Here is a 141198-nt window from a genome sequence, read left to right on the forward strand (position 1 = left end):
GGTCAAAGCAGCCACTTTGATTCTAGGAAAAATAAATAACTGACTCAAGATTATTCTTCTATGATGTCATTTCTATGACTCTTTGTCTCTGTCTGTCTGTCTGTCTGTCTGTCTGTCTGTCTGTCTCTCTCTCTCTCTCTCTCTCTCTCTCTCTCTCTCTGTGTCTGTAGTTTGACCAGTTAGATATCTCTGTCTGTCTGTCTGTCTGTCTGTCTGTCTGTCTGTCTGTCTGTCTCTCTCTCTCTCTCTCTCTCTCTCTCTCTCTCTCTCTCTCTCTCTGTGTCTGTGGTTTGACCAGTTAGATATCTCTGTCTGTCTGTCTGTCTGTCTGTCTCTGTGTGTGTGTGTGTGTGTCTGAGACCAGGGAAGTAACGCCAGGGGCTCATGGTGAGGAGAATGCAATTCTAGAGAGGCAGCAGCAGGAGGGAGGTTTTGGAGTGACAGGGCCTTTCTGTGCTCTCCTTGTGTGGTAACTTTATTGCCTAACGTGCAATAAAGTAAGCTGTCTCCCATACGTCCATTTAAAACAGTGGCTAACTGGCACAGCTCCGGGTGACTCTTCTCCTTGTTTAGAAAACGGCAACCGGAAGAATTAGGAATTTGTGAAGAGAGGGGCAAGAGCATAACCGGAAGCCGCGGGAAGCGGCAGGAAGGGAAGGAGTGTGAGAGCACCCACTCTCCAGGTACAGCACCGGCTCTGAGCACTTGTTCATTCTTTTGATTTGACAGTCGCTTCCTAAAAGTGACCATTTTTATCCACAGGCTTCCTTCTTCTCATCCCAAGGACACGACTATCCCAATTAGTCATTTTCACTGCTTCTCCTATAAAATACTCATCACTAGTTAATTTTGAAAGTAACCTTGCTGTCCAGATTACAGCATACCTGATCTCTTCTCAGAACACTTAACTTCCAAAAGAAACAAAGGGCTGGCTTGAATATTGCCTCAGACGGATCCAGGGCGAGACACTGTCTGAGCAGGCTCTCTCTTCTCACAGCACCTCTGGGCTTTGGCGTGGTATACTGGTATGTAGCATGACACAAACCTGTCTGGAACTACCTTCAAACCATGAAATAGGGCCCGGGGAGCTGGCTCAGTTGGTAGAGTGCTTGTCATGCAAGAGCAAGGATCTGACTTCAGGGTCTCACCGCCCATCTTAAAAGCCAGCTGTTGGGAGCAGGAAAGACAGCTCAGCAGTCAAGAACCGAGGGTTCAATTCCCAGCAACCTACATGGTGGCTCTCAACTGTCTGTAACTCCAGTTTCGGGGGGATTCAATGTCTTCTGGCCTCCACTGGCTTCTGTACTCACGTGGTGCATGTGAACCCACGTAAGCACACACATACAAATACATGCACGCAAAAAAACTAAAAACTAAAAACAAACAAACAAAACAAGCAAACTTTTTTTTTAAAGTTTGATGTGTCAGTGCACACCTGAAATAGCACTGGGAAGTGGAAACCAAGTGGATCCCTTACGACTTAGTGGCCTGCCAGTCTAGCAAGTTCCAGCTACAGCAAGAGTCGCTGTTTCAAAAAGAAGGATGGAAGGTAATTGAGAATGACACTCAACATTGAACACTGGTCTACACACACGCACGCGTGCACACACACATGCACACACAGGCACGTACATACGCACTTATCCCCGCATACATAAACATGCATACCAAGAAATAAAGAAGGTTAAAAAAAAGTTAATATTAACCCAAAATAATATAATCATTTTGACAAAAAGTAAAAAGAATATTATGAACATGTGTTTTCCACTTAATGAACATTTCAAGTGATAACTCTAACCGTCGTTATCTTAGTTGGGTAAGACAGTTCAGGTTTGGGCAGCTTTCTTTTAAAGCCGAGGCTAAACAAGCTCTCACTTTGAACTTTGATTGCTATTGACTATCCGAACTGCCACCTTCACTCTACATAACCGTTGGTCAACACGGTATGTCTACAATGCCCTAGTCATTACATTACAAACTGGAAATATAAAAATGCTGTAATAACAAGGCACTGTTTGCCCTTAAGCTCCATCTGTAGGAGTGAGAGACACACAAAGGGACAATTATACAAAAATGGAAAGATCTGTGAGGCTTTAGAGGTGGCACTGCGGGGATCTCCGGGCTGGGTGCTGTTTTAGCTCTGTGATAGGGTGGAAGGGGCATTCTAGAGACAGAGTCACCAAAGGATGAAAGACAGCCGCGGAATGCAGTGCCAGAGTGTGTGTCTGGACAAAGGTGAAAAGAGAGGGATTCAGGAAAGACCTGGTATGTAACCCCAGGGTTGAAAGGTAATCTCCAAAGCTTCCTCCTATCCAAGGAAAAGTGCAAACGCCACTGAACGTAAGTTTCTGGTGAGGTAGCCTGGGCTCCGCAAGGCCTGAGCCATGTGCTTGGTTCTCACTCGTAAAGCCCTTTCTGTCTCCAAGCCTCCATCCACTTTGGCCTCAACGTGGAAGAACGCCATCATGGTCTCTGGGCTTTTAAATTGCTCGACAGGTGGAATTCACAACTCATCGTGTATAAAATGGGGGTCCCAACTACCCACGACCCAGAACTGCTAAGGGGGGTAGTAGCTTAAATGCATTTGTAGTAAATGCCTTGAAAATTACAAAGACACCCCCTCCTGGCTTTGAGACAGGACCTGCCCTGGTCAAGGCCAGAGGACTCTCCTGCTAGGGCAGAAGGATGGTTGTCTGGAGCGCCTCCCACCCTCGCGGGGTAACCCAAAGCACGACTGCTTGACCTTGTCGAAAGGAGGCGCCACCTAAGGGAGAGATCAAGGGTGTTCACCTACGATCTCCTGGGCAGGAAGCCTGAGTCCCCGCCAAGCCGGCCGCTGGACGACCCTACTAGCGCCCCCGGCCCGGGTCAGCCCCTCCTCGCGCGCCGACTAGAAGAGGGTGGAGCATCCCGGCTCCCGCAGCCAATGAACGCAGCGGCTCCCTGGTCCGATCCCCGGCGCGGCTCACCATTGGTCGCCGCCTGGGTCTCGGCCCACCGAACCTTGGCGACCCAAGCCAATCGCGAGGCTGCGGGCCCGACTTACAGGCTCCCGGGGCGGTGGCGGCAGGCGCGGAGCCGGCGGAGCGCGGAGCGGGCGACAGTGACGGGCGGCGCGAGCCCGCATCCTCCTGAGCGGCGCGCCGCGACGCCATGGAGCCCACCGTGTCGCTGGCCGTGTGCGCGCTGCTCTTCCTGCTCTGGGTGCGAGTGAAAGGGTTGGAGTTCGTGCTCATCCACCAGCGCTGGGTGTTCGTGTGCCTCTTCCTGCTGCCGCTCTCGCTCATCTTCGACATCTACTACTACGTGCGCGCCTGGGTGGTGTTCAAGCTGAGCAGCGCGCCGCGCCTGCACGAGCAGCGCGTGCGGGACATCCAGAAGCAGGTGAGCAGTTGCGGGGCGCGGCTCTGCGCCGGGCTAGCGGTCCGCTGGGCGACGGGGGCGTGTGCGGAGCCCGAGGAGCGGCCATGGGAAGGGGATCGCGAAGGACCCGGCGTGAGATGGGGGAAGGGACTGTCCAGGGATGAAACGGAATCAGCAAAAGCACTGGGGCAACAAATAACAACCCTTCCCCGAAGCTTATGAACTGTCCGCTAGGTGCAGGGCATGCGCAGTACCTGGAAAACGAGGGGCCCTAAACCCTCGGGAGTCAGGTAACTAAACTCATCAGGCACCCGCATTCCAGAGGAGGAATGGCCTCTGGGAGGTGGTGCAGGGAAATGGGGGTGGGGGGGATGATTCAAGTGGAGAGATTGGTTGAGCAAGGGTAGGGAAGCTGAAGAGCACGGGCAGTGAGAAGGTTAGAAAGTCAGTTTGGAGAAAAGCATTGTGCTAGGAAAGAGGTGAAAGTTGTGTTTTGCAGTCCGAGGTGCTTTGGATGCCTTTACAATAGAGGATTAAAAAGAGAAGGCGGAATCAGCCCCCAGCCTCTGGTAGAGTCTCGGACTCCGCAAATGTGCAGTCACTCTGCACCCAGATGTAGTTGCTCGTCTCCCAGTGAATAGATGGTGAGTTCACATAGGCCAGCAGGCACCTAGGCCAAGCCTCCTGCACAGTGAAGCCGTCTTCCCACGTCCAGGGCTGGCATGGGTTCCCTCTACCTCTCCTTCTAGTCTTCTCTAACTGGCATAAGGCTGCAGAGAGTGTCTCTTCCCGCTGCCGCCCTCAAGGCAGCCCACCCTCTTCTTCTATTTACTTCATGCTGTATGCTGTAGGCTGAGAACTGCAGGCTGAGCCTGAAGGTGCAGGCCGACTGACCTCCACACCAGAAGACCTTGCCCAGTGAGAGGAGATGCAGGAGGCACAGCGATCAGGAACAGTTTGCACTGCTACCCTGGGCTCCATAGCTCATAGTCAAAGCTCCACAGCTCTCCTGTCCCCCCACCCCACCTGCACCGTCTCTCGTCTGCAGGATCAGATCTGACATTTACCTCCTGGATGCCCTGGGAGCTCCCAAAGACACGGACTGTTATCTGACAGCTCGCTTTGGGGCCACAGTGTATGACCGAGCGCTTATTAACCTTAATGAAACTGGAAGGATGTGCTGGGAACAGGAAACCATGGGGCCCATGACCCCACACCTTCTGCCCCGCATGTGTGTGATTTACAGTCCACAGCCATGTGGTGCCTGGTCCCTGTTTTACTAAAATGGGGTTGAAGTTGTGAGTCGTGTGCCCAGGACCACACAACTGGTAATTAAGGCAGGGACTCACACTGGCTTGGCCTAAGAGCCTGGAAGCTCAACTCCCTCAACCCCATCGCTCCACTCCTTCCCACGAGCCTGGTTGTGTTGCCTTGTGCATAGCTTCTTACCTTAGCTATCTGAGTAAGTCACCCTTGCTGTCTCTTGAGAATTTGACAGAGAAGGGTATTTGTTGTTGTTGTTTGTTTGTTTGTTTTGTTTTGTTTTTCAGGCTTTGCCTCTCTGCTCCAATCCAATCAATGTTCAAGGCTTGACAGTCTCTATCTGTGTACCTCACACTCTGTTTGCAGAAAGTCTCCGACTTCAGGGTCAGGCAGAGCTGGGTAGTCTTGGAACTCACCTTTTGTCTTCCTACCGCCTTTCTGCCAGACTGAATAAGAGGGAAGCCCAAGCCCATGCCATCTGCCTGACAGCTCCGGGGCAGCTTCTAACGCCTTGGCGGGACTCTTGCAAAACTTTGTTGAAGCTGGTTTGAGCAAAAAGAAGCCATACCAGCTTATGTCCTGAAAACAATTCCCGCTGGCTGAGGTGTGACTGAATCCAGGGCCCCCTGTCCCATTTATCTTCATCTTGCCTCCTGTGTCTTCCTTAGTGCTTCCTTCCTCGAAGCTGACTCCATTCTTTTGAGGTGCTATTTTCCTGTGGCTCACTTTCTGCCTCAGTAAAGAGGAAATGCCCCTCCTGGAACCAGACCCAGTGGCTTGGCCTCTGGAATCACAGACCCATTCCTAAAGCTGCCCCCTGTGGCCAGCAGGGTCCAGTCGGCCTGGGTGCCAGGGACAGGGATTACTAGACGCAGATGAAGAGGAAAGGATGGTGCTTGGCTCCCCTAACCACAGACATGCATTGTGCTTGCCTGGTCCATCTGCGGGGACAAGACATCTCCTTTATTTCTCACCAGCACATTGCCCTCTCCATCGTTTCTGCTCTGGGGTGGCAGTTCTGCCCATTGGCTGGCCACTCCGTCCCTGCCCCTCTCTCCCTGTCAAAGTGGTGCATGTGTGGATGCTGACAACAGGCATCCACTTGGCACCGAGTACACTGCATAAGTAGCTCTTCTTCCATGGACTCAGCCCATCTGTCTTTCCAACCCTGTGATTGTTCAGTCCTGGCTATGAATCTGGGTCTTGCCAGTCATGGGTTATGTGACCGTACACAAGCTATTTGTGCCTGGAGCTCCTCATCTGCCAAAGGGAGGCCACCCCAACCTCCTGGGATTGAGAAATCTAAGAAGCCTAGGTGGGCCGTCAGAATGGAGATGCTAATCGCTTTTATAATCACTTCCCTGCAGTTAACCCACTTCACGTTTTCGGCGTACTCTAATTGCTTTCTAATTCTGTTTTCATTCTTCCTAGTGCAATAGACACACATTGACTATTCTGTTGGTCTTGTGAGCTAGGGAAACTCCGCAGGGTAAGGCCCTAGGAACATCACCATCTTCCCCGCCCGCCGTGATGCTCGGGCAAAGGCATCTTTCCCAGTTTCCTCCTCCTGAAAGAAGGACTGTGTGAGCCACTCTAGGGATGCCAGATGGAGCCAGCTGAGTCTTGTCCTGTGGTTGCAGGTCCGGGAATGGAAGGAACAGGGCAGTAAGACCTTCATGTGCACGGGGCGTCCAGGCTGGCTCACCGTCTCACTGAGGGTTGGAAAGTACAAGAAGACTCATAAGAACATCATGATCAACCTGATGGACATTCTGGAGGTGGACACCAAGAAGCAGGTGAGAGGGCTGAGGTTATAGCTCAGTGGTAGAGAGTTGGCCTAGCATGCACAAGGCTCTGGGTTCAATTCCCCCCACCCCCTACCCCCCCCCAAAAAAAAGAAGAAACAAAACCAAGTGAGTAGTACATGCCGTACCCTGGCTCTGGGAGCAGGTGTTGTCCCTGGTGTGAATAACTCACAGGGTAGTGAGTTCAGTCAAGGACATGCTAGAGTGGACAGGACCAAGGCCACCAAGAGAGGCTCTGTCTACCATTGTTGTTTTCCAAGCCCCACAGCCACTAGAAGAAGCTGGTGTGGGTATATGGGGGAGGAGGGGCCTACAAAGGTAGCCAGGAGAGGGGAACTTGCTTGGTACAGGCTTGTTTGTTGAATAGCCCCAAAGTACACATACTCTTTGACCCACTTACTACCTTTCCTTCTTAATACTTCTGGGCCTTTTAGCTTAAGGAAGGGGAATTAGAGTCACAAGTAATCAGAGATTTGGATTACACTTTTATTTCTAATAGAATAATGCACTATCCAGCAGAAGGAGAGTCACCGTGAGACCCTGGGCAAAGTGTGTGCATCGCGGTGCCTTTTGTAAGACTGATTTGTTGACATTGGCCTGGCGTACAGTACCCCTGTACATGTTCAAAGTATGCAGCTGGGTAATACATTTTGACAGGAGTTTTGACAGGATTGCACCAGTGAAACCATTATCAGAATATGGAACATGCTCAACAGCCTTAAAGGCTTACTCATAGGTCTTGGTAATTCTTTCCCAAACCCCTCCCTACCTGTTCAACCCACAGCCTCGGGTTAGCAGCGTACTCCTTCTCCTGTGACAGACTTTGGATACTACTGAGAGAAATCACTCAGTGCTTACTCTTTGGGTCTAGGATCTCTAATGAGTATTTTAAGATGCATCCATATTGATGCCCAATTCCCTGACCCGTACTGCTTTGCTGCTTGTTAATATCCTTTGCATGGGGAGGTCAGTCTGCTCAGCCATTTACCTGCTGGGGGACAGCCCCGCCATTTCCACTTTGAAGATGTTGCAAAGTGGTCAGGAACGTTTCTGAACAGGCTTTCTACAAACATGCAAGGTCTTTCTTTGGGGCTGGAGAGCCGACACAGACAGCTCTTTCAGAGGCCCTGAGTTCAGTTCCCATCACAACCCTTACAACGCCAGCACCAGGGAGCCTCTGAAGAGCCCTGAGCTCCAACACACACACACACACACACACACACACACACACACACACACACACACACACACACACACACACACAGTTTTAAAATTTAAAAGTAAAAGAGAGGCCAGAGAGGTGGCTTGCTGGTTAAGCATGTGTGCTGCTCTTGTAGAGCACTCAAGTTTGGTTCCTGGCACCCACATCAGGGAGTTTACAACCATCCGTAACTCCAGCTCTGAGGGATCCAAAGTTCCTGGCCTCCCAGGGCACCTGCCCACATGTGCCCACACATACATACACATTGTTTAAAATGAGACATCTTTAAAAAAAAAAAAAAAAAAGGTAAATCTTTACAAGTCTTTCCTTGGGCAAATGCCTAGGAGTAGAATGGCCAAGTCACGTGGCAGGTGGATGGTTACTTAGGTTTAAGAAAATGATCTGGTTGTTTTGCTAAGGAGTAGCTGCATTTTACGGCCCCATGGGCAGTGTGTGTGCCTGCTGCTGCACATGGCTCAGCCTGTCATAGTTGGTCTTGATTTTAGCCATTCTAATGCGTGTTACTGTAGCGTCTCTGTGGGGTGACTGAAGACCTCGGCTTCCGGTCCGTGAACATACTTAGGCCATTGGCATGTTGTCTTTGGTGAGGCCTGTTCAGATCTTTTGCTATTTTTTTAAAAAATCCAAATTCATTCCATATTTTCTCCTAGACTGTGGCTTATCTTTTGAAAACTAAAATTTTACTACCCATGTGGAGGTGGAGGAGGTCAGAGGACGGCTGTGAGAATAGGTTGTCTCTTTCCATCTCACAGGTTCCGGATCAAACGCCGGTTGTCAGGCTTGGGTGACAAGTGTCTTTATCTACTGATCTGTGTCACCCGGCCTAAAATACTATTTGATTTCCCTTTTGGTATGTGTTTTTGACCTTAAGTTAATTACAAGGATGTTTAGTATCGAAATATTTAGCAAGCTCTTTCTATCTTGGATTTCTGTCTAATTTAGTTGTTGCTAGAAAATTAAATGCTTTCAACTTTTTGAGGGAAAAAGCCAGGTTAAGTGTGTGTGTGTGTGTGTGTCTGTCTCTCTGTCTCTCTGTCTGTCTCTCTGTCTCTCTGTCTGTCTGTCTGTCTACAGTCACATGAGTAAACTGTTTTGGAGTAACACAGTCTACAAATGTCAATTAGATCTCATTCCTCATAGTCTTGCTCAAGTCTGTCTTCACAGCTCCAGCACATCCGTTTTACATCACATGTTTCCTGTTTCAAAGCTCTTACGAGGCATAAACAAACATGTTTAAGGATTTTTGTTGTTGTTGTTTTTGTTTTTTGGTGGTGGTGGTGGTGGTGGTGGTGGTTGTTGTTTGGTTTTTGGAGACAGGGTTTCTCTGTGTAGCCTTGGCTGTCTTGGACTCACTTTGTAGACCAGGCTGGCCATGAACTCACAGAGATCCGCCTGCCTCTGCCTCCCGAGTGCTGGGATTAAAGGCGTGCGCCACCACCCCTGGCTTTTAAGGGTTGTCTTTTTAATGTTCTTTTGATTAACTTTTTTTTTTTTCATTATGAATAGATGTATCGTTCCAGATGGCCTCGACCCTCTACCTACTGCCTCTTTTCAAATGCTGAGTTTATAGCTGTAACCCCCTACATCTGGCTGAAATTACCTTAAAAGTTCCTTAATTATAGTCTTTGCTTGAAATCTGCTTACTGTTGAGAACCACTAACATCTCATTTGACTAGCGGCGGCATGATGTGTATCTTTTTAATCCTTTTACTGTTAACCTAACAAAATGTGTTTCTCTTATAGGCGACACCAGTTGGGTCTTACTTTTTTTTTTTTTTTTAAATTCAACCTAACAACTTCTTTCTTTCAGTTTCACTAACTGTCATGGCCTGTGTCTACTTTGTGTATTTTCTCCTTGTGTTTTTTTTTTTTTTTTTTTTTTTTTTTTTTTTTCCTTCTCATAGCAGGTAACTCTGGCCCTTAGTGCTCTGTCTCAGCACGAGACAGCATGCCCATGAAAAATCATTTCTCCAGAAAGCCTTCCTGATCTTCATAGTTTAATGCTAATCTTTATTTTATGTGTGTGACTGCCTTGATTGCATGTGTATATGTATACCACTTGTGTGTGGTGCCAGAAGAGAGTGTCAGAGCTCCTGGAAATGGATGGTTATGAGCCTCCATGTGGGTGCTGGCAACTAAACTCAAGTCCACAGCGAGAGAAGCAAGTGCTCTTAACTGCTGAACAATTTCACCAGCTATTTGTGCCAAAGTTTTAAGGATCTATTTGTGTGGTACACGTGTATGTGCGTGTACGTGCACATATTTGCATGTATGTTGGTGTACATGTGTTGATGTGCATGTACATTTTTAGAGGCCAGAAGTTAAGTTGAATTTCTTCTTTAATTGCTCTACTCCATATATATTGAAGTAGGATTTCTCTCTTGAGTGCAGAGCTTGTCAATTTGGCAGGTCTAGCTAGTCAACTTGCTCTAAGGAGCCCCTATCTCGGCCTCTCGTGCATTGGGCAAGTTGTCACATTCACATGGGTGTTAGAAGTCTGTACTACTGTCCTTGGTACTTGTGGTATCCGCCGAGTGGACTCCCCAGTCTCTGATGCTAATTTCTTTTTCGCTGGTACGGGTGTACCTACATAAATGTTATGTATCACTTGCATGCTTGGTGCAGCGGGCCTTTTGAACTGGAGTTACAGGTGCTTGTGAGCTGTCATGTGGGGCATCCAGCCCTCTTAACTGCCGAGCCACCTCTCCAGCCCTCTCTGGCACTACATTTTTAGCATGTGTATGTGTGGATCTGTACGGTGTATATGCACGTTGCACTAGAGCATACACAAGAGCAGCACGGCATGGAAAAGCAAGGCAGATCTGTTTCATGATTGTCACTGGTCAGCGAAGAGCTAAGATGGATGGTTGATGTTTTCTTCCTCATCTTGCTATAACTGCCAAGGCAATATTTTCCCCTATAGTTTAAAAGAAATTAACTAAACACTCATTATATTTGATTCTTTTTGGGATTCGTTTGTTTTGCTTTTTCAAGATCTTGCTATGTAACCCCAACTGGCCTCAACTTGTGGCAGGTCTCCTGCCTCAGTTTCCCAAGTGTGGGGTTTTATAAGTATGTGCAACCACACCCAGCTGTTCTGCCATCCTCGGGAGGATATCCAACTTTCAATACTAGCTGACTCAGAGCCAGAGATCATAGTCACCATAATTAAAGGCAGTGTAGTATTCTAGAAAAGCCCATGAAGGCTGCGGAGGACTTTCCAGCCTGAGTGCTTGGGAAAGCTGAGGTGGCACTCTCTGTGTGCAGGCATTCCTGTTGGGTTTGCTGTTTGCACAGATCCGGCCTCTCTCTCTCCTGTCTACAGATTGTGCGAGTGGAACCCTTGGTGTCTATGGGTCAGGTGACAGCTTTGCTGAACTCCATTGGCTGGACCCTGCCTGTATTACCCGAGCTGGATGACCTCACAGTGGGTGAGTGGTCCATGTTCATGCGGGAGGGCTGGGTGGTCCCATAGCACAGTGGAGGAATACCGGCCGCATCCAGATAGCAGGTCTACTCCATGCTGGTTTCTTTTCCTTTGAGCCACAAATGGAGCAGGAATGGATCAGCCTCAGGTATTCTGATCCCCTCTGCTTCCTCATGACTGTCCCTTGCTCCAGTGTCACACAGAGGATAAGGTTGCTCCCTCGCCCTGTGGGGTCTGTGACCACCAAAGCTCTTGTCCGAGGCCAGCTCCTTCCCATAGGTCATACATAGCTTCCTGCCACCAAGCAACCCCTCTTTTCATTAGAGTTCCTCTTAGAGAAGACTCAGCCACAGATTTTTTTTTTTTTTTTTTAACTTCTGAGGCTGGTCAGAGGTGAAGGTGGTGACCATCAAGGAGGCTTTCTCACGCCTACTCCCCAAACTGATTGTTAGGACAATATACTATTTTAGCAGTCCCGTTTGCACCAGCCCCATCCTGCACCCCACAGCTTTTCCTGCTGACATGTGTGTCTCTGCAGGGGGCCTGATCATGGGCACAGGCATCGAGTCATCATCCCACAAGTATGGCCTGTTCCAACACATCTGCACTGCATACGAGCTGATCCTGGCAGACGGCAGCTTTGTGCGCTGCACGCCGGTAAGTTCAGAGACGTGGGCGTTAGGGAGCATGGAGTCGGGGAGGTAGTGCTCCTTGGGTCCTTCATTTTCAATACACCCACTGGGCTGTACAGCACCTTACACGCACTCAGGCACTGTGAAGAGTGTTTCGTGCATCCTATAGTGTTTACTTTACTAAACTATAAGGGGATTACTATGACCACCCCGAGTCAGATAGGAAACTCAAGCACCAAGAGGCTAGTAGCGTGCCCAAGGTCACCCAGATAGCCCAAGTAATCGGGTTCAAGGTGAGCACATCACAGCCTCACAGAAGAGAGCCCGAGGAAGGGTGACCAGTTCAGGCGTTCTGGTCTGGGATAAGAAAAAGTCAGCCAAGAAATACATCATGTTGGTTCAGCGTGTCTTCCTACACATCACCTGAGCCCTGTCTCCTTTTTATTTATCAGGAGAGAAAAGAGGACATAGGCTTCTCTGAGGCCAGACTCCTCCTTTGCCAGCTTGCATGAGCTGGAGGAGGAAAGTGTTGGGTTTGGGGTTCGGGGCCTGGAGCCAGCCAGGGCTGCAGTTTTGGGAGTTTGTGCCGCCTCTGTGCACGTGACAGTCGAGATGCACTAGTAAGCCAGGGAAGGGCTTGGTTGACAGGGCCCTGCCATGTCACAGTCTTCTGCCTGCCTCAGCACCTCCTTGTCCAGTCCCCTGCCCCACTGCTCTCCTCCCTGCCCCCCACCAAGGCAATGCATGGTAGGTACTAGAGCTGGTGTACCGCCGGCCTATGGGAAACCAGCCAAGACTGGATTTTTTTTTAATGCCTGTACTGGTACCCCTCCTTGCCCCTTAGTCCTCCCTTTGGGGTCTTTGGGTAGTTCTGGTCATGACTTTGCTGTGTGGCCTGTGGTTTAGGGTCTAGGCCTCAGAGGCAGGAAGGGGATACTGTTGAGCTGAGCTTCCCTGATATAGGGAACAGTAGGATGTTAAGTATGAAGTAGAAATTGCAGACAGAAAACTGAGTAGAGATTACAGCAAAGGGCAGGAATCCAGCCCAGGCCTAGGCCCCTTCATGACCATGCCTGGGGGTCAAGCTCTCAGCATGTGCCAATTCTGCCCCACAGTCTGAAAACTCAGACCTGTTCTATGCCGTGCCCTGGTCCTGTGGGACCCTGGGCTTCCTGGTGGCTGCCGAGATCCGCATCATCCCTGCCAAGAAGTACGTCAAGCTGCGGTTCGAGCCAGTGCGGGGCCTGGAGGCCATCTGTGAGAAATTCACCCATGAGTCCCAGCGGCTAGAGAACCACTTCGTGGAAGGCCTGCTGTACTCCCTAGATGAGGCTGTCATCATGACAGGGGTCATGACAGATGATGTAGAACCCAGCAAGGTAGGCCTGGGGAAGAAAGGTGGCCTGGGGGTGGGCCTGTTCTAGATGTTTCTTGTGGTAGTCCATCATGCAGGTAACAGGCTCCTTCAGAGATGTGCAAAGCCACAGAGTCCTGTCTCCTCCATTTCTGCCACCCTCCAGTCATGTTATCCCCTCATGGTAGACAAAACCAAATGTCTAATGACAGCCCACGTCATAGATAAGGAAACTGATGCTCCACGGGCTAATTTAAGTTTCTATAAGATGGCAGAGCCAAAACTGAGTAAATGCCTTGACACGTCCTTCAAACCAAGCCCTCAGCTTTTGGCATTCAGTCTTTATGTTTTATTAATGTGTTTTAATTATACGTAATAAGTGAGTAATATTTTAATCTTTATTTATTTTCAGACAGGGTTACATACTAGCTCAGACTGTCCTGGAACTCACAGTGTAGCCCAGGCTAACCCCCAACTTAGAGCCATCCTCTTGCTTCAGTTTCTTTGAGTGTGAGTTCTGGGATTGTAGCTGTGAGTCAACTATGGAATATTTTTGTTTTGTTTCTGGTGTTGGTTTTTTTGTTTTGCTTTGTTTTGGTTTTGGTTGGTTTGTTTGGTTGGTTTTTTGAGACAGGGTTTCTCTGTGTAGCCTTGACTGTCCTGGACTCACTTTGTAGACCAGGCTGGCCCCGAACTCACAGCGATCCTCTTGCTGGGAACCTCCCAAGTGCTGGGATTAAAGGCATGTGCCACCACCACCCAGCCTCCAAGTTTTTTTTGTTGTTTTTGTTTTTGTTTTCAAGACAGGGTTTCTCTGTTTATCAGCCCTGGCTGTCTTGGACTCTCTTTGTAGACCTGGAATCCACAGAGATCCACCTGCCTCTGCCTCTCAAATGCTGGGATTAAAGGCGTGTGCCACCACACCCGGCCCAATTAATTTTTAATAGCGGGTTTCCCGCCTCCATTCAGAAAGGGTGTGTGTTCATGGTAAGAGACATAGAAGCATAAACAAATAAAAGCCCCCACCTACACATGTGACCAAAAGCTGTCCCTCATTTATTTTCCCCTTATGCATACAGAGAGCCTTTTTCAAGTTTTTAAATTATGAATTAGATTGACAACATTGAATATGTAAGAAAGTTAAGGTACATTTACACACACACACACACAACACACACACACACACACACACACACACACTGTCAGCGTACCCACATCCACAATCTGCCCTGCATCTCTTACTGTGTGTGGTTGTGCGTGTCCTGATTTTATCCTACTACGCGCCACGTGGTTGTGTGTAAGCACTTGGCCTGCCCCCAACCCCTTACTTTGCACTGAAGACGTAAGGCTCTCTTCCTGTCCTTTCATAACAACATTTTTCTGAATGAAATGGAATCCTGAGCCAAGGTGGGAGCGCACTAAATTTGGGTGAGTGAGACCACACAGCCCTCAGGGGAGCAGTCGCGTTTACATCCGCATCCAGCAGCAGGTGGCTAAGCACCTTTTCCTCCACGTCTCTCGCCAGCTGTGGTGAGAGGATCACACTTTGATTTTGCCAATCTGATAAGGTTAAAAATAGTTCCTCCTTATGTTGTACCTCTCTTGTTACTTGCAAGGGTGAACATATCTCTATCCGAGTTTTCTAGTTTGGTTGCCCTTACCTGTGATCCCCTCTTCAAGTGTGTCTGTTCAGTGGTACACATTGCCCTGCGCCATGTTGCCTTAGCTGGAGTTTATTCTTCAGTGCATTGAGCAAATGCCCACAGTGGGAAATCTAAGTCACTTCCAATTTTGTTTTGTTCTTATTTACTTAGTGAACTGGTGAGAACTTGAAGAATAGCTTAAGGTAGGATTTAATACATCAAACTATAGGCCTCTCTTAAGGCTCTTGATCTATACCTACCTATATACCTGTGTCTCAAGATGACCCAGTAAGTGTGGATGCTTCCCACCAAGGCTGGCCACCTGAGTTTGGTCCCTGGGACCTACATGGCTGAGGGAAAGAACTAACTCCCACAAGTTGTCTGTCCTCTGTTTTACACACACACACACACACACACACACACACACACACACACACACTAAACAAATTTGGTTTTTGTTTATTTTTAATTGGAAAGGAGGGCTAGAGGTTTGGCCCTGTGGAAGGATGCTTACCTAATAAATATGAGGCCCTAGCTTCAGTAAAATATAATTGGAAAGGACTCAAGAATTGTGTGTAGCAGTCCTCTCTGCATGTCAGGAGATGAGGTGGAGGGAGAGGCAGAGACCCCTCCAGATGCCCAGCAAAGCAGGTGTACGTTCTGGCTTCTGGCTTCTGGCTCACGTGGGTCCCTAAGTCCCAGCTTCTAGGGTTGGTTGGTGTCCACAGCATCGATTCCTAGTAGGACAGGTGTGTGGAGGAGGGCATCTAGGAGCACCAGTGGGAACAGCGACTGAAGTGTCCCGGCTCTCCCTGGCCTCAGGCCAAGGCATTATGAGCTTCCCACCCCTAATCACCTGGCAGGGGCGTCTGGTCCAGAGGTGTTCCAGCTCCTCTGGGTCATATCCTGTTCACAGGAGAGCTGAGGGAAGGGGTCAAGAAGAGAAGCCACCACTTTACCAAAATGACTTTACTGTTTGAGATTAGATGCCATTGAAGAGATCACTAAGAAGATCTGTTCAGCTTTTGAAGTGTTTGGACTCCCGACCGACCAGATCCCTGCATTTCCTGAGGAGAGAGCAAAGGCCCCAAGACCTTTCCAGGAGCTCCTCCTAGCCAAGTGGCAGGAAAACCGCAGGCCAGAGAGTCTTGTCACTTGTCCTAGCAAGCAAGACCAAGACTCCAAGTGGGAGTGGAGTTGGGACAGGAGAATAACACATGTGATTAGATGGGCCGAGCATCCCTGTCTAGAAGCCAGCCAAGCACTGTGGTAGGCCCTCTGGTGGCACTATCCAAGGTGCCCTATGGGGATGTAACCCACTTCACAGTCAGGAGGTGGCTGTCTGCGGCTATGGTAAAGCCAGCGTGAGCTTCTGCAGCTGCCTGGCCTTCCCAGCTCCTGCATGTCCTGAGTGATGGCTAGCTAGTTCATTATCATCTCTGGGCTTCCCTGGCACCGTGCTTCCTGAAGACCTTGAACCCAGCACCCCAAGTTTCGACTTAATTACACAGTGGATTCCACTGACAGGCAAGTAGCCAGACCTCAGCTGCCTCAGATCAAATTGCTCCGTTCGCTGCTGGGTTTCCGTCCCCTTCTGTTACCCAGCAGAGGCCTCACTGTCCACAGGGAAGCCAGCGTGGGCAAACAGACTTTGGTGCAAAACTGTCTTGCTTATTGTGGCTCCCACTTTCCTCCCCGCAGAGTGCCTGCCGGCCAAGGGGGCTTTACAGGAGGGCGGTACTCAGGAGTCTGGCTGCAGAGAGAAAGGCTGGAAGGCTGAGAGCCGCGCGGGGAGGGCAGGCAGGGAACAGATGCTGTGGCCCACTGTAGGCCAGGCCCTTGCTAGGTGTGGCCTGTCTTATGTGTTTTGACCTAGGCAGCCATTCCGTTCAGCAGTGCCTCTATCTTGCCATGTAGAAAGTGAGACAGGCTAAAGATCAGCCTTGTCATGGCTTGCACATGAGAAGAACAGACTGGCACACAGGACAGTGTTATGGTATGGTCTTGGATCTGGCTTTTTTTTTTTTTTTCCAGAGAGAAAGAGAGAGAACTAATGCCCTGAAATTTATTTGTGTGGGGGTGTGGGGGGGGGCATGGGTATGAAAAAATATATATTTTTGTTACTTGACATATGAAGGAAACAGGGTTATGGGATGGCACAAAGCTAGAGTATGGTTGAGTGATATTTGCTCTCTTCCGAAGAGAACCTGCCCAGAATTCAGTTCAGAGGAGAGGGGGCTGAGGTCTGAGCAGCTAGGTCATCTTGGTACCAAACAGATCCAGGAACCTCCGAGGGCTGTAAGGCAACAGTGCAGGGTGTCACTTAGGCATTGAAGGACACGGAGCCCAGGGCCAGGACATTAGCCATCTATGAACTCCCCTGCCAGGAAAGGGAGAGTATAGGGAAAGTGATGAACCAGAGGACTGAGGACTGGTGCCCAGTCAGGGAACAGTAGCAAAGTGCCATCGCTGGCTGAGCTGCTGCAACGCGTTACAGTGAGAGTGATCTCCACCGGCTCGGTAAGGGCAGCCGGGAGCTCACCTGGGCAGAGCCCTGAGTTATCACTGACACCATGAACATCGACTCTGTCCTAATCAGGTCACCGGCTAAGATGGGCCACTAAACTTCCCAGACTGCCAGAGCCAGCTGCATGGCATGCCCCTGTGCACGGCACTAAGGGGCACTGAGTGTGTGCTCTCTGCTGGAGAGTGCCTGCTGTGCCCAACTGCCTGGCTTTGAAGACTCTCCGAGGCCAGCGTTGACATGTCAGAGCTTTGAAAAGGCCAAGAGTGTTAAGCAGCGGGCCGGATCAGTGTTACTCCCTGGTGGCTCCTCTGTGGCCTGATCACAATGCCCTCTTGTCATTTCAGCTGAATAGCATTGGCAGTTACTACAAGCCGTGGTTCTTCAAGCACGTGGAGAGCTACCTGAAGACAGACCGTGTGGGCCTTGAGTACATTCCCCTGAGGCACTACTACCATCGCCACACGCGCAGCATCTTCTGGGAGCTCCAGGTGAGGCTCGGCTCCCTCAAGGCCCTGCACCCTCTGGGACAGAGGGCCCTTCACACTGTGGCCACAGTTCTCTGTCCCTTTGGCGAAGGAAATGGTCTTAGTCCTCTTGGTCCGGCAGAGCAGTTGCTGTGTTTTGGCTTGGGGACAGCAACCTGCAATGAGAGGTTGGCTTTCATGTTGACACTGAGAGAGAGTGGGGCCTTACTCTGTGGAAGGCAGACTTTATGTTCTAGGAAGCATCACTGTTGCTGGGCAGAGGGATTGTAGCTCTGTGGAGCCAGAGCAAGAATGGGAAAGGCTGTGACAAAGTGGGAGAGAGAGTCAAGTTCAGCCTTTAGGTGAGCGTAAGTCTGTTGTGTGCAGGGGTGAGTGGGCAGGTGGGAAAACTTGCTAAGAGAAGGCGCATGGGTTGGCACCTAGACTTGAGGACAGGCCACACCGAACCTCCAGGAGAGTCGCTGGGCAGGGGGAAACCACCAACAGTGGGCCGAGATAGTCAACTAGTGTCTGCCACATAGGTCGAAGAGCTCACTACTTACATGGTACTGTGTAACTTCCACCTCCATAAGGTCCTAATGTTTTCTTTGTGCCATAAGGAAACCTCATACCCACTGAGCAAATAAACGAACAGTTTGCACATTCTTTGGGGGACACACGTGCGTGCACACAGGAGGCACAACTGCTGGGCTATGGGAATTCTGTGTCTTTACGGTTGGAGCTTCTGCCGAAATGTTTCCCACAGTGGTTGTATTGTTTACGTTTCACTTGGCAGTGACCCAGCTTTCCTTCTCTGGCCGATGCTTTGTGATTTGTAAGTTGTTGTTATTAGCCACCCTCAGATGTGCAGTGGTGTCACAGTGGTGATTGTGGTTCCTTATTGATCGCTGGAGGCTGAGCATTGTGACAAGTGCTTGTGGCCATTTGTGGGGTCTTTTTTGTTTGCTTGCTTATTTTTAGTCCATTCATTGGTTCATTTTTGGTGTGTATGTAAAACAAACATATGCCATGACGTCCTTGTGGAGTTCAGGGGACAACTTAAAAGAATCAGTTCTTTTCTTCCACCTCGTGGGTCCCAGGGATTAAACTCAGGCCATAGGTTTGGCAGCAAGCGCCTTTACCCACTGCGTCCTTTCACTAGCCCCCGTGTCCATTTTCCCCTGGCTGTTTGTGTTTCGTTGTTGAGTTGTATGTGTTCTTCTTCACATGCTCTGGACTCTAAACCATTAGCAGATACATGGTTTACAAATATTTCTCCCAGCCTGCACATTGCTTTTCATGGTTTTGCCAATGTCTGTTGATGTACATGTTTTTTCATGTAAAAGAAGCCCACAGGTTAGCCATTTTGCTGAGTGTCCTATTTAAGAGCTTACTAACAAGTGTAAGACCACGAAGATCCTTGCCCTCCGTCTCCCAACCTGTGCCTGTCTTCAGGAGCCTTGAGGCTCTCTCACATAGGTTGAACTGCACTTCCTGTGAAAGGCAGGAGTCCCCTGCAGTCTCTTACACCTCACTGTCCAGTTGTCCCTACAGGCAACATCTGTGTGAAACACAGCGAGGTGGCTGAGCAAGAGCAGAGTGAAGGCACACAGCAGCCAGAGGCTGCATCACAGGGCCCCTTGTAGGTCACATGAGAACTTAATGCTTTCTTCTAGGTGTGCTAGGAAGTCGGTGGGGCCTCTGAGCAGGAAGCTGATGTGTCCTGTTTTTTATTTTTAAAGAACGTTTGTGGTGGCTGGATGGAGAGCTGTATGTGTTGGGGGCTAAGCGATTATGGCTGAAGGGTTTCTGTTGTCTGAGTGAGAGGCAGCTGAGGAGAAGAGCAGCCTGCGGCCCAGGGTGGACAGTGACAGTTGAGCCGACCTACATACAGGGTTTCCAGACAGATTGGCATGAGTTCAAGATTGGAGACCCAAGAACTGGGTTGAAGGGGGCCCCCTAACTACCACAGGAAGCAGGGGGTGGGCATGGTGAAGGACACTATAAGTTCTGCCCCGAGCACACCTGTTGATGGTACTTTTGAAATGAAGGGGGAGCCCTGAGTCAGCTATGTGTGTGAGGACCAGAGGGGCTCAGCAGAAGTTAAGACCACATGTTTAACTATGGGCACTGGTAGCAGAAAAATGTTTTGGTTTGTGGGGGTTTTGTTGGGCTGTGGTTGTTTTATTTTTGAGATAAGGTCTCATGTAGCCCACACTAGTCTTCCTGAGGCTGAGACTAAACCTTGATCTCACTGCATCCACCCCGCCAACGCTGAGCTTATAGGCCTGCGCCACCACACCCGGCCTTTTCTTTCTCTTTGGAAAATGATATTTAAACCCATGATAGGTGCATAAAGATGCCCAGCATTGGGTGCCCCACAGTCCCAGAGAGGAGGACCAGCAGAAGAGAAGGTGCCCTTAGCCAGAGCCCAGTAGAGACCGTCAGCACCTTCGGGGAAGTGGTGAGGACTAAGTGAGATGAAGGGACAGAACCAGCTTTGAATAGCAGGTGACATCTGGAAGGCTGGCTTTTGAAAGAATGGGAGAGTGAAACCCAGTCTCAGTGGCTTCTTCTTCTTTTTTTTTGTTTTTGTTTTTTTATACTTAATTTATTCATATTACATCTCAATTGTTATCCCATCCCTTGTATTCTCCTATTCCTCCCTCCCTCCCATTTCCCCCTTACTCCCCTCCCCTATGACTGTGACTGAGGGGGACCTCTTCCCCCTGTATATGCTCATAGGGTATCAAGTCTCTTCTAAAGGGGCAAATAGACTCAGGACAGAAGCTGTAGGGTGGGCATGGGATTAAGAGAAAGACTCTTGTTTCTGTGATTGTTTTCAGGAGAGGTGACATCATAGTTATGTGTCCTGGGCCTGGTGGGGAGAATGCGCATAGAGTGGGACTGTGCCTTGGCTCCGCCCAGAAGGTGGCCTCTTGGTGGTAGCACTTGTCCTAGGTAGGGAACAGGTGCTTGAAGTTGGGGAGGTGGGAAGTTGAAGGAGTTCCCTTCTGGTTGCCTGTAATTTCTCAATGAAATCAGAAGCAGGAATTTCAGCCAGGTCATGGTGACAGCTTGTTGTAGGGGGTGGGGGGGGTGGGAGGGGGGGGGGGGTGGGCGTTATTTGCAAATTTTCCCTTATAGAATAGGAAGTTCATTGTCTGGGAACGACCCAGGCTTTCAACTCCCTGAGGCTAGTGACTATGAGCTCCTGGCTAGGCCATTGTCTGCCACCCACATTGTGACAGTGGGTGCCAGATGGGTGGGGGAGGTTGAAGAGTAGGAGCTAGGGAGTAGATAGTACAGACATTTATCATCTTAGAGGGCCAAATAGATCATGTTAAGCTTTTATACTCCATCCAGCAACTGAGCCCTCCTGCACCAGGGCTCCACAGTGATCCAAAATGGGTAAGTGTGGTATAGGTGGCTCTGGGAAAAGATACACTGGGAGTGGTTTGGCTCTGAGATTGGATCGCCATGGTGACAATGCTGCCAGTTGTTCTGGGATATGACATGAGAGCAATAGCTGAGCTCAAGGTAAGACTGCTAGAAGATAAAGAGAAATTGGGCTGGGGAGCTGGGGTACCAAAGTGTGACTACATCATGTTTGTGGGTATTGAAATCACCAAATATTAGTGCAAGTGATGGTGACAGTGACCTCAGACTCAGTAAGGTAGAGCTGCAGTGCACACGTGTGAATGAATGAGTGCGTGTTGGTTCAGACCCAGGAAGAGGAGCTGGGAGCGTGAGGGGAGTAGAGTGGCCCCGGCCTCAGTTATGAAACCACGAGGGTTGGGTGAGGGGAATGCAATAGTGCAGGCCCAGTGAGGGCTAGCGCTGAGTGTAGGGCGAGAGGATGGCAGTGGTCCAGCCTCCAGCGAGGGATGCAAGAGGCTGATGGGTGGAGGAAACCCTTGCTCATGGCCACATGGGCCTTGAGCTGCCTACCAGCAAAGCAGCTGGCCTCCCCTACAACAGATCGCCCAAGAGGTACCCAGGCAGACTCTGCAGTGTGCCGGTTTCTGCACTGTGCATGGTTTCTGGTCACTCCAAATATTAGCACCATGGGTCATTTAGTTGAACCCACTCCAGCTGAGGGGCGCTGAGCCCTCCCATCTCCTGAGGAGATAGATTTTAAACTGCTTCAGTCTGTGCTCCAATGAAGTTTGTACCTCTGTGCTGTTAGGTGAACACTCTCCTAAGCCGCCTTCGTTTCCAGGAAAGAACTGGAAGAACAGGTGTCTTAAGCCCGTGTTTGCTTTACCTGGAGTTTGCTCTTGGGACAGAGAAATGCAGGGCAACAAGACGGGGCAGCAGCAGAAACCAAAGGTTTCAGCTAGCCCACGGGCGCTGCAGGCAAGACTGGCCTTCAGAATAGCGTGTCCATTGAGATCAGTGCACCTTACCCACACCTCTACCCCTAGACCAGGCCTTTCTCCCCTCCACCTGGCCTGCAGGAGGCAACTCCCTTCTGCCAAAGGTGGTTTTCTGAGGAGGGACCCCAGTTCTGTGTGTCCTTGGGGAAGTGGGTGGAACAGAAGCCACGGAGGCTGAGACCTTTCTGAAAGGGAACATACAATTTCAAGATGTAGGTGTCCCCACCAGGAGGATCCCTTCCCTTCCACTGGCGGCCTTCACGTCACCTTCCTCCCTGTAGAAAAAGGCCTTTGAAAGAACTGGGTGAACCTGCCTGCATTCTGGGCGATGAGTCAGTACACCCCTCACCCTGGTCTAGCCTGGCTGGCCCAAACACCTCCCTCCCTCCCCCACCTGGGTTGCTGAGCTGTTTGGGGCCTGCTAGGTAACCTGTGGGGCCCATGTACAAAACAGGCCTAGAGTGCCCCTGAAGGGGCTAAAATATATATAAAGCCTTTTCCTTTGTCTTGTCATAGGTATCTGGAGAGTAAATAAAAAATAAATCAGATTTTACTACTCATCTTTTAAATACAAATATAAGAGCACTTAGCTCCACCTACATGTGTAATCTGTTTTTTGTTTTTGTGTTGTTGTTGTTAAGGTTTCTCTGTATAGCTTTGGCTGTCCTAGACTTGTTTTGTAGACTAGATTGGCCTTAAACTCACAGAGATCCACCTGCCCTTGCCTCCCAATGTTGGGATTACAGGCGTGCGCCACCATGCCCCATAAATGTGTATTCTTTGTTTCATTAAGTCGGGCGTGGTGCCACACGCCTTTAATCCCAGCACTCGGGAGGCAGAGGCAGGCGGATTGCTGTGAGTTCGAGGCCAGCCTGGTCTACAAAGTGAGTCCAGGACAGCCAAGACTACACAGAGAAACCCTGTCTCAAAAAACCAAAAAAAAAAAAAAAAAAAAAAAAAAAAGAATGCAGCACTGGAGTCGGGCATGATGGCGCACACCTTTAATCCCAGTACTCGGGAGGCAGAGGCAGGTGAATCACTGTGAGTTCGAGGCCAGCCTGGTCTACAGAGCAAGTTCCAGGACAGCCAGGGCTTGTTACACAGAGAAACTCTGTCTTAAACTCCCCTCCCCCTACAAAAAAAAAAAAAAAAAGAAAAGAATGCAGGGGTGGGGCTGGCTTAATATTAGGGTGCTTGCCTAGCACATATGAGGCCCTGGGTTCAATCCCTAGCACAGTGGGGTTGGTGGGAGAACAACTCTTGACAGTACTTTGCTCCAGAGAGATGGTTCCATGGCTTAAAGCACTTGCTATTCAAGCCTGAGGGCCAGAGTTTGAATCCCCAGAACCTACTTAAAGCTAGGCATGAAGGCACATGTCTGTAACCCCAACCTCCTAATGGGAGGTGAGGCAGGGCAATCTTTGAAAGCTTTCTTGGCACACACAGCACCAAACAACAAAAGAGACCTTATCTCATTCACTGTAGAAGGCAGGGACAGCACTTAAGAGTTGTCCTTCGACCTTTACGTGTGACCTCCACAGGCATGCATACGTAACGTACATATGTACATACATACACACATACATGCGCACATGCATAGACTCTGTTTTACTTTTGGTACCTGAATGTTTAATGTTGACCTTTGTCTTTCTGTTAAGTGACAGAGGGAGGGCTGAGAAAGCAGGGCAGGCCTAGCTCATCTCCCTGACAGGTCTCATCTTCCTGACGGGTCACCATCTTCAAAGCAGTTCTGTCCATTTTCACAGACAGGGCGGGGGCGGGGCGAGTGGGTGTTAACATGGGTAAGAAAGGAGATACTATGATCCTCGGTTACCCCTGGGGCTCTGCAGCCAGCAGAGGTGTCCAGGAGCAAGCCAGATGTGAGCAATAGTCGAGGTGGCGAGAGCCTGGGGAGGAAGCAGCTGCAGAGAGAGATAGCTGGACAGGAGCAAAGCCAGGGCCATGGGTCCCTAAGGGGCCAAAGGATAGATGTGTAAGGGGGTGGCAGAGGCAGTGCTTAAAGTTTAAGCACAACTAGCTCTCTTTGAGGCTGACAGTTCCAGCTGATACAGACCAGTGGACCTGAGAAAGATGGCATAGTCTCCCTGAGAACTAGGAACAGCCATCTGTCTCCCGGTAGCTCACTGTCCACCTCAGGGGAACAGCAGCGATCTGGAAGTGTGACAGCACATTGCTGATGAGGATGCAGGGCGCCGTGTTGGCCTCTAGTTTCTGAGCACAAGGTGGTCCAAGCATCTAAAGTAGGATTCCTTAAAGATACCCACATTTAGTGTAGAGTTGTCCGCATCCAGGAGCTTAACATTAAACATCCATGTTGATGGGCAAAGACAGGTGAACGGTCTTCACTGTTAGTCCTTGAATAATCTAATGCTTGTCGATGTAGACCTACTTAAATAAGTGGGCAGCAGAGCGAGGCTCCGCATGCTGTGTGTGAGCATGGCTAAAGCAGTCTGTTGTGGGATAGTCCGTCTCTCGGGTCCTAGCCAGACAGAAAGAAGCCAAAGATGCATACAGTTGAGCAGACATGGCTCCAGTGGGGTAGCTCTGTGACCTCACTCATCATAGTGTTGTGTTCTGGTGCACAGCACACAGCAGGACTCACTCCAGATATGTGTGAGTCTTGATTCTGAGCTTTCCGCCATTGGCGCATGTCGCTGCTCTGGGCTCCTATTCCAGGGGAACCTTTGGCAGCTGTCTCTGACCCCCACCCCTGGCGTCAAGGCTCCAGGGCCTGTGGTACCCTCTGCACATTGGTGACGGGGGAAGGGAGCAGGGCCTAGAGCTGAGAGGAATGCCGTGAGCAAGGCAGTCCTCTCTGCATGGTGAAGCGGAGGGTGTGCTGTGATAGAGAAACAACGCCCAGGGCAGCAGAGGAACAGCCGCATCTGCACATCAGGGTCCCCAGGGAGAGCAAAGGAAGCAAGTGAACCATGGTTGGCCATGTGCAAACCCACAAAGTTCCTTGTAGAGACGGATGCCACCCAGCCGGGGAGAGCCATCCTTGTTTTGTTGTTGTTGTTGTTTTGTTGTTGTTGTTGTTTTGTTTTGTTTTTTTAAATATTGCTCAAGCTCTCTGAGTATTTCTCTCCTTACTGACAGCATTCACTTAGTAAACGTTTCTGGAACACCATGCACTTTGACCTCGGTCTTCAGAACAGGAGTGGTAGCCATCTTATCACTGCGTTCCTGGCACTGGCCACAGTCTCTCCATTTGCGTCACATGTCACTTCTCAGAGATAAAGCAGCTCAGCTCCAAGAGGTTGGGTAACTAGCCCAAGGCCATTATAGCTGGTAAAAGCACGAGATGCGGCTCAAATCCGTGTCCGTATGGGAAAGTCTCCTAGGTCCCCTCCCCCTTTAAGGAGGAGTTTGCACTCTGGAATTACTTAACCTTCTGCCCACCCCTACCTGTGTCTTTCAGGACATCATCCCTTTTGGCAACAACCCCATCTTCCGATACCTCTTTGGCTGGATGGTGCCTCCCAAGATCTCCCTGCTGAAGCTCACTCAGGGAGAGACCCTCCGCAAGCTGTACGAACAGCACCATGTGGTGCAGGACATGCTGGTGCCTATGAAGTGCCTGTCGCAGGCCCTGCATACCTTCCAAAATGACATCCACGTAAGCTGGGGTGCCAGGCAGGCCATGGGCCCATGGGACCCAGAGACCTTCTCCGTAGAGCAGAGTAGCCCAGTTTTGTGTATCTGTACTCTGGCCTCAGTTTCTCCAACTATAAAATGAGGGTCTTGGCCCCGTGGTGCCTGATAAGCTCCTCTAGACTGGCCCCCGTGTGGTAGAATGCGACTATCTGGCAGGGCTAGAGGGGTCGCTGAAGCTGGGAGCAGCTGGGAACCTCTCATGGGCTGCATAAGGTCCCCCTACGTGGGATGTGGGTGGGCCGAGCCCATGTCTGCTACCTGCTGGGAAAAGGCAGACCGACCTACTTTCCTGGCTTCTCAGGTCTACCCCATCTGGCTGTGCCCGTTCATCCTGCCCAGCCAGCCAGGACTGGTGCACCCCAAAGGAGATGAGGCTGAGCTCTACGTGGACATAGGGGCGTACGGAGAGCCGCGGGTAAAGCACTTCGAGGCCAGGTCCTGCATGAGGCAGCTGGAGAAGTTTGTGCGGAGTGTGCATGGGTGAGTGGCCCAGGGTTTGGGAACACAGGGCCCCTCTCACTCTCCGTGTTCATCCTCACAGCCTCGCTCCTTCCCTCCCGCACAGTTTCCAGATGTTATACGCCGATTGCTATATGAACCGAGAGGAGTTCTGGGAGATGTTCGACGGCTCCTTGTACCACAAGCTGCGCAAGCAGCTCGGCTGCCAGGATGCCTTCCCCGAGGTGTATGACAAGATCTGCAAGGCTGCGAGGCACTGAGCGGGGCACCTGGGGAGCCAGCTGCACGCGAATGGACTTGGCTCTCCCTCGCTCCAGCATCTCTGCTTCCCCAGATTTCAGAAAGAGATCCCCTCCAGAAATCCCCGAGGCAGCCCGATGGCCTCCAAGGCAGCTCAGGCAAGTGGAGGCACAGTGGGATTTGGAATCAGACAGGCCTAAGTCCCAGTCCCACATTAGCCAGTCATTAGCTGTGTGACTCTGACTCTGGGCTCATCACTTGGCCTCTGTGTGCCCCATGTTTATCTGCAGAAGGAGGTAAAAATACCTACCTTCGGGATGTCACCCACATAAAAGGCCCACCGTGTGGGAGGGGCTTTGCAAGTGGTAGCCAGCACCACTGTTTCCATTCAACCTCACGCCTGACTCCTGCTTTGGAGTCCAGAAAGGCTCCCCACAGGTCGTCTGCACAGGCTGGCACGATGAAGGGGTGCCGTGGAGTTTCACCTGCACCGCCTGCATCAGCCACAGGAGCCCTTCGAGTGGGCAAAGGACAGTCCTCCTTCCCCTGGGACTCAGGGGGACCACGTGACGGGCAGGCCGGCCCAGGATGTGCTGTGCCAAAGCCAGGTCCAGTCCAAAGTTCTCTGCTATCTTTGGGCCATCCTGCCCCCTTCTTCCTGTGGCTCAGGCCCGAGGGCTACCCTGGCCATCCCTGAGCCCACTCAGGACTGTTCCTGGAAAGGACATCTCAAGAGGGGAAGCCTAGCCTTTCTGGGCTTTTCTTCTTGACACCCATCATCCAGGCCTCTAGAATCCACTGCGTCACAACGTGAGCACATGCTCTTGACTGTGTCACATGGGGCGGGGTTCCCACACTGAGCGAGAAAGGGGTATCTGCCCTGAGCTACTGTGAGGACCCTCCCTGGGGTTGGAAGAAAAGCATCCAGGGTCACTCATTCCCCCCCTCCCCATTTTGTTCCCCCTCCCCCGGCTCTAGTTAATTTCAGTGCCTTACAAATCCTAAGCTCAGAGAAAGTTAGCTCCATTTCCGTTCCCAAGGGAAGGGCCTCTGAGGTCCTTCTGCCTTGTTAATGAAGCGTGGTTGGTTGTACACCCCCACGTTCAGAACTTCCTGGCCTGGCTGAAAACCCAGAGTCTGAGGGGGGGGTGTCGAGTTCTGGAAGGGAACTCGAGCTGAGCTGGTCACAGTCTCCTCCCCCACCACCCTCCACCTCTATGCTGCAGTTTTCTCACCTGTCACATTGGAACATAAGAACTCCTGAAGTCTTTCTACCTTCAGACAATAGGCTGCGAAAGCCTTGAGTTATAAGTCCGGGGAACATAAATGGCCCAGGTGACAGTTAGGGACTGTCCCATCATCTATAGTCCTTTCCACCACCAAGCCAGCTCCCACGTCATTTCATCCGCCTGGCAGGGGCCAGAACCCTTAGAGTCACATTTTAACTGAAGGATGCTCTCTGATGCGCTGAGGGCTTGGCACACTGCACAGTGCTGCTCTGGTCCTGTGAAGGCTGGTGCACGCGTGACAGTTGGAAGGCAGAGGAATCACCTCATCCATTTGGCCTGTGAAGCAAGTAACCACACTCTGCTGTCTGAACAGCACGCATTCCTGGCATGGGCTCTCCTGGTGGTCTGTGTGCATCCTTGCTCTCGCAGACTGATGACTTTGCTTGCGGCAGAAGAATGGTCAATGCGAGCTAGGTTAGCTAGTGTCTTAAAGCATCTTATTCCACCAGTCAGGCCTCCGTCCCAAAGTCAGTGGGTCTGTGGCAGTGGTGCCAGCAACCCGTGTCGCTCTAACCAAAATCCAGCCCTCTACAGACACTCCCCAGGACCTGGGAAGGGAAGAGGTTTTGAATCACATTAGTCTCTGGTTAGTGTTGGCTCCAGTAATATCTTGCCTGAGAAGTGGCCTTTGTCTTCCAAACATGGCCGACTGGGTCCCAGCTTTGTCTCCTAGCCAGTCCTGTCGTCATCCAACCACAAAGTGGCTAAGTGAAGAGACTTTGCTGCTGAGGGACGTGCATGTGGGAAGTCAAAGAAAGCCTGTCCCCTCCATGGCTCTGGTTTCCTGGCTGCATGAGGGTGTTGTGTAACATGGGAGTTGTAGCCACTGTCTTTGGCTAGAAAGCTGAGTTGGCTGTTACTGAACAAGAAGGGGATGGGTGTGGCAGTGTGTGCTGTGTGGGTTTTGTTTGTTTTGTTTTGTTTTTAATGTGGTCATGGGAACCAAGGAGAAGGCATGGATCCCTCTTTGCAGGCTTTGTAGCCTCAGGCACTGTGCCTCCTCTCCAGAACATGTGGTCCTGGGACCACCACTTCTGTAAAAATAAAGTATGGCCTGGAAGCCAGTCTGTCATTTTTGACTCAAGAGAATCAGTGTGGAGTCAGACCAGCTGGCGGTGGCACTCAGCTGTCCTGTCAGAACACAAGCACCCATGGGTACAGGCTAAAAGAATGCTGGGAAGTGGGTAACAAGTGTACTTCGGTCACTGCAATCAAGCAGTGATGGCAAGAGTCCTTCTGAGAAGATGGCAGTTCGGGTCAGGTGGGCGCTGGCCTCAGACAGCCAGCATGGTTAGTCATCAGGAGGTATGGCTGATGCCCTGGCTTTGTCACTTGGTTGTGACCAGCTAATTTTGACAAGCTAATTGCTCCTGTGTAGACATCTGAAAGCCAGAGGAAACCATTAGCTCCATCCGGTCAGAATGCCTTCCTCCACTGCACACAGCTGGCCTTCCTTGCAGCCAGATGCATCCTTGGGGTTAAGTGGTTTTCTGCAGTGAATGTGAACAGAAGTGCATTGGCTGTTGCTCTTTCCCCAGCAGTGGGAAGCTACTGAGCTTACTGCATATGCCAGACTGGGCAGAGGTTGGAAAGAGCCTGCATCTCTGCAGAACTGTCCACCGGTACTGAAGAAAGTGATTAAAAACAAGAACCTCCTGTTATGATGGAACCACTATGGCTTTGTTAGGTATTTTTGAGTGGTTTGGCTCACCCCAGCTGCCTCCAGGGCTGTGAAGCTTATGCCCAGAAACAGGGGAATCAAGCTTTAACTCTATCAATAAAGTTTTTCACAAATGTATACATGGTGGGCATTTCACTAGACAGAGCGTGTCTGATGAGTGAATTTCACTCTGAAGCTGTTGTCAAGGAACGCTTTAGGAAGTCCCTTCTGCAGGTCAGCCTTCATTCACTATAACAAAATACCTGAAATAGTCAACTGATAAAGTGGAAAGGTTTAGCTGGAGTGGTGGCACGGGCCTCTAATCACAGCGCGCAAGAAGCAGAGGCAGGTGGATCTCTGTAAGTCCAGGACTACATAGAAAAACTCTGGTACCAGGCAGTGGAGGCATATGCCTTTAATCCCAGCAGTTGGGAAGCAGAGACAGGTGGATCTCTGAGTTCAAGGCCAGGCTGGTCTAAAAAGAGTCCAGGATAGCCAGGGCTACACAGAAACCCTGTTTTGGGGGGAGGGGGTATTTCAGTTCAGTTTCAGAGGTTCTGTTCCACATCAGTTGGGCCTGTAGTGAGCATTGTATCATAATGGGTGGGTGTGGCAGAGAAAATGGTCACAAACCAGGGAGCAGAGAGAATAGAGGATGGGCTTGGGGTCCCTCAATTCCCCCTTACAGGCACATCTGCAGCGATTCAAAGGCCTTCTATTAAGCCCTTCCCAGTAGAACCAAGCGTTTGCGTAAGGCCTTTGGAGATAGGCCAAGCCAAACTATCATTAAGATAGCTTTTGCATTTCAGCCTTACATTCTGATGAATATATACCTCATGGTGTCTTGATCAATTCGGTATTGTAGCCAAGGCAAGGTGTGAGGGATCTTTTTTTTTTTTTCATAAACAACTTTATTCACGACACATTATTTTTAAAAAATTCCCATCCCCTGGAAATGAGTTAAAAAAAAAAAATAAACAAAAGCCACCTCCCACCTCCCTGTTCCCACTTCCTCCCATTCCCTCCAAATAAAAGGGAGAAAAAACAACAACAAAAACAAAGCAGTAAAGAAACAAAAAATAATAAAACAAAACAAAAACACCTGAAAAACAAAAACACCCCCAAACTCCCCAAAACAAAGTAGTGCATTTCCCCGAGGGTAAGGGGAATTTACACTGGAGCGGCTGGGAACGAGATCTTCCGGCTACAGAAACCTGCAAAGAAAGACACTCAAAACAAAAAGAAACACAAAAGGAAACAAAATAGATCACCACCAGGGAGCCGGAGAAGAAGGGTAGGGTGGGCGGAGACCTGGTAGGACAGGAGCAGGCAGGCAGGGACTGCAGAAGGCAGGGAGAAGACGAGGGAAGGAAACAAGCTGAACAGTTTGGTGTTCTTCCAGAGCCCTGGGTAAAAAAAACCCTCCTACCACCCGTGCCCACCTACCCTTGAGCAGGCCCAGAGAGGATGGAGGGGAGCAGGGAACCAGGGAGCAGCTCACAAAGGGTGTGAGGGATCTTAATTAGGGTTACGGTTGCTGTGATGAAACACCATGGCCAAGACCAACTTGGAGAAGAAAGGGCTTACTTCACTCACATTTTCATCATTACCATCATCATCAAAAGCATTCGGGGCAGAATCTCACAGAGGGCTCACACTGGAGGCAGGGGCTGATGTAGAGGCCATGGAGGGGTGCTGCTTACTGGCTTGCTCAGCCTGATTTTTTTCCTTTTGGTTTTATAGGACAGGGTGTGGTGATTTGAACAGGAATGGTCCCCATAGACTGCTGTGTGTTGATGCTTAGCCCACAGGGAGTGGCACTATTAGAAAGGGTGGCCTTGTTGGAACAAGTGTGTTTGTTCCCTTCCTGCTGCCTGCAGATCCAGATGTCCTACTCTGAGTTCCACCTCCAGCACCGTGCCTGCCTGCCTGCCTGCCACCGTGTTTCTTGCCATAGTGATAATGGATTAAATCTCTGATCTGTAAGCCAGCCCCAATTAAATGTCTTCCTTTAGGAGAGTTGCCGTGATCATGGTGTCTTTTCACAATAAAACCCCAACTAAGACAAAAGGGTTTCTCTGTGTAGCCGTGGCTGGCCTAGAACTCACTCTGTAGACCAGGCTGGCCTAGAACTCACAGAGATCTATTTGTCTCTACCTCCAAAGCACTTGGGATTAAAGGGGTATGCCTCCATGCCTGGCTTCCGCCTGCTTTCTTGGAGAACCCAGGACTACCAGCCCAGACACTCCCCCCAGTGAGCCGAGGCCTTTCATATCAATAAGTAATTAAGAAAATGCCTACTTGCTTGGCTACAACCCCATCTGATAAATGCATTTTTTTTCAGTTGAGGTTCCCTCCTCTCAGAGACTCTAGATGTGTCAAGTTGAAACATAACCTAGCCAGCCAGGGAGAATGTTGGCTTTGTGCGTACAAGGCCCTGGATTTTAGCCCTGTTGATGCTGTGGGCCCTCAAAAGAACGTACTGCAGAAAAGTGATCAATCCATTGCTTTCAGCTGGTAAGAAACCCCAAGAAAAGAAAAACCCAGCTCTGTGTTTAGAACTGGAAAAGTGCTGGGCCCCCTTGTTGAGCATGCTCCTGTCTGCATGTCAGCTTCTCTGTCACATCAGTCGCACTTAATTCTGCCAAAGCGCTGCCAGTGCCCGCCTGGCCCTGTGCACTAGCTGATCACCAGGACTGCGACCAGCACCGCCTTCTGTGATACGCACTCGTTGTATCGGAGGTGGTCCATATTGTGGGGTGTGAGAGCACGGCTTGAGAGGGGTGCTTTTTCTCTGATCAGGTCTTCCCACAGCCTGGCAGGATTCCACACCCAAGTGATGGGAATTGCTTGGTAATTGTGCTACAACCTGATGCAACTTGGGTGACATTTATGAGATTCATGTGATGGATGGAGCTAGAATTGTTGGTTACCAGACGCTTATGTGTCACTGCCAATGAAGCTCTTTGTTCCCCAAGACAGATAATCTAGGGAAAGTCCTGCATATAATCAACACGCAACTGCTTGGAGGTCAGTGGCCAGAGCTCAGACGCAGCCTCATGGCGTCCTTTACACCATCTTTTTCCATAGGCTGATGGAGCTCTCCGAAGGGTCCAGGATACAAACCTCACCTCTCAGTGTTTGCTCAAGGCCCTATCCAGGTGGAAGCAAAGGCACAAGAGGCCTCACATGGCTTCATACCCAAAGGGGCCTCTTAAAATCCACGAGGTGCGGCCACTGTCGGCGAATGGAACAGTGATGTCCAAACTGAGGTGCTCACACCAGGGTGTGACTAGATGGCTCGCTAGGATGTCAGAAAAAATATCAGTGCTCCTCCTGGCATGTTTCCCTAGAAACCAAGCCCAACCCTGGGCTAAAGCCTTGAGTACAAGTAGTTTATTAGGAGGTAAAGAAAACACCACAAGGAAAGTGGGGAGTAATGACCAGTGAGTGATCAGGCAGCTCGCTCTGTGAGCAAGTAGAGTCCCATCTACCAGGAAAACAAAAGTCTATGAAACACACTTCCATCTGCCAAGTGCTGAGAAGCTGGGAACGTTTCTATGCCAGCTTGCACCCAGGAGGGCAGCTCCTGCAGGGGTGTGGTGCCCTTCCTAGAGTCCTCTGCCCCGCGCTGGCAGTCAAACAAGACTATCCCATCAGAGCTGGAAATTCTATGGTGCATCCTACACACACCAGCCCATCCTTAAATACCTCTGGGCAAAGTACTTAAAATGAACTCAGGTTTCTCACCCACAAAGGCGAGGACTCCAAATCTGCCCACTTTTTCTATGGTGGTGGTGACTCCCAGTAATAGTTGACAAAAATATTTTTTTGAAATGTACTCATTTTATAAAGTAGTCTTTTACATTTTATTGCAGTTATTTTTTAACTTTTAAAAAAGATTTGGTTTGGTTTGGTTTGTTTTTTTTTTATATGATGCCCGGGATTCACATAAAAGCTGAATGATACAATGTGTGGCCCCAACCTCTAGATGGGGCCTCCCTAGCTATTAAAAACGGTATTTTAAATGTCCAGTTTGTGGTGGCCATTTCTAGTCTATGGAAAGCTCACTGAATAAACTAATTTTTTCTGGCTGTCAGGCCAATTTGGAGAGTTGGTGGGTCACTTTTTACATAGAGGATTTTGTTATCTCTGTGAACAGAGATGGCTTCATTTCTCCCGCAACAGTCACTTTGGCCCAAGTGAGGAAGCAACTGTTGAGGTAAAACCGACTCTGAAGAAAATGTCTCAAAAATGCTTTGTTGTGTGAGTTCTATGGCTGAGTCCACCGGGTCTCAGCACCCTCTTCTCTGGGGACAAAGCGCTCCCCCTGACCACACTCAATTCTCCTTGATGTAAACGGTGATGGAAGCATCACAGGGTGTTGTTGCTTGCCCCCCACCCCCACAGATCCACCTCTGACTACACTGGTACGCCCACCATGCTAACTATGGGGTGCAGAGGCTGTTTCAATTGCTAGACAATTGCTGGACACTGCCTGGAAGTCAGCAGTTTCCTCCTAACCCGAGGCTCTGTTGAGCATCAAGAAGCAACCTAGCACGGAGATGGGGTGTTCACGCAGGGGCCAAGACTGCTGCCTAGCAAATGTTCCTCTCCCCACCTCCTTCTGGGACAATGAGTTAGGTACCCACACTCTGGCTTTACGGTGGAAAGGTTTCTAGGGAGTCGCCCACATCCCCCTCTTCCATCCATCTGCTGTCTGGCTCCCAAATTCATGTCACCAGCTGACTAGAATACTCAGGACAATGGATCTCTTGTAACAAAAGATACCTGGTCCCCCACTGTCCCGGCAGACACTGGTTTGGGCTACAGGGCTGCAGCACAGATGAGCCTCCCAGCCTCTCCCCTCACCCAGGCTTTCTCCAAGACCTCTGAGTCCATCCCCCATCCTTCCGTCCCAAGGTTTCTCTTCAGGCTTGGTTGGGCTCTCTGGTTACATCAAGCTGTCCTTCCCGTGTGGCTTTAAGGAGTCGGATCAGAATTGTAGTCCACAGTTGGACGGAACTTGCCCTTGTTAAAAGGTGTAATCCGTTCCCTGTAAAAAGCGAGTCAAATGGACACCAGTGAGTTCCCCCTCCCTGGAGGGTGCCTGTGGGAGATGAGGAGGTGCCTGCCAGCTGTGCTTCACAGAGACTCCTAAGAAAGGGATCTCGGAGGAGCCGTCCATTCCAACATCGAAATTTCAAACCTGTAGTATATCATGGAGTTAACTTGGATCAAACTGTGAAGGAGTTTATAGTATTCCTAAAGCAAGACGTCCCTTTGCGGGCCAGCCTGCCACCACCACTCAGAAATTACAAATGTGACGCACTCCAGCGTCTTCATCGAGCTCACAAGGCAAAGACAAAGGAGCTTGTGTTGGGTTTGGAGGATGATGACACACCCCTGCGGAAGGAAGACACCGCTGAAGGGATCAGGGACAGCTAGTAAAACTGAAGTTGCATTCTTCTGTGCAGAAGACCATAAGAGATACAAAGTTAATCTCATCTCATCCTGGTGAAAGTGTCCCGGGTACACCTTTGTATACCTTTAATCCGGAAGAAAGAAAGAAAGAAAGAAAGAAAGAGAAAGAAGAAAAGAAGGAAGAAAGAAAGAAAGAAAGAAAGAAAGAAAGAAAGAAAGAAAGAAAGAAAGAAAGGGATCTCTATTTTGTACCCATTTCATCACAGCCAGAATGTCTTATAAGAGCTAGCTAGACTAGCCAAAACTGTGAGGTCTGCCAGATGGGGGTGGCGCACATCTTTAATCCCAGCCCTTGGCAGGAAGAGGCATGCGGATCGAGTTCCAGGACAGCTAGAGCTGTTACACAGAGAAACCCTGTCTCGAAAAATAAAATAAAATTGCTGATGTCCACCTTCATCAAGAGACCTGCCTCAATAGTTAAAGCAGAGAATGACCAAGGAAGACACCGATGTCAACTTGAGGCCTCTACATACATGTAAACACATGTGCTAGGCATCCATACATACATGTGCATGCACACACACACACACACACACACTTGAATACATTTTATACACATGAAAAACAGACACATAGGGAAAAAAAATGAACAAGCTGGCATGCTCTCAGTTACTGCCTGTCTTCTGCCCACACCTCCCACCCCCGTCGACTGTGACAGGGTCTCCATGAAGACAGGGCTATGGCTTTTCCATGTTTTTGTCCCAAAGCCTCAGTCATGACCTAGAGCTGAGTGGATAGGCCACAGAAAATAAATAGTCCAAGGATGAAAAGTGAGAGAGAGTGGGCTCACCAGAGTAAAGGGGCCTTTCCTGCTGCCCAGCATCCTGTATCTCTGCATTCCCCACTATGGCCTCATCGCTCATCTAGACTTTGAGACAGAATCTTCTTTTGTCTCTCTTCCTCCCACTCTACCCATCCACTAAAATGTCAGAGAGTAGATTCTAAAACACCAGAGTTACTTCCTGTTAAAACCCATCTGAGCACTGGGGGGAAATATTTATTTGTATTTATAAACACAGTATCTAAAGAAAGGACTTATGCTGGTAACATTTAAAGTGTCCTCAAAATATGGGGGCTGGAGAAATGGCTTCACAGTTGATTGCAGAGGGTCCACACTCAGTCAGCAGCACTCACACCGGCAGCTGACAGCTACCTATAACCCAGTTCCAGAGAGAGCTGAAGCCTCCAGCTTCTGAAGGTATCCGTACTTATGTGTCAGCACCCTCATGTGCGAGCGCGTGTGCACACACACACACACACACACACACACACACACACACACACACACACACTTTCTCTCTCTTTCTCTCAAACAAAAAGTAAAATAAAAGACAAAGAATTCTCCAAACAATATCAGGGTGTAAGCAGACTTCTCTTTAAAATGAATTTAAGAAAGCTTTTAAAATAGTTCAGCAAAGAAGTGAGAGAAAAAAAAGTTCAACATCCTGTTATGGAGTGTTGCAAATTCAAACCATAGTGAGACACAGTTGGAACGACAAAAACTCAAACTGTGGAGCTCCCACACAACAGCAGTGTGGTGGGGCTGGGCTGGAGCTCAGGGGCAGAGTGCTTTTCTAGCATACACAAGACACCGGATGCTGTCCATCCCCAGCACCGACAAAGAGCGAAAACAGAGCCAGGGCCTGGAGAGCGCAAACCCTCACACATTGCTGGTGCAAACACAAACAGTACCGCACCACCAAATACTTTGAGGGTTTCTTAGCAAGGTATGTGCACTTACGTAATGACCTAGAAATCAGTAACCAGAAAGGAACAAAGGCCTGGCTATCCAGAGAGCTGTAGACGGCTCTTTACAGAGCTTTGATCAGAGTTGACAGGTGAGCAAAAGGCAACCCATGCGCCACACTGGACACATTTCAGCATCAAAGGAACAAGCTATCTCTACAACATGGATGCCCTCAGGGGCACTGTGAAAAATGAAATGGGAAGACGTGTCCATGCATGGTTTGATTTCCATCTGGGAATAGCAAACACATGCGTCACTGGCGTGGGCACAGTGCGTTGACACAGGCAGCAGGGGAAAAAAAAAACTTTCTCACTTGTGGCTTCATGACTATACGCATCTGTCAAACTCAGAAACTGGGAGCTGGAGAGATGGCTTGGTGAAATATCTGCCCTGCACACATGATAACATAGCCTTGACTTCCAGCACCCACACAATAAAGCATGCAGTGTGTCCCCTGTACTCCCAGCACTGGGGAGATCTCTGGGGCTTGCTGGCCAGTCTGCCTTGCCTAGCACATGAGCCCCCAGGCCAATGACAGATGCCATCCCCCAAATAAAGTGGTCAGTATTCATGGGAAATGACACCTAAGCCGGATTCTTTAGCTTCCACACGCACAAATAAACTTAAAACTGCAGGGGCTAGAGGGTGGCTTCATGGTTAAAAGCATATACTGCCCCTGAAGAGGATGCAAATTCAGTTTCTAGCGCCCACGTTGAGAAGGTCACAAACACCTTTTAACTCCAGTGTCTGGTGATCAGTCGCCCTCTTCTGGCCTCTATGGGCACTGCACTCGCACACAGAAACACCCTCCCCCCCCACGCAACCCTTCCCCCCACCCCGCACTCAGCAATGCACATATATACATAAAGAAAAATAAAAATTTAATCTCATAAATTGCACGCCTGAGAAAGAATGACTTTTATGTATGCGAATTATACTATGATAAATCCGACTTTTAAAGCCAGGTGTGGTGGCACAGGCCTTTATTCCTAGCATTCAGGAAACAGAGGCAGGTGGATCGCTATGAGTTACAGTCCAGTCCAGCCTGGCTAGCCAAGGCTACATGGTGAGACCTTTCCTTTTTTTTTTTTTTTTTTTTTTTTTTTTTTTTTTTTTTTTTTTGGTTTTTTGAGTCAGGGTTTCTCTGTGTAGCCTTGGCTGTCGTGGACTCACTCTGTAGACCAGGCTGGCCTCGAACTCACAGCCATCCGCCTGCCTTTGCCTCCCAAGTGCTGGGGTTAAAGGCATGTGCCACCACGCTCAGCTGAGACCTTTCCTTAAAAAAAAAAAAAAAAAAAAAGTAAATTAAATATATAAGTAAATCTGAAATTTATGGAAACCTGTGGCTTCTCACAGAACCAAGTCCAAGCAACTTAGCTTCATGCCCATAGCCTTCGGTGACTAGCTGAACCACCCCCTGCTCTGTCCTCACTGTCACCAGTACCCTGGACACACCATTCCCAGTGATAACTCTCTGGGTTCAGATTAGGGCTGAAGGCCCTGGAGGGGTTTTCCTCTTCCTGACCCAAACATCCAAACCTCTCACCAAACAGTATATGCAAACGTCCAGGAAGTGCAGGAAAGTGAATAGCGGGGTTGAAGGTGGGGGCGGAAATGGGTGGGGTGAGAGGAAGAAAATGTTAGGTTCCTTCTCTGTCTTTCTGACTTCACAGAACCATCCACCCTGGTGTCATCTTCCAGAAACTTTGGGCACAGAGGAGAGATGGCTTCCATGGTGAGGTGGCAGGGGAGGTTCCTAGGTACTACATGTCTTCTCCAGATCTCACAGTTTCTTGCAGTTGTGGGGAGTAGGGCATGTCCCCCCAACACTAGAATCTGCTGTCTTCTGCTCCAGTGTCCCAGGAGCCAGGCCCACGCATAGTAAGTGCTTATGAATTTCTGAAGAAGGCAGGCGTCAGCACCATGCTAACACTGCCTCTGAGAAGCCACGCTCTTTTCAAATTTCAGTAGTCTCAACTGAGAACCGCTGAAAAGTGACGCCTACTTGTCTCATACAGGACGTACTGTGTGTGTCTAATTCTGTCACACTTTGGAATCAGGTAGGAAACACATTTCTGGGCATGCCTGTGAGGGTGTCTCCAGAGCTACTGAGCCCATCAGCTAAGCCTTCCTGAACATGGGCAGTAGCACCTCATGAGCTGGGATGCAGGACTGAATAAAACAGAAAGCAAACCGAGCACTAGTGTTCTTAGTAAGGGTCTTTGGCTGTGAAGAGGCACCATGACCACAGCAACTCTTATAAAGGGAAGCATTTTATTGTGGCTGGCTTACAGCTTCAGGAGAGGTTTATCCCGTTATCATCATGGCGGGGAGTATGGCGGCATGCAGGCAGACATGGTGATGGAGAAGGAGCTGAGAGTTCTACATCTGGATCCACAGGCAGCAGGAGACTGTGTGCCACACTGGGCCTAGCTTGAGCATATATGACCTCAGAGCCCACCCCCCCCCCACAGTGACACACTTCCTCCAACAAAGCCACACCTACTCCAACAAAGCCACGCCTCCTAGTAGTGCCACCCGCAATGGGCCAAGCATTCAAACACATGAGTCTATGGGGGCCATTCCTATTAAACCACCACACTGGCATTCATCTCTCTCTGTTTCCTAACTGGGGACACAATGTGACCAGGTGCCTCACACTCCTGCTGCTACAAAAGAGCTGTTCTCATCACTGTCTTCTCTACCTTGATGGACTTTGCCACCAATTCATAGCCACAATAAGCCCTTCCTTAAGTTATATGTTGCCAGATATTTTCTTATGGCAACAAGAAAAGTAACTATATAAAACTGTGTACATTTAAAAACACTGTGTAGGGCGCTGGAGAGATGGCTCGGTGGTTAAGAGCACTGTCTGCTCTTCCAGAGGTCCTGAGTTCAATTCCCAGCAACCACATGGTGGCTCACAACCATCTATAATGTGATCTAATATCCTCTTCTGGTGTGCAGGCATATATGCAAATAGAGTACTCATATACATAAAATAGGTAAATAAAATATAAAAAATAAGTAAAAACACTATGTACACTGTAAACATGTTTTAATATAAGAATTTACTATTACTATGAGCAATGAGCATTTATGGTTCCTATTTGATATTTTTAGGTAAAGAATGTGTATTTTTAACTAAAATGTTGAAAAGGAAGTACACACTGCAGTGTTTTGACAGAAGCATATTAATGCCTGCCATTTCCTTTGAATTTTACCAAAAGTAAAAGATGATTAAGAGGGGCTGATGAGGCTCAGTGGTTAAAAACATACACTGTTCTTGCACAGGACTTGAGTTTAGCCCCAAAACCCATATCCAGTGGTTTACAACCACATGTAACATCAGGTCCAGGAGACCTAATGCCCTCTTCTGGCCTCTCCAGGCACTGCACCCATGTGCACATACCCACAAATACACAAACACACATAATTTAAATTTTTCATAAAGATGTCTAATAGACAGGGTGACAGAAGATATGTCATTAAACATTAAAACATTAGTAATATGATAGTTATGTACAAATAATAATTTTGTATGTAAAAGGGAGTACAGGTATATGAATGTTGTGTTGTAGGTCAAAGGGCAACTTTCTAAAGTCAGCTGTCTAATTCCACCATGTGAGCCCTAGGGATTCAACTCCAGTCATCAGGACTGGCAGCAAGTGCTGTAACTCCATGATCCATCTTGCTAGCTCCACAGAGACAAAAGCTAAACGATGCAGGTGTGTAGAGTAAAATCCTTTCAAGTCTCCTACATGTTCAGTTTTTCTCATAACAAAACACCATGCAATAAGTAAAAGTAAAAGGAAGTGTACATTTCTGCCATTTAAACCCTGAAGCTTCTCAAGTGTTCCCTTCACGGCGTTATCTCGCTGCTGGCCCGTTTCACTAATGAATGTGTTGGGTCATCATTTGACAAGTGTCCATGAGTTCCTCCTCTGGGTATCAGCAGGACACTGGAGCCGGAGAACAGAGAGACGCCCTGTCTAGCTTCACCGTGGGTGTGGGAGGAAGCCACAGTACCACAGGGAAGCATGCGCCAGCTTGGGATGTGCAAACAGCTTAAAGAGACACCGTCCAAAAAAAATCAGGGAAGCTTTTGTGTTTAAGCAGAACTGTGACTGATACATAGAAGTTTCCCAGATAAACACTAGAACAACCATGTACAGTCAATGGCCCTCAGAGGAGGCCAGGGAGGGAGCTGCCAGGCTGGCATTGGTCCACATGGCCAGAGAGGGGGCCGGCTGGAGTTTCTGTTCTGTTTTATTTTTGTTTCTGAATCAGTGTCTTATTATGTGGCCTTGGATGGCCTGACGATTGTATGTAGACCAGGTTGATCTCAAATTTAGAGACCCACCTTCCTAGTGCTGGGCTTGAAGGTGTACACCACCACGCCCAAACAGAGTAGGTTCTTAAAAAATAGTTCATTTATTTTTATTGTATATGCTTTGGTGTTTTGCCTGCATATATGTGTGAGGATGTCAGATCTTGGAGTTACGGACAGTTGTGAGCTGTCATATGGGTGCTGGGAATTGAACCCAGGTCCTCTGGGAGAGCAGTCAGTACTCTTAACTACTGAGTCATCTCTCCAGTGCCCCAGAGTTTTTAAATCCTCCTTAAGAGCTGGGTGATGGCACACACTTTAAATCCCAGCACACGAGGCAGAGGTGGGTATATCTGTGAGTTTGAGGTCACTCTTGGCCTACATAGTTAGTTTCAAGCCAGTTAAGCCTACATATAAAACTTCTGTCTCAAAAATAGACATATTATGGGGTATCCACCAGACAAGAGTACTCGGACACTGGTTGAAGCCAAGCCATTGACTACATTAGGTGTTTGGGACTCACGTACAGCCCTGGGCCTTTCTCAGGGTGGACTTTTAACCACAAAAACAGGCCTGAGTTGACACTCCTCAGTTAGCAAGGAAAGCTATCCAGAAGTGGAACTACAGAAACCAAAAGGCAAAATCGGTCCATTTGAGAACTTTCCCAGAACTATGGACTCTGATGGTTTCAGGTCTTTATTCTCACTTCGCAGGTGGCTCTGCCTACACGCTGAATGCTACTTCCACCATAGCATCAGTTATACCAAGGTCTGGGGACTTGGAACAAAATAAAATAAAGTGTCCTAGTCAAAAGCTCCAGAAACGTAAGCAGATGGAAGTCTGCTTGCTGCCCAGTTAACACATGTATAAAGCACCTACTGTATACACAGTAAAAGAAAAGGCCGTCTTTCCTGTGTAGGACTTAGAACAGGGGTGACCTGGTTGGAAGTCCGAGACCAAGTGCTTCCAGCCCAAGAAGCAGGTGAGGTTTAGAGCTGTGACTGAGAACAGTTCGATGGCCCCACCCTTTCCAGAAGGTTCTGCACCTCTCTCACACATGCTCTCCCTCTCCTGGATCAGAGACAGCATGCTGGTAAAGGACATGTGTCTCACCACCCATGACGTCACTTTAGCTTGTCGTGAAAGGTGGAAATAACGCAGAGGATCAGAGCCACACTTTCTGTTCCCTGCCTTCTCTGCTCTCCTGCGAGACTTGGCAAATCCCTTCGTCTACCTTTCCAAACCGTGCTTACTCGTGTTATAAGATGAAAAAAAAAAATGGCAGAGCAACCAATTCTGCACACCTCTGCTAGCTGTGGCCTTATACGTTACACAGCCACAAGCACAAGGGAGCACAGCCACCACCCTAGAAAAATGGAAGATGTCAACCCAGGCTCCAGTGAGAATCCCTCCCCCATCCAATCTCTATTCATTTTTAAGGCTTAATCCTGCCGGTTATGTCTTAAATTAAAAACAAATGTGTGTGTGTGTGTGTGTGTGTGTGTGTGTGTGTGTGTGTGTGTGTGTGTGTGTGTGTTCATGTGTATACATGTATATCGATGCAACTACAAGTTGAGGCCAGAAGATGCTATCAGATGCCCTGGAGCTGGGGTTGTAGATATTTGTAAGCCACTCAACATGGCGGTTGGGAACTGAACCCCAATCCTCTGCAAGAGAAGCAAGTGTTCCTATTAAGCCGTCTCTTCAGCTCATTTGTCTTTTTAAGACGTATTTGTTTTTTGAGTTATGTGTAGCTGTGTGTTTGTACGGGAGTATGTGCACATGTGAGAGCCAATGCCCAAGGAGTCCAGAAGAGGGTGCTAGATCCCAGAGCTAGAGATAGTCATAAGCCATCTGGTGCTGGGAACCAAACTTGGATCCTCTGCAATTACACTTGCCCTTAACTGCAGAGCCGTCCCTCCAGCTCTTCTGCGGCCTACTAAGATCAGCAACAGTTGTGGGGTTCCTGAGCCAGGTGCTTTGCTGCATCTCACAGGTTTGTGTCTACAGTTTTTATTGGAATCATTTTCTAAATAGTTTAAAATTCCAACTTGATAATTCTCTTAGACTTAAGGGCTTATGGGTTTTTGCTTTTTTGTGTTTGTTTGTCTTAAACAAGGTCTAACTATGTATTACATAGTAATCCAAGCTGGCCTTGAATTTACAGTGATCTAGTTGCCTCTTCTGGGATTAAAGGCACATGTCATCATATCCAGCCAGAAGAGGACTTTTCCTGACAAGAAAACACCTAGGGACAAGAAAAGGCAGGGGAAATTGATGGCATGGTAATAACACATATATGTGAAATTCCATAAATAAGGCCATTGTTTGCACACTAATGGAATTTTTATTTTAAAAAGAAGTATGCTTCCTAATTTTCAAGTTACTGGTTTGGGGAATCTTTTGGTGTTAACTTTTTGTTTTATCATATTCTGTTTGATAAATGGACATAAATTTTCCTAAGAATGACATTTTAGCTTAGACACTCTTATTGAGATTTTTCTTGGACAGCTTTTATAAATGTTTCATCAGTGTCTGAATGAACAAGGTAAAAGTTAGCGTCTGAACCCTCCCAACAATTATTACATGCCCTCATCCGTCATATTCTCAGACAGATCTATTGGGAATTCCCATTATGATGTGATTATTATAACTTCTTCTCTTTTTTTTTTTTTTTTTTTTTTTTTTGAGACAGGGTTTCTCTGTGTAGCCTTGGCTGTCCTGGAATCACTTTGTAGACCAGGCTGGCCTCAAACTCACAGCAATCAGCCTGCCTCCTGAGTGCTGGGATTAAAGGCGTGCTCCACCGTGCCCAGCTTCTTCATGTTTTTTATGTTTACCATCTTCTAGTGGAGTGTGGTGGCACTGAAGCACTCTCAGCCCTCGGGGATTAAAGCAGAAGGATTGTGAGTTTGAGGCCAGCCTGGCCTAGAAAGTGAGTTCCAGGACAGCCAAGGCTACACAGAGAAACCCTGTCTTGACAAAACAACAAAACAAACAAACAACCTCCTTTTTTTTTTTTTTTTTTTTTTTCAGATCCGATACTAGCAAGGTTTTTATCTTACCTTTGAAACTCAGAAATTGCACTCTACTTCACATGAACTGACGGTATACGTGTGGTGGTTTGAATGAAAGTGGCCCTCGTAGGCTCATATATTTGATTATTTGGTCCCCAGTTGGTGGAACTATTTGGGAAGGATTAAGAGGTGTGGCCTAGGTGGAGAAAGTGTGTCACTCGGCCCTGGCTTGGAAGTTTCAAAAGCACACAGCATCCTCAGATAGCTCTCTGCCTCATGCTGCGGGTCAGATGTGAGCTCTCGGCTTCTGCTCCAGCACCATGCCTGCCTGCGTGGCTGCTGCCGTCTTCCCCATCATCCCGGTTATGGGCTCTAACCCCCTGGAGCTGTGAGCTGCCAAATTAGAGTCTTTCTTTGTTAAGTTGCCTTAGTACTGGCATCTTATCAAGGCAGTAGGAAAGTAACCAAGACAGCACATTAGCTAGCCTTTCTCTCCTGAAAAGACACTGAAATAAAAGTCAAGGAATAAGAGTCTTTTTTTTTTTTTTTTTTTTTTTGAGACAGGGTTTCTCTGTGTTATCCTTGGCTGTCCTGGACTTGCTTTGTAGACCAGGCTGGCCTCGAACTCACAGCGATCCACCTGCCTCTGCCTCCTGAGTGCTGGGATTAAAGGCGTGCGCCACCACGCCCGGCTGGAATAATTGTCTTAAAGCCAATGTTGGCCAGAGCTGAGCATGCTTTTTCTTGTACATTGGCAATCCCTTTCTCATTCTCTAAAGCTTTCCCTCCAGCATGTGGCTGGCCCACATGCCATCTTAACTCAAACAGCATGGCGTTTTCTCTCCCACTTACATTTCCATCCGTGATTCTATAATAAACCTTTCTCTAAAAATAAAACTCTTAAAGCAGAAACCCACGTGACCAAATGGATGGAAGACTCAATGTGCAAAAAAAAAAAAAAAAAAAGTCCTCTGTATGTAGAAAAGTGGGTGGAAGAGAGGTAACATAGCAGATCTAAGAATCTAAGCCCTGAGTCAGTAGGGAGTAAAGCTAAGAAATCTCTTCTTCAAGAAGCCTGAAGAGTTGCCAGCATTGGGCACCTTCAAAAGAGCCAGCAGCATTGGGCACCCCTGAAGGTGGGAATTGAAAGTGACACTCAAGCAGGAATAGAGACAAGAAGCCTGAATGAATAGCATCGGTTTCCCGCCCCACTCTCAGCAGCCAGAGAGGTGCCTTGAAGCGTGCTTTTGTGCATGCTTTTATATAGTTACTTTTCTCATTGCTATTAGAAGGTGCCTGTCAAAAGTAACTTGAGGAAGGAAGGGCCTGTTGTAACTCAGAGTTTGTGGGTACAGTCCATCACAGGGAGATGGTGGCACAAACAGTTCTTCTGTGGCATCAGGAGTGAGGGGAACCTGGTCACACTGAGTCCCCAATCAGGAAGCAGAGAGAGATGAACACTGGTGCTCAACTTGCTGAAGATTGGAGATTTATTCTTGGAAACCGAGGCTCTCTGCTTACTGTGACACCAGCTGAGTACTCTATCTATCTATCTATCTATCTATTCGGCAACAAGGTCTTCATGTACAATTAGGTTGTAATTAGCTCGTTATATAGCCCAAGATAACACTGAACTCTCGATCCTTCTGTCTCAGCCTCCTCAATGTTGGGACTGTAGGCATGAATGACCATACACAGCCCATGTGCGCCATATTGGTTTTATTGTTTGTTTGTTTTTTTTCAAATTTTGTTTTTATTTTATGTGTATAAGAGTTTTGCCTACGTGTATGTGTACCATGTGTGTGCCTGGTATTCATGGAGTTCAGAAGAGAGTGTTGGATCCCACTGGTCTGGAGCTACAGATGGTTATAAGCCACTGTGTGGGTGCTGAGAACTGAAACTAGGTTCTCAGCAAGAGCAGCAAGTGCTCGTGACCATCTTTGGTGCCCAATGAGCAACACGTTGTAAAATTTGAATTAAATGGAAATGGAATCATTGACTACTGTTCTAGCCTCCTTCCCTTCTCGTACATGGAAGAGCCTGGGCAACCAGGCTTAAATGCCCAAAAGAGTTCTCTTTGGCTAAGGCCAAGAGGAAAGATCCAGCAACAGTGACACTAAAAAACGCTTCCCCCAGCAAGCGGAGCCACAGAGGAGCAAGGAGGGTGTTCCGTCCTGATGCCTCTGCTTTCGGGTGAGAGGAAATAGTCCCTCACCTGCTGCAAATGTCATTTTTTGCCTTCTTGATTTAACCTCCACATTTTGCTTTCTGTTTCTGTTAATGGGAACACCGTCTTATTTTATGGAAGCAGTGCTTTCTCCCCCTTGAAAGATATGAAGCTACAACTGTTTGATATCTTCTCTCTTTCTACACAGTCTCTTTTGCTCTCCATTTCTTCTGGTGATTTCCCAGTGTCTACTTATCCATGGCTTGTCATATCTGCCCCCACTAAAAACTATTCAGGAGTCCCACTGCACTTTATGATAATTGGCTGTAAAAATAATCTCTAGCCCAGCACTTGGGAGGCAGATACAGAAGGAGCAGGTAGGTGTTCAAGACCACCCTCAGATACACACTGAGTTTGTGACTGACTCAGCTACATGAAAACTTATACCAAAACAACAAAAACAAATAAGAAGCACACAGATACACAAAACTTGATAAAAATCAAACAATTTGGAAACAAACTAAGTATGTTGTGAAAGAATCCAAAAGCCTTCTCTCTGGATAGAAGAGTGGTCAGAACTTTGATGCTCTGACTAGTGAGATGGCTCAGCAGGTAAAGGTGCTTGCTGCTAAGTCTGGAGACCTGAGTTCAAGCCCCAGGACCCATGTGATAGGAGAGAGCTGACTCCCACATATGCGTCATGGCACACACGTGTCCTCACACATACACATATAAACAAACAATACATTTTCTGCTCAGTTTTCATATTATGCTTCCTAAGCATATGCCAACACGTAGACACCACCCCCATAGGGTCTCACTATGTAGGTCTGGCCATCCTAGAACTCACGGTGTAGAACAGGCTGGCCCCAAACTCACATAGACCTGCCTGTTTCTGCTTCCCAAGGGGTGGGATTAAAGGCCTGTGCCACTACACCTGGTTAATTTAATTTTTAAACAATTTTTGGGCTCAATAGCTGTACAAGCCTGGCTACAGGTTAGATCCATGACCCATAGCACTTATAAAGATGGAGGAAGAGAACTGATTTCACAAAATCATTCTCTGACCTACACACACACACACACACACACACACACACACACACACACACACACAGAGTTTCTTAAGAGAATAAAATATTAACAAATGTCTTACAAGTATACACTATATATTGAACATATCCCTTGCCACCCCATGGCTGCTACCTTCCCTTCCCTTGGCCTTCCACAGTCCCATTTGCCCACTTTGTTCCACTAGACAACTTCTCTTCGACTATAATTTTACAAATACATACATGATTTTATGAAACTATAAAAATTTCAGGGACTACAAATGAAAGAAAATATACAATATTTGTCTTTTATGAGACTAGCTTAGTTCACTAAATATCAATGTATCTTTAAAGAAAGAGAGTCATCATTATTTTATCAAAAATCTGTGTATTGGCCAGGTGGTGGTGGCGCACGCCTTTAATCCCAGCACTCGGGAGGCAGAGGCAGGCAGATCACTGTAAGTTCGAGGCCAGCCTCGTCTACAAAGTGAGTCCAGGACAGTCAAGGCTACACAGAGAAACCCTGTCTCAAAAAACCAAAAAAAAAAAAAAAAATCTGTGTATTTACTTAAATGTATCCTGTCCTCTCCTGACTAATTTATGATTAAACTTTTTAAGATTTATTTATTTATTTATTTATTTATTATGTGTACAGCACTCTGCCTGCACCCCAGAAGAGGGCACCAGATTTCATTATAGATGGTTGTGAGCCACTATGCGATTGTTGGGAATTGAACTCAGGACCTTTGGAAGAGCAGCCAGTGCTCTTAACTGCTGAGCCATCTCTCCAGCCCTTATGATTAAATTGTCAATGGTAGTAAACGTGGAGAACAATGACTGCTTTTCTAACATTGGGTTCTTCATCCATGGAGAAGGCATTCTCTCCCGTTATGTGGGTCCTATATCCTGTAATAGAGGTTTCTAGCCCTCCCTTTACGTTAATTGTGTTTTATTAAATTTATTCCACTTGCGCTTTTAATTGTTTGTGCTGTTAATGAGAATGGGATATTTTTTCCCAGGAAAGTTTTCTATTTCTCATGGTTGTGTCAGGGGAGGAAATTATTCATTGACACAATTAATTGAACTTGCCATTTTGGTTTTGGGGGGGGTGGTTTGTCTGTTTTTGTTTGTTTGAGGCAGGGTCTCTCTGTGTAGTCCTGGCTGTGTTTACCAGGCTGGTCTTGAACTCACAAAGATCCCTCTGTCTCCTCCTCCTGAGTGCTGGGACTAGAGGTGTGTACTGCCATGCCCAGATTGAATTTACCTTCTTAACTTTACAGTTTTAAATGAAGTGTCTTCAGAATTTTTCATCAACACATGGGTAATTAAAACTGTGATCATTTTGCTTTTATTGGCAAGTGTTTATATTTATTATTTATTTTTCTTGTCTGACTACATGTCCTAGAACCATCAGAGAAACCCTGAGCAATGGGGCTAGGGAGACTGCTCAGTGGTTAAAACTCTTGCCTCACAAGTGTGAAGACCAGAGTGCAGAAACTGAGAACTCACACGAGTGACCCTCTGGGTGGGAATGGTGGCCCATTTGTAATTCCAGCCCTGCAAGGCAGAGACAGAGGATGCCAGAGCAAGCTGGATAGCAGGAATAGCCACATCTATGAGCTCTGGGCTTGATTGAGAGACCCTACCTCTAGGCGTGAGGTATATAAGACCTATGAGGCTGCTTTCCTGCATCCAACCTCTAGCCTCCACATGCATGTACACACATGTGCACTCACACTGACCTCCACACATGCATGCACACATACATGTGAACTCACATACTTCCACATGCATGCATATACATGTGCACTCCTACTCCCACCTCCATGATGCATACATACACATGTGCATGCACAGTCTTCCCCACAGGTAAACACATACACGTGTATACACACAAGAGAAGATGGGCAACTTATCCCATTTCCTCTTCTGTCTGGTCTTTAACATGTGTAGACTAGGCTGGCCTTGAACTCACAGAGCTCCACCTGCCTCTGCCTCCCAAGTGCTGGGATTAAAGGTGTGCGCCACCACACCCAGCCCATGCTAGTGTTCCTTAATGACAGATTAGAGAGAGAAGGTTCAGCTGTTAGAGTACTTACTGCTCTTAGAGAGAATCCTAGTCCAGTTCCCAGCACCCACATGGTGGCTCACAACCACCTGAAACTCTAGTTCCAAGTGATCTGATGCCCTCTTCTGACTTCCTGGCACATGGTAAGCATGCAGACCTTCACACAAAACATTCATACACATAAAATAATTTTTTTTCATTTTAAAAATTAGCAAGGTGGTGGCGGCACATGCCTTTAATCCCAGCACTCTAAAGGCAGAAGCAGGAGCATCTCTGAATTTGAGGCCAGCCTGGTCTACAGAGTGAGTCAGGGCTACACAGAGAAACCCTGTCTCGAAAAGCCAAAACCAAACAAACAAAAAAAAGAAAACCCCCCAAAAACCCCAGACCCTTAGATAAGAGACCACCTTACGTCAACAACACAGAACCGGCAGTATGAAAGAAAACACAGAAGGGCTCTTGGGAAATTAAAAATGTGATAGAACCAGTGCTAGAAAACTAGGACTAGGAAGTTTTACCAGCAAGAACAGAAAAGGCAGACATAAGAAGACAAAAGAAAAAGGAAACAAGAAACTAGGGCCTGGGGAGAGGGTTCAAAGTGTGAAGTCCTTGCACACAAGCATAGAGACTAGAGTTCAGATCCTCAGAACTCAAGCCAGTAGATGAAAGAGGGAGCCCTTGTACTAACCTGGCTAGCTAGACTAGCTGGTCAGAGAGCTCTGAGTTCCACAGAGAGACCCAGCCTCGGGAAATCAAATGAACATACTGATGTCAACTTCACTCTTGACACACATTTGCATATGTATGCACACTTGCACATATACATGTGCCCATACACATTCTCACGATGCACACACACACACACACACACACACACACACACACACACACACACACAGGACGACAAAAGCCCAAGAAACTAGAATGCCAAACAAGGACATCTCACATACATCTAAAAGACAGAAGAAAGGGAGGGGGGTTAGAAATTGTCACAGACAAAGATTCAAAGTCAAACTTCCCCAGAGGAGAAGAGCCTGAAGTTCCAGATGACGACAGAAGCACACCAAGTGCACAGCACAGTACTTGAAAATAGACTAGAGTACAGCCCATCACCATGAAGATCCAGAACACCAGGGAAAAGAAGGTCGGGGAAGCTTCTGGAAAGAAATATGCAGGTCACACGCACAAGCCAAAATGACATCGGGCCTTTGAACCAAGCTGGGAGTTAGGAAATGTGAGCAAAGCCTTCCAAATCCTGAAGGAAATAAATCCTAATTTGGTTATTTCCAACCAGAGTATGGGTCAGATGTGAAAGCAGAGAAAGCAAACTGGATTTTCACATATGTAGTTCACTCAAACGCTTCCCACTGCCCTGTCTCAAGAACCCCCAAAGGATCAAATTAAGGGAAAGGCGGCTACAAGACTATTTTAATACAAATAAAACCATCTTAACATTGCATTGAAAGGGGTTGGAGAGATGCTGAGCAGTTAAGAGCACTGGCTGCTTTCCCAGAGGACCCAGGTTCGATTCCCAGCACCCACATGGCAGCTCACAACTGTAACGCCAGTTCCAGAAGATCTAACACCCTTACAGACACACATGCAGACAAAACACCAACACATGTGAAATTAAAAATAAATACATTTTAAAGTACATTTTTAAACTACAGATACGGGCCGGGCGTGGTGGCGCACGCCTTTAATCCCAGCACTTGGGAGGCAGAAGCAGGTGGATTGCTGTGAGTTCCAGGCCAGCCTGGTCTACAAAGTATGTCCAGGATAGCCAAGGCTACACAGAGAAATCCCATCTCGAAACAAAACAAAAACCAAATCAAACAAAACAAAACACAAAACTAGAGATGGCTCAGCAATTAAAGGGCTTGCTTGACAGAAACGTAGGAGCACAAGAGTTTGGATCCCTACAGTCCCTTGTTGGGTGGGCTTGGCAGCCTGCCTCTAATTCTCACCTAAAGAAATGAGGAGCAGAGCAAGCTGGCCAGTGAGAATATCTACATCGGTGAGCTCTGGGTTTGATTGAGGGACCCTGCCTCAGTAAACAAGGTGGAAGTGTGCTCAAGAATAAACCTCAATATCAACCTCAGGCATCCACATTTGTCGTCACCCACACACATACAAAAATATGCATACATGCATACACACACAGAATGGGGACAACAAAACTGAAAAAAACAAAGCTAGTTTTTCTGAGCAGATCGCCTGGTCCCCAGTACTGGGCCATCATAATGCTCATTCCATAGTTTCTCAGAAAAAACTACTCAACTTTAAAGTGCATGTTCTGTCAACTACAAGCATATCTAGAATCAAGACTTCACTTTGGCCAATGGCCTCTTAGGTCAATAAAACATGGCAGTAGCTGACATCTGTGACCTTGTTGTCATAGTCTGCCACAGGGCTTCATGTCCTGAGATGACTTTCACCAACCCTTGAAGAGCAGCAAGAGCCTGCGGTTCTGCGAGATGCAAGCGCCTAGGGCTGAGCCTAGGCAACGAGGGATTGAATGAGTAACCTTTCCTGTACCCTGACTTTTAGACTGACCACCCCATTCGCATCTCCTCGACATCTGCTTAAGGATGAGAAGCTCAAAGGAGATCATCACACCTTGCCTCACACAGCCAGGAAGAGGCTGGACCAAGACCTAAACTCGGTATCTCCAGGGTCTCTGCTGAGCAGCTGACATGGGGACCAAGCAAGCTCTTCCTCCAGGCCACCATAGGGTCACCCTACCTTCCCTACGCCCCCCCTCTAAGAGCTCCAGCTATACTCACTGCAGGAGTCTGTCTTGGGCTAGGTTCTCCAGGTAACGCTTGGATCCGTTCAGGAACAGAGAGCGGTACCTCTGCCTTCTGTCTTTGCTCTCCATCAGGGTGGTGTTGAGGTAGCGGCCTACCCCAACCGGGTTCTGTGGCAGGGAGAAGAAAGGCATCAGGATGTTAGTGGGCTGGTTGTGAAGACTTGCCCTCGAGCTTTCCATCCTCCTCTCAGGCCCCTGCCACACCCAGCTGTGAAGAATCAAATCGTGATCGCCCCTCCCCCTCCCTCCCCCCCCCCCCAGTGTACTGACCTCCTAACATTAGTGCCTCTTACATTAGTGATCTTATTGGAGGGTCTGCTTGTTGCAGATATAATGGTTTGGGCTGAGGCCATGCTAGAGCAGGTGAAACCCTGGTCCAATATGACTGGCCCCCTTAAGAAAAGGCACTCGGGCTGGAGACATGGCTCAGCGGTTAAGAGCACTGACTGCTCTTCCAGAGGTCCTGAGTTCAATTTCCAGCAACCACATGGTGGCTCACAACCATCCACAATGAGATCTGGTGCCCTCTTCTGGCATGCAGGTGTGCATGCAGGCAGAATACTGTATACATAATAAATAAATAAATAAAAGAAAGAAAAGGCACTCGATGGAAGAGATGGTCATGCAAAGAGGCAGCAATCCGAGTGGTACAGGCATCAGCTGTGAAAGCCAAGGGTCTCTGGCCACCACCAAAAAGCTTTAAAGAAGCAAGGAAGGGCCAGATGTGGTGGCACACGCCTTTAATGCCAGCACTCGGGAGGCAGAGGCAGGCGGATCACTGTGAGTTTGAGGCCTACCTGGTCTACAAAGCGAGTCTAGGATAGCCAAGGCTACACAGAGAAACCCTGTCTTGAAAAACCAAAAAAAAAAAAAAAGAAAGAAAAAAGAAAGAAAAGAAGCAAGGAAGGGTTCTCGACCATTGGTTTCACAGGCAGCGTGAACTCCGACCTTCTGTGAGGGTATAGCTCCAGTCACCAAGCCACTTGGTTTGTGGTCCTTTGTATGACGCCTAGGCCATCCTGTCCATGTGTCAGCCATAAGAGAGGCTCAGAGACAAGATATAAACTCTTCAAGGTGACATAGTAAAGATTAGAATCTAGGCTCTTGTCAATCAGGCATGTCAGAGAGGGGACTTCCTGCCATGCCTCAGAAACTGGCCCTGCCATAGGTCTTCCGGTCTGTATGCCTGGATGTGAGAGTCTCAGCAACAGATTGTCTGGATCAGGTTGGCCCCTGGGGGATGGTCTTGGTTTTATTAGTTGATGTGGGACGATCCAACCTGCCAGTAGCATCCTGAGTCTGGGTCCTGGACTGTACAAGAGCAGAGAGGATGAGCATGCGTGCATTCTTCTGTTCTCGGCCACAGATGTGATGGACCGGCTATTTTAAGCTTCTGCCGTCTTGATTTCCCTGAGATGGAGGACTGCAATCTGGAACCGTGAGCTAAAATAAACCCTCTTCCCTCTAAGTTACTTTGGGTCAGGACTTTTTATCACAGCAACAGACACTGGCCCTGATGGCAGCATGACCATCTGGCTCCAGTCTAAACATTTTACTTGAGACATCGGAGGTCTTTTTTTCTTTTTCTTTTTTAAAGATTTATTTATTTTATGTATATGAGTGCTCTGTCTTCATGCACACGAGAAGAGGGATTCAGATTCTATTACAGATGGTTGTGAGCTATCATGTGATTGCTGGGAATTGAACTCAGGTCCTCTGGAAGAGCAGCCAGTGCTCTTAACCACTGAGTCATCTCTCCAGCCCCTGATGTCTGAGGTCTTAGTGCAGACTGAGGCAGGGAGAAGGATAATAACGCAAAGGCAGGGGAATTACAAGGAAGATGTGCCTGAGACTGTGTTACAGATACGAAGCGTTTGGTTGGAATGTGGTTTGGATATGAAGTGTCCCCCAGAAGTCTCGGTTCCTACCGGATGGTGCAGTTTAGCGGTGAATAGTTCATGATGGCTACTGGAGGTGACAACTAGTTGGAGGAAGATGCTCATGGGGGCATGCCTTTGAGGAGCATACTAGGACTTTGTCCCCTGCCATGCCCACTTCAACTTCTCTCACTCTCTCTGCTCTCATTTACCACGAGGGGAGCAGTTTGCCTCCGCCATGGGGTTTCTGTCTTGCCCTGAGCCTAAAAGCATTGGAGCTAGCTGCTGTGAATTGGAACCTCTAAGGCCCAAAAGCAACATAAATCATTCCGCCCCTCCATTGACTTTTCACAAGGATTATCTTTTTTTTTTTTTCCCACAGTGGCAAAAGATGACTGTCACAGGAAAGATCTTTTGTTTTGTTTGTTTTTTGTTTTTTGTTTTTGAGACAGGGTTTCTCTGCATAGCCTTGGCTCACTTTTGTAGACCAGGCTAGCCTTGAACTCACATCGAACCATCTGTCTCTGCCTCCCTGGGTGCTGGGATTACAGGCACAGCAAATTCAAGTCTGGGCAAAGCTTCCCTGTGCTGCCAGAGGCAGGAAGCACCTGCCTGGGTGTGTGGGGGCTAAGATGATTATGTGGCTCGTGGAAATGTTCAGTTAGGACTTGTGTATGGTTACAAGGTTGATGTGATTGTAAGTGTGCACTAAAAAGCAGAGAGGGTGTCTTATGAAGTGTTCACACGCTGAGTGTGGTGCTGCACGCCTTTAATCCCAGCACTTGGGAGGCAGAGGCAGATGCTCTGTGAGCTTGAGGCCAGTTTGAGTTACAAAAGAGAGTTCCAGGACAGCCAGAGCTACCCAGAGAAACCCTGTCTCGAAAAACAAAAATAAATAAATAAATAAATAAATAAATAAATGCCGGGACTAGCTTGTTCTAGGAGAACACTACCAAGGGCACATCTGGGACAGCAAAAAGAGCTGGGGCAGGAAAGGGCAGGAGACTTGCTCGTTTAGGCATAAGAAATACGCTAGCATCTCCACCAGCTGCGCACAAAGCCCCAACACTAACAGAGAGAAGGGAGCAGCATTCCCAAGGGAAGAGAAAGAGAAGGAAAGAGCTGTGCAGTGGCGCCTCTTAGCTCCTTGGTTCTCAAAGTGTGGTTTCTGTGTGGTGTTCCAGCAATCGACAGCCTAGAATCACACAGGAAGAGAAAGTCAATGAGGAATTGTCTAGTTTGGGGTGGCATGTGGGCATGCCTTCCGGGTATATTGTCTCATTTACATTAATTGGGGTGGACAGGCTCACCCATTGTGGGTGTCACCATGCCGTGTTTGGGCCGTGCACTGCGTAAGTATAGAGAGGGGGCCAGACCTAAAGAAGCAAGCGTGCATTGCTTCACTCCCTCCGCTCTTGACCGCCTGTACTGTGCCTAGCTACTTCAAGTTCCTGCCTTGACTTCCCTGCGTCAGCGGACCATAACCTGGAACTGGAAGCCAAAAAAAAGTCATTTCTCCCTGAGACATAAATATGTCATTTCTCCCTGAGAGATAAATAAGTCATTTCTCCCTGAGAGATGTGTTTGTCTGGGTGATTTGATCACAGCAACAGGAAGCTCGTACACCCTAGAAACTTGTTAGAAATGTCATTTCCAGGCCTTCTCCCCAACACATACTGAACCAGAAGCCCCGGCCCGGGGCCCATTGGCCTGGCCTTTGACAAGCCCCTCGTGCCTGCTCAGGTTGGAGACCCTAGAGAACAAGTGGCTAGAAAAATTAGACAGTGAGTGGGGTGAAAGAGAGATACCATCCATCCCAAGGAGCCACAAGGGGTTAGGGCTGTCTGTAGAGGCGGAAGAAAGTCCCCTGCCCACCGCAGCCGTGCTTCCCTGACCCAGACCCACTCACCCAGTTCCCCATAATCATCTGGTAGATCTTAATGCCTGAGCGCTTGGAGGCCAGGAGGAACGGTGGCCGGTTGACATGTTTCTGTTCCGTCTCACAAGGAAGACAAAACCCGGGGCCGGCTGTATTCTAGGGATAGAGAGGGGGAAGACTGAGGAAAACCGAGCAATCCCAGCCTGAGGCGGACAACAACTGAAGATCAGTGGCAGCTGACCTCACCTGTCCAGCACGACTGGGCCTTTCATCCAAGGATGAGGGGAGGGAAGAACCCTCAAGTCCTACATGTCCCGTACCACTCACTCTACGCACCCCCCAACCAGACACCTCTTTACAGGTTCCCAGGGGCCCTCCAGATGAGCAGAGAAGTGCTAGCAACAGCAGCCCGGGACTAAGGCACCCTGGGCCTGGAGCCAGAGAGCTGAGCCCTATACAGGGTGTCCTGGCCCCTGTTGGAGAACCCAGTGAAACCTTTTCAAAGCTCTGCACCCCCATTTCCTTCTGAGACCCTCCCAACTTCCCTTGGGAGAGGGATAGGAAGTGGTTAGTAGGTGGTCACAATGTCCACGCCCTTCGCCTCCTCTATAGCATTTCTTCCCATGACCTTGGGGCAGGCGCCACCTATGGGGCCCTTGAGAAGGAGTCACTGTCCCCCAGAGAGGGCTGCCTCGAGGCCTGCAGACTCTGGCCCCTCCCTGGGTAGAGCAGGTAAGTAAACTTGAGGAGAGGCCCCATCACACTCTGTCCTGGGTCTTCCTTACCCATTATTCAGATCTTTATGGCCAGGGGAGGGAGGGCAGGTAGAAGAGCCTCATTGGCTGGGACTTCCTGCTGGCCTGGCTCAGCTATGGGCTCTACACCGCTAATCCTGGACCACAGCTGCAAGCGCTGGCTACACTCTCAGGCCAGGTGTGTGGCGTGAGGCCCAGAACGTGTGACTCACCAGTGCAAGGGCAAACTGGCAAACCAGCTGGTCCCTAAGACACAGCTTCCCGCCCTACATGCCCCATGCACCACCCCCCTCCCCCCGCAACTTCCCTAGCCTGCTGAAGGGCTGCCTTCCAAGAGAGGAAACAGGCCACGGGGTACACTGACCAGATCTCTGGGGTACTGACTAAGGGTAGTCCAGTAAATTCTCTCTGTGGGGTGTTTTGGATCTCGGGGAAACTTCGAAAAAACTCCTCGTTTCTTGTTAGGGCGTGAGTTAAGGTCTTCCACGAAGCTCTTGAAATTCATCAACTCCGTGGGCTTCTTTTTCTGAGGGAAATGAGAGAGGGAAAGGAGTGTGTCAGACAGGACCTGGATTACTAGCCCACACAGAGAGCAAATGGCACTGTGAAGGTATGAGCACAGATTTTTTTTTCTCCAAGCTGGTGGGACAAATGCATCCAATCACGAGAGTCAAAACTCATACAGCAGGTTAGAATGAGTGCAGGAGGGAAAGGCCCTTGCTTCAGACCCAGGACCCACGGAGTAGGAGAGAACTGACTCCTGAGTATTGTTTTCTGACATCCACATATGTGCCAGGGTGTGTACACACACACACACACACAGTAAAACAACCAAATGTTTTAGGGCCTTTTGTTCTGCAAGACAGGGTTTCTCTGTGTAGCCTTGGCTGTCTTGGACTTGCTTTGTAGACCAGGCTGGCCTTGAACTCACAGCGATCTGCCTGCCTCTGTCTCCTGAGTGCTGGGATTGAAGGTGTATAAGATCCTGCCCAGCTTTTAAGAAGAAAGGAAAGAAAGAAAGATATACATATAGAGATAGAGAGAAATAAAACAAAAACCAACCCAGAGAATGACGGCCATTAAGAGAAGCACTTTGTAAAATTGTGGTGATGACGTCATGCACCCAAGGTTCCTTGACTAACAAATGCGCTCTCTGATGTGGGACTGTGACAGTGATGGAGGGGCAGGTAAAGAACCTTTGGTGAATCCCAAACCCTTGAGTATGATCCCTGGGACCCGCCTGGTGGAAGGAGAGAACCGAGTCCTGCAAGCTGTCCCCTGTCCTCCACAAGGATGCCACGAAACAATCCCGCACACGCAAATAAACCAATGAATATACATTTGGAAAGATTTACAGTAGGGAGGGTCTGTAGGTGCTGTGGGAGGCCGCGGGTATGCAGAGACTCTCTATTTGCCTCTCAACTTTTCTGTGAACCTAAAATTGCTCTTAAAAAAAAAAAAAAAAAAACCCAAACAGACAAAAAACCCTAACAAAGTTCAAGCCAGACTGTAGTACCAATGCGGGGTGGGGTGGGGATAGGGGGGTGGAGGGATTCCCAAGACCTCTGCTGTGCTGAGCAATGGCCTTGGTGGTGGGTAGGAGATCTGGGAGACTCTAGAGTCAGCCATGTCATAGGATAATATGACGACTATTTACCAAGTGCCTTGCAAGTATTCCTACATTAACCCCTCCTTTCTAGCACTGGTAACAGCATCTTCCACCACGATGGTCTCTCACTAAAGCTACAGGGTTTTTCATCTACTCTATGCTGGTCATGTTTTTTTTTGTTTTTTTTTTTTTTTTTGTTTTTTTCTTTTTACTTTAAAATTTTAATTTTACTAATTTATTCAGATTACAACTCAATTGTTATCCCATCACTTGTATCCTCTCATTCCTCCCTCCCTCACTCTTTCACCCTATTCCCCTCCCCTAGGTCTATGACCAAAGGGGACCTCCTCCCCCACTATATGGTCATAGGCTATCAAGTCTCATCTTGGTAGTCTGCTTATTCTTTCTTTGAGTGCCATCAGGCCTCCCCACCAAGGGGAGGTGGTCAAATATGGGGCACCAGAGCTCATGTCAGAGTCAGTCCCCGCTCTCCACATAACTGTGGAGAATGTCCTGTCCATTGGGTAGATCAGAGTAGGGGTTCAATGTTTACTACTTGTGTTGTCCTTGGTTAGTGCAATAGTTAGAGCAGACCCCCACCCCCGGGCCCCGATCTACATATTTCCCCCTATCCACTGGAAGTTCTGCCTGGGCTGTTTCCTTGCACCTAGATTTTTTTTTTTTTTCTTCACCTGGACTATTAACTGGAATAATCCTGCTCACGTAGTAACTCCATGTGGGGACAGGACATACAGGTCTGGACACATACTCGGCCCCTACAGCCATAAGCAGGAAGAGGACAAAACACAGAAAGCTACCCAATCCTGTAGGGGTATTTTGACGGGCTAGCTAAATTTCAAGCTCAGCCTCCTCTTCCACTTTCCAGGGCAGGGCTCTATTACCCAGAGCACTGCCACCCACCCAGCTGGGTTAGCTGAGTCCATGAAGCCTGGGAAGTGTTTACCGCCAGACACTGTGCCTGTGCCCTTGTGGTCCCTGCAAGCCTGGCAGTTGACTCACTGGCCCTGCAAGCCGGGCCACCTGTGTGTCAGTAAAATTCATGATGAGGAAAGAACTAGCCACACGATCAGGTGTGCGAACCGTGGCTCTGACCAAACCTCAGTTTCCTCACCTAACACAGGGAACCATATCCCACACTGGCAGAGGCACAGGGAAGAAGACACGCCCCAGGCCCCCCCACCCCCTCAACAACACTTGGTATACAGGGTCATGTCCCCACGGTTAATCAGTGTTCCTGCCAGGGGGTAGACCTCATAGCCCCCTATCCAGGCACGTACCTGCACAGAGTAATGCCCATAAGGCATAGGGTTGCTTCGGTCACCAGAGAAAATGTCACAGGGGCCACGAGTACCAGTGGATCGTGCCACCTTTGTCTCAATGTCGCTTTTGATGGTGTAGGTCCCAGGTCCCAGGCCACTGCCCTAGAGACAAAAGCGGTGAGGCCACGTGACTGCAGGGGTATGGCCAATGGAGAGCTTCACTCTCCAGGACCACGCAGGATGAGCCTTGGGGAGGGGGTACCTTCTGAAAGGTGGGTGACTTGTTGGACATTTTACACATAAGGCCCTCGGAGTGTGCGCGGTTCCAGGCGTTCTCCTCCAGCCGTGTGTATGGGTTACCTTTCTCCCCGTAATTTCCGGGGCCCGGATAATAGTTCTGCAGGGGCAAGAGATAGAAACACCAAGGCTGTCAGTCCCCGTCTTCGGACTGGTTTCATCTGAGGAAGAGATGCGTGGGATTCTGAGTCTCAAGAGGGAAGCAAGGTTTTCAGAGCATGTGCTTGCTACCTGCCCGGCCCCACAGCATCACCTGTGAGCGTCCTCCATTGCTCACACCTCTAAGTCCAAGTCGGGCAGCACCTGCCGCCGTTCGTCCCGGTCTCCCGGCTCTCGCTCGCTTATGATGCTTTCTTTCACCCCCCTCAGAATGCCCTTCCCACTCTCTGGTTTTCCAATTGTATCAACCCTGCAAAGATACCCAAACACCATCTCTCCTGGGACCCACACCTTTCTTCGCAGTGCACAGGCTGCCTCAGTCTATCTACCCTCTACATCTACAGCTCTCTGACCAGCTCCCTCGCGATGCTGTGAACAGCCTGGGATGAAGAAGTGCCCCAAGTCCTAGGTTGCAATCCTGGTTCTGCTACTTCCTAGCTGGTGTGGTCTGGGGGAGGGGGTGCATTGGGGGGTGGCTCTGGCCTCTGAACCTTATTCACGGGCCATAGGACTGACACAGATGGTAATGACGATAGAGTTAATGTTTGCAAAGCCCTCTCCCCGGGACCTGGCACATAGCGGGTCTCATCACACAAGTCAGGGTGGGGTGACTGGAAGTCTTGGGGGGGCAGAAGAACTGTGGCTAGGTTAGTAGCAGGGGCCTTTGAAGTGCGGTGAACAGAGCTAATCTGTGTTCTTTGTGGGTCTTGTGTTGGGAAGACCGGCAGGATTTCTGAGGTTGATATGCACCTTTGAGCCACATGGGGGCACTGCTGACCCATAGATGACACAATCCACCTCGTCTCTGGGCCCCTGGGCAACCAGACATTTGGGGGAGTCAGACTTGGAAGAGGAGGGCAGGGCCACTGCTAGGGAAATCTGGCCACAGTGAGCATCAGATCTGGCCTGGGTCTTGCTTCCTTCCAAGGCTCAGAACGCCGGTGCATGAAGAGTCAGGTGTCAGGAGTCCCTCTTGCTCGCGACCTGCCACTTTGTTCCAGTGGGGCCCTCTCTCTAAGTTACCCCCACAACATTCTCCTTCTCTGTGTTTCCCCTCAAAACTCTGACCAGATGTGCTGTGGTGTGTGTCACTAAGATGCCTGCTCTTCCCTTTTGTCACTTCTAGACACACACACACACACACACACACACACACACACACACACACCACCGCAAAGCCTAGTTCTGAATATGGCATTCTGTTGTTGCTTACTCACTGTGTCTTGGTTGGCTGGCTAAACAGATTTTTTTCTTTCTTTCTTTCTTTCTTTTTTTAGTTTCTAATATGCTCTGGGTTCCTCCTGAGACTTAGAGATGAGCCGCATGCGTCCCTTCTGGCATATATCACAGCCACTGGGCTCAAGGCTGAGAGAAGAAAACTAGAGGAGAGGCTAGCCAAGCCTAGGGAGGAGACAGCTTCGAAGAAGAGTTCTGCCCCTGCAGCCTTCTCACAAACAACAGAGGGAGGAAGAGACAAGAGCAGCACCTACCCCGATGAATCCCCGAAAGCGGGTCTCCCCAGAGCTGAGCAGCCCCCGTTTGCTCTGCGGCTTCTCCTGCAGCTGGGTTAAGAAATCCTTGAAGTTGTAGGACCCAGGTCCCAGCTTGTGCACCTGCCCCAAGAGAAGACACCATAGGATGCAAAAGGAACCGGGGAAAGGGCCAGCCAGGAAGGAACCCAAAGGATGATGGGCTTCTCCAAGAGGAAGCTATGCCCGCCAGGACTCTGGACCGGAGGCGGGGAGGTAATGCTCCAAGGTTTACCTGCTGCTGTCTTTCTTTCATAATGGCCTGGTACTGGAAGTGGGGCAGCTGGGTCAGCCGGGTGGCTTCCTGGGCCCGGGCCCAGCCTGTGCTCAACTTCTGATCCAGGAACCTCTTGCTGAAACAGGTGTCCTTGGTGTTATAGGTCCCGGGTCCTATGTGGGACTAAGTTAAACCAGGCTGAGTCAGTCATTAACCACCTACTGCAGCCCCTCCAGGCCTCCCCCAAGCCACCCTTGATTTGGGAATGGAACTAGACGGTCCTCAGCCCAATACCCAGAGGTTCAGCACTCAAGATGGAGTCTTGATCACCTCTGTCACCGCCCTTGCTCCTCTTCAGGGAAATACAGTATAGAGTTAGCCTGGTGTGGAGCTGTAGGAAACCCATGGCCCTTCAATGCTAGCTGTTTTTCTGTTTTCTAGGTTTTTTGTTTGTTTGTTTTACCACAGCCCTGAGTTTATCTAACATATCTGAAGGCAAGTATGAGCCGAGTGTGAATTGGGGCGTCCCCGGGTGCGTTGGGGAGTGACGCAGACCACGTGAGAGGAGGCAGGCTCACCACTTCCACAGAATGATGCCTGGAATACGGGGCCTCTGTGAATGTGCTGTATTTCTTCTGGTTGGGATAAACAGCGGAGACGTCAAACCTAAGGGAGGTTGTATAGTATAGCCAAGAGAGAGCCCAGTGTCTGACATCTGGTCCTGACTGGGGCAGCCCTCGGGAGACAGGGAGTCGGTTTCCCAGGAGAGATGACTTTGGAACTGGCGTGTGGAAGTCACTTTGGGTCTCGTTCATTGTTTCGAGAGTTTCAGAGATGTTCTGCCACTAGCCGTCACACCTGACCCTCTGTCTCTCCTCACAGCTTCAGTTTTCTTCAAAGCTCTTATCATTATCCTCCCTGCTGCTAGGCAGGTGGGTAGACATGTTACACTGCATGGTGTTATACTTTGCATCATCTTTCATCTACTTTTAATATACAGACTACTATGCATAGCATCTCATGACCTCAGATCCTAGGACCATGTGTGGCACATAGTAGGTCATTTATATACATGCAACTATTAAATAATATAACATAAAAAGAAATATGACCATTGGGCATAATGGTGTACACCTTTAATCCCAGCACTTGGGAGGCAGAGACAGGAGGATCTCTATGAGTTTGAGGCCAGCCTGGTCTATATAGTGAGTTCCAGGACAGCTAGGATAATGTACAGAGACTTTGACTCAAAAAAAAACAAAAAACAAAAAAAACAAAAACAAAAACAAAACAAAACAAAACAAAAAAAAACACAAAAACAAAAATGAAATTAAAAAAGAAAAGAAATATGACATCTGGCCTGCAAACCCACTCAGGACTTTTCAGCTGAGTGTTTCTACTTTACACAGTTGCTCTGGAAATGGTTTGCAAGAACTTACTACAGACGTGGAACCGAAAACAAAAGAACAGATATGAGGAGTGCTTGTGCCCACCTTTAATCCCAGCACTTAAAGGGCAACACTGGCTGGAGATCTCTGTGAGTTCAATACCAGCCAGGGCTACACAGTGAGGAAGAGGTGGAGGAGTGGGGATGGGGGTGGGTGGGGGCGGGGGGGGGGGGGGGGGCGGACTCAGTATGGTAGAGAGCCTGGGCAGGGAAGTGGGTGAATGAGGGGAGGGCGAGCCAGCCCTCTTTGTCCTCCCGCTCAGGCTTCAGCCCTCTGGGTTAGCCTCCCTCCCCCGCAGGCGGAGGAGCTAGTGAAGCCCACAAGGAACTCCCTTGGACTCTGGACGCCAGGCCAGGAAGCAATTGGGCCCCACCTCTGGCTCTGCACCCCGAAGGGGGCCCCTTTGAACCACTTCGGCATGGTGGACGTGATGTTGAGTGATGTTGAGCCTGAGGCCTTGGCGCGAGGTCCCACTGAGCTTAGCCTTCAGCCTGCCCGCTGCCCCCCACCCCCAGCTTCACCGCACAACACCGCCCTGACCCCCCCACCCCCTCCCCCGCGCAAGGCACGCTGCCAAGGCAACCCACAACAGGGGCGTTATGATTTCAGCAAACACAGACCTGCTTCGTGCCACGCGGGACCTTTCCAGCGTGCTGGCTGTCCCCTGACGTTTTCATTCGTTTTTGTATTCCCAACGCTGCCTTGGCAGAGAGCCTTCCCGGTTAGGGTCCCCGTGGGCTTTCATGAGAGCGCTCCTATCACCTGCTGAGAATCGATTTCTTTCTACCAGGGGAGATCCAGACTCAGGAATTGCCTTCATACTCATCTTGTGTTGAGTGAAACCTGTGTTGAGCACAGACTTGGGAATTCTGTTTCTTCTCTGCTGGAGGGAACTCGGGGAGGGCCAGGAGGACGGAGCATGGAGAACAAGTGAGGTAGAGAGATGGATGGGTGAAGGGATGTAGGGACATCAGAGGGGATGTAGTAGCATCAGAACCGCAGACACCAAAGAATGTTTGCAACCCAAATGTGGCCCCTGTCCTCCCAGCATAGAAGGGAAAAGAAGACCACCTCCATCCACAGCATGGCCAGGCTGGGGGGTGGGGAGCGGAGGTGGGACCCAGGCTGTGTGCAGGAGCTTCAGGGAGGGCTTCATGGAGAAGAACCCCAAGTGAGGAAGCACTTGCTAGGTGAAGAAAGGAAGGAGGGTGTGCCCCCAACCTGGCATGACCAGTTCTCCCTCCTCCTTCCTTCCCCCACAGAGCACATGCCCTGGCTGTGTTATGGAAATGTCTGATGTCTCCATCATTGTCTCAGACCCCACCGAAGGCCTTCAGCAGAGATGGACCACTCCTGAGACAAGATAACTGGACCGAGACAGAGGATATGCACGGTTCTGCATCCAACTACACTTGGTGGCACAGTGGTCCCTTACAGCCTCCCTCACACTGAAGCTGGTATTTAAATGGAGAGCTGGCCTTCTGGTTCTAGGCCTGGTAGCTACATAGTCACAGCTGACAGAGCACCCACAGTAACACCACTGAGCTGGAGGTCAGAGGCATTGGCTGTGGCCTCCATCACTCCCCAGCACCAGGACCTCAGAGAAGTCACTTCCTTCCCTAAGTCTCAGCATGCTTACCTGGAAAGTTAAGCAATACTGTTATCTCCCAGGCTCATGAGAAGATTTTTTTTTTCATTTTAAAAATTGTATTTTTTTTTTATTTTTTAAAATAATTTATTCAGATTACATCCTGATTGTTATCCCCTCACTTGTATCTTCCTGTTCACCCCCTTTCACCCTATTCCCTTCCCCTAGATCTATGACAGAAGGGGACCTCCTCCCCCACCATATGATCAAAGCCTATCAGGCCTCATCTAGATAACCTGCTTCTCCTTACTATGAGTGCCCCCAGGCCTCCCCACCAAGGGGAAGTGGTCAAATAGGGGACACCATAGTTTATGTCAAAGGCAGTCCCTGCTCTCTCCACAACCATGGAGAATGTGCTGTCCGTTGGCTAGATCTGAATAGGGGGTCTAGGTTCACTGCCTGCATCGTCCTTGGTTGGTATAGCACTTTGTGCAGGCCCCTGGGTCCAGATCCATCAGCCTTGATGTCTTCCTGTGGGGCTCCTGGACCCTCTGGGTCCTTCTATCTCCCCATTCTTCCATACTACTCTCACCTGGAATCCAGCAGTGAGTCCCAAAATCTGTCCTGATCTCCTACTGAGAGAAGACTCTCGGGGGACATCCATGTTGGGCTAGTATCCAATTATAAGTGAGTATATACCATGTGTGTCTTCCTGGGTCTGGGTTATCTCACTCAGGATGATCATTTCTAGTTCCATCCATTTGCCTGCAAATTTCAAGATTTCCTTGGTTTTAATAGCTGAGTAGTATTCCATAGTGTAAATGTACCATGGTGTCTTTATCTCTTCTTCCAGTGAGGGACATCTAGGTTGTTTCCAGATTCTGGCTATTACGAATAAGTCTGCTACGAACATAGTTGAGCAGACGTCTTTGTTGTGTGGTGGAGCATCTTCTGGGTATATGTCAAGGAGTGGAATAGCTGGGTCTTGAGGTAGCCCTATTCCCAGTTTTCTGAGAAAGCTGTGATGAATAAATGACCTATTCAGGTGCAAGAAAGAGCTCAGTAGGGCCATACATAGCCCTTGGAAAGGGCCTCTCAGAGGCCCCCAGAAAGAGACTCTTGTTCACTCCTGATATAGTACTTGCCATATAGCAAATGCACAGTAAATATCTGTTGAGTGATGACTAAATGAACAAATGAACGCAGTCCGATTTGTCCATAATCCATAAATTTGGAGCCTGATTTTGCTGTGTTGCCAGTGACCCCGAACAAGGTATGTTCATGAGACAGGACATATGACTGGAGTTTTCTTGGAGAGCTATCCTGAAGTGTCACAGAGTTGCCCTTGCACTGAGCAGGAGGCCCTTCCTGCACCTCTGTGGGGGTGGCACAGACCTGCCTGAAGCTGTTTGTGCCTTCTTCTCTACAGTGAGTCTCTTGGCTGCAGGACAGCTGAAGAAATGGCGGAAGATGAGAGCTGAGGGGCACGGGCCAGAGTCCTGGCTACAAGAGAAGCCAGAGCAGGTCAGGGTGAGTCAACTCTGTACTGAGGCCACCTGCCCCGGACAGTCCAGCCCCTTCCCATTATAGAAACTCCTTCTCTTTCATGGGTGCAGCACAACCTGTCCATCCTCACTTTCATTATGCAAGAAAGAAACTAAGACCCAGACAGAATAAGTTGCCCTCGTCACATCTAATAAAGCATGGGAGTCACACGGCTTGAGAGATCTGTAGCTGGAAGAGTTTGACCTTCCCAGACTCCGTTGTCAGTGCCATCGAGTCAAGCTTCTCAGGCATGATGGAGACTTCCAGGGGCCTTTTGACCCACTATCTTCAGGTCGTATCTCTTGCCACCTCTTTCCCACACTCTGTGAGCTCCAGCTATGGGCAACTCTGGTCCTGGGGTACACCCTAGGTTGCACTAAGAGACCGCTGGCCTTTTCCAACTTTCCCAGCTTGTACCACACACATGCCCACCCACTCCCTCCCTCCCCTCCCAACTCCTACTCAAAAGCCCAGCCCACCCACCAGGAAGGCTAATATTAACAAAAGTGAGAATAAAAATAAAAACCACGTGCTGACGAAGATGTAGAGAAATTGAAACCTTTGTGCTTTACCGAAGGGGAAATGCAACGGATCTGCTGCTGTGGAACAACACAGCGGCTCCTCAAAGAATTAAATGTAGACTTACAATATGACCCAGCAATTCCACTTCTCAGTATGTGCCGCAAGATTAAAGGCAGGAAAACCAAACTCACGTATGTACAATACAGCCCTGCTTGTAGCAACACCAACCACAATATACAAAACCCATGTATTCACCATGGCAAGTGATGGATAGATGCAGACAATATGGACCGTGGAATATTGCTCACTCCTAAAAAGGGAGGGAATGCTGTCCAACAATGGTGGTGCGCACTGTAATCCCAGCACTTAGGAGCCTGAGGCAGTAGGGGAGTTCAAGACCAGCCAGGGCTGCACAGTGAATAGAAAGCCAACCTGGACCACATAGAGTCCCTGTCTGGGGGGCGGGGGGAGGGCAGGGGAGTACAAAAATAAAAAGGGAAGTTCTTCTTGGCGCATCATCATGGATGGAGCTTGACGTCATCATGCTGAACTGATCGTGTTACAGCATTCAAATGTGGAAAGGGAAAGCAGAGGGGCCATTACTAGGCACTGGAGGGGTTTTGGGGGGATGAGTGGAACCCCATCTATCTACCCTCTATCTCCACTACCTACATTCCCTAACCCTTGTAAAAACTCTTACTTTGAGACAGGGGGTCTCCCATGTTGTCAGGCCAATCTGATGGGCCTTGAGCTAGCAATCCCCCAGTCTCCGCCTCCCAAGTAATTGATATGAAGACATGAGCCACCACATCTGGTGGGAGTTATTATTTAAGTGGGGGTGGAGTTTCAATTTTGGAAGATGAAAAGGGTTTCAGAAGTGGAAGGTGGTGATGCTACTGCAATAATGTGAACGTGATTGGTGCCAGTCAAACGTACAGTTAAAAACCAGTTAAAACGGCTGGATGTGGTGGCTTACCGGAAGTGCATTAGCAGACTGATCTGTGCGAATTTGAGGCCAACCTGGTTTAGATAGTGAGTTCCAGGCTAGCTAGAGCTACATCAAAAGACCCTGCCTCAAAAAACAACAGAGACAGATAATGTGCCTGGAAGCTGGGCACAGTGGAGCAAGCCTTTAATCCCAATACTCAGGAGGCAGAGCCAGGTGCATCTTCATGAGTTTGAGGCCAGCCTAGCCAACAAAGTGAGTCCAGGAGAGCCAGGACTACAAGAGAAACCCTGTCTTGAAAAACCAGCGGCAGTGGGGTGGGGGGATGGGAGGCGCTTACTACCTAGCCTGAGAACCTGAGCTGGCTCCCCAGAACCCATATGATGGAAGAAAGTTGTCCTCTGATGTACATAGGGGTGCCATGACACATGTGTGCCCTCACCACACAGACACACACAGTAAAAAAATGTTTTTTAAAGGGCAAAATGGAACTGTTTATTATTAACTGTATAACTGCCACAATCAAAACAGAAAGCTAAGCTCTCTGGGAACCCCTCCCTGATACTCCAAAGCAATGAGGGGTTGTTTCACCTCACTATTGACAGCAACTTACGGTAATTTTTGCACTACAAATTATTAAGCATATCGCATTTCAAACCTAAACTAGTAGGTAAAAATGCACCCAAATGTTTTGACTTGAAAATATTGCTAAAAGTGGTATTTTCCTCAAATTCACTAGCTGGCTCTCTCTTGTGAAAATACTTGCAAGAGCCCAGACACAGGATGAGAGAGGAAGAGGCCAAGGTCCAGATGTGCTGGAAAGCCTAGTCTATAGGGGACTCTGCCTTGCCACACCAGGAACCACAGTCCAGCCTGTGCTGTAGAAGCCAGGTGACCACTCCAAACTGAGAGGAAGATAGCACAGAGCAAGAAAACCGGAGCCTCAGAGCAGGGAGCAAGACCAGCTGGGCACCAATGCAGAAAAGTGACACCCACACGTATTCAAAGCAGCTTTTCATCAGCTGTACCTATGTATCTCCCTGCCCCTCGGAGGGGACTGCGTCATTTCACAGAGGAGGAAAGCTGAAGCGTATGGGATTGTGCTTTACTAGGGATGGAGAAACAAAGTAGCACGTGGGCGCCTTAGTTCTGCCGTCTGGGCCCACAGAGGCAATGGAGAGGCCAGATGTACCCTGGAGGGGCGGTGGCCTGCTGTGTTCAGCGCAAGAACACAGGACAGGACTGGAGCGGGGAAGACTTGAACAGCTGGAAGGGCCTGTCCTGATGGCTCTGTATAGAGGGCGGAGCAGTGCCAATGTAGGAAGGACCTGGCTGGCCTGGGCAACCTGAGGTTCCGGGTCTCCTTGGGCATGCCCTGGTTCTGTGACCTTCCTTAACCAGCAACTTTTTCTTCTGAGCCTATTTCTTCCTCTGCTGAGTAGTTAAAACTTGCCTTTGCCGCTCACTGGTTTGTGAGCCTCTCACCTGCCAATGCACCACACCTGTTTTTCAGGCACACCTGCTTGTGCAATGCTGCTGTCTAGCAGCGAAAGCGGAAACACCTACAGGGCGAGCCAAGCCGTCGGGCGGCTGGCTCAGGGAAGCCACCCACTTGCAAGAGGTGCCCAGGACCGCCGCCGCTGCCTTGCGGAATTCCCTCCTGGGCGCTCCATCCACTGTCCTTGGGAGCTAGGAGAGGCCAAGGAAACCCAGGGGCAGCCATGACGGAGCCCGATGCTGAGGACCTGGACACCCTCATCGACCAGCTAGACTACTTGCCGGGCCACTTCCACCTGGAGATGCAGCTCAACTTCGAGCCGCGCTCACCAGCCCAGCTGCGCGCCCGGGACCTGAAGCTCCAGCGGGAGGGTCTGCGACAGGAGCTGGAACTGGTGGCCACCCCGCAGCTGCCTGCTGTGCGTCACCTCCTGGGAACCTTTTCCTTCTACCTAGAGAGGCTGGACGAGGCCCGTGAGCGTTTCCTGGAGGTGGCCCGCGAGGACCCCGGCAACCTCAATGCCTGGGCCAATCTAGCCCACGTCTACGGGCAGCTGGGCAAGGAGGAAGAGGAGGAGGCGTGCGCAGCGCGACTGGCCAGCCTCATGGGTCTGGCAGAAAATTCTGAAGATTCCAGGGACCCCGAGGATTCCTCCGGGGACCTCCGTCTCCGCGCTGCCCGCTGCCTGGCGGAGCAGGGATACGCACACGGCTTCGACGTGGGCTGTGCCAGTCCAGAGGAGCACAGGCAGGTGCTGGAGGCGGGCATTGCACTCTACGACAAAGCGCTGGGCTATGGGCAACAGGTGGGTGCTGGAAGGACTGTTGTCATCCATTTCCTTTGCAGGTTGCCCCCGTAGCTTTGCGCTCCTGGGTGCTGCCTTTCTAGCTCTGTTTCTGCACTAAGCAAATCCAACCAGGCTATGTCATCCCGTCTCCATCCTCTGCCAGCAAGTAGCTGTTGTCAAGCCTGTGCCCAGTCAGCTACTTAGAGGCACCACTAGACACCAAAAACTTGGCAGATTTTCTTTCTCCTCTCTACTCTCATCCACGCGTCTCTTTATACCCCTAATTTTGTCCGCTCTACTGCCTCAGCTTCTAAAAGCTTCCCTCTCTTCTCCAGCCTTCCTCTGCCAGCCCAGCCTCTGAAACGTCCAGCCTGGACTTTTGCTCACTCTCCAGCTCTGCTCTCCTGCCCCATGCTTCAGAGTTGCCACATCTCACTGGCCTTGTCCTCAGCCCGGGTCCCCTCCCCACTGGCTGACAGAATGACTCCTAGGCTTGAGTGGCATCTGAGGCCCTCAGTCCTTCATCCAGGCTTTCACTACATCCCACATCCACTCCATTTCCCAGTGAGCACAGGCTCCTTACAGCTCTCTTCCTGTGTCTCATCTGTCTCTTCCTGGGGTACCATCTCTGCTCCTGTGGCCCGCATAGCCCTCTGTAGCCCTCAAGTGTGCCTCAAAATTCCCCTTCCAATGAAGCCTCCAGGCTGGTCATAGCCTCCTCTTAGCTTCCCCAGCACTGTGCCAACTGTCCCTCAAGCCTGTCCCTCATGTTCAGCCTCAACAGCTTTGAGAGGGAGCACAGTGTTCATCAGATTTCTCACTGTAAACCAGTGTCACTGGCACACAGTGACCCTCCCAGGTCCTGGCGTTAAATAGATCCTAGTATACCTGTCATTTATCCTGCAGATCAAGAGTCCTGTGTTCAGCAGCCTATGTAATAAGCACTCATGAGTGAGCAGCCCTGTGGGTCTGGAATCTAGGTGTGGTTCCACTCAGTGCTTGGGGCAATGGTATCCTCTGAAGGTTTGCCTGACTGGGGACCATCTACAGCCACACCAGTTCATATTCAACAGGGTATGGCTCTAAACTGGTTGTTGAGACTTTTGTTGTTTTCTGTTTCTCAGAAACAAGTCATTGCAGGGGAGGGGAGTTATACAGGTCAGAAATACCAATAAGTGGGCTCATGGAGGGGGGCCATCCTGGAAGCTGCCTGTCACTGAGGCTGATGGAAGAGTGACATGGGGATGTTATTCACTTGAGAGCAGTGCTCTGGCGAGTCTCCACTCACAAAGCCTCCGCACACATCCAGAGTGTCTTTTCCAACAAAGCGTATGAGTTCTTTAAGGAGAAATGTTGGAATGGCGACCTCGTGGAGGCCAAGTTGGAGGGTGTGAACTTGACCTGAGGACAACAGTGCAGGGTAGAGGTCAAGGTTCAAGGCCCAGCCCCCTGAGATGTCCACTCCAATCAACTGGTACCTTGCCCTCCAAGTGCCCTTTCCTTCCCTGTGAAGTGAGATTATAATGACATGTGTGTCAGAGGCTTTCTCATTAGTATAATGGTGGTGCCATTTGCTTGATGACATAATGAAGAGTTAATGTTTGTGAAGTCCCTAGAAAGGGCCTGCACAGAGACAGCCATAGGTGAGCCTCCATTTTCTCAGCCAGCACTGTGTGTGTTGAGTGTGGTTGTGGTCACAGGTCACAGCAACAGCAACAAACAGTGTGGTGCTTGAAACGCCCTGGGTACTGAGCTGGATGGAGGCTGAGAGACTCAGCCTCAGGGCCATCCACAGTGGAGGTTTCTCTCCATACTGCCGTCTCCCCATCCGGTGGGATGACACCGGAAGGAAGACTTATAGTTAATAAGGTCCTTTCTGATCTCAGGAGGTAGAGAGGGTGGAGGAAGGGCTTTCTAGAAGAAGTGGTCAGGGAGGCAAAGGTTTAGGAGTGGCAGAAAAACAGAGGCCAGCTCTTCCCTATCTGTTTAATCACCACGAGTCACAGTGGGCGTGGGCACTGCCCAGCCATTGGCAGCCAGAGGATGGAATGCTAAGAGGTTGTTGCTTTGGGGAGCTGCCTCTCAGCTCTGTGCAGAGCAGTTGTGGCCATGAGAAAAGCAGGGTTTGCTGGTGCTCATAGAGGGCCTGGTACTGCATATGTGATCCATAAATAGGACAGCAGAGATGACTGTGGCAGGCACCTGGGCCGGGGAACTCGTCTGTGTTACCACTTTGCTGTGTGGCTTTAACAAGCCGCTTGCCTCTGGCCTCCGTGCAGACCTCACAGATGTCAGTTCTGAGCTCTGGATCTCTGCCTGAGATGTACTGTGATCATCCTGCGAAACAACAGAGAGACCTGGGGGTGCCTAACAGGTGATTACTGGATTTCTCAACACTTAGCAGTACCTGCTGGTGTTTAAGAAGTCCCTGTGTTAAGAAGCTTCAGGAGAGTAAGCAAATGTTACTTCCTTCATTAGTCTCCTCACCCAAGCCCTTCCTCTGGGAGCAGAACAAATTCCTGATGCCCCTATTGGGGTCACAGGCCCACGGCACAGACAGTCTAAACACTGAGCACCAGAGAAAACTTGGCGAAACGAAACCAGTTCTCCAGAGCCTGACAATGGAAGTAGACTTCAGTGGCACGTGGGGGAACCAGTGTTGGCATCATCGGCGACCTGAAAAATCCAGGTCATACAGACTAAAGAAGCAGTGAACAAATTCTAGAGAAGTAACGCTTTCCAGCAGAAGTGACTGGCGGGAGCTTCTGGAAAAAGCAGGAATCATCTGGCAGGAGGAAGATGAGGGTATTCCCAGCGTCGTGCCTTGTAAAGGTCCTGCAGCAGGAGGACCCACAGAGCATGAGACCATTGGCCTGGGCCCCAGGAGGCAGCTTGAAGCTTTGTAGAGATCACATGATGATTCAAGAGCTGCCGCTGGGGTCCCACCTTCCTCTTTAGTCACAGTTCTCCTGACTTTGTCAGCCCCCTGCCACTGCAATTCTAAGATACAATTCTCCAGATGTCCTGGGCAGCTTTATCCCTCCCTGAGTAGGACTACTCTCTGCCTCAAAATCAAATCCATCCATTAGAGCCTGGCCCACATGTCACCTGCTCCTGGGAGCCTCACATAGCTGCCCCCCCCCACCACATGCACACACACACACACACACACACACACACACACACACACACACACACACCTCCCAACTTCATCTTACATCAGGTCCAGTTGAGAGACCCAGCTAGCAGTTTGTCTGAAGGTACTGAGCCTAGCCAGGGCGGGTTGAATAGTGCCATTCTAACCTTCTCAGGAAGGCCTTGGCTTTTCTCTGGGATCAGAGGAGAGCACTCTCGCAGACCTGGGATGAGGAGTGCTGAGCGAGCTCAGGTTGGCCAGTCACCATTTGTTGGGAAGGTGTTGAGGGCAGAAAGCGGAGGCTCTCAGGGTGGGAAGTAGACTGAAGGAGTGCCCAGCTGTGAGCGTTAGCACTTGCTTTTGGTGGGTAGTGGCCAGCAAAGCTTGTGCAGGGTAGGAGCTTTCCTTCCTCTTGCATGGGGCTACAACAGACAGGTAGGTTGGGCCAGGAGCTCCTTGAGGCCAGAGGCCAGTTGACTTCTGGGAAGCAGCAGCTGTTCATTGGCTAAGCCCTACTACAAAAGCTTTAAAGCAAAGTCTTTTAAAGTGTAGAACTTTTCAGCCGGGAGTGGCAGGCGGATCACTGTGAGTTCGAGGCCAGCCTGGTCTACAAAGTGAGTCCAGGACAGCTAAGATAACATATAGAAACTCTGTCTTGAAAAAAACTGTGGAACTTTTCTATTTCTTCAGAAAAGGAATATCCCCCAGACACTCAGTTATTTCATCTTTATTCCTTTTTCTCAAAATATTGGGGGCCTGACACATGCACAAACATGTACATAGACACTCACACATGCACAGACACATGTACTCACATGTACATCCACACATGTGCTCTCACATAAGAGCGCACGCATGTATGCTCACACATACGCTGTTGCTAAAATGTCTTCTCTGGGGGCGGGCATAAACAGTACAAAGCGGGCTACAATCCCACCGAAGTCCACCATGGGGAGCCAATGGGTTTATTAGGCTTATTTACCAGTGAGTTGGGGGGAGGGGCATGCGGGGTTACAGGAAGGAGCATGAAAGATCTTAAACAACCACACTAGGAAGTCTGAACTCAGTGTGAATGATGACTCCCCCAGGGCTGTGTAGATGGAGCGACCCCCCCCCCCCCCGCCCAAATCCTTTCCCACCTAAATCCTCTAGCCTCCCACCCCAGGAATCCAAGACCATGTGCAATTAGGGCAGAATCACTTACCACTGGTTGGGAGGGTTAGCTAGATACTCACATTGAGGGGCCTACGAGTCTCTCTGACCCCTCCTTCCAGGAAGGAAGGTCAAAGGCTCAACTGTGCTGAGCTTTTGCGAGCTGAAGACGGTCCTGCACCACACACGCCTGCCAATATAGATGCAGAGTCACATGTGAACACACATGAACACTCATTTGCACATATGCTCACGTACACAAGTGAGCATGCTCATACACTCCCACACAAGCCCCTCCCCACCCCTCACAGCAAGCCTGGGTAACAGTAAGACTCACTCCCAAACTGGAGCCTGTAGGCTGTCTGAGCCCAGAACTTCACTTTTATTCGCATTTTTTGTCTAACTCTGACCTCACATGTGCTCCCCTCACACGCAGGGAACAGCAGGCTCCAGAGGGACCAGTGCACTTAGGTTATTTGGATTTTACCATCAGTGATGCTGGAGAGCAGGGGAGTGATGCCTCGGGCCTGCTTCACCAACAGTGAGCATTCTACTTTTCATGCCCAGCAGGGTTTAAGAGGGGACCCTCAGTCAGCAACCCCAGGATCCCCATGTGCACATGGGTGCAGTCTGCTTTGATCCAGTTCAGCTAGAAACAGGAACGGATAAAGCCAGACCACAGGCTGATGAGCTGGGCACTGCGCGTGCCTGTGATTTTTCTCCACCATCTCACTTGATCTCACAGAAATGCTGGCAATGCCACATCATTAACGCCATTCCACACATGAGAGGACAGAGGCTCCGAGGAGTGTATACTTTCCCAAGAGCACACAGCCATGAGTGACAGGTAGGGACCAAAGTCAGATGCACAGGCTCAGGGTACAGCATTCTTCGGAGCCGCTCAGCTTTGCTGCTCATTGCTTCTGGGGCTGCTGCTGCTGCCTTCTCTCTCCATTTACCTGGTAACCTTTGCGGCTGGGTCTCCATATTCTAAGAAACACAACCCCAGAGGTCAGTTGTTTTTAGCGTCTTGACTCAATTATGTCTGACAGGAGAAGCCATATCTATGGGGTGGCTGCACAGTGGAGCCACTGGCGAGTTGGGGAGACTCGTGCCTACTGCTCTTAACTTGAGAGGCACAAGACTCCGTCAGGCCCACAGCCACTGCAGACCCCGGAGTCTGCCTTAGATCCCCAACAATGAAACAGAGATATGTGGAGTCAGTGTGGGGGCCACACAAAGCAAAGATGACCCACAGGGCCTGCAGATTGGTGACAGGCTAAGGGACAACAGGGAGCTGTGCTTGATCTGCTCACAACTTGAAGTCTCAGTGGCACCATCTAGGGAGCCCAAGATGACGACCCTCACTTCCAAGGCATTGCCCTCAGTTCCCAAATTTCCTCCATCAGCCCACTTACTACCCCTGCCACAAGCATCTTAGATGGGCAGGATGTTCCCAGACACAGAGACTGGCTCCGTGGCCTTCTGGGATCCCTGGTTGGAGCAGGGGGACCTCAGATGTCTGTCGTTTCACACACACCAATAAGACCACTAGTACCCCCAGCAGGGTTGGAAGAACCTCTTCCTGTCCTGTCCTGCCCTGGGTGCTGCCTGTGTCGCCGCCACCGCTGAAGACATTCCAGTTGGGCTAGAAGGACACATTCCTAAGCAGGTCTGACACCTTGCGATTATCTCTGCAGTGTCAGTCCTCACAAGGTCAGACCGGTTTTTGGAGGGAGGCAGATCAGAACCTGGATGCTGGCTCTTCTTCCTGGGCTGTAGGGTTGAGCTGTGTGGCTCTTAGGCTGTTTTCTAATCCATACGAGGAAGACACTACACTCTCCCGAGGCTGCTGTGAGAATCAGGTGCCACTGTGCCCCAAAAGCCCAAGTGACCCGGAAGAAACCTTCCTCCTTTCCACATCAGTCCCCTCCTGGGAGAACATTAGTCAGATCTCAGGGGCCTCCCTGGAATGTTAAGTGCAGCTGCCAGGGCAAAGTTCACCCCACCAGGTAAACACACTCTGAGAACATGGTTGACCATCACTCCAATGAGAAGCCTACAACTCTGTAAAATGAGGGTTTAGTGAGGGGGGAAAAATCCTTTAAAATCACCAAGCCTTCAAAGGCCCTGTCTCTGAACCCCTGAGGCACCACCCATGGACATGCCTGAGTTAACACAAACCTGCCCTGTGACAGGATAGCTCACTTCTAGGTCACCTGTCCATGTCCTTTACCCTACAAGCCACAGAAGCAAGATCTTCAGGCTTCCCCCAAGGAGGACAGTTTTTGATGCTTTGGCCCATTGAAAAGGGTTACACACCTGTCAGCCCACTTTCACCCCACCTCTTCCAGTCCAGCCAGTGGCTTTCAAACTTGGCACAGTAGAGAGGGCTGTAAGCACACAGCCTCCTGGGCCACACCTCTAGAGCCACAGAGGAGTGAGTCACCAGTTTGCATTTCAAAGGCAGGCCTGGAGGCTCCTAGCACACCTGAACTGAGGCAGGAGGATTGCCACAAGTTTGAAGCCAACCTAGGCTACTCCATCTCAAACAAACAAACAAACAAAAACAAAAACAACAAACAAACAAACAAACAAACAAAACCACAATGTCTTAGGGTTTCTATTGCTGCAATGAAACACCATGGCCAAAAAAGGAAGTTGGGGAGGAAAGGGTTAATTTGACCCACACTTCTACAGCACTGTTCATCATCAAAGGAAGCCAGGACAGGAACCCAAAAGGGGCAGGGACCTGGAGGCAGGAGCTGATGCAGAAGCCATGGGGCCAAACCAAGCTTAACGGTTTGACTGCCAATATAACAAGTTAGCTAAGCCTGGGTGCGGTGATGCACTCCTACAATCCTAGGAAGCAGTGAAGGCAGGATGCTTTCAAGCTTTAGGCTAGGCCACTGCCTCAGTTTTCCCATCTGATGGTAACTAATGATTCTCATTTTCCCTCCCATGCAGGACATCCCAAAGCCCTAACTAAACTGAACATGGTTTGCAAATGGTAGACATTTTTTTTTAAAGATTTATTTATTAAGTATGTATAGAATATTCTGCCTGCATATACACCTGCAAGCCAGAAGAGGGCGTCAGACATATTATAGATGGTTGTGAGCCACCATGTGGTTGCTGGGAATTGAACTCAGGACCTTTGGAAGAACAGACAGTGCTCTTAACCTCTGAGCCATCTCTGCAGCCCAAGCTAGACACTGTTTAAACCCCAGCTCTTTGAGGTTAGATGTTGTGAGGGAAATGTGGACTTGAAGTCCAAGGCAGCTTGAAATTGCAGGTGAAGCCTGTCATCTCTGTGGCTTCCCGCCTACAAAATGACAAGAGACGCCGAAGAGCACCAGGAGGATGCTCAGGGAATGGCTCAGATTCTATCCCTCCCTCCCTCTCACCTACAGGTAGTCCCAGGATGACTGCTCTCTTTCACTGTAGACTCAGGCTGGGCCTCCTGTGTGCTTCTTTCCTGAGAATCTGCCCCAGGATGGAGGCCAGGCTGAAGCTTAGGGTCTAGTGCTGGCTGACCCCGCTCAGACGTTCAAGGCACTGGTGATGATTGGTCATGGGGTATCCCACACAGAGCCCAGAAACTCCTTCCTCAATGCTCTCAGCCTGTGCCTCCTCCCAGGCTGTCAGAACCCCAGCCCCCAGGAGCTGGGAACCCTGGAGCTATGCACCTAGGCAGCCCACCGAGGTTCCACAGCAGGAGAGAGGCAGGCAAACCCTCAGCAGCCACAGGCCTGTTTAATTTAATGCACTGTGGCTTGCCAGGTTGCCCCTGGTAACAGCTTCAGCTGCTACTTCCAAAACGCGGAGGATTTTTAAAGGGACAGGCTAATTTCAGGCTGGCATTGCACTGCAGAGGGAACAGCTGCTTCTCCTGGGTGCTGAAAACCCTGCAGCCCTCCGAGGCCTCCACTCCATGTCCGCTGATCCCACCTGTAACCCAGAAGCCTGCCTGCAGCCGGAAGCCCACTCACAAGTGTGACGTGCTTAGGGGTTACTTTGAGATTGGTCACATATGTCACTCAGATAGCTACACTTTCGAAAATCATCCCAAAGCCCTAATTAAACTGACCGTGTTTTGTAAATGGTAGACACTGTTGGGGGCGGGGCGGGGGTGGTGGTGGCTAGGAGCTGCTCCTGCAATTCAGGGATAGGGCTGCCAGGTGGTGGTAACCTTTCCTTCGTGAAAAGCATAAGCAGGTTCTAACTTTGAGGATGTTGGCAGTGTGCAGAGCGGTGGGGGAAGGGCGGCTTGCAGACCTTGATGTTAACTTGCGTGGAACTTTGGGTACACCACCCGACCTCTCTGGTCTCAGTGTCCCTGGATAATAAGGAGATGGGTAGGAGTGTTGTGGGAAAGGCTGGAGGCTAGGACCATGGAGGAATGACTTTAACCTCCAGCTCTGTCATCCACTGACCATGTGGCTCAGGCGAATAACATAATGTCTTTAGACCTGACCGGCAACGAAAGGGTGTTCACAAAGCAAGAAGAGGCCTGCCCAAAGGCAGGGAGTCGGGCAGGTGTGGTAGCACACACCTGTAGCGTAAGCACATGGGATCACACATGCAAAGCTACCCCCTGGGCTACACAGCAAGTGCAGCACTAGGCTAAATAAAAAGATGCTGCTTCAAAGGAAAAAAAAAAAATTGATGGCACAACCAAAACTGGAACTTTGTGGAAATAAAGATGCCTGCAACCCGAGAGAAGAGGGGGAGAGGGTAAGGTGGGGTGTCTTCAGGATCCATCTGGGGCACTGAAACAGATTACACTAGACAAAGCAACGCCGGGCCAGCCCACACTAGGGGAGATGGAATGAGTGTTTACCCTGGGAGGGTCCTGCCCACCCCTCGCGCCCCCCTCCCCCAGCCCAGGGTCTATCCTCCTTTGCAGTTACGCAGCCCCTAAGCAACTCATCCCCAGGGTCACCCAGTTGGACCACTCAGGCATGTGAGCTGTCCAGCCTCTGCCCTGCTTATTCCAAGCCAGGGACCATTCTGGAGGTCTGTAAGGGGGGGGGGGGGAGGGGGGGCGGAAGGAAGGAAGGAAGGAAGGAGAAAAAGAAGAAAAAAGAAAAGAAAGCAAAGACCCCATGGGTGGGAGTGACATCATCCTGCGGTAGATGGTCTGCATCACTCTCAGGGTCTTGCTCCTCCTCCAGGGTTTGACAGTGCAGTGCAGTGAGCAGAGCACGAGAGAGCTATGGAGCTAAGCGAATAAGTCAGATCCCCGGATCCGCCATCTCCAGCTGTGCTACCCTGTGCAAGTCGCCTCTCTACACCTGCTGTAAAGTAGGCTAACACCTGGGTTCTAAGTTTGCTCTGAGATCCAGGCAAAGGTCATGAAGGCCTCAGCACACACACCAGGCCCATCTGTACCCAGGTCTGTTTCCCTAGCTTGTGAACCTGCTAATGCCAGGGTTTGATTGTCCTTCTTGTCATTGGAGGCCTCATTCCCAGGGCACCTCAGAGGTGCTCAGAAATGCTGGCTGGTTTGAATGGTGCTGAGTAAGGGGGTGTGTGGAGAGCGAGGTGAGGGAGCCCCTGGGCTGAGAAGGCAACAGAGGGAATGAGGAGATGAATGTGGAGGGAGGCGCCAGGGCCAGAGGCAGAGTTGCAGACATGCACTGGGGATTTTATTGGTTTTCATTAAAATTCCTTCCCAAGGCAGGAGGAGCTACCCCTCCCCCCACCCCAAATAGCAGCATAAATATTTTATCTGGTGCCCAAGTCAGTCTAAATGCACAGCAAGGCTGGCAAGAATAATAATGAGAAAATATCCAGGGAGGCCGGGTTAGGCGGGTGAGGCTGAGCGGCATGGACTCACTTAACAGCCCCAAAAGGGCTTTCTTGGGAAGATGGAAGTGAGGATCGTGCCAGAGGGGTGAAATAGGAGAAGAAAGGAGAAGGCAGGTGAGCAGAGCAATCCCCCCACCCGGGGTGTGTGTGTGTGGTGGTGGTCGGGGGAACCAGAGGCTGGGTAGTGTTAGCTGGAGAAGGGAAAAAGTGTTTCCATACCTGCTCTGTGATGGCTGCTTCACTAGGGACCCATATGGCTAATCTCAAATGCCCTTTGATCAGAGAAGTAAAGCAACTTGCCTAAGGCTGCCCAGCTGGGCGCTGTCATCAGGGCTGCTGAAGACCAAAGGCCTCCCGACTGAACCTGTTGCCTCTTTGAGTTCAAGCTCACAAGTGTGGGGACCTGTACACAACAGCCTGTGTATCTCAAGAACCACCATACAGTGTGCCATTCTTTCCTTCCTAGATCCCAATAGAGGAGAAAAGGAGCTGGTACTTCACCATGGCAACGCTCTTCCTCAGGTCAGGCCTGGGACTGGAGATGGCTTGGGGATGGTGGAAGGGGTGTGGCCTGGAGCAGAGGTGGGTGGGCCTTCCTATGGCAAGGAGCCTGCGGTCACCATGGCAGCAGGTCTGGGGCGGCTCAGGGGCCACAACCTTTTACTGTTCACAGGCTGGACGGCATCCTCCTGGAGATGGGCAGTGAGGATCAGAAGAGGCTGCCAGCCTTCAATCGTACTCTGGCCTTGCTCCGGGAAGTCCTCAAGTCCTCAGACTCCCGACACCAAGGTGGGAACTGCAGGCAGGGTTGAAGCGCCGTCCTGCCCCCCCCCCCCCCCCCCCCGTCAATAGTTCCGTCTGCCACCAGCCCTGTCTCTCTTTTTGCCTCACCCTGGTTCATGTCACAGTCATATATTTATCCAAAGAAGCCCAGGCTACTTGTCCCAGTAAATAAAGCCACCACAGAGCATAGCAGCCCCAGGTGTGACGCCAGACTCAGTGGTCCCAGCAGCGAGTGTCATGTGAATCAGTGTATGGAAGGCTGGGACACCAGTGGCAAAACAACTTACCAACATGGAAACAGGCAACGAGAGGATTTATTGAAGTACACGTCAAGGTAGTGGAAGGGACGCTTTCAGAGAAATTAGGCACCGATGGAGAGTTTCCAGCAATTGGGAGTTGCTTGGTCTGTTTCATGTGCGGACCCCATCTGGGTCATCCTGTTTAGTGGTAACTTTTACAGTAACTTGCTCTTCTTGAAATGGCTGTCTGTGTGAGGAGCCCTGGGACCTTTGGGAATTAGACACCACGGGTCACTAGAGGTCAGGCTCTAGACGTTTTGACTAGTCTGTAAAAGTACAGGACATTTGCTTTTATTTGGGGCCTTTTGCCTCTATGGTCAGGAGGGTCCCAGAGTGCTGAGCTAGCCTGTGCTACATGGTAAAACTTCCACGAAACCAGACAAAACCCAGAGAACAGGTGATGACATAGATCCATATTTTGGACTGTGTAACATGTGTCCCCATCACCTTCCACATCCCCCGACCCCCCCCAAACCCCTCAACCCCCATCTATGGTTAGGGAAGAAGTTGAGTCATTTGTCCTGAAGGCCAACCAGCAATCACAGGGACTACACCCCCAGGAGGCCACAAGAGCATATCCCTGAAATGACATGTCCTGTGCGACATGCTTACAGCGAGCAGTGGAATGTGTCACGTCATATCCTCGGGCGTCCTATACCCTCCGGCGTCCTATACCCTCCCTCTACCATGCCCGTGCTCCCCCCGCCCCCCACTGCTCGCTCCCTGGAGACCCTCTCTTGCCCTCCCCAGCTTTGGCCTGGTGCTATGTGGGCATCCTGCTGGAGAGGAAGGCCACCTTCTCTACCACACCCATGGGTGTCCACGAATACGGCTACTCAGGGACGGAGCCCCTGGACTGCTTCGGCAAGGTATGGATGTGTCCTGGCCATCCCTACTTTGCAAACTGGGTCTTCCATATCTCCCTCAGAGCCCTCTGCATCTTTGGGCCACCCTCTACTATGTGACTCAACCTGGGAAGGATCCTACCTCAGCCCTCCATCTCCATCCTCTCCTTACCAAAAGCCAAAGTGTCAGCCCCGCCCCTCCCATGCCTGTTCTGTTCTGCCCAAGAACTCCCTCACTTAACCCGGCGGCTGCCCATCCCTCTAGCCTTGAAATGGGCCCTGGAGCAGTCCCCATGGATGCCTGTGTATATACCATTCCCTTGGCTGTGTTTCTTCTTTCTCATCCCCAGTGGTTTAGTAGAGAGAATGAGTTTATTGGGGTCTCCTTACTGGCTCTACCTCAGGCCATGTGACTCTGAGCCAAGTCACTCAGAACAGGTAGCAATCAATACCAGCACTGGTGGGGAGAGCTTGGCCCAGCTAGAAACCCCATAAGTATCAGGAGGAAGAGGTGGGCTCTGACCCTACCTTTTAGCAGGCCCCACGTCAATGGCGAAAAGCCTTGAGGTAGACTCCAAGGAACTGGGGGCTGGTGGGCTTGCCCCAAAGTGCAGAATTCAATGTGGTTGCTGTATGACAGAGCCATGTGGATGCTGGTCATGGGTCATGGGATCTGTGACCGGTGGGACAGCTTTATGCTTCCTGCCTGCCTTCTTCCCGTTTTAGGCTATTGAGATCTCCAAGGACCAACCTCCCATCCTGAACCACCTGGCCAAAATCTTCCACTTCCTAGGGAAACAGGATATGGCCATAGGGACCTGCAACATGGCCCTGGACATACTTAGAGACCCGCAGCTCAACTGGCAGGCGTACTGCACCAGGGCCAAGGTGAGTCTGGCCTGCAGGCCCCCTTACCCTGCCGTGAGGAACAAGAGGCCAAAGGGCAAGGGCTCTGATCAGCTCCAGTGCCCTGGAATCCTCATGGTGGAGAGCTTGGGAATCCTCTAGATACCTGAGAGTGCCTGCACTTTGAGCTAAGGGTTGCATTTGGTGCCGTGTGGAAACACGGAAGCAAGCACCTCCAGGGAGTTCACTCCTGACTGACCGACCGCTATTACTAGGCCCATCTTCGGCAGCTTCGCTGTCTCTTGAGAGAATGGGCTGTAACCGTGTCCTCAATACTGCCAGTCACACCATGAGGTGAGATCTGCCTCCCTCCGTTCTCCTTGCTGGACCCAGCTCCTCCTCTGGCACCCCATAGAACCCAGCTGCTTGAGGCCACACCTGCAGCTCTGATCTCAATTTTTCTCTGAGTTAAGCAGCAGCCTCCCAGCCCTGGTCTTCTTCTCTACTGCCTCTCACCTGGCCTTGTTGGTAGCCAACGTGCTTGCGGTCTCCATGGCTGCAGGAACAGAAAACATCCTCTCTACAGCTGATGCAGTCGTTACCGGTGATAAGGGCAGTCACTGGAAAACCAGAAGGGAGTGCTACAAACTTTTTTCATGCTGTGCCCTAGTTCAATTCTCCCAAGAATCCCCCCGAGCGGTGAGACATGTCCAGTCTGTGGATGGGGCACAACACAGAGAGGCAGCCAGCTTCCTCCTGGTCCTGCACTCACTTTGTGAGAACCAAGGCCATATCTCCTCCCCTCTGCTCTCTGTGGTTCCAAAGGTCATACTCGCTACTCCAGAAGACCAGAACAGGAAAAAGTAAGACAGAAGGGGATGGATAGGTCAAGGTGGATGCTTCTGCCCACTGTGTGACCAGGAGCCCAGACCCGGTTGGCTGAGATAACTCTGCCCAATGCTTGTTCTGACTCACTCGCTTTCTTCCAGCTCACTGGCCTGGGTCTCCACCTGGACCGCTCCCCTCATAGATGCCTCGCTCCTTTCCCGCAGTTCTGACAAAACTTTAGCTTCTTTCTAGCGGCCGCTTATGAAACTCTCAAACTACTTGCCGGTATTTTCTGTTCTTTCCTGCTTTATTTTTCCTCCTTAAACACCTAACACAGGATTCACTGTTGGCCGTGTTTATTCTTTCTCCCTACTGACATACAAGCTTCGTCATTCTGTTTTTCACTGTCTCCTCAGTGCCTGCCACACAGTAGGTTTTGCCAACTGCTAAGTTTGCAGCTTAGAAAACGGAGTGTAAAGCTGAGTATGGTGGTGCACGCCTTTAACCCCAGCAGTAAGGGAGGCAGAGACAGGCACATTGCTGTGAGTTCGAGGCCAACCTGGCCTACAAATCAAGTCCTGGGCAGCCAAGGCTACACAGAGAGACCCTGTCTTGAAAAAAGAAGAGACAAGAAAGAAAATGGGGTGTAGATGATGTGAAACTTCTTCCAGCTAATTGGGGGAGGGGGGCCCTGAATAAATGGATGGGTGGATGAATAAATTAATGAGTGAGTGAATGAGTGAATAAACGAGCCAGCTCCTCACGGTATAAGGCGGGAGACAGAGTGGGGCACAGATCTAAGGCGTAGGACCCCTGGGTCCCAGCTTGGAGTGGCAGGCTTCCTGTAGCTACACAGGATGTTCCCGGTTGCTGCTGAGAAGCAGCCCGGCTTTTTCGTTGGCTCATAGAAGAGATAGACATCTTGTGTGGAGTGCTTCCTGAGTTGCCCCCTCCGTTGCAGGTCCGAATCAGAGCCTATGTCCATGACCTGGAACGTGCCAAGGTGGGACTCGGGGGTATGCCTGACAGGAACTACCTGGCCTGTGCCAAAGCTGACCTTGAGGAAGTGGTCAAAGTGTGCCCAGGCCTCAGAACCTACCTAGATATCAGTCAGGTAAGAGAGACAAGGGTTCCTGGGCACTGAGGACAGAGAGGAGTCAGTGGTGTCTACCCTGCCCTCCTCCTCTCGCTGCCCCGTGGACTGGATGCAATAATGTGTGTACGGTGTTTGGGAGCCTCCCTCCACTGACCCTCTGCCTCTCTTAGCAGTTAGTACAGACCATGAAGTGCTCAGGGAAGGGTTATCAAAGGTGACCACATCATAATTGTACATGAAAGGGCTTGTTCAAAATCAAAGGCTAGATGTGGAGGGGCTGGGACTACAACCCTAGTACAAGTCTCTCATTTTCAGCCACCACCCTCCCGCCCAGGTTTACTACTACATGGGCGTGGATGCCATGCGGGAGCTGCTGGCAGTGGACGAGGCCGCCCTCAACCAGGCTCTGGTCTTCCTGGCAAAGGCTGGTGAGTTGGAGCTGGGTGACACCCTGCCTGAACTGCAACTGCTGCGCGGCAAATGCCTCCGTGTCCAAGGTGAGGACGCCAATGCTGCGGCCTGCTTCAAGCGTGCAGTGGAGCTGGACGACGCGGGATCCAGCCACACCGAGGGCTTCGGCTGCCTGCTCGAGGCACTGCTGGCCCAATGGAGCCAGGCGCAGCTAAGCGATGGCGAAGTGGGCTGTGAGGTAGACGCCTGGCTGCACCACGCCCAGAGCAAGTACCCTGCAGCACGCCTGCGCCAAGAGCTACAGCGTGTGTGGCGTGGCCACACGGATGAGGTCCTGGGCCTGGCCAGGGCCTTGGTAGCCCAGGGACGACCAGCATTGGTGCGGCTGCTCTTTGAAACCATGGAGCACGAGGGTGAAAACACTGGAGGGCCATGCAAAAGTCCATCCTCCTCCTCCTCCTGAGTCTGATACCCTGAGGAGGTGCCACCCCGAAGAGGCCCCGCCCCAAAGAGGTCTGACACAGATGATTGAATCTAATCATGGCACCTGAGACAGGCCACCTGGCAGAGTGAGCCGAACCAAAGTGATTCTACGCTGGGGCTATAGTTTAAGACAAACCTTGCAGAGCAAGCACAAGGCCCCGGGTTTGTCTCCCATACCAGGGGGAGGGGGATCAAAGCGGATCCTCCCCATCCCGAAAATTGTGAATGGGCACTTGCAGGATATTCGACAGAGCAAAGGAGTCTGGGAGCAGGCCTGAGAAGCCACAGGAAAACTGCTGCTTAAAGAGTTTTACAAACATGCAGAGAAACACGCTCAAGTATCCTGACAGGAAAGATAGCAGTCTCAGATGTGACTTTCCATCCCTCGTGCCTGAGAAACTGCCCTTAGTTTCTCAAGGGCCACACAGAAAGTTTAGCAGAGTGGATCTCAAGTCCTGCAGCCAGCAAAGCATGGCAGAAACAGGTCAAGGTGGCACTGTTCCCGGGTGCAGGCAGGGTCCTGACTTAAGCCCAGGTGCTCAGAGCGGGTCTCTGCCTCTCCATCAGCATCCAGCAGGCCTCTGATTTCATCTGCCTTGTTGGAAGGCTTCTCAGAGTCCTTGAAATAAAATTCACCAGAAACACCTTTCTTTACTTGGCTTCTTTGCTGTTGGGAGGACTTACGGATGAACCCATTTGGAACTTCCATCTGCAGAGGAATGGGGGATTCTAGGAATCTTACACACTTACAATCCCCACTGCAAATGTAGAAATCTACACACACACACACACACACACACACACACACACACACACACACACACACCTGAGAGCTTCTAAATTAGTGGTTTGCAACCTTCTAATGCTGTGACCCTTTAATACAATTTCTCATGTTGTGGTGACCCCCCAACCATGAAATTATTTTATTGCTACCCCATAACTATAATTTGCTACTGTTATGAGGTAAATGTAAGTATCTAATATGTAGGATATATGACCCCTGTAAGGGTCATGACCCACAATTTGAGAACCACTGCTCTAAATCATAGAATGCCCAGGGCCACACAGGAGCTAATTTAACCCAAAATTCTACAGTAAGTCTTGTCTACATGGACAGGGTCCCAGATAGATGAAGATTCAGAACTGAAGAGGCAGACCAGCCCATTCCCTGTCACCTCCCAGCTTTAGGCTTACAGATATGTCATCTTTGGTCAGAGTTAGGCTTCTCTAAAGCCCTTTGAGCCTGTCTACCCATGTCTGCTCCCAAACTGTCTACCCTCTTGCCTTTTCATACCTTGTTTCCCCACTGGCTTTCCCCAGTCATTTATATCCTAAGTGCTCATCTCAGAGATATAGGCTTTGAACTTTTTAAAAATCTGTTTTATTTAGGGTTCTTTAATGTTTATATCTTCCTTTTAACCCACCTACCCTAGATAAGAGAGAAAAGAGGTTAATAGGAACAGGAGAAGTAGACCTTTTTAGACCCAGGTCCTTGGAGTGATTCCATTGGCGTAGTCGGCAGGATTTTAACAGACCAGTTAAACAGCAGTTCAGCAAAGGTGACTGCAACCACAGCTGCTGGAACCCAGAACCTCGAAGTGCTCGCTGGAGTGGAACATCTTGAAGTGGAGCGATGAACAGCCAAGACCAAAAAGTAGCGCCTCTTGTTTTGGGCTCATATATATCTCCTCTCTGTACTAGAATGCTTATCAGTTGGCAAGGACCATACCCCTGAAAGAGGCGGTTCCTCTTCTAATGGACAAACATCACCTGTTCTCTCACAACTCTATTTTCAAGGGAAAAACACTCACACCCTCACACAAGCCTGTTTCACGCCTCATGCTTGGGATCAAAACAGAAACATATTTATATCCACTACATAGAGGCACCCCCAGCAAGTTCTTTGCCTTCTGTCTCTCATGAGCTCCACCTTCTTCAGCATAGAAGGTTTATTGGAATTATGTCCCACCGCAAGTCATTCATGGACATTGTGGCCAAGACTGTGGCTCAGGGTCCCTTGAGATCTAGAGTTCATCCAGAATCATGCCAACTCCCCAATTCTATGAGTGGAAAACTAAGGCCCAAAGACTTGTCCAAGGTCAAGCTCAAAACTGCCTCCCTATTCACGGTCCTTTCAGGGATGCTGCCTGGCCAAGTTTACTCCTGTCAAACTCAGGAGAACCCCAGGTCTTCCTTTTCTTCTCTCATCAAGTACTTCGCAAGAAGAGGCCAAATGCCAGACAAAGCGGCAAACGGTGCAAAGCCATACTGGGGTATTAGCTATAAGTAAGAGCACAGGTGCCCTCCGACTACTTTCCACACAGAATCACATTTAATTGCTTACAAGGAGTTACCTAATTACACAGATAATCACCCAAAAGAATGGCCTGAGTATATCCTGCCACTGGTTACACAGCACTTCCAGTTTAGAGTCTTGTCTCTTGCTTGAACACCACGTCTGAGTTCATCCCAAGGTCCTGTGCCCTCCTCTTTGAAAGGCACTCTCCTCAGAAGCCCAAAGCTCCTCTGTGGGAGTCCGTTGTGAACTTCATCTCAGGCATGCCACCCACAGATGGAGGCTCGAGGTCATGGGCTCTGGATGCAGGCACGTGTCTTGTGTCAGAGGAGCATGCCATTCGAGGGGTAGACGAGCTGTCCCTTACTCTACTGATTGACATGTTAAGCCACAAACCAGGCAAAACTGTGGTCCTTTGCAGTGCTGAGGATACAGAAAAGAGCCACACCAAGGCCACCCTCAAGAGGATACAAACATGGCTAGGGAAAGCCACCGAGGCACAGAGTGTCCAGGGTTGTGGGAGAGCAAGGCAGCTGTCTATTTCTTTCCTTTTTTTTTTTTCCCCCTTTCTGATAACTAGCAAAAAAGTGAACTTTTCTAACTTGTGGGGCTAAACTAGGAATGAGCGCTACAAATAAGTTACTATTGATTGGTTGAAATGTCTCCCAGAAAGCGGCTATCGTAATAGGGTCTGACACTGGGTCTCTGCCATCCTGGACTTCCTCACCAGGAGAAACTCTATTGTGACTGTAGCTGCCAGGCCAGGTCCCCACTCCAGGCTGCAGAAGCTCACATGCACTCACAGAGCACTACAGCTGGTCTGCCTTCCAAGGGGGTCATGAGCTTTAATTAGTTGCTGTTGGTAAGTGTTCTGAAGACGTGGGCGTGAACAAACCAGGACTCTACAGCCTGGGAACTGCTAATTGAGAAATAAATAACACCTCAGGGTACAAAGGACCATACCTGGATTTTCCAGATGGGAGGGGTTATAGCCATGTGCATGGGCAAAGGGGAATAAAAGGCTATTGTGGGCACATGGGTCCCGAGAAATTCTGAATATAACTTCTCTCCCAGTAGGAAGAATATTGCCTCAGGGACCTCGTCCCTGAGGAAAAGCCCTCCCATAAAGCTGGGCTGCAGAGACCCAGAGTGGCTCCTAGAGACAGAACTCCGGTCCACCCAGCTCGGCCTGGCGCCCTAAGCAGGCTGACAACCATCACAGTCATGTGCTCTAGCCAAGCCATAAGGCTGTCGTGATCCCATGTATCTACCGCCCTCCCTCACCAGGTTGTTTAGTATCTTTCTTGCAGGCCAGTTCATCTAACTCAGAAGGGGCTTAGAGTCACGGTAGAGGTCCATGGCCAGACCATCCTGACTGCGCCTGGTCCTGTCTGATCTTGGAAGCTAAGCAGGGTCAGGCCTGGTTAGTACTTAGATAGAAGAATCACTCTAGGGGAGACATTCAGGTATTGATGCCTGGCTCGCCCCACGTCAGTGACCTTCCTTCAGGAATATGTACATGGTGATTCCTGCGCTGCTCTGGCCTGGGTGTCAGGCCCTGTGTCTGTGGAGCCTGCATGCCAGGAAGGAATGAAGACTGTTTTTTTGTTTTGTTTTGTTTTTTGTTTTTTGTTTTTTTCTCTTTTGAGACAGGGTTTCTCTGTGTAGCCCTGGCTGTCCTGGACTCACTTTGTAGACCAGCCTGGCCTCGAACTCATGGCAACCCACCTGCCTCTGCCTCCCAAGTGCTGATGAAGACCATTCTTAAAGGGGTTCTTGTGCCCCTCATTTTGGCTATGAAAACAATGTACCCCGAGATATTAAAATTCCTCCAGAAATCTCATACTAGGGGAAGGGAAAGGCTAAAGTCAGAGCCACCCAAAAGGCCATCAGTCTCCTAGAAGTGGACTGCAACTTGTCAGAGCATCTTTTGGGTCAGATTAGGACAGAAACGATGATGGCTTTGGTGCTGTCTAAGGGTATTGAAATGAGACAGTCTAGGGATCCCGATGAGCTTTCTTTTCTCTGCCAGTCAACAAATTGAAAGGCAGGAAAAATCTGAAGCACAACAGGTGGCAGCCAAGAAACCCCAAGCATTGCTCAGCAAACAGAATCAGAAGTTGGAGAGTGAGGAAGCACACACTTGCAGTAGCCACACAGAGAATAAGACCCTCTGCAAAACAGAAGGGGAACTCAGGACTCCAAAAATCCACACTCTCCTCTATGGTTGAGCTTTTAAAGCCTATGAAGTTTTTCTCCCCTGACTTCAGGTAGGTCAGCTTAAAGCAAACAAGAAAGGTAGATTGGCCCAGAGCTGTTGTGTGACATGTCCTGTGTGGGCCTTGAACTTGCTGAGTCAGTCCATCTGCACGGGGCCCGGACTTTTTGTTTTGTTTTAAGCTACCAGGCTTTTGTCTCAAGTCAAGAGGGCAAGGACAAAGCTGCCATCTTGGAAATTTGCCACCTTTATTACCTAGCCATGACCCCTCTCTCTGTCTGCCTACCAGGGAGTTTGTCTGAGTCCTAGTCTCAGTTTGTTGAGGCCAGGCAGCAGATTCTAGCTTACTGGGGTTGTCAGGGCCTGGCTTCTGGTGCTTAATAATTCTGGTCACATCGGGGTCTGTGAGAAATAAATGCTGACCCACCTCCTGGCAGACCCATTCATCTCACAGGTAAACTAAAAGAAATTTCCTCAGTAATGCTCCTCCTTCCCCGAGTTCCTTCAGGGCTTTGCTGAGCTCCAGCCAGCCGTGTTGCTGATCCCAGGCATTGGCACAAAGCCAGTGGGGAACTGAGGGCTGTCTGGGTCACTGTCAGAGTGGTCAGTGTCTTGCCATGGGTGCAGCACACTTGAGGCAGCCTGTAAAGTATAGTTGTTGTTGACTGGAATAACTGGAACACAGCTTCCACTCTGGACGTTTTATGCTCTTCCGTGTCCTACAGCATTCTCCCCAGGGCTCTGCTGACCCCCTTCTAAAGGCTGCCTTCTGGGTGAGGCTTTCCATGGATGTCCCTGTCTACGACTCCATTTTTTTTTTTTTTTTTTAAGTTAACTTGTCTCTAGATCATTTAATATTCTCTGACTGACAACTCACTTTTTCTTTCTATGGATTTTTGTGTTAACTTTTGATTTTAAAAATTAATTTTATTGGCCGGGCGTGGTGGCGCACGCCTTTAATCCCAGCACTCGGGAGGCAGAGGCAGGCGGATTGCTGTGAGTTCAAGGCCAGCCTGGTCTACAATGTGAGTCTTAGACAACCAAGTCTGCACAGGCAAACCCTGTCTCAAAAAACAAAACAAAAAAAATTAAATTTATCAAAATCCTGGGGTTTTTTTTCCCCCTCCCTTGGTTTCTGAGCTCTTTGCTGCCCTGTTTCCCTGCTGTGCTCCTCATTTTTCTGTCAACTTGACACAGAGTCATCTGAGAAGAGGAACCTTAACTTAAAAAAACCAAAAATGCCCCAATTAGGTTGGTCTGTAGGCAAATCTATCTTGCAGCAGTTTGATTAATGATTGACATGGGAGGGCCCAGCCCGTTGTGGGCGGTGCCGCCACTGCACAAGTACTCTAGGGTCCTATGAGAAGGCAGGCTGAGCAAGCCGGGAGGAAGAAGCAGCAGTTCTCCGTGCTGTTTGCTTCAGTTCCTGCTTCCAGGTCCCTGTCTTGAGTCCCTGCCCTGACTCGCCACCTCCCACCCTCACCCCAAAGGCAGATTGTAACCTGTAAGCTAAAACTCTTTCCTACCCAAGTTGCGTTTGGTTGAGGTTTTTGTTTATTTGGTTTTGTTTTTCTTTTTTGGTTTTTCAAGACAGAGTTTCTCTGTGTCACCCTGGTTGTCCTGGATTCACTTTGTAGACCAGGTTGGCCTCGAACTCACAGCGATCCACCTGCCTCTGCCTCTCTGAGTGCCACAACACCAGGCAGGTGGAGGTCTTTATCATGGCAACAGAAAGCAAACGAGACACTTGCTGAAGTTTCACTGCATTGGCTTGAAGGCCGGCTCTTCTAAAATAAATATTAGGCGTTGTTTTCCTCATTCTGTCCTTTCCCACAGTTTCAGCAGTGGCTTGCACAATGTAATTACTCAGAAAGTATTTTGTGTGTGCCATGGAAACAAGAAAAGGAGAGTGCAGATTCTCAAAGCTTCAGTTTGTAAGGTGGAGACAGATGAAAGGCACCTCTGTCAGCCTTGGGCCTCAGCACAGTAGTTCACGCATGTACATGTGTACCTACACACATGCGAACAAGAGCTCATGCCACACAACACATAAAATATGCACATATTGTGAATGGATAAAAGACTCATTTTTATTTATATATGTAAGTGTGTTCGTGTGGACATGGGTAGCCTCAGGGACCAGAAGGTGGCTATGGATTTCCCTGGAGCAGGAGTTACAGTGATTGTGAGAAACCCAAAGTGAGTGCTGGGGGCCGAACTCTGAGCCTCTGAAGAGCAGCAAGGGTTCTTTGTTTTTGTTTTGTTTTGTTTGTTTGTTTTTGAGACAGGGTTTCCTCTGTAGGAAGAGTCCAGGCTGACCTGGACTCTCTTTGTAGACCAGGCTGACCTGGAACTCACAGCGATCCACCTGCCTCTGTCTCCTGAGTGCTGGCATTAACGGCTAGCAATGGTTCCTAAACAGCACAGTAAACTTTCAATTTGCATCTTCAAGACTCATTGAGACGCCTCTCTGAGAGACTCATGGCCATGCCCTCCAGCTTCTGAGCTCCTCTTAGCCTATATTAAAATGTCTTTATTAAGCCGCATCTGTTTCATTTCTTTAAAAAAATTTCAAAGACTTCCTTGGGCATTGTAATATAGGTGACTTTTTCCAACTGTTTTACAATCCTAAACGCATTGAAGCTTGTTTAATCCTAGGGTAGATTTGAAACATAGCTTCCTATGTGTTGTCAAGGTCAAAGCTACCCGGCAGCGAACCAGTTGTCCTGTAAGGTACTCAGATCCTTAAAAGTAGGATTTGATCATAGAGTTACACTTTCCTAATTCCTAGAGGGCACTTCCGGAACTGTGATCTACGCGTGGCTACCCAGGCCAATCTATGGTCTGGACTGGAGAGCGAAGCCCTTTCGCTCAGTTTCCGGAAAACCTCTCACCACTCCTTCTGAGGGGTGGAGCCAGAACACCCGGCGGCTTTCCGATTGGCGAGAAACAGGAAAGGCGGAGCTTAGGCCGAGCCGGCGCAGGCGCACTGGTTTCGCGTGACGGACGAGCGGGCGGCTGCTGGTGAGCGTAGGTGGCCGCTGCACGTGAGGGGCGGTCTGGGAGGGCCCCGCGAATCTAGGGACAGTTTCTGGGCGCGCGCACCCAAGATCTGGTGTCCACTATCTCGCGTGCACCTTGTCTGTCACAACTACAGGCGGTGGATAAGTCGTGTCCGTGGTCGCAGCCCACGTCCTCTAATCCCCCGCTGTATTTGCAGGCAACATTTCCGCCCTGCTAATCCCGCACCGAGTTCCAAGAAGGGCCTCATTTTGGAACTTCCCCGGGGATGACCTGGTGGTTCACCCGCCTTCATGTTTTGAAGAGGGATGAAAGCCAAGACCGTTTAGAGCAGAGTGTGAGGTTTCATTGCGGTTTTATGCAGCGCTGTCGGTGGTGGAAATTAGGTGGGATTTGGAGGCGAATTCTGCATTCCTCAGAACGATCCTGTGCTCTTTGCTGTCACCTTACACAAATTGACTTACTCATATCAGAGCCTAGGAATGGGCATCATAATAGCCAAAACCCTTTATGGTACTGGGCACTTGTAAGGGCTTTGAGTACAGCTTTCCTGATTGGATCGTGTGTGCCTGGAACAGGGAACGGAGAGGGAGGGCATCTCACAGGTGGGATCTGCGGCACACTCCCAAGGCAGCAGGAGACTGCCACTGCTGACGCTGGTGGTTTGAAAAGTTGGAAGTGGAAAGCAAGGAAGCAACCTGGTTGTTTTAACGGGCTTAGCCAAAGATGATGGTGACCTGGACTGAGGTGCCGGCTGCTGAGGTGGGGACCAGGGGGATCGACAGGGCCAGAGGACTGAAGAATGAATGCTACAGTAACAAGGGGCACAGTAGGTGAGGACGGGTTTCTCCTTTAGCTGGAAGGTTCTGCTGCTGCCTTGCAGGGTGATACTCAGATCTGCAGGGGCACCATTGTCTGCAGAGATAATGGTTCACCAAGTTTCAAATAGCTGTGTACTGTGTTCTCCAAAGACAGTGGAGTCTGTAAGTCTGAAGTTAATAGACAGTTTGGACAGTGAAGATGCAGACTGGCCAGGAATGTGCTGTGAGAAGGGCAGTTAAAACAATACTGACTTTTTGTTTGTTTGTTTAAGGCAGAGTTTCATTTCCTTGGATGGCCTGGAACTCCAATGTGCAAACCTATCTGGCCTTGAATTTGTAATCCTTCTATCTCTGGCTCCCAAGTGCCGGGATTACAGCGTGTGCCACAATGCATGCGAAACAAACAAACAAAAAGCCTGTCCTCAGCTGTTGGCTGTGAGATTACAATTGATTTGTTTCAGGATCTTTTCCCAGTGTCCTAAAATAGTAACAATAACATCTACCAAGCACATAGTTGTGCCAAAAACTGTTGTAAGACTCTTCCCTACTTTTAAAAAATGCCCACAGTAAACGTACCGAGCAAATCTGGTGGTAATTTTATTTCACGATGACACTTTAGCACACAGGAGTAGAGGCAAATGTGCAAGGTTGCAGAAAGTGGCTAGCGGCCTTATCTAGAGACTGTGCATGCACACAGTAGGCTCTTAAAATTTTCATAGTCAGAAGAATGTGGATTCCTTGTGTTGGGTTTTTTGTTTTGTTTTGTTTTGTTTTTGAGAAAAGGTCCTAGAACTATGTACCTGGCTAGCCTCAAACTCACAGAGATCTGCCTCTCTCTGCCTCCCAAGTGCTGGGATTACAGGCATGTGCCACAGTACCCAGATGGATTTTATTTTTAAGAGAAGCGGTGCTATGATCTGTTGGGCTATTACACTCGGAAGGAGCCACATCTTGTAGCCCAGTTAACTGTCATCTGTCATCTCCACATGACTCATTTCTCTCCAGGTCCCAGGGTGTCATGGAAGGGCTGCTGACAGGATGCAGAACACTGTCTGCCTTAGCTGCCTGCAGCCGCCAGCACTTCAGGTACGTTATCCACAAGTGTCACCACTGTGCGGCAGGGAGAGGGCAGCGCTTGGTGTTGTCCCGCATGTTCCAGCTGCAGAACCTTCGGGAGGACCAGGTGCTTTCTCTAGAGGGCAAAGCTAGCGACTTGACCTGTAAGAGTCAGCGACTGATGCTGCAAGTGGGCCTGATCCTCCCAGCAAGCCCCGGCTGTTACCACCTCATGCCGTACACAGTCCGTGCCATGGAGAAGCTTGTGCGGGTGATAGACCAGGAGATGCAGGCCATCGGGGGGCAGAAGATCAACATGCCCACCCTGAGCCCAGCTGAGCTGTGGCGAGCCACCAGCCGCTGGGACCTGATGGGCAAGGAGCTGCTGAGACTGAGAGACAGGCATGGCAAAGAGTACTGCTTGGGACCAACTCATGAGGAAGCAGTGACAGCCCTGGTCGCCTCCCAGAAGACACTGTCCTACAAGCAGCTTCCCTTACGGCTGTACCAGGTTACGAGAAAGTTCCGGGATGAGCCTAGGCCCCGTTTCGGTCTCCTCCGTGGCCGGGAATTTTATATGAAGGACATGTACACCTTTGACCCCTCCTCTGAGGCGGCTCAGGAGACCTATGGGCTGGTGTGTGATGCCTACTGTAGGCTGTTTGACAGGCTGGGGTTGCGATGGATGAAGGCCAGGGCAGATGTGGGCAGCATCGGGGGCACACTGTCCCACGAATTCCAGCTACCAGTGGACATTGGAGAAGACCGGCTTGTCATCTGCCCCAGCTGCCACTTCGCAGCCAACACAGAGCTACTAGACTTGTCACAAAAACTCTGCCCTGATTGCCAGGGTCCACTGACAGAAACCAAAGGCATCGAGGTGGGGCACACGTTCTACCTCGGTACTAAATACTCCTCCATTTTCAACGCCCAGTTTATCAATGCCCACGGGGAACCTTCACTGGCCGAAATGGGATGCTATGGCCTGGGAGTCACTCGGATCCTGGCTGCTGCCATTGAAGCTCTTTCTACGGAAGACTGCATCCGCTGGCCCAGCCTCCTGGCTCCTTACCAAGTCTGCCTCATCCCTCCAAAGAAGGGCAGTAAGGATGCAGCAGCCACGGAGATGGCGGAACACTTGTACGATGACATCACAGGGGCAGTGGCTCAGCTCCGAGGGGAGGTCCTGCTGGACGACAGGACCCACCTGACCATCGGAAACAGACTGAAAGACGCCGACAAGCTAGGCTATCCCTTTGTGATCATTGCCGGCAGGAGAGCCCTGGAGGACCCTGCACACTTTGAGGTTTGGTGCCAGAACACTGGGGAGGTGGTCTTCCTCACCAAAGAGGGAGTCCTGGAACTACTGGCTGCTGTGCGTGTTGTCTGAGGGCCCAACCACACGTGTCCCCAGGCTTGGTGTCCACTGTAACACAGTAGTTCCCTCCACTTCTCTCTTGGGTAGTCTCTCCAGAAATGGCTGCTCATGGAAGATGAGACCGCGTTAGGGAACTCACGCACGTACTCCTCCCTTGTGATGGATTGTATTCTGTCTTAACTTGATCCTCCTCTGGGCTTCTCATGGTATTAGATGCCGTTCCCTTTAACGTGTAAACATTTCTGTTAGGAGACCGAAAGGTGAGGAAGAGGCTTAGGCCACTGTCCCTTGAGCTGAGTTTCTGGGGGTAAGACAGGAATGGTTGAAAGCTGGGGGGCCATGCTTCCCACACCCTGACCACATGCCTTGCACTTCACTCACTCTCTAGAGAGCTGGTTACTGGCCCTTCTCCACTGAGCTCCAGAGAGTCAGGAACCTGGTTGCTGCTAACTCACTGGTGACTTGGCACACCCCCTCCCCTGCTGAGGCCTGGGACTCCTGTCCAGACCTGGAGACAGGGTTGGGCTGTAAGGTCCTGCGAACTCTCACCGAGTGGCTCCATTAGACTCGTGGGTCTGGCTCCTCATTCCTCTAAGCCTCCCCAAAGCGTCATAACTGCCGATGGCCCGAAGCTACCTGCAGAGACTTGCCCCTTGCGCACTGAGATCATGTTCTGTTGACTGAATAAAGGCAGGCCTTTGGGATGAGCTTTTCTGAGTGTTAATTTGAAGTAAAAATAGCATCTCCCGCTTCAGGAGTGCACCCAATAGCTTGCGGCCCCCTCTGCACTCACTGGGAACAGCAGGGACTGGGAAACACGCTTTAAACAGTCTCTTCCATGCTTCAGGAACAGCAGTCCCCAGCCACCCAGAGACCTTGTCCTGGCTTCAGGGTTGAATTCTTGGGCTGCAACAGGAGTGACTGACTAGACCCTGTGGGAAACTGGGAACAGGGGCGGGATTCCACAGCAGTGCCAGCTGCAGTTGTTGCTCCAGCATCCAGATGTGATCTCCACATGTGCAGCCCCCTAGTCCATAGAACAGTGCCATACTGAAGGTGGGGCCTCCTCACCTTCGTTAGCACTCTGGAGAGGCTCTCACAGACACATCCAGGCTTGAGCCTCATAAATCTCCTAGGTGATCCTAAGTCCAGCCAACTTGCCAATGAAGGTAAATCACAGAAAGACCTCGGCTCCAAAGCAGATCCTGGGAGCCATCAGGGCTTGGCAGGTAGATGCACCGGGAACTGTGTGCTTAAGGGTGGGTTACTGTAGGGTAGCCACAGCTGGACAGAGTAAAGGGGAAATGGAGAAAGTGGGCCGAGCACCTACATTCCCCTTAGTGCTTCCTCCAGTCAGCCATCGGCTGAACAGCCACCTCCAGCCACGTGTTCCTGCAACCATGCAGGTATGCCCAAGCTCATGGGTGCCTGTGTCTGTGAACTAAACCCGCTGAAATCCAAATACTGCCTCGTTAGGTTGTTTCTTTGGGGTACTGTGGTCACAGCGACATGAGAAGTAAATCACCTTTGTAATACCCGGGGTTCTGAGAGCAGGCTCAGCTCGGGTTGCATGGCTGAGTCTCTTAGTTCACTGCACATTGGGATCCCTAGGTCCCTTCCAGTGGGGTGGTGGCCTAGGACCACTCAGGTTAAGGCCTCTGGAAGATTCTGGTTGTAGCCAGAATCAAGAGCTGCTGGAGTAAGATCATCTGCCCCAAGCCTACGCTGTAGTTGCTTATTTTTTAGAGCGATATCAGTAGGGCATCGGCTGCTGGCAGCCCTCTGCCTGGAATGGTCTGGTTTAGTCTAGAGGGCCTGCCTCGTGCGTGCCACGGCTGTGTGGCCCCTTCACATGCTGTTTCTAGACCTTCACATGCTGTGCAAAGGTCAGTGCTGTTAGATTTTTACAGATGAGGAACCTGCGGCTTAAGGACGCATGGCTACCGAGGACCACACACTGTGCCTTTCCTACTACATTGCTTGATTTCTGACTGAGAAAAGTGGTTTCGATATGCAAAACTAAATCTATGCCTATCTAATCAGCCTTGTGAGAAATTAAAACTCATGCACTTCCGGGCTGAGGCATAGCTTAGTTGCTAGAGCACTTGCTGTCCGGCATGGAGTCCTGCCGTTGATCCTCAGCACCACAGAAGCGAGGCATGGTAGTGTAATGTATGCAGTCCTGCCATATGGGAGCAGAAGGGTCAGAAGTTCGAGGTCAGCTTTGCTACATCGCAAGTCTGGGATCTTCACCTCAAACAAATGGATAGACACAAGTGCTTTAATCGTTTTTTTTGTGCGGGAAATGAACCAAGGGGCTTGTACACATGCCACACAAACAGTTTACCACTGAGCTGCAGTCCTATACTTTCTCAGCTTCCTATTTTTAGACAGGGTCTCCCTATGCAGCAGGCCAGTCAGGCATCAAACTCACACTTACTTCAGCCTCCCAAGTGCTGGTATTACAAGAATGTGCCCCTAAGCCTAGCTTTAATGTGTTTTCTTTTTTAATTGCAAATGTTCTGAAAACTTGTTTATTTAAGGAAAGCTAGCCTAAAGGCACGTTAAAAGCCAGATTCCAGGACTAGGGAGCCAGTTAATCTTAGACTTCTCATTAATGTGCAAGTTGAATAGATGGTGCAGAATGCAGGAACCCCACAGGAGGGGAGTGGGGACAGAGGGACTCATGCCATCTGAGGGCCAAGTCGCAGGTCAGCCATGTCGCTGCCAAAGCCTCACGATGCTGAAACTGGTACCCACCCATTCTCTGTCTCACAACAAGGAGTTAAACACACAGACAGTACCACCCTGGGCCAGGCTCGAGAGTTAGGCATTGGGATCACGGGATCACTAAGGTAGCGTCTCGGTGGCCAGCGACTGTGATTTAGTGAGCAGACCAGAGATTTGAAGAGGTATAATCCTACATTGGGCACTTCCTGGGGTTCTGACCTAAAACAAATTGTCCTTTGCACATGTCATTCTTGGTAAAACCGTTTGGAGCAATGGTAGCCTTCTTGTAGAGCAATGTGGAGTTGCAGAGCCACTTGTGTGAAACACGAACTTTTAGTGTGCACTCAAGAAACCTCTTCCCCCTGAGGACAAATTTACACAATTTAGAAAACCCTCCAGGAGGGTTGACTCTGCCGCTAACATTATCCTAAGATCTGGATCTGGTTTGGGGAAGTGACTCTTTTCAGCCTTCCTGGGGAGAGCCAACCAAATGGTACTCCAACAGAATGCTTCCTCTTGGAACATTCAAACCACACAGCTTACTCATTTCTGAACCCAGGGAGTTTAGCTCTTGCCATCAGCTGATGAACTGGGGATATTGGCTGGATAATTTAGTACAGGCTGAATTATCACTCACTCACATACCTTGGGGAGCTCTAAAGGCAACTGTCTGGGAAATAGCTGAATTAATACTCAGGGACAACGGCTGGTACATAACAAACCGCCGTGTAAATCAGCCTCTAATGTAAGTCAGGGGCTCCATTAATATTCTGTGTTTTAATGGAACAAGTACCTGCTGAGCCATCAATAAAGGAACTTTGCAGAAATATGTTGAAATTGTCTCTTAACATCTTCGATAGCAGCCTCTTCAGAGTCCCTGCAGCCCATTCCTATATTAAGATGGCAGTATGTTTTAGTGGATTGTTTGGCCCCAAGGGATTTGTTTTATTGGGAAAAGAATTTTAGGTGTAATTGCAAACTTAAGTAATATTTTTAAAGTACTTAATTTAAAACAATGGCTTACATTTTAGTGTGAGTCCCAACTAGACTGAGAATGCATGGGCCACTTACTAGGTGTATGACTCTAAAGGGGACTTCCTTAGAGTCTCAAACGCTGACAGTCAGTGCCTCAGCCATTGCAGGTACATGGTAAGTGGCAACCACTCTTACATTAGGTGGCACTTTGCATACAGGTTGCAGGGGACACACAGCAGACCAGCAGATGGGTGGCATACTTACGCCTCCCGTGTCCAGGCAGAATTCTAGTGCAGGGAGTACCAGGCTGCTGATAAGCTCCGGGGCGGAGCTTAACGGCCCTCGGCTAAGGAACACTGCAGGGCCAGCCACGGGCAGAGGGGCACACACCGGGTCATGGTGGCAGCGCTTGCTATTCCAAGGGCAGATGCTTCTGCTGGGGCTCTCCTCAGACACGGGCGCTATGGACATGCCTGTGCTTTTTGTAGAAATAAAAGGAGTATTTCAAAGACAAGAGGAACAGGATAGCGGTTACCAGAGTCTGGAAATGGTTTCAAAAAGGGGGGCGGGGAGGATGGCTGCATGGTACCCTTCAGCTAACACTGTGCCAGTGTGGGCACAGGGAGTGCAGGGAAGCCTGCGAACTCAGGAAAGGCAGGAGGTGCTGGGCGAGCTGTGGTTCAGACCCTGCCTGACCCTGCTTCCTTCTCCATACTGAGATCACAGGCTTGGGAGGTGCCTATTAGGAATGAGCCAGAGAATCCAGTGCACTTAGCAGCGCCAGAAGGCAGCATTTGCAGGGGCCTTCCTGGCCAGCGCTGGTGGGCCTGCTAACAGTGTGAGGGGGCTTCATCCCATCTTCATGTCTCTTGCTGTCACCAATATCTTTGGAGGCAACCAGACGTGTCAGGCATCCTTCCTCTACCCTGGTTCTGGGAAGGCAGCAAGCACGGAGGCTTCTGCGAGGAATCCCAGGGTCATGTGGGAAAGGCTCTTCCTTGAAGTCAGGACGTGGGAGCATGTGGCTCAACTTTACCTTCTCCCACCTCCTGTGTGTGTTTGTGTGTGTGTGTGTGTGTGTGTGTGTGTGTGTGTGTGTCACACACACACACACACACACAGGAAAATCAACAAAAGGTTTGAGTCTCCCGCTGTAGCCCCTGGGATGGGTACAGTGGTCAAAGGGCGCACCAGCTGAGGATCTGGCCCACATCTTGCTCAGGAAGCAGTTTCTTCACTGAGTCCCATACTCCTCAGGCTGCACAGACTGTTTTCAAAAAATGTTTAGTAAACATTTCTCCACCTCCGTCACTGACAACCTGGGGCTTGATCATTCCTTTTGTGGCATGCACCAAGGAAATTAAGAGGCATGCCTGGCCTCAATCTTCTTAATGCCAGCAGTGCCCACCAGGCTATGTCGCCTGGATGATGTCACTGGTGCAGTGCCACCTGTCTGTGTGTATGTGCCTTCCCTGAACAGCACATCTGAAAAGCTGTTCACTGAGGACCTGTCACTCCCGGGCTGAGGCCTCGCACACATAGGCTACAAGCAATGCCAAGGGTAAGACGATCATTCTACAGTTGAAAGGGGCTTCTAGCAGCCACCGTGGCCCGGATCTAAGAATACAGCTCTTGGTGCCTGTGTTCCCTGTGGAGCTCTGAAGGAGAATGATCATCATAGGTTCAGCTATTTGAATGCTTGGTCCCCAGTTGCTGCAACAGTTTGGGAAGGATTAGGAAGTATGGCCTTGTTAGAGGAGGTGTGTCACTAGGGGTTGCAGGGGGCGGGGGGCTTTGAGCCTTCAAAAGCCCAGCCACTCCCAGTTAGTTCTTTCTCTGCTTCGTGGTTGTTGTCTCAAGACATAACCTCTCAGCGGCTACTCCAGCCTGCCTGCCTGCTGCCATGCTTCCCGCCATGATGGTTTCAGACTCTTAACTAAGCCCACTGGAACTGTAAGGCCCCAATAAACTCTTCTGTAAGTTCCATTGGTCACGGCATTCTATCACAGCAATAAACAAGTAACTAAGACATTCCCTTCCCCTGTGGCATCCACGCCGATGACTCCAGAGGGTCACGGACTAGAAGAAACACGCAGCAGAAGCTGGCTGATGGGAAGGGCAGGGCCTGAGGATGAAAGGTTCCCGAACACTCGCCCAGTGCACTTTCATTTGCACCATGTTCTCATGCCTCGCCTCAGCCTCAGCAAGCTTAAGAAAGGACCCAGTCAGATCTCTAACTGGACAGTAAGAGGCACAGTGGAAGGTGATCTGCCCACGACAGTGAGGCGGCTGCGGATGGCTACTGCTCCTGGGATCCTGCAATGCCTGGTGAACTGCTGTCAACTGTTAAGCTCCTCACATAGACTTTGAAAGGCAGGGGAAGTCTGTAGCTGAGGAGAGAATGAATGCAGTGTTTCCAAAACCAGGGGAGGAAAGACTGCAGAGAGCTGCCCTGGGAAAGAAAGCTACGTGGGTCTCCTTAAATATTCCAGATAATTTCTCTTCCAGAAAAAAGGACACATACAACAGAAGATCCCAAGTTAGCCCATCTGAAGGCTGCCGGCTGGTTTCAGTTTAATGATGCATTAGTCAGTTTTGCTATAGTAACTAACAACCCCCAAACCTCAGTGTTTAGTATAAGAAAACATTTGCCGTCCACATTACAAACGGTGGCTTCAGGCCAGCTGCTGTGAGCATCACTCAGACACCCAGGCTGAAGGCGATGCATCTAATTGAGAAACGAGGCCTCACATTGGAGAGAGAAGAACATAAGCCTACTTGCAACCCACTGTCCATTGGCTCCTCAAGCTTGTCAGCTGTGACACAAGTCACATGTCACAGCCCTTGCATGGGCCCTGAGAAGTATGTTCCCCCTGGGAGATGGGGCGGGCACTGCCAGAAGCCACAGGTAAGAGCACACAAAGTCTCTGGGACGCAGAGGATAAGCACAAGGCATGAAACCCTAGCCAGGCACAGTGGTCTGAGGCAGGAGAGTAACTCAAGCTGAGGAACTGGGGAAGCACTCGGGCTCGGTCAGGTCTGCTGAAGTTCTCACACTGGGAGGTCAGGGAAACCGGCAGACATCAGAGTAGTCCTGAGGATGCCAGTTTGTTCAGTCCTTACACAGTAACAGATGTGGCTCCGTGGCTCCATTCACTCTGTGGCATCCACAGCATCCCTTACAGCTCTCCTCCATGCTGGTGAAATAACCAGCCGATCTCTCAGCCCGAAGGCCTTAGAGAACTGTGCAGGGCTGGCTTACTGCCTTGGAGGAATGCCTTCTGCATGTGCCTGACATCAGAGGCTAAGACTGTTGCTGCATCCTAAGATAGTCCTAAGATATAGGCCAGGGAGTTACCAAGACCAGCTCTTCCGGTGACTGTGGAGGATGCTTCCTTCAGAGACAGACTTCAGGGGCGTTCTGAGCAGGGCGGAGCTGTGACTCTAAGGAGGGTGAGGCCCAGTTGGAGCTCAGGACTCAGCCTGACAGGCTGAGGTTCAAGGAAGCCAGTAGCTTCTCCCCCAGCATGAGGCTAGGAGCTACTGTCCCTGGGGATAGAGTGCTGGACTCTAGGTCTGCCCGGCTGATCCAAATGTGTAGAGTCCAAGCAGAGGAAGTTGAGAGAAGAGAGCCCAAGGTTTGGCTCCCAAATTACCTGTGCACCGTTTTCCCCTGAAGGTAATTCTTACAGAAAGGAGAGGATCCTACACAGACCAGGAATGCCGGTGTGAGGGCTTTCACAGAGAATCTGCAGGGAGGACAGCAAAGCGTTAACTGCATTACAATCCCCATTATTCCTGGACTTCCCAGCCCCATTCAAGGTCAACCTTTGGATGGAAATGAACATTAAAATAAAACCTAGCACATTTCTTGGGGACAGCATGACAGTCTCTCCTCCCCCCCCCCCCCCCCCCCGCCCCCTTACAACTGAGCCACAACCTCTAGATCGGCCTTCTGGCATCAGGCACACATGGGCTACGCATGAAAGAAGACCACAAAGCTACCAGTTCCTTCAGTCCATATCCTGTGAGTGGCTGGGTAAGCCCGGCTCTTACTGACGTTACAGCCTGTACCCCAACTAGCCAGGTTTGGCCCCACCCGTTGTCCTTGTGGTCACACTGAGTAAATTCTCCCTCTCCCTCCCTCCCTCCCCCCACTCTTCTCTCTCTTCCTCCTCCTTCTCCCCCCTCCTCCTCCTCTATGTCACACACACACACACACACACACACACACACACACACACACTCACACACACCTTTAACTCCTAACTTTGCTTTTTTAATTGGTTTCTTGAGAATGGGAGGCCAAGCCAGCTTCCTGAGGTATAAACTGACTCCAGGAAGATTAATAACAAGGCCCTATGTTAAGAAACAAGATTAAAGTATAAACACGTGGACCAGTGAGATGGCTTAGTGGATAAAGGCACTTGCTGCTGTGCCTAACTGGGACTCAAACAGTGGAAAAGAGAACCAACTCCCACAAGCTGTCCTCTGACCTCCACACATATGCCATGGCATGGGCGTAGTTCCTCCTAGCCCAATAAATGTTAAAAGGCATACTCAAAACAAAAAAACCTGGACATAATGATTCATGCCTTTAATCCCAGCACTCAGAAGGCTGAGGCAGGTGAATCTCTGTGAGTTGGGAGCCAGCCTCATCTACATAGGGATAGCCAGGGATATGTAGAGAGGTCCTGTCTCAAAACAAACAAAAACACTACAACTGGGTGTGGCAGTCCATGCACGGAATCCCAGCATTGGAGAGGTAGGAGAACAGGGGGTTCAAGGTCATCCTTAACTACACAGCACATTCAAGAACAGCCAGGGCTACACGATGCCCTGTTTAACAGTCTCAAACACAAGACAAACCCCACAAGCATGTTCTTGCTCCCAAGTTCATCCTTAGGGGAGGGCTACAAAGGAGACACGAAGTGCACACCCTTAGGACCAGAAGGCATACTGAGGGGACAGGAAGGACTTCCTAGAAAATGCTGTGTCTGAACTTGGCTTTACTTTGGGGAAGTTTCCAGTGCACAGCACAGGTAACCAGACTGTCTGCTATTGCTAAAATATGAAACTATTGGAGTAAGTTTGGAGATGGGGGCAAGGCCTCAGCCTCCCAGGCCTAGGGGAGCTGGCATTAATTACACAGTGGCCCTAGTTCTTGTCTCACTCAGTTCAGGGTCTGAAGTTGGCCAGAGCCAGTTCTGAACAGTCTCTTAGTTGTCAGAACCTAAAAGTAATCACTTGCAGGCAGTAGCCTTTGCATTTCTGAGCATGTGGAATTGGCGTTCCCCATGAGTCAGCCTGCTTTGTTTTACATACTTCTTGGAAACGGGGTACAGTGATCCTCAGGCCTTTAAAAAACTCTGGGTAATCTTATTAACAATCTGGATAATGAATTACTGAGAATATGTCCCTAACTATCATAAGAGAAACAGAGTTTGGGAGCACAGAAACATGAAAGGAGCCCTGACCGGGCCTTGAGATGCCCCTGCACATCCTTCAAGCCAAAGCAGGCATACTGGGGACTTCCGGACACCTTCCAGGTCAACGCCCTTCCCATCCGCCCGGAGCCTCCCTCCTAGCCAGCATCTCCCATTGCCTGGAGCCTGCCTCCTAGCCAGCCTCTCCCATCGCCTGGAGCCTCCCTCCTAGCCAGCCTCTCCCATCGCCTGGAGCCTCCCTCGTAGCCAGCCTCTCCCATCACCCGGAGCCTGCCTCCTAGCCAGCCTCTCCCATCGCCCGGAGCCTCCCTCCTAGCCAGCCTCTCCCATCGCCTGGAGCCTCCCTCATAGCCAGCCTCTCCCATTGCCTGGAGCTTGCCTCCTAGCCAGCCTCTCCCATCGCCTGGAGCCTCCCTCATAGCCAGCCTCTCCCATTGCCTGGAGCTTGCCTCCTAGCCAGCCTCTCCCATCGCCTGGAGCCTGCCTCCTAGCCAGCCTCTCCCATCATAGGCCTCACCACCCGAGAGGACAATTCAGATATGCACATCCTTCCTTGAACTTGCTTCTGCGGCTCCATTCACCACCCTGGACAAACTCATGTTCCTTAGCAGGACAGTCATGAATGGTGCCAACTCAGCTTACCGCCCTCCCTGCTCACCACACCCAGCCACTCCTTTCCCCAATACAACTTGACTTTTACTCTAAATGCAAAAACCCTTTGCCTTACTCTTCTTCACTTTGCTCCAAGCTGGAGAATAATAGTGACCTTGTTAATACCAAGAGTGAACTAGTTGATTCTCTCAGGACACCTACAGAAGTGCTGAGAGTCTGCTGTGGAACCCTGCTGGCTGCCACTGCTGATAACAAGACATCCTCCCTCGACAGGCTGCAACATCTACAAGGGCACTCTGACTTCTGCCTGCATCCTGACTAGAAAGTACCCTAGAAACAGTACCCATTCTGTAGGCGAAGGGAGCCCCAAAGAGGCAGAATGTGCTCAGGGTCACATGGTTAGGGAACCAGAGTGTCTGCAATGCCCTTTCCATGTAACAGTGTCAGGAGACAAGTGCAGTCAGAAAACAGAAGCTACCCCAGCTGCCTTCAGCTACAAAAGCCAAGCCGCTCTTCCATTCTGAACCCAGGCCACTTCCCTGGCCTGGGCGGTCACTGTTCTTTAGCTTCCTTGGCCAGGGCATGGCCTAATGGGGCAGGCTGGTTCAGTCCCCCTGGCTGTGACGGCTGTCAGTGAGCAGGGGATCTGACAGACTCTGGGAAAGGGCCTGCACATTTTCTCATCATCCCATGGCAGTGTTCACCTGGGGTGCTGCAGCACCTGCAGCAGGGTGCTCCAGGGGGACACTTGGTATAGTTCTGCCCTGTCGTCATCCTCAAAGTAGACCTGCAAGATTAACGAGGAGAATCAGAGACAAACCCAGGCTTAGGCAGTCCTACGCATGCTACAGCCCTTCTGAGGAGAAGTTGGATTAGCAACTGCTATTTACAGAATGCCTGCCTCCTCCACATGGCTGCAGGCTAAGATGCTCAGGTCAGCCCCCACCCTGCTACCCAGAAGGCTTACAACCAGTTGTGCTCTCCAAGGTCAGGGAAGGGGACTATCTCCTCATGTCACTCAGGCAGTGAAGAGACACCAAAGCTCAAACCCAGGCCTGTGCAGCCTTCAATTTAGTCCCAGGGCCATAGGGGCAGGGAAAGAAAGCCACAGTGACCCAAAGCAAAGGAAAAGCCAGAGCAGGTGGGAAGGGTGTATGTGCCCGGCACCAAAGCCCAAGCAGGATGAGCACATCTCACAGGAGGCACATGGAAGCTCAACCAGGAGAGGGGGCACTCACGCCAGGAGCCAGCCAGCCTGAGCAGGAAGAGAAGGGCTTCTTAGGAGCCAGCTGCCCTAGGGCAGCAAGCTAGAGCCCAAGAGGAGTGAAAACAATATCCACATGTGTGGGGAAGAGCAAATGATGAGAGATTATCAGATTTCCAATAGCTGAAGGATGACCACCAGTTATGGCAGAGAATGCCTCAGTGTTGTTTTCTGTTGCTATCTGCAGCACCAAGGACAGGGCCCAGGGTTCACACATGCTAGGCAAGTGCTCAACCACTGAGTTATAGCACTCTTTTTTTTTAATTAAAAAAAAAAAGTTAAATCACTAAGTTATCCAGGCTAGCCTTGGACTGCTTGTTAGTCCAGTTGGACTCCTGCTTCAGCTTCCTAAGTGGCTGGGATTATAGGTCAGTGCCACTGAGCCCAGCTAGGACGGCCTGTGTGGGAGATAGAGCCCACCTGATAGGTCAGAGTGACAGCCCAGCCAAACATACAAAATCCAAATCCAGTCACAGGCAACACGGTATCTCTGCAGGGGTCAGGGTGGGGACAGTAATGGACATAATCAACAAGCTATGTGCTCCTGGAACAAAAGGAATCTTCCTGGGACAATCTGTTGGACCTGAATGGAGCCCAAGGATACAGCTGAAGTCATCAATCAGTACTAGTTTCCCGGCCTTGTCAGCTTTTTTGAAATTAAGAAGAATGTCTTGCCTTTAGAAACATGTATGAAAGTAATTCAAGGTTGCTGGAAATCAATTGTGTCTCACTCTCAAGTATTCTGGAAACAAGTCATTACTCAGTAAACTCTGGTTATGTTCTATTACAAAACGCCTAACAATGGCATATTATCCAGTCTTACAAAGGAAGTCTCATATGCTTCAACATGAATCACTCTAGAACATGGCTGAACCTTGACACTTGTGCTAAGTGAAATAAGCTTGGCACTGTATCATCTGTTTGGACGCAGCCCGAGAGTGGTCACATTCATAGAGACAGGAAGCAGAAGAGCCAAGGGCAGGGTGGAGGACGTTTCTGTTTGATGAGTGCGGAGTTTCAGTTTGGGCAGATGGGAAGCTGTGGAGAAGGGTAGTGGTAACGGGCATACAACAGTGAGAACAAGCTTGATGACGTCATTCAACTGCGGGCCAAAAACGGTAAAATGGTAAATGACATATTATGTATCTTTTACCAAAAAACAAAACAAAAAACCAAAAACATGTAATCAAGGGCCAGTGAGATGGTTTAGCATGTAAAAGCTCTGGCTCGACAAGCCTGATGGCCCAAGTTCAATCCTCAGAACCTCCAGAGAAGACAAATGCCCAGAAGTTCTCCAGCAGTGGCCACATGTGCTCTGGCAAATCCCCCCCACACAATTTTTTAAAATGCTCAGTTTCTGTGTATGCCCTCCCAATAGCCATTACAGGAATGAAATAAACTTTTCTTACCTCCAAATTATCAGGGTGGTACTTTTGCTCTGAGTCCCAGGAGGGCGCTTCGCTAAACATGGCCATCAGATGGTCAATAAACCTACGGAGGAGGATGCACTTGCTGGGTATCAGTGTCCCATCCACATTCCCACATCAGCCCCTGAGCGCCAACTCAGAGACAGACCATGACATTCAGGCTTAACCTACTTTGACAACAGAGCCAAAACACGAAGGTGTATCACCTAAGACATAGTCTTTCTAAGCACTGACCCTCTGAAATCATAAGTTAAATGGTACCATCTATATATTTTTAATAAACACATGCGCATGGACTACCTAAGATGAACCACCCAGACAGTGATGAGGCAAGACCTGTGTTGCCAGCTAGTGAACAGACCAACGATAGAGAAGCCTGTCAGCATGCTAGGGGACCACCTCTAAATTACTCTTTCCTACTCAGCCGAAAGCCCACTTGTCTCTCCTGAAGAGAGAGCAGGACCACCACAGCAGCAGTGGAGGGCTGCCAGGGCAAATACATACCTGGAGTCCTCATGAAAAGCAGAGATGAAGTCAGACTGAGCACACTCCGGGTACAGGAACAGCACGGGCCAGCTCAGCCTGCCCCGGTCATCTAAACTTAGCCTGGCTCCACAGGGGTTCTCGGAGCTGAGCCCATTCAGGAGGATCTCAGCTGGACCGTTTGAGGCTGACTCTCCATCCTCATTGACCACTTCAGAGACGAGTCTGATGTTCCTAGCCTGGATTGAGACAGAAACACTCACTCTCACAAACCTTATCACCTAGGAAGATGCACACTTGTCACTGTAATAAGCCCCAACCATATGAGCTTCCTGAGGGCCCGCTCCACACACGATCATCTTAACTACCCCGGCAGCTGGCACACAGTAGGCGCTAGTTGTTTAACTACTTTCACTGGGCATCGGTTGTGTGCTTGGCCCTGCATCAAAAGAGGAGCTGGACATGGCTCTCCGCCCTCGGAAGCGGCTATGGGACAATTACGGCAGAAGGGAGGAGGTGGAGCCAAGGACCAGCAGACAGGAGCTGTGGTGTCTGAGAAGTGCTGGCCTTGAACAGTGGCTTTGGGAGGCAGGGAATGCATGGGGCGGCGCACCCCAAGGACTAGCACGTGCAAAGGCACAGAACGGGGCAGGCATGAGACAGGTACAGGAATAAATGTGAAGACCCACTAAGGGTCTCCAGTGGGAACACTTCTTCTGTGTGCCAAGGTTTCTAAGGTTAGCACATTCAGGGAGACTAAACTGGTTTTGACGACATCCCCTAAAGGAGGAGTTAGCAAAGCTTTTCTTCTCTTTTTGAGACAGTCCCATGTAACCCAACGTGACTCTCCTGTCACCTGCTCCCAGGTGCTGCGGGCCAAGCAACCTGCTGACATTAGTCCCTTCTACCACTGCCTATGGGCAGCCATACACAAACAAGGAGAGCTGACACAATGTCAGCTATCTATGGCCGATGGCTTAAACCACAGGAAAACACTGCATTTGTGCTGCCTAGTTTTATGTCAACTTGACACAAGCTAGGGTTATCTCAAAGGAGGGAATCTCAATTGAGAAAACGCTTCCGTGAGATCCAGCTGTAAGGCATTTTCTTAATTAGTGACTGACGGGTGAGGATCCAGCCCTTTGTAGGTGGTGCCATCCCTGGGCTGGTGGTCCTTGGTTCTGTAAGAAAGGCTGAGCAAGCCATGAGGAGCAAGCCAGTAAGCAGCACCCCTCCATGGCCTCTGCATCAGCTCCTGCCTCCAGGGGTTCCAGCCCTGCTTGAGTTCTGCCCTGACTTCCTTGGATGATGAACAGTAGTTACATGGAAGTGTAAGCCAAATAAACCCTTTCCTCCTCAACTTGCTTTTGGCCATGGTGTTTCATCACAGCAAGAGAGACCCTCACTAAGGCAGCATTATGTACAATGAGAATGACTGTAGTGTGTACTATAGTCCAAGGCACAGGGCTTAATTAAAGGAAACAAACACATTTTCTAAAACATCTGTATGTGGGGCTAGAGAGATGGTCCAGTGGTTAAGAGCACTGGCTGCTCTTGCAGAGGACCCAGGTTCACATATACAAAACATTCAAGGAAAAAAAAAAAAGTTCGGTATGAAAATATCTGGGTATCTTATTCAAGAAAATGGCCAAATCCTCTCTTAATGAACATCAGATTAAAATCCTGGAGTATACTGTTCATTCTGTTTGTTGGGTTGGACTTTTTGTTTGTTGTGTTTTTGCAACAAGAGTTTCACTATTATTTGAAACTGGCTTCAAATTCACCATCTTCCTGCTTCTGCGTCTCAAGTACTGAAACTGCCACCACATCTACCTACCAGTCCTCCTAGTGTTTTTTAAAAGACTTATATTTCTGTGGTGTTTTGCCTGCATGTATGTCTGTGTGAGAGGGCTAGATCCCCTGGAATTGGAATTACAGACAGTTGTGAACTGCTATGTGGCTGCTGGGTATTAACCCGGGTTCTCTGGAAGAGCAGCCAATGCTCTTAACCACTGAGCCATCTCTCTGGCCCCATATTTAATTTATTATGTGTTAACAAATTGCCTGTTAGGGGAGACAAGTGAGGTCTACTTTAGCAGTGTTAAGTTCTCAAAGTTACTAAGTGAAATGGGTGCCTAACTTAAATAACACAGATGAAACTAGCTATACTGTTAAAGCAATGAACAAGGCCCCGGCGCTGACACCGTGAGCTGCGTGCAGTTATTTTCAATCTAAGCTTTGTAAAGCAGGAACAAGGAGGCCCTCCCCAGATGGCTGCTGTGGAGACAGAATGAGAGGGGCCAGAGCACACGCCCAGTATGCTGCCAAGACCAGCACAGGCAGGGACAGAGTTAAGTGAAAGCGTGGTGCTCTGACTCCACGGCTTGGGTAAACACAGCCGTGAGGGCAAAGCACCCGAGAAAGGTCCCCCTAGGTTCACTCAGCCGAGGCTTGAGAACTCACCTTGACAGCCTGGAGCAGAGCCTCATTCTGACTTTGTTCCTTCTTTTCCTTCAGCTTTGCTTTCCTCACATCCCTCTCTTCCATCCTCTGAAAATAAAATTTAGATGCTAACAGCTCCAGGCAACTCTTTCTCACCCTTACCCCAGCCTGGAGGACTACATCCAGTTTCTACACAGCATGTTCCTGCTCAGGGATTGCCAGATGCTGGCTCAGTAAGCATGCGCAAAGCATGCCCCAAGGGGTCAGGCCCAGTGTCAGCAGAACCCAAAACCTTCCTTCTCATACCCAAGGAGGGTACTGTCAAGTGAAGAGCTACATACACCAGTGTTGTCACCCTGGTGGTGTGGACTGAGTGCAAGGGGTGCGGGCGGGTGACTCCGCCCCCAAGGTGGCTCAGGCAGATGAGGAGACAAGTGAACCAATAAAGGAAAAGGACATCTCCATTCAGGAGGCCCAGCGGAGCAGACACGTACTGCACAGGGACCCCAAGTTGTTTAAATACCACCATTCTACCTGGTCTGGCCGAAACAGACTTCACATGTTGCCCCCTCATCCCCACCCCTGGTCCGTCCACCGACAGCTCCTGCTTTCGCCCTCAGGCTCATGGGTGATAGAAATCTGCCAACATCTGCTACCAAGTGAAGAGGGCAAATATCTTGGGCTCTTGATAATGTGAAAACCTGCTTAGCTCACTTCAGTGTCATAAAAACATTCGAGGTATACAGTGGACTCTTCATTTTCAAAGCTGGGACCAAGAAATGTCGGGAATTTGTCCAAGGCATTTCAGCAGTGACAAAAGTAGACTACAAACACAGATCTGCTGAGTACCTCTCTAGGGCTCTTGTCTGGAATGTTCTTCTCCCTCAAGGTCATTGAGCCGCTCAGTAAACGTCCACTCAGTCACTAAGAGACTGGCTCGGCCACCAACTCTCTCAGCAGACTGCCTGTGGGAGTCCCCACTTACACTCAGCTCTTGGCAGGACAAAGCCAGCTACCACTACTACAGACTGCCAGCATGCATGCACACCGTGCCTTCCCACAACGGCTTGAGACACAACCTAGCAAATGCAAACTGTCTGTGGACAGTTACCAACCTTCAGCTTGTCCGCTTTTGCCCTCATTTCTAGAAGTTTCTTCTCTTTGGCATCAATTTGTAGCCCCTCGTCACACCAGTTCACAGCCTCAGCAAAGTGTTTCAGTTCAAGATGGCACAGGGCACCTGCAGAAACCAGAGTCCTGAGGATCTAGGAACAGCATGTGCAGAAAGCTCCACCGTGAGCAAGCCTCCCTTCCCCACCGGCCACCAGGCAGCCCCAGGAGAGGGATGGGACGTGGCTCTTTGTGGTTCTGTTCCTAGACAAGGAAACGGTTTGTGTCCTATAGATGAGCAGTCACTCTCATCCTGTTTAGTTCAGAACGTCTAAGTCCTCCCGGCATAAAGGGCCCTAAAATGCAACAGCTCGCCATGAAGACAGGCTCTGGAGTCAGACAGAGCCAGGCTACAAAATGGCTGTCATTCACCTGCTGGACCCTGGACAAAGGCCATGTCTGAGCTTCACGTTCCTCGTCTGCAAATAGGAGAATAAAGCTTATCTCAAATGATGTGTGTTTATTTTTTTATTTTTAGTAATGTGTGTGCATGCGTGCACGCATATATGTATGTATGCATGTATAAAAGTGCCTGCCTGAAGAGGCCAGACATGTCGGCTAGCCCTGGAGCCAGAGGCTTAGGCAGTTGAGAGCCCCTGGGAACTGAGCTCACGTCCTCTGCAAGAGCAGAATGTTCCCTTAACTGCTGAGCCATCTCTCCAGCCCTCAGATGATATTTACTATAAAGCAGAATTTCCTCAGCCATCAATCAACACCAAAGCCAAACACTGGGTCTCCTCCAAGCATTCTTTTTTATATAGCCATCTGTTGAGGCTCCCCCCTCCTTTTGTTTTTTGCCTGACTGGTTTGGGGGTTCGCTTGCACTCTGGGGTGAAATCTGAGTCGCCCAGTGCATGCTAAGGAAGTACCCAACCATTAAGCTACATACCTTGAAAAAATGACTTGGTGCGATCATGTTCATTTTTCTCTAGTCAGCAGCCTCTTTTAGGCTTTTCATAGAAATTTAAAACATCGGAACTTCACTATATAGGCTTGACTGTCAAAGTCTCTACATGACTCAGGAGGTAAAGGCCCTTGCTGCCAAGCCCGATGACTTATATCCCTGCCGGAGGATGAACACTTCCTGCCGGAGGATGAACACTGCCCCTAAAGGCTCCTCTGACCTCCAGACACAGATCATGACATATGTGTACCTGCTCACATGCGTGTGTACCTCCTCACATGCATGTTCCACACACAAAATAAAGACATACTTTTTCAAAAAGATTCTAACGTCGTCATCCAGAAGTAAGCAAACTGACACTAAGAGCAGATGCCCTGCTGCCCTTACCTGTACAGTAAGGCTGACAATGAATCAATCCCTCAGGACTGTACTCTACCGTCCAGTCCTTACTCAGGGCCGCCTGTCCTGTGGGTAAGGGACAAGGAGCTACTTCCCTGCCCCCATACACACTAAAAGAGGCATTTAAACTGGCTCATAGCAATGTAGGGAGGTTCAATACATGATGAATAAATTAAAGTCTACACAGCGCCCCAAGCCCAGAGAAAAGGTAAAGTAATAAATGCACTGTTATTACAGAGGTCAAACCATAACACAAAAAGCGTGGGAACAGCCCAGCAGCAGAGTTCTTGGCAAAAGCCCCCCACAACTTATCTTTTAATTATTTTTAACATGGCATCTAAATAGCTTGCCTTTCAGTCAGCTAAATTGGGAAGAAAATCAGAATGTGCTGTGTCTTAATTAATGCTACTCTTTACTAATTTAAAATGAGGAATATTATTTTCCTACAAACAGCTTAAAGGGTAGAGTGTTCGGAGGCATGCGGAGAGGAAGCAGGAACTTCAAGTCAAGACTGCAGACTAAGGTGACCTCCTGTCCCCAGCACCTCAGGGGCCAAGTTTCATTGTCAGCTTTTCATGCAGAATGCCAGCTTCTCAATAATCATGGCCACCCCACAGCTCACGGAAACTCACCTCTTATTATGGCTTTCACGTGGCCCGGCTTTAGCTTCCTAGCAGCCAGCACGTCACTAAGGGCAGAGCGAAAATTGCCTAACAAGATGCCATTAAGAAAAAGAAAGAACAAGTCTTGAAATCAAAATGTTTCCGAAATATTACAGCATTGACAACAACATCTCTTGGTCAATTTTCAAGAAGTCATACCAACTGAACATTCTTCTGGAAAAATACAGTCATTCTCATCCAGTCCTAAGGGTCACAGCATCAGGCAATCCAGAAGAATCGGGAACAGCTAGCAAGCACGTGAAAAGATGCCCAGTGTCGCTAGTGGCTGGGAAACTAAGGCCAACATGAAACTGATGCTCTTTTCCGTATCCAGATAAATTAGAGAATAAATTAGCATACACTTTGAACCAAATTATTCTCAAAAACACTTGAAAAAATGTGTACAGATTGAGGTGAAGAAGCAAGTTAGCTGAAGTAATTTCCCTCTGGTACTGAGGTTTGACAGACGGTTCCTCTAAATTGTCCAGGCTGACCTCAAACTTGGGATCCTCCTGTCTCAGTGTCCCAGGGAGCTGAGATTTACAGACACTGCACTTAGAACACAGAATACATTCTGAAAGATGAAAAGCAAAGGGACAGGCTTGAAAACAGAAAAAGAGGAAAATCCCTGGGTAACCAAGCCACACTACAGAAGGACAAAGCACCCAGGCCTGTGTGTCGCAGGTACCGAGGGCCTCTGCAATGGGAGCAGAGGCAGACTGAAAGGCTGTCAGATTCCCAGACGCCTTACCCTCCACTGTTGCTGGAACCCAGTCCTCCCCAAACCTGGCGGGAGACTAGAGGTTCATTCTAGGCAGACACAAAAACACAGCATCTAGACTGGAACCCCGAGACATGGTGGTGACTAAGTAACAGAGAGCTAAGCACACAGCCCTCGGGCCCCCTTCTCCCACTTGGTTTGGAGAGCATCAAGCAGCCACAATTTCCAAAAATAGAAAACAGTACACAAAATAAAGTATCAACTTAAGGCTGGCCGTGGTGGTGCTCTCCTTTAATCCCAACACTCGGCAGGCAGAGGCAGGTGAGGTCTCTGAGTTCAAGGCCTGGTCTCCAAAGTGAGTCCAGGGCTGGGTGTGGTGGCACATGCCTTTAATCCCAGCACTTGGGAAACAGAGGCAGGCGGATCAATGTGAGTTCAAGGCCAACCTGGTCTACAAAGCAAGTCCAGGACAGCTAAGGCTACACAGAAAAACCCTGTCTCCAAAAAAGAAGAAGAAGAAGAAGGAGGAGGAGGAGGAGGAGGAGAAAGAGAAGGAGAAGAAGAGATTTCCTAGATCTACCTGCCTTTGCCTCCCAAGTTCCAAGATTAAAAGCATAAGCTGGTGTAAATTTCTTCTTCTTCTTTCTTTTTTTAAGGTGTGTGTGTGTGTGTGTGTGCGTGCGTGCGTGCGTGCGTGTGTGTGTGTGTGTGTGTGTGTGTGTGTGTGTGTGTGTGTGTGTGTGTACATGTGCTTAGATGCTCATGGATATAAGAGGGCATCAGACTTCCAGAGCTGGGGGTGTGCCTGTGTGCAGGCAGAGTTGGGAGCAGCCTGATGTGGGTGCTGGGACCTGAATTTCAGGTTCTCCAGAAGAGCAACAAGTGCTCTCAACTGTACGTGTGTGTACACACACACACACACACACACACACACACACATCTATCTTCAGACATATAAGGAAATTCCTCAGAAATAACAGTCAGGTGGGGAGATAGCCCAGTTGGCAAAGTGTGCAAGCACGAAGACCCGATTCAACCCCTAGTACCCTCATAAAAAATGCTAGTTGTGATGGCATATGCTGGTAACGCCGGTGCCAAGGAGAGGAGTAAGGCAAACAGACTCAGACGGCTTGCTGGCCAGCCAGCCTAACTGTCTCAGAAAGCTCCAGGCCAATGAGAGGCTCTGTCTCACAAAACAAGGCAGATGGCTCCTGAGAATGACATCCGAGGTTAACCTCTCCCTTGCACGCGCACACCCATATACACACATGCACTTACCCAGATAGTACTGCGCTGCTGCCCGGTTGGTGTACAGGACAGCGTTCAAATCAGGGTCTACACACCTCTTCTTTAGGCCTTCACTGTACGAAGCCACAGCCTTCTTATAGTCTTTTTCTTTAAAGTAGTCATTACCTTCATCTTTATAGGTCTTGGCCTGCTCTGCAAAGACGAGGAAATAAGTACCACGTCCTCATACCTTTTGGAAACCTCACTAAAAATCTCTATCATGCAGGAATGTAATATTGTGCAGGTTAGGTTTTTGTCACCTTGACACAAAGCTAGTGTCATCTGGGAAGAGGGATCCCTCATCAATCAAACAAATAAAATGCCTCCAAGGCAAGGGCAGCAAGCCAGTGCGCGGCCCTCCATGGTCTCTGTGTTAGTTCCTGCCTCTTAACTCCTGCTTGAGTTCACAGACTACAACCTGGAAATGACAACAAACTCTTTCTCGCCCCCACATTCCTTTTGGTCAGTCTTTTAGCACAGCAAAAAAGCAAACTAACACACATGTGATAAATGAAAGAGAAGGAACCAACAGAGAAAGAAAAATCCAAATTAGTGGTATGATAAAATGGCTATCAATATAGAGTCGCAGCTTCATGTGAACTTAATGCTATAACCAATTCCAAAAATTTTATGAGGTATGTTACTAAGTTCTTTTTCCCCTCTGGTTTTTTTTTTAAGACAGGGTTTCTCTTTGGAACTCTAGCTGTCTTGGACCTCACTCTGTAGACCAGGCTAGCCTTGAGCTCAGAGATCTGCCTGTCTCCCCTCTCAAGTGCTAGGATTAAAGGTATGGGCAACCACTGCCTAGCTATGAGGGCTAGTTTTAGAAGAGGGAATGAAAGACGGTCTAGAGATATGGCTCAGCAGGTAAAGGCACTTGTCCCCAAGGTGGACAACCTGAGTTTAATCTGAGGATCATATATAAAGGTGAAAGAAAACTCACCTCACAAAGCTGTCCTCTGACCTCCATAAGTTCTCTCTCTCTCTCTCTCTCTCTCTCTCTCTCTCTCTCTCTTTCTCCTTTCCTCTCCTCTCCCTCCCTCCTTCCCTCTCAGTTTTAAAAAGGGGGATATAGCTCACTTGCCTAGCATATGGGTTCAATTTCCAGACATACACACACACACACACACACACACACTAGTTTTTGAAGGACTTTAAACATTTTTTGAGGAAATTTTACTACTCTTCTTACTTTGTGTTATTCATTGAAATGCAAATTTTCCTCCTCTCTCTGATAAGAACCTACAACTCTACTATGATTTAGTTCAAATTCAGACCCACTGTGAGCTCACGCCTGGCCCTGCAGGATGGGGCTCCAACCACAGCCACTAGAGCAGTAGTCCACTGCCTGGCGCTAATCACACATCTTTCCTGATTCTTTGGGATAATTTGGCCTTTCACTGGAGTCTGACCTCCGAGGCCCAGAACTGTGTACATTTAGTAGGTATCCAAGAAGGATGTGAGGAGTGAATAGTGTGAGACGTTAGCCACCAACTCGACAAAGACACAAAGCAAATGCTAGTGCCCTGAGATACCTTCTGCGGACCGCTCATCATCAAAAATAATCGACTGGAGGCAAGCCAAGTCAGGAAACTCCTTGGGATCGATTTCTGATGGTGCTTTCTTCATAAATAGTGGGATCTTGTCAAATTCCTAGATTTTAAAAGAAGAAATCACATAATTAGTGTTGTCTACTGTTTAGATCCAGTCCCAGGACACACAATCATGACGTGCAAATCCTCATGATTGGCTGATCTATACGGACCGTTTCTCTAGTGGAAAACTGGAATGTGGGATCCCGATTTCCAACACTCTCCAGGGGGGGTAGTAATCGCCTTCAGCCGGGCGATCGACCGGTTCCTGACCACCTTCACCGTCCGTCTCCTTTCATCTTTACCTCAACCTTTCGTGACCTCGGTGCTACAGGTAAAGCAACTTTACAAGTAAAGAAACCAACTCAGAGAACTCAAGAAACAGATCTGGTGGCAGAACCAGGAGGTGCTGAGGCACAGGCCTGACAAATCCTATGGTCTTAAATGCACTGACAACTTAGACCCTCAAAACCTCAAGGCCGATGGTTTCTGGCACTCAGCTGGTCCTTTGGCAGCGACCAAGGCGCGAGGGCCACGCTCCCACCCTAGCGGAGGCCCCAGGACCGCCCACCTCCTCCCACTTGTCCTCGCGGAAGCCGCCGCGGTACGGCTGGCTCTGGAACTTTTCCAGGAATGCGTCCATGGAAGTGTCATCCGCAGGGTCAGGCTCAGAACTCTCCATTGCAACTCGCGACTTCAGCGCTTGAGTCGGGAGACCAAAAAGCGCACCGCTCCTTCCGGCAGCAGGGGAGCCCTTCCCTTTACTGTCCGGGCTGCACACGGCGTGCCTTTCAGGTTCCGCAGGTCTTCGGCGAGGCCTGCTTGGGGGTGTGGCCTGCCCATACCCTTCCCCCTCCTTCCTCTGCCCCTCCCCCGATCCACGGCGGAGCTTTCCCAGCCTCCTGTCTTCTGGCTTTTGGGAGTGGTTGGGTATATCCTCTCCATCTTCTCTATAAATGTTCACAGAAAGTGAATTCTTAGCCAAGCCTAATGATATTTGTCGGTAATTCTAGCACTTAGAGGTTTAGTACGAGAATCACAAGTTCAAGACCAGCCTAGACTACATAGCAAGATCCCCCCCCCCCCCATCTCAAACAAAACAAACTTTTTGTGCATACAAGTTTTAGTATGCCTTTTTCACTCAGCATAAGGTTTGAGGCCCCATGGAGCTAGGTTCAACCCCCCCCCCCACACACACACACACACACTACCTATAATTGCACATGAGACTCCATGGGTACCCAGCCTGCTCCTCACCTCACCTCACCTCACCTCACAGATAATACCACAGCAGACATCTTTATACATTCCCCTATGGGCCTGTGGGAAGACTACCTCAAAATGTATGCCTACAAGCAGAATCTTTGTGTCATGAATATTCATAAGCTTATCATCACTGATTAGTAGTAGATTCTTGTTCTGAATAGCTGCATCCATCTATTGCTCCATCAACACTGCCCAGCGGTTCCTACGTCCCATGAGGACAGAGTTTCTTGAAGATGACATCCGCTCATATGCTCTCTTCTTAGCAGCCCACCATGCCTCTCCGCTGCCCTCTGGATGAAGTCACCCACAGCCTTCATGGCTGTAGGGCCTGGTCCTTGCACCTTTTCTCTTTTTCTAGGTTCCATCTCACTGTGACTTGGAAGATGATCTTTGGTCCCATGAACCCTGTTCTCCAACCATAGTTGCCCAAATGTGGTCATCTTCCCAAGTCTCTCCTCTGGCACCAGACTCCAGCTGACCCACACAACCCCGCGAGGCCACAGTCCCCACACCTTAGAACATTTGACCATTTAGTTGTGAGGGCTGTTCTGTGCACTGTGAGGTATTTAATAGTGTGCCTGAAACCTGGACTCTACCTACCAGATTTGTTTTGGCTTGGTTTTGGTTTTTGGTTTTTCGAGACAGGGTTTCTCTGTGTAGCCTTGGCTGTCCTGGACTCGCTTTGTAGACCAGGCTAGCCTCGAACTCAGAGATCTGCCTGCCTCTGTCTCCTGGGTGCTAAGATTAAAGCCGTGTACCACCATGCCCGACTCCTACCAAGTATTAGTAGCATTGGCACTTTCAGGTGGCAACAACCAAAACGTCTCCGGATATTTTTGCGTTAGTGGCGGGCAATTATTGGATAAGGCCCAAGTGTGAGACTCAGAGGCCAGAGTTCCCGAGTGTGCATGACATCATATAAGTGGGAAGGGTCTCTCCTCTCTCTTTCCCTTTCCACAGGGGCCACTGGGGACGGGGAAACTGAGGTGTGCAGGAGGCCTCCTGTGTGGTCTCGGTCAAGTCACTCCATGGTTCTGAACCTCAGGATCTCATCACACAGAGCGAACAAAACAGCCTACACACATCTGTAAGTATCAAGTGAATCGACAGGTGAGGGCCATGCTCTTTTCACAGGCTTGTCAGAGTGAGGGCTACACAGGGGCTCGGGGTGTCTCTCATGAGGAAGCCATCTGGACGGAGACAGTGACCACGTGGGTATTTACAGAGATCCGGCTCGGGGCTTTGACGTGTCACTGCTTCAGAGACATCTTCCAGGAGTTCAGTGCCTGCACGATCCAGGAGCGCTTCTGGTGGGACGTAGGCAGGTTCTCACAGCTGGAGCTCCAGCGGTGCATGTTAGATGGGTCACACACCCACGAATCCCCATGTGGCAGTGGCCAAGAGTTCCGCCAACAACTAGCCATAATGTGGTCCTGGGCCTGGGCTGCGTAGATACACACGGATGCTTCTAGATCATGTCTCAAGATCACCAGAGCTGGGTTAGAGGACAAGAAAGGCCACTTTGTTTAGACAAGGCTCCTTTCTAGGCAGAACTCAAAACTCATCTTTCCTTCCCCACCTCCTAGCTTTGGCTCAGCATCTTCCCAGCCCTTCACGTGGCCACATCTTTCAAAGCCTGTGTAAAAACTCCGCCTCCTCTAGGAAGCCTTCCCAGATTTCCCCAACCTACCTCTACGCTCCCATCAAGCCCTCTCAGATGCAAAATGACTCTGTGCCCCTTAAGCATTTAAACAATCCACCCGCCACTAAATGGTTTTGAGCCTCCTTCGCTTAATGAAGTTACAAGCTCCCCAGGGCGCTGTGCATTCTGCCTCTTCGTGGCCCCACAGTAGCTTACTATACGGAAACCTTAGCACAGCAGAACTGAGCCTACAACCCTGCCCCGACCCACAACCATTCCCGTTTTCTGTTCCCCACTGTGATCCTGCTCAGCTCTCGCTCCCTTGGCATCTCACCAACCCAGGGTGTGACTTACCAGCTTTCACTTCTTTCAGCCGCTCTTCAGTCATAATGTTCTCCATGCAGGGGACCAGGGACCCTGGATAATCCAAGAGGTGAAGTCATCAGTCCACCTTGACACTTGCTCCTCCCACCCTCAGACTAGATCTCCTCAGAGAACCTGCCTGCTCTCTGCCAGCTCCATAAATGAGGGCATGAAAGGCGACCTTCCTTATGACCTAGGATTCTCAACAGGAGGCCCGGAGAGGTGTTGGTCCAGTGGGCAAGGAGGACAGTGCAGGATCCTGGATGCAGCCGATTGACAGTGCCACCCTAGGCTGGGCCTTTGCCTTCTTGTCTGTGACATGGCAAAGTCCTGTTCCCCTGCCCAACTTCCCCAGGGAATCTGAGCCCCTGCTCTTGGCACAGCTGCTAGGGGCCTCTGAGGTGCCAAGACTCCAACCATGCTGTTGTATCAAGGAGCTGTCTGATGGCTCTGCAGCCACACCCTCAACCCTGCTGTCCTTTCCCCATGCATCTGACTCCCACAGTGCTAGGTCTAGTGCTGTACCCTGCCCTTCCAACAGAGCCTTCACTCGTGTGTTTTCTTTGGAAGTTCCCCTTTGTCAGTGTATGTTCCCTTCAGAAAGTGGCTCCTTATGAAGTCCTTCCTGAGTATGGTACCTGGCTAGAGTGTCTCAGAGTCTCAGTGAGTTTCCTGTCTAAATACACCATGTCTGTATACACTGGGCCTCAAAACAATGGGTCTATATACACTGGGCCTGTATACACTGGGCCTGTATACACTGAGTCTGTAAACACTGGACCTATAAACACTGGGTCTGTATACACTGAGCCTGTAAACACTGGGCCTGTATACACTGGGCTTGTATACATTGGGTCTGTATATACTGGGCCTGTAAACACTGGGTCAGTATACCCTGGGTATGTAAGCACTGGGTCTGTATATACTGGGTATGTAAGCACTGGGTCTGTATACACTGGACCTGTATATACTGGGTCTATATATATTGAGTCTGATACACTGGGCCTGTATACACTGGACCTGTATACACTGGGCCTGTATACACTGAGTCTGATACACTAGGTCCATATACACTGGGCTTGTATACAGTGAGTCTGATACACTGGGTCTGTATATACCGGTTCTTACTTGGCTTGTGATTTATGAATCATATATTTATGTATGTGTTTGGGGGCTGAAGACTGAGCTCTGGGTCTTATGCATGCCAATCATGTGTTCTACCACTAAGCTACCCCTCCAGACGCTATGAACCTTTAGCTCCCACTAGACTATAAGTTTCTTAATTTTATATCCGTTTGGAGGATGGAGTGGGAGGGAAAAAATCTGAGGATCCTAATTTTATATTCAAATTTCATGCATATATTCGTTTTCTAAGCAAAGTGCTTCTAATTTTCTTTTGAGTTTCACAGGAGGTCTGTGTCCCAAAAGAAGTAGGAAGATCTACATTATCCCAGGAGCCGACTGGATGCAGAGGTGTGCTCTGCTCAGCCTTGTTGCCTCGGCAAAGGCCTTGGCATCAGGTGCTGAACATGAACAGTTTTAGAAGTGCTTGCCTGGCTTAGAGAAAGATTGAAAGAAATCAGTGAGTGGGGAGCTACCTCTGAGGAGCCCCCTAGCTCTGTGATGTGCCGTGTGTCCTAGGCCTTGCTCCTCCTCCCAGCATCCCTCATGTTTATAGTCCCCTCACCACCTCCTCATCCCGCTCCCGTTCATTCCACCAGCTCTTTGTTTCTTTAACCTAATCATCGTGTCCGATGCCAGGCCTGGCCAAACAAACTAAGGGAGCGTGGATGGATGCGGGGATGCACAAACGGATAGGAGGACAGTTAGTGGAGGGATGGGTGGATGGGTGGATGGATGGGTGGCTGGATGGCTGGATGGGTGGATGGCTGGATGGCTGGGTAGGTGGATGGCTGGATGGCTGGATGGGTGGATGGGTGGATGGATGGATGGATGGATGGGTGGATGGGTGGATGGATGGATGGATGGATGGGTGGATGGGTGGATGGATGGATGGGAGAGTGGAGTGAGGGAGTGAGTGAGTGTGTGTGTATATGTGTGTGTGTGTTTGGGTAGGAAGATGGATAGATAGATGTATGGATGGATGGATGGATGGGAGAGTGGAGTGAGGGAGTGAGGGAGTGAGGGAGTGAGTGTGTGTTTGGGTAGGAAGATGGATGGATGGATGGATGGATGGATGGATGGATAGATAGATAATAAATGGATAGATAGATGGATGGGTAGATGGGTGGATGGATGGATGGGTGGATGGATGGATGGGTGGATGGATGGATGGATGGGTGGATGGGTGGATGGGTGGATGGATGGATGGGTGGATGGGTGGATGGATGGGTGGATGGATGGATGGATGGATGGGTAGATGGGTGGATGGATGGGTGGATGGATGGATAGATGGATGGGTAGATGGGTGGATGGATGGGTGGATGGGTGGATGGGTGGATGGATGGATGGTAGATGGGTGGATGGATGGATGGGTGGATGGATGGATGGATGGATGGATGGATGGATGGGTGGATGATGGATGGGTGGATGGATGGATGGATGGGTGGATGGGTGGATGGGTGGATGGATGGATGGGTGGATGGATGGATGGATGGGTGGATGGGTGGATGGGTGGATGGATGGATGGATGGATGGATGGATGGATGGATGGGTGGATGGATGGATGGGTGGATGGATGGATGGATGGGTGGATGGGTGGATGGGTGGATGGATGGATGGTAGATGGGTGGATGGGATGGATGGATGGATGGATGGGTGGATAGATGGATGGTAGATGGGTGGATGGGTGGATGGATGGATGGATGGATGGATGGGTGAATGGGTGGATGGATGGATGGATGGGTGGATGGATGGATGGATGGATGGGTGAATGGATGGATGGATGGATGGGGTATGAGAAAAAGCATATGAATGTAAAACATACACTAAAAGAAGTATCATTTTACAGTTGTCATCACCTCTGTGCCTCTCTGTAGTAAGGTCTCCTGCCCCTGGTGAAGGCAATGTGCTTCCTTGGACAAAGGAGAATAGAAATATAATATAGTGAGTGTAGTACAGTAGGGTGGGAGAGGCAGCCCTAGATGCCATCAGAAGGGTCTTATGTAGAATCCTGAGCAAAGAAAATCTGTAATTGACCTTTCCCTGAGAGGCTGGGATTATGGGAAACTCAGACTGGAGTGCAGGCAGAGGCTTGGTGGCGGGACTTGTTATGTGGGAACAAATTACCTATAAAGATGACAGAGGGTTTCCGGAGGGAGGCCCGTGGATTCTTGGCATACTCCAGGCTCTGGCTGAGGAACGTGAAGATGCTGTCTCGGTGAGAGTTCACCTAGAGGGAAGAGAAACCCCTAAAGTGCTGGGCCTACTACTTCAAAGCTAGAGGCAACTATTTTGCCTGTCAGCACTGCGCTGACACTGGCTCCTAGACATCCCCACTGCCCAGGTCTTTGCCCAAAGGCCCCCAGACGTATTTATTTTTAATTTTTTGGTTTTTCAAGACAGGGTCTCACTATGTAGCCCTGCCTGTCTTGGAACTCACTCTGTAGACCAGGCTCACCTTGAACTCACAGAGATCTGCTTGCCTCTAGGTTTGGAGTGTTGTGATTAAAGGCGTGTGCCACCACCACCTGGCAACTTTGTCTTCTTTAGCTGACCACAATCATCATTTCTTCTTCTTTTCCTTCTTGTCTTTCTCCTCCTCCTTCTCCTTCTTCTTTTGGTTTTGGTAACAGCCCTAGCTGCCCTAGACTCACTTTGTAGACCAGGCTGGCCTTGAACTCACAGCGATCTGCCTGCCTCTGTGTCTGGGGTGCTGGGATTAAAGGCATGTGCCACCACGTCTGGCTCACACTCATCATTTCTAACCACGTGCCATCCCTGGATCTCCTATCAGACCATCTCCATGATGTAATGGAGGGAAAGTTCCACAATGCAGAGCCCACCAGAGATGGGATGGGGGATGTCAGGCAAAGAGAAACTGGGCTGGCCAAGATGGAAAATTGGAGCTGCAGAAGAGTAGGTAATCAGATGGATTTGTGAGGCATTCTCTTGCATTGGGAAATGAGGCACCAACACTCACTCATGACTGGCAGTGACAAAAACTGAGCATTGTTCTAGAGAACAGGTGATTGGGATGGCTCCTGGTGCACAGAACCGGGAGAGCAAATGGAAACTGATCTGTTCACTTTCTCATTGGCAACCTCTGCAGGCCAAGGCCAAGACCAAGGTCCAAACTCCCAGCTCTGGTAGGTAAAGCCTTCACGTTCTTAATGAATCTGACATCCCCTCCTGCCTCCAACAGCCAGGACGTGGCCTGCCATAGCCAGTTCTATGCCTTGTGTGTTGGCGGGGGAGGGTACCCTCCCCCTCTCCACCTGATAAATTGCCTCTCATCCTTCCAGCCTCTGATCAGATGCCACCTCCCACTGAAGCCTTCCACGACCCTCAGAGAGCACCCATCCACCTTTCTTAATGCTCCTGCAGCGTCTCGCACTTCCTTGCTCAGCCACGGTACCCAGAACCTTAGCTCACAAGCGTTTTTGCCCTTTCTCCCACTGTATACGGAGCTCTTCCCAGATAAGGGAACCTTTCACTCAGCGCTGCATCCTCAGCACCTCGGACAGGACTTGTACTGGGGCCTGTGGCCAGAAACTGCTAAATCAGTGCTTCTCAACCTGTGGGTCGTGACCCCTGGGGGTCAAATGACCTTTTCACAGGAGCCACCCATGACCATCAGAAAACATGGATATTTACACTATGATTAAAATAGCAGCAAGACAAGTACTTTTCTAGTTGACTTGTCTGCTGTCTCAAAAGTCCTTACAGTATACTTTTAAATAAGCTAAGTTGACTGCTAATATCTTGCTTTAAAAATAAAAAATAAAAAATGTAGGTTTCTAGCTTTTTTGTTGCAAGAGGGACCCCTACTGGTGAGTTCAGGCTCTCGGCTTCTGCCCTTCATGAGATGTGGCTCTCCTGGCTCCCAGGACACGCTACTTCCATGTCATGGAGTCACTGTCTCCCAGGTGAACAGTCACTGCAGGCTTGTGAATTAATGATCTTAGCAAACAATTTTTCCACCCTTCCCTTTTCCTCCGTAAGGTGATGGCAGTGACGTGCTGAACGCAGAGGCCTTGAGTGCAGGTGTCACTGCTAGCAGGGGTATCTGACCTTCTGGGTAATCTTATAACCATCAGTTCCCTTGGATATTCCTGTTGGGTCAGGGCGCGTGTAGCCACCCAGGTCTCACTTCAGATGGAGAGGCTTCATTCCCCGGCTGTGGACATCAGTGGGCTGAAAACTGCCTGGGCCAAAGCCATGTCCCTTTTATTTTACCATGCCTGGGACCCCAAAGTATAAAGATCTAATGCCAGCTATACAGGGGCACCTGTGGCCCCAGATGTCTGGGAAGCTAAGACAAGAGGACCACTCAACTCTGTCTGTCTGGAGACACACACGGGGTGAGGGGAGGACAGAGAGCGCAGATAGATGATAGATGATAGATAGATAGATACATAGATAGATAGATAGATAGATAAGAGACAGACAGACAGACAGCTCTGTCTAGAGTTCAAGGACTGCCTGGACAACATAGCAAGACTCTGTCTCAACAACAAAAACAAATGACTTGACCCCTGGTGCCAGTTTGGGAAAGTCAGTACAGTTTGTCTGAGAACTCTCTAAAACCATATTATGGCTCCACGTACCCCCCTCTGCTGTCTGCTCCCTCCCCTCCCCTCCCCTCTACAGGGGCTGATGCCATCAGGACTCCCTTCTATATGACCCATGGCAATAGGGAAAGGAGAGTGGGACCAGATGGCTACCTCCCCTGATGCTGCAAGACCCAGTGGCACCTTCACAGCATGTGCGTGGCTGACTCCCTGCTTAGCTACTCGCTGAGAGAACCCTGAGAAGGGGGATCTGAGAAAGCATGAGATCAATTATACAAACGCCATCCCTCAGCACAGAGCACCTCAAGGCATTCTGCCGCCACTGTAAATCTGCAGGGTCAGGGTGAGGAGCCTTCAGCATTTCCAACACCCCAGGACACACTGTCACTAGAAACACTATCTAGGAGTTTATATTACAGGAAAAAAAAAGTACCCAAAAGACAGGCATGGAGTCACATACCTATAACCCCAGAATTTAGGAGGCAGAGATAAGAGGATTGCTGTGAATTCAAGGCCAGCCTGGGCAACATAGCCAGTTCCAGGCCAAGTTGAGATACATAGTAAGACCATGTCTCAAAAAGTTTTAAAAAGGAAAAGAAAAGAGAGACCATCTAGTCAAAAGGTACAGTCTAGAGGGGCTGGGGCTGTAACTCAGTGGTAGAGCACTTTCCTAGCATGCACAAGGTCATGGGTTCAGTCCGGAGACACACACGGGGCGTGGGGAGGACAGAGAGTGCAAATAGATGATGGATAGATAGATAGATAGATAGATAGATAGATAGATAGATAGATAGAATGGGAGATAATAGAGGTAAATGATAGATGATAGACAGATAGTTAAATAGATAAATAGATATAGGATGGATAGAGAGATGATAGATAAGAGACAGGCAGACAGACAGCTCTGTCTAGAGTTTCAGCAGCCTGGTGGCCATTGGAGGTATGCAGTGATGGAGAGGAGAAAGGCCCTAGGAGTGGAGAAGCCAGACATGCCGATGGATGCTCAGGAGCCGATGGCTTGCAGGCAATGATGTGAACCACCAGTCAGAGTGTGAAACGAAGAAGGGCAGGATGAATCCAGCCTCCATCACCCTTTTAAAGAGTCAGCAACCATCCAGGGAGAACTCACGAGGTACTTGCAAATCTTGGCCACCGTCTGCAGCCTGTTGTCCCAGGGCTTCTGGCTGTAAGCCCTTTTTGGCAACTCCCAGTTCATGAAGCAAGAACAGCGAAACAAGGTCTTCACACATTTCTGCGACCAATAGGAAGAAAATACCAGCAGTGTGCACAGCTGACTGCCAGGGGGAGATGCGTGTGTAAACTGGATTTGGAGGCTGATGAGATGGCTCAGTGGGTAGAGGTACTCAGCACTCAAGTTTGGCAACCTGAGTTCAGACCCCCAAACCCATGTAACAGTAGGAGAAAACCAACTCCACAAGCTGTTCTTTGACCTCTGCACACCGTGGCATGCATGCCCGTACACACACACACACACACACACACACACACACACACCACATACACACTCACACACAAACACACACATACACCCTCACACACACCTTGTGGTCCATGTGTATCACACACACACCACACACACATGCTCACACACATTCACACAACACACTCACACACTCACCTTGGAGTCCATATAGATATCACACACACTCACAAACACTCATATACATGCTCACATACACACACATACACACTCACACACACCTTGTAGTCCATGCGTATCACACACATGCCACACACACATGCTTACACACATTCACACAGCACACACACTCACCTTGGAGTCCATATAGATATCACACACACTCACAAACACTCACATACACACACACACACACACACCACACCACACATATACTCAGCTTGAAGTCCATGTGTAACACACACACACACACTTTTAAATTTGATTTTGAAAAACCAATTCCTATTTGAAAGATGCACATGGAAGCATTGTGGCTGTAGCTCAGTCAGTGGTAGAGTGCTGGCCTTGCATGCCTAGCCTAGCTAAGGGTCAATCCCCAGTCTTGTAAATAAATAAATAAAAATTAAAGGAAGAAAGACACAAATGAAGTTAGCTATTTGAGCGGGGAATTGTGTCCAAGATGCCTCTAGAAAACACACCTGGCTGCATATAACTGCTTTCCACGAACCACCTGCAATCCTGGCTCGGTTCTATAAAGGAGATGCCCCTTCAGGACCAGAGCCCTGTGCCGCTCTCACCTGGCCCACCTTGGCGTTGCCCTCCTGCATGAGGAGGAGCAGAGGTATCAGCGTGCTGGTCAGCTGCTCCTCTATGGCCTGGGTGCGGGGCAGCTGCAGCTTCTGGACCACCTTCCCATATACGTTGATGCAGGAAGCCCGCACTGCTTCTCTTGCCTGGAACAAACAGGAGGTTCAGGAAGTGGCGGGGGGGGGGTTTGAGGGGCTCTCATCCAGGAGGAGGCTCCGTGGCCTTTCTTTCCCCTCATTTCTAGGCCCTTTTCAGCATGAAGACAGAGAGGAGCCCAGGCCCCCTCCTCACTGAGCCCACACTCAGTATATTCATCATTCCGCCCAGCCACGCCCCACTGTTCTAAAGGTGCCTTGTGTCAACTGGGAATATGTCCTCCTCAGTGGGACTGCCAAAAATGCTCCATTAGGCCAACCAGCGACAGGAAGTCTACCCTTTCCAGGGAAAACTGGTCATAAAAGAGCTCCCTCCTGGAGAAGCAGTTGGGCCCCTTCCTCTAGTCTGGATCATCGCTGCCCAGGCCCCAGTGTGAAAGAGTAGACGGGGTGGGGAGCGGGGGGGTGGGAGGGGAAGGGGACTCAATATTACAACCCCAGGTAAAGACTGAGCCTCCTCCTTCCCTAGCCCCTCCCAATGCCTTACGTCACTAAAGTGAGGCAGCAGGATCTGCAGGATCTCCTCGTAGACTGAGCGGTCCTTTAGCTTCTTGCCTTGCTCCTTGAAGACGGTCTTGAGGTCCTGGACGGCCTCCATCACGAGCTTCCCATCCACGTTCTTCAGGCTCTTCACCATGGAGGGCAGCAAGGCCTGCACCTTGGCTCTCTGTGGGACAGAGGCACGGAAGGTGGGGCTTCTGCCTGGGCCAGCAGATAGGAGATCCAGGCTCCTGATCACCAAGAAGACCTGGGCAGCCCAGCCCTATGTTCACCTCCAGGCCCCGGCCTGTGCCTTGCCGCTTGCTCTGAACTCCCTCCTCTGAGTTCTGGCTGTTCCCTAAAGCCTTCTTTGGTCCCCTGATTCCCTCCTCCTGGGTTGCTGGAGGCTTTGCCCCTCCCTCCTTGGGCCCCACGTGGATAATGCCTTGTATCATAAGCAAGCTTTCTGAGTCTGTGTCCAGCTGTGTCACAAGCTGCAGCAATGCCCGGAAAGGAAAAGGGGCAAGTTTCTACAATGCTAGACTTCAGTTTTCTGACCCTTAAGATGTGGCACATGCCTTTAATCCCAGCATTTAGGAGGCAGAGGCAGGCAGATCTCTGTGGGTTCAAGGCCAGCCTGGTCGACAAAGTGAGTCCAGGACAGTCAGGGTTGTTGTTACACAGAGAAACCTTGTCTTAGAAAAACAAAACAAAACAATAGAAGTAATTGCTAGGCAGTGTTGGTGCATGCCTTTAATCCCAGCACTTAGGTAGAAGCAGGTGGATATCTAAAAGTTCGAGGCCAGCCTGGTCTACAAAGTGAGTTCCAGGACAGACAAGGCTACACAGAGAAACCCTGTCTCCAACTATCCCCCCACCCTACCCCACCCCCAAAAAAGGAATAATTACTGCCATCCTACACATTGTCAATTGGGACATTGGACAAACTATGGATCAGGAAGTGTTGAAAAAGAGCATAATACACTGGGTCTGTGGTGGCAAGTTTATTTTACAGATGGGACCACCTAGGGTAGGCAGAGATAGACTCTGGTTCCAGCATCCGAGAGACTGTGACAGCTGAGTCCTCCCTCCAGCCCAGGCCCTGGCAGAGCTGAGGTTTCCTCAACCCTGTACTCACTTTGTCAGACCTTCGGGCCAGGATGACCAGGCCCCGGATTGACAGCACCTTCATGATGGGGTCACGGTGGCTCAGGCCTTCTACCATCCGCCCCAGGGAGTACTCCTCGGGGATGCGACGTACCTGCTCCATGCGGAACAGCTGAGAGAGCAATAACAGCATTGACCCCTGCTGAGGGGTGCATGGCTCACTGTCTCCCTGGGACTCCCAGGCTCCTCCTCCCCAGGCTGAGAACTTGGAAGACTGTTTGCTAGTGTTTCCTACCTAACACTCATTAGACACTAATGGGCTTGGGCTCCTGGCCCCCCACCTGCCTACCCAGTCTCCTTCATTCTTTGTTCACGCTGCTCCCCACATTCCTACAGTGGCCAGCCATCTTCCACCATTCCTCAAATGACCAGGCAGGTTTGTCCCTTCTGCTAGGACAGCCGCTTCCGGTCTCACTCCCACACCTTGCATAGTTGCTTCCAAAACTCAGCCCCAGGTTCAACACTCTTTCCCTTAGTCCCAGGAACTCAGGGCATCCTCCTGAGGCAGCAACTAGGAACCTCAGGGCTCCATTCATCCTTCTGCCATGCCTAGACATCATGGGCTCCCTACAGGAGGAAACTCACTCAACCTAAGAATTGGGGTGGATGAATCAAGTCCAACACGGAGTTTGGCACACCGCCCCTCCCCCCATTCTAAGGACTGCTCCTTTTCCACGTCCCCCATCGCAGGGTTAGCACCGTCATCGGCGAAACCCACTCTCCTCTCTCTCATACCTCCCTCCCTTCAGCAGCCAATAGGCTTTGGTTCTCACCACCTTGTCTCCACAAACACCTCTCTATCCCCATGTCTGACAACCACTACCACTGCGGAGAGCCATGTCTATGAGTTGGGGAGTACTGAGAACGGGAGAGCCTGGTGGAGCCGGCAGGGTCATCAGGTAACCAGAGGAGAAGGGAGGAAGGGAGGAAGGACCACACCATTGCTGGCTTCTGTCCATCCAAGCAAGCTACTTAGGCCTGCTGTACACCAAGCTGTGGAACTCAGACCTAGGGCCTCACATGTGCCAAGCAAGCCAACTACCATTAAGCCACATAATTAATTTAGTGTTTTTTTTTTTTTAAAGATTAATTTGTTATGTATACAATGTGTGCCTGCCCACCAGAAGAGGGCAGCAGATCTCATTATAGATGGTTGTGAGCCACCCTGTGGTTACTGGGAATTGAACTCAGGACCTCTGGAAGAACAGACAGTGCCCTTAACCTCTGAGCCATCTATCCAGCCCTTGGTTTTTGAAACAAGGTCTCACTTTGTATGTAGCCCATGCTGGACTGGAACTTACTATGTACCCCAAAGCTAGCCTCGCACTCATAGAAATCCTCCTCCCTCAGCTTTCCAGAGGCTGGGATTACAGGCCCGAGACACCACAGACTCACTGATGAGTTTACCTGCCACTAGGAAAAACATATATAGCCATGAAGGGGGGTTCTGGGTATCTTGTAGGGCCATCCAAGTTCAAGGAACACGGAAGCACTAGGTACATTGAGATACAGGCGTCTTTCCTAGGGAGGAGAGGAAAGCCTGGCCCAGGATTTCTTGCCCTGGAAAAAAGGATGCTGCTTGGGGCTCCAGGTCTGGCCAGGTCTGACTTCTATCTCCTCCCCTGAGAACCTGCTGGCAGCCATGAGCAGATTCAAAGAGCCAACAAGATAGAGGGCTAAGTCGGGGAGACATGGTTGGACTCTCTCAGCTGAATGACCTCACAAAGACCTCTGACCTCGCCTGTCTCTGAACAACACAATCCTGCCTGTGAAATTACACAGATGGTAGGGTGACACAAGGATGCGGTGGGCAGTGTGACATGTGACAAGCCTACAAGACTATCTCACCAGGCCACAGAAGAAGAAGTGGGTCGAACTGGGGCTGGAACCCAGAAATCCTGACTGCAAGACCAGTCTGTCCTCTCTGGAGGTGACAGACTCTGCTCTTCTGCAGAGTCAGGGAACTGGTCTCAAGCACTGGCTTACCATCCCACGCCTATCTTGGAGGCTCTCCCAGGGCTGGGCCTAGTGCTGCAATATAAACCCCGTCATTGCTCCTTGGTCTCACAGGCTGAAGAGTCAGAAATGCCTTAAGAAGTGTGCTTTGTCCAGACAGAGGGGGTGCACACCTTTAATCCCAGCACTCAGAGAGGCAGAGGCAGGCTGATCTCTGAGTTCAAGGCCAGCCTGGTCTACAAATCAAGTCCAGGACAGCTAAGGCTACATACACACACACCAGAAAAAAGACCATGTCTTGAAAAATTAAAGAAGAAGAAGAAGAAGAAGAAGAAGAAGAAGAAGAAGAAGAAGAAGAAGAAGAAGAAGAAGAAGAAGAAGAGGAGGAGGAGGAGGAAGATGAGGAGGAGGAGGAACACAAGGAGGACAAGGAGAAGGAGAAGTCAATGTTTATCTGACAAACTGCGTCATCTGTTCAAGTCCAGCTTAAATGGCTCCACCTCCAGGAAGCCTTTATGTCCTTCTCACTACCTAGGCAGGCAGTAAGCCCCGCTCAACAGACCCTGGTGAGTGAGGGCCATCCTACACACTTACACATTCTGGTGAAACCCTGAAGCCCACTGAACAACAATTGTCAGATGAGTGAGCAGTGACTGCAACAGGTCCTATGATGTCACTCCACAGATCTGATCCTTACAGCCTGGAGAAGCTTGGAGATGCTATAAAATCCCTAGCCACAAATGCCCAGCTGGCTGGCTTAGCTGCAGTGCTTCGAACACGTATGTTTGCAGAAGGTGCTGGGGTTGGGAGTGCTGGGGAGGACCACAGGGCTCCGGCTGGGGAGGACCGCAGGGCTCGTGTTTAGTGGGTGCAGGGCTTCTGATGGGGAAGGCAAAAGGCGCTGGAGTTACATGGTTACAATCACACAACCACAGAAACGAACTCAGTGCCACTTAGCACCTCAAATGGTCAATGGTGCCTTTTCTATTGTGGAGATCTTAGCACAACAAACCAGGGAAGAGAGAGAGAGAGGCATGGAGGAGTTAGAGCCAACGGTGTGGATTTGAACCTTGGATCTGCCACTTGGGCCTTGGGAAAGAGACTGTGCCTCTGGTGCCTCCTCTAAGGTGAGCCACGGACGACTGTCTAAGTTACACTATCTGAGAGAGGATGAAATGAGTCCATTAGCGTTAAGCTCTAAGAGCAAGCCAGGGGGATAGTAAATGCTCAATAAACACCAGCCGTTGCTATGGTAAGCATTGCCCTTCTGTGGCTGGCCTTCTCAACTCCCTGAGACTTGTCCCCGGAACCTGCCTGGCACTTCCTGCCACACTTACTGTAATTATGTCATTTCCTTCATGAAGCTGTCCCTGAGGCCCCCTCCGTCCAGTGACTGCCCTCAGCTTATCACGGGTCACCACCCTATGGCACCCCACACTGTATCTGGGATGATCCCTGTCTTCCCTGCCATACTGAGAACCCTCCAAGGCCAGGGTGGAGTCTAGTTCACATTAGCATCCCTGGTACCTGACTCATGCTGGTGCCAGCAAAGGTCAATGGGTGTCTGGGGCTTTTGGAGAGTCTGGAAGAGTGGGATGCAGGGGTGCAAAGGAGGAGACACAGGAGACAGACCTGTGGAGCCTTCACAGTGAAGAAAAATGAAGGTCCTGGAAAGGCTTTGGGAACTGTAAAGTGATGTACCCCCCTCCCCTGGAGAAATGAGCATGATGTGACTCAAGGCCCTGAGTAACACTCGCCAGGTTCCCAGGGCCCCAGGAAATACCTCCACAAAGAAGGCGGTGGCTGTGACCTTGTGCTTCTCGTCGCCTCTCTCCAACAGTGGGATAAGCAGGTAGAGGATGCGACACAGCTCCTGGCAGGAGTAGTTCACCATGGCCCTAGGGAGGGACAAAGCCTCAGGTTTCTGGTCCCACAGCCCGCAGCTGGAGGTCTGACAGGTACACCGCAAACCCCGGCCAGCCAGTGTCAGCTGGGTTCCTGTGACCCCACCCCACCTCCGACACAACCTTTCCACCTGGGTGATCTCTCACAGTCAGCTGTGCTTAGCGGTTCCTTTACACAGATGGGGAAAGTGAGGCTCAGAGTGGGAAGGAGACTTGGCCTAGGACACAGGGCAAATCAATAAGATGGACAAACTGAAATCCTCCCGGGACTGAGCAGGAAGCCAGGGTAGGAGGAAGAAGGTGTGAGATCTCACTCATGGAGGCCAGAGGCAGCCAGCCTCCCACCTTGTCAATTCATGGGTCACCATACCACCTTTCCAGGACCACCGCTTTACTCCTCCCCAGCTCTCAGACTGGCTTAGTTAGCTCTTACAGCTGGAAAGCAGCAGAGCTATGGCCCCAACCAAGAGTGACTGCTTCGGCTGCCTTACTCATTCTACTGAGCTTGCAGTGCTCACACGGCCAACACTGGCACCACGTGGAAAACTGCCTGAATGCACAGTCTCAGGACCCTAGCCCAGACCCATTAAGGTGAGAACTCAGGGTTGGAGGACAAGTGGCCAGATGATGACCTGACACTTGCTCCCCCGTAAAGACCATGCACGGTGCTCCACAGGTCACCAAATTGAGGAGAGTTATCTATCGTGTATGGAATTGGTGTCGAGAGAGTCTGGGTTCAAATGCTGCTTCCAGCATTTGCTGTGTGATTTGAGGCAGACACTTAAAATCTCTGGGCCTCAGCTTCCTCTTGTTTAGCTCTGAGATAGCCATAGCACGGCTTCTTTGGTGCTGGTGAGAATCCCAGTGGTCCCATCCACGTAGCCCTCTTTTGCACAGTGTCTAGAACACAGTTAGTGCTCCATCAAGTGGTTGTGTCCTGAGACCAAGGGAGAGGCTCTTCTAGCAGGACTCATGGCGACGCCAGCACCAAAGTCAAGATGCCCAGTCTGTAGCCAGGGGAGGGGTATGTCTTTTCTGGGCCAGCAGGTCGTTTTTTCACTCTCCCACTTTGGAGCAGTGAGGTCTCCGATAAATGACCCAGCAAATTGTGCACCGCTAATCCCTGGCCTGCCACCGGCCTCCATGACGGCAGGCTGTGCTGCTTTTACGCTTAAACTCCAGCTCTCAGGAGAAAGTCTTTCTAGCATTCCCCTATTAGCCACAGGGAATAGAGGCCAATGTGGAGCATCATAGAGAGGCGCTCCAACTGGGAAACTGCTGAGGTTTCAAATGCGGGCAGCCTACCTCCATGGCTACATTGGCCAAAGGGCTCAATTCCCCCACCATGCTTGCGTTAGTGTGAGAGTAAAGTTCACAGCCTGGGAAGGAAGGAAATTTTTTGGTTTGTTTGTTTGAGACAGGGTCTCGCTATGTAGCCCTGGCTGTCCTGGAACTCACTTTGTAGACCGGGGAACTACCTGCCTCTGCCTCCTGAATGCTGGGATAAAAGCAGGTGCTGTTGTGCCTGGCTGAGGGAAGAGAGCTTTTAAGTAAATTATTGTTGTATTTTATTTACTTATTTCCAGTGCCTATGTGAGTATGTGTGCGGGCCACGGTGCTCGTGTGGAGGTCAGAGGATAACTAGTGGGAGTTGGGTTTTGCCTTCCACCGTGTGGGTCCAGGGAATTGAACTCTGGTCAGCAAGCCTTGCCAGCAAGTGCCTTTACTCACTGAGCCATCTCACCAGACCAAAAGGGGACGCTAACTCATCATTTCAAGGTTCTACAGACCCAAGGAACCATTACAACCAAGCTTGCCTCCTAAGAGTGGATGTCACCTCTCACATGGTGTCCTCTGCTAGGAGGACAGCATTCCCCAAGCTACAGTGAAGAGGTGAGAGAGGAAGGGGGGGGGGGAAGCTGTTTCTCAGAAATGCAAGCTTGCGTCTGTTTGAAGGAAGATCCGGAGGGGCCACTCTGCCCCTACCCTACGACACCGAGGAACCGCACCTCACCTTGCCAGCAGGGACACTCCCCGGTAGTGGTTCTCTGCCTGGCCCATGAGCTCCCAGCCACCCTGCTCATCCAGAAACGTGGACTCATAAGAACAGCCCATTTTCAGTAGCAGAGTTTTCACCACCTTCACCATCCACCTGCCAAGACATGGGGGGAAAGTCTCCTGTCTGCTGTATGCCTTCTTCTTGTGGTGGTGGCTTTGCTTTGTTTGTTGGTTTGCTTGTTTGTTTGTTTGTTTTTGAGACAGGGTTTCTCTGTGTAGTCCTGGCTGCCCTGGAACTCATTCTGTAGAACAGGCTGGCTTTGAACTCACAGAGATCCACCCGGCTCTGCCTCCCTAGTACCGGGATTAAAGGCGTATGCCACCACCACCGCCTGGCTCACTGTGTGACTTCCACTTTTGCCAATGCATCCATCGATCCCCACAGCTCTTCCACCACCACACTATGATTAGCAGTGTGCTGTGGGTCCACAGAGGGCAACTCTTTACCAGTAACTCTCAGAACACGGCAGCAAGCTATCAGAACACAAGAGGACGCTATCAAACTCCCCTTCTGCCCTCCCTTTCTCAGGGGCCTTGCTCACCAGAGGTGCTGGCTGGCCGGCCAAGCTTCCTTGGTTCTTACGTCTTGCCTTTCCCCATCTCTACTCCCCATCAAGGAATGGCTGTTTTGGCATCCTGGGGGATGGTCCTCTGTGCTCTCCTGGACACTCCATCTATTGCCAATGCCCAAGTCTCTTTCTGCCTCAGGGCCATTCAGGAAGACCTCCCACCTGATGCCTAGACTCTGGGAAGTTGTCACACCCAGGCAACTGAGCTCAGAGGTCCCAAGTGAGCTCAGGGAGCCTGGAGGATGCCTCCACCTGTTACCAGCTGGATGCCTAGCCCAGCCTATTGTCACATTAAGAGGGAAGTCACAGGCCATATACTGATGGGATACATCCTGAGAGAGGCCCCGAAAGGCAGTGGCCTTGTACAAGCATTGTGGTGTGTATTTATTCTAGCTTACAGGGTGCTACCCATATACACACTGGGATCTTAGGGGACCACCATTGCCAGAGCAGTCCTGTGAGAATGCTGAGCGCTCTTGAGAAAACTGCCAGAAAACAAGACAAGTGTCTTATGACCTCACTTTCTTCAAAACACACAACTGCTCTTGGACTGTGTTTTCGAGCCCCTTGCAAGTGTAGTGGATAGGAGGAGTGAGTTTACTTTGGGTCACTCATTATTTCTTGGTGACGTCATTCAACTAAGTGTTTAAACTGTCTTCACGTGCCTCTGTGGAAGACATTTTTGCCACGTGCCGCTTGTGCTTGTGCTTGCACACAGCTCAAACTCACGAGAACTTTACTCGTGGGTCCTTCCTTAATCCTCAGAGCTCAGAATAAAGTTGGCTGTCGCATGCGGCTTTAGGCCGCCTCATTTGTCGGCTCTGTACTCCCAGGCCCCACACCGCCTCTAGAGTGGTAAACACATCATTAATAGACTTAGACTTTCATGGACCAAAACATCATCAGAGGTTCATGACCGTGATCACAAACCATTAAAATAAGAAGATAATGTATAGAGTCATTTCCTAGAAACCTAAATATTTGCTTGAAGAGTTCACTATGCCCTGGTAGACATAACTCCTGTGGTTCTGAGAGAGGCTGGTTTTGGGGATTCAAGACAGACAGACTTGGTGGCAGACAGCTGCAATCCCAGCACTCAGGAAGGAAAGGCAGAAGATCTCCAAAGTCAAGGACAGCCAAAGCAACAAAGTGAGAGCCTGTCTCAAAAGTGTCAAAGGCAGGGTAAATGACAGAGTGCCTTTAAGTCTGTGATGGCTGTGCTTCCTTGAAGATGCTGAGAAAGCCCTTTGCTTCATGCACCAGTTTCCTTGCTTGGAGGAGCACCACATCCTCTCTGTCCTCCAAAGCTACATCCTGTCTGTATCTCTTCTCATGGGGACCTTGGCATGGAATTCATGGCCCACCTGGTTAACCTAAGTTCGTCTCAACATCCTTAGAGTAACTACACCTTTAAAGACCACTCTTCTCTACCAGGCCACAGTCACAGGTTCCAGGTGGATGTGTCTTTGGGGTCACTATCTACTTTCTTCTCCCAGGCACCATCTTGGGGCTCTTTGGTCCCATTAGCCTGGCACTTGACTCCTCTGCTTTTTCTACCTCCCAGCCTGTGGCTGTGCTGAAGGTAGGGTAGGCTGGCACCATGCTGTGGTAAGGCGAGCTGTCACTAGGCCATGGGTAAAGTGAGTTGATACCATGCTGTAGGTTAGGTGGGCTATCCTGGGCTAAGGCTAATGTAGGTTGTCTATGGGTAGGGTGGGCTATCACTGTGCTGTGTAAAGGGTGAGCTGTCACCGGACTATGGATAAGGTGTTCTGTCATTGGGCTGTGGGAAGAGCACGCTGTCCTGTGCTGTGTTAGGGTGGGCTGTCACCATAGCTATGCGTAGGTAGGTGTGCTATGTTAGGGTGAGCTGTCACCATAGCTATGCCTAAGTAGGTCAGGTGGGCTATCACCATGGTTATGGGTAGGTAGGTCAGGTGGGCTATCACCATGGTTATGGGTAGGTAGGTCAGATGGGCTGTCACCATGGCTACGGGTGGGGAGGTAGATACTCTGGCTTCCTTCCAGTGGTTCCGTGTCTTAGCTGAGCTGAAATCCCCCTCTTGGAGCCCATGACCTTCATCGTACCCAGGAAAGGATGTTTCCCTCTGTGTTCTTCCTCCTACTGTGGCTGTGGCACCCTTCATCTAATGCTCAGTTTTCCAGGAACCTAACAGCCCCAGCTAGCATGGTGGGGAGGCGGGCTACAAGCAGGCATGTAGATGGCGGATATCTCTCTAGTGGGGTGTAAGGATGTATTTCTCACAACCACTAGACAAAAAAACAGCCAAAAAGACCAGCCAAGAGGTTAGTTACCCAAAAGTCAAAGCATAAGCAATACGCGGATCTGCATCAAAGGCCTCTGCTCACATACCGCTTCTCCTTGTCCTTCTAAAATATGCTTCTGTAAGTGCAACGCATCAGAGGACAAGAAAGGGAAACAGACAAACATGCCACGTAAAATATTTAACTTTTTGAATGATAAAAGAAATCTATAAAATAATTACAGGTTAAGTGACCAAATTTAATATAAATGACAGAGTAGAGTTAATATTCTTTTGTTTTGTTTTTTGTTTTTTGAGACAGGGTCTCTCTGTGTATCCTTGACTGTCCTGGACTCACTTTGTAGACCAGGCTGGCCCCGAACTGACAACAATCCACCTGCCTATGCCTCCCAAGTGCTGGGATTAAAGGCGTGTGCCACCACTGCCCAGCCAGAGTTAATATTCTTAATACAGTGAGTTCTTACAAATCAAATAGAGAAATTAAAATAAAAATAACTAATAAAAAAGCAAATTACTAAGAAAAATCCCCAACAGCCCTATATGAATGAGCAAAGGGCAGGGCAACTTGCTCACATCAATGGAAATACAAATGTCCTTTAAATCTTGGCACTTGAGAGAGTGTGAGCGGGTACACACCTTTAATCCTACCTCTCCGGGAGGCAGATGCAAGCAGATCTCTGTGAGTTCAATACCCGCCTGATCTACATCAGCCAAGGCTACACAGAGAACCCCTGTCTCAAAAAAAAAAAAAAAAAGAAAAGAAAAGAAAAGAAAAGAAAAGAAAGAAAGAAAGAAA

The 141198-nt window shown here is 49.8% G+C and overlaps 6 protein-coding genes across 6 annotated transcripts in view; 3 read left to right on the forward strand and 3 right to left on the reverse strand.

Moving 5' to 3' along the window:
• The first annotated feature begins 3081 nt into the window (after positions 1-3081).
• On the forward strand, positions 3082-28805 carry Dhcr24 (24-dehydrocholesterol reductase). Its single transcript, XM_051170958.1, has 9 exons — positions 3082-3384; positions 6267-6422; positions 10979-11084; positions 11619-11737; positions 12828-13091; positions 17581-17724; positions 25522-25719; positions 26059-26237; positions 26323-28805. The coding sequence occupies exons 1-9, from the start codon at positions 3154-3156 to the stop codon at positions 26474-26476; spliced, it is 1551 nt and encodes a 516-aa protein (XP_051026915.1). The 5' UTR covers positions 3082-3153; the 3' UTR covers positions 26477-28805.
• Positions 28806-34048: 5243 nt separating this feature from the next.
• On the reverse strand, positions 34049-63552 carry Lexm (lymphocyte expansion molecule). Its single transcript, XM_051172019.1, has 10 exons — positions 63506-63552; positions 62263-62350; positions 61703-61867; positions 61429-61551; positions 59745-59879; positions 59501-59644; positions 56958-57119; positions 55869-55994; positions 52057-52190; positions 34049-34461 (listed from the first exon to the last, which is right to left on the reverse strand). The coding sequence occupies exons 1-10, from the start codon at positions 63550-63552 to the stop codon at positions 34389-34391; spliced, it is 1197 nt and encodes a 398-aa protein (XP_051027976.1). The 3' UTR covers positions 34049-34388.
• Positions 63553-69385: 5833 nt separating this feature from the next.
• Positions 69386-86013, forward strand: Ttc22 (tetratricopeptide repeat domain 22). The gene is made up of 7 exons (XM_051171539.1): positions 69386-70036; positions 80587-80642; positions 80794-80909; positions 81953-82071; positions 82774-82935; positions 84683-84835; positions 85152-86013. The coding sequence occupies exons 1-7, from the start codon at positions 69455-69457 to the stop codon at positions 85689-85691; spliced, it is 1728 nt and encodes a 575-aa protein (XP_051027496.1). The 5' UTR covers positions 69386-69454; the 3' UTR covers positions 85692-86013.
• Positions 86014-93436: 7423 nt separating this feature from the next.
• On the forward strand, positions 93437-96552 carry Pars2 (prolyl-tRNA synthetase 2, mitochondrial). The gene is made up of 2 exons (XM_051171739.1): positions 93437-93583; positions 95073-96552. Exon 2 carries the CDS (start codon positions 95086-95088, stop codon positions 96511-96513), a length of 1428 nt encoding a protein of 475 aa, XP_051027696.1. The 5' UTR covers positions 93437-93583; positions 95073-95085; the 3' UTR covers positions 96514-96552.
• Positions 96553-103839: 7287 nt separating this feature from the next.
• On the reverse strand, positions 103840-119431 carry Ttc4 (tetratricopeptide repeat domain 4). Its single transcript, XM_051171429.1, has 10 exons — positions 119188-119431; positions 118560-118677; positions 117016-117177; positions 114987-115064; positions 112997-113121; positions 111903-111989; positions 109461-109678; positions 108939-109020; positions 106970-107052; positions 103840-103955 (listed from the first exon to the last, which is right to left on the reverse strand). Exons 1-10 carry the CDS (start codon positions 119296-119298, stop codon positions 103859-103861), a joined length of 1161 nt encoding a protein of 386 aa, XP_051027386.1. The 5' UTR covers positions 119299-119431; the 3' UTR covers positions 103840-103858.
• Positions 119432-120982: 1551 nt separating this feature from the next.
• The window catches only part of Mroh7 (maestro heat like repeat family member 7), a 49435-nt gene continuing 29219 nt past the window's right edge, over positions 120983-141198 (reverse strand). The window contains exons 14-22 of the mRNA XM_051171736.1: positions 137505-137642; positions 135370-135484; positions 131602-131742; positions 130471-130650; positions 129819-129974; positions 128710-128832; positions 125137-125239; positions 121879-121941; positions 120983-121377 (exon numbers count right to left, since the gene is read on the reverse strand). Of these exons, the coding sequence (XP_051027693.1) occupies positions 121133-121377; positions 121879-121941; positions 125137-125239; positions 128710-128832; positions 129819-129974; positions 130471-130650; positions 131602-131742; positions 135370-135484; positions 137505-137642 (1264 nt within the window). The 3' untranslated portion in view covers positions 120983-121132. The remainder of the gene's footprint in view (positions 121378-121878; positions 121942-125136; positions 125240-128709; positions 128833-129818; positions 129975-130470; positions 130651-131601; positions 131743-135369; positions 135485-137504; positions 137643-141198) is intronic.

The sequence above is a fragment of the Acomys russatus genome, chromosome 29 (assembly GCF_903995435.1).
Source record: "Acomys russatus chromosome 29, mAcoRus1.1, whole genome shotgun sequence".
Lineage (NCBI taxonomy): Eukaryota > Metazoa > Chordata > Mammalia > Rodentia > Muridae > Acomys > Acomys russatus.

Coding starts and splice junctions, on each gene's coding strand:
- Dhcr24 (XM_051170958.1), top strand. CDS start 3,154: ATGGAGCCCACCGTGTCGCTGGCCGTGTGCGCGCTGCTCTTCCTGCTC. Junction 6,423..10,978: donor AGGTGGACACCAAGAAGCAG/GTGAGAGGGCTG, acceptor TCCTGTCTACAG/ATTGTGCGAGTGGAACCCTT. Junction 11,085..11,618: donor GCTGGATGACCTCACAGTGG/GTGAGTGGTCCA, acceptor GTGTCTCTGCAG/GGGGCCTGATCATGGGCACA.
- Lexm (XM_051172019.1), bottom strand. CDS start 63,552: ATGCCGAAGTGGTTCAAAGGGGCCCCCTTCGGGGTGCAGAGCCAGAG. Junction 55,995..56,957: donor GTCAGTACCCCAGAGATCTG/GTCAGTGTACCC, acceptor CTCTATCCCTAG/AATACAGCCGGCCCCGGGTT. Junction 34,462..52,056: donor GCCCAAGACAGACTCCTGCA/GTGAGTATAGCT, acceptor CGCTTTTTACAG/GGAACGGATTACACCTTTTA.
- Ttc22 (XM_051171539.1), top strand. CDS start 69,455: ATGACGGAGCCCGATGCTGAGGACCTGGACACCCTCATCGACCAGCTA. Junction 82,936..84,682: donor CGTACTGCACCAGGGCCAAG/GTGAGTCTGGCC, acceptor CCTCCGTTGCAG/GTCCGAATCAGAGCCTATGT. Junction 84,836..85,151: donor CCTACCTAGATATCAGTCAG/GTAAGAGAGACA, acceptor CCTCCCGCCCAG/GTTTACTACTACATGGGCGT.
- Pars2 (XM_051171739.1), top strand. CDS start 95,086: ATGGAAGGGCTGCTGACAGGATGCAGAACACTGTCTGCCTTAGCTGCC.
- Ttc4 (XM_051171429.1), bottom strand. CDS start 119,298: ATGGAGAGTTCTGAGCCTGACCCTGCGGATGACACTTCCATGGACGCA. Junction 115,065..117,015: donor AGCAGCGCAGTACTATCTGG/GTAAGTGCATGT, acceptor GCATCTTGTTAG/GCAATTTTCGCTCTGCCCTT. Junction 109,021..109,460: donor GCTTTTCATGAGGACTCCAG/GTATGTATTTGC, acceptor CCTCCTCCGTAG/GTTTATTGACCATCTGATGG.